The sequence below is a fragment of the Antechinus flavipes genome, chromosome 1 (genome assembly GCF_016432865.1).
Source record: "Antechinus flavipes isolate AdamAnt ecotype Samford, QLD, Australia chromosome 1, AdamAnt_v2, whole genome shotgun sequence".
NCBI lineage: Eukaryota > Metazoa > Chordata > Mammalia > Dasyuromorphia > Dasyuridae > Antechinus > Antechinus flavipes.
The window spans coordinates 652,221-794,152 of record NC_067398.1 but is presented as its reverse complement, the minus strand read 5'-3'; the positions used below and the strand labels follow the sequence as shown (position 1 = coordinate 794,152).

General features: G+C 45.3%; 5 protein-coding genes and 1 long non-coding RNA gene across 7 annotated transcripts; 3 read left to right on the top strand and 3 right to left on the bottom strand.

Moving 5' to 3' along the window:
- Window positions 1-26,750: 26,750 nt before the first annotated feature.
- GNGT1 (G protein subunit gamma transducin 1) lies at window positions 26,751-30,713 on the top strand. The gene is made up of 3 exons (XM_051973623.1): window positions 26,751-26,982; window positions 27,128-28,066; window positions 30,001-30,713. The coding sequence occupies exons 2-3, from the start codon at window positions 27,971-27,973 to the stop codon at window positions 30,127-30,129; spliced, it is 225 nt and encodes a 74-aa protein (XP_051829583.1). The 5' UTR covers window positions 26,751-26,982; window positions 27,128-27,970; the 3' UTR covers window positions 30,130-30,713.
- Window positions 30,302-33,640, bottom strand: LOC127545978 (uncharacterized). Its single transcript, XM_051973450.1, has 6 exons — window positions 33,516-33,640; window positions 33,154-33,282; window positions 32,981-33,065; window positions 32,220-32,597; window positions 31,364-32,131; window positions 30,302-30,352 (listed from the first exon to the last, which is right to left on the bottom strand). Exons 1-6 carry the CDS (start codon window positions 33,638-33,640, stop codon window positions 30,302-30,304), a joined length of 1,536 nt encoding a protein of 511 aa, XP_051829410.1.
- Window positions 33,641-34,941: 1,301 nt separating this feature from the next.
- On the top strand, window positions 34,942-40,061 carry LOC127549287 (guanine nucleotide-binding protein G(I)/G(S)/G(O) subunit gamma-11-like). 2 transcript variants are annotated; one of them, XM_051977169.1, is made up of 3 exons: window positions 34,942-35,148; window positions 35,816-35,927; window positions 39,936-40,061. In XM_051977169.1, exons 2-3 carry the CDS (start codon window positions 35,832-35,834, stop codon window positions 40,059-40,061), a joined length of 222 nt encoding a protein of 73 aa, XP_051833129.1. In that variant the 5' UTR covers window positions 34,942-35,148; window positions 35,816-35,831. The 2 variants fall into 2 exon arrangements, with proteins under 2 accessions (XP_051833129.1, XP_051833136.1); XM_051977176.1 differs by lacking the exon at window positions 34,942-35,148 and adding an exon at window positions 35,169-35,256.
- On the top strand, window positions 40,062-74,861 carry LOC127549275 (probable acyl-CoA dehydrogenase 6). The gene is made up of 9 exons (XM_051977142.1): window positions 40,062-40,769; window positions 50,616-50,736; window positions 55,319-55,448; window positions 56,340-56,446; window positions 62,708-62,875; window positions 64,673-64,846; window positions 65,731-65,892; window positions 66,530-66,680; window positions 74,627-74,861. Exons 1-9 carry the CDS (start codon window positions 40,062-40,064, stop codon window positions 74,727-74,729), a joined length of 1,824 nt encoding a protein of 607 aa, XP_051833102.1. The 3' UTR covers window positions 74,730-74,861.
- LOC127549300 (uncharacterized) lies at window positions 67,588-74,273 on the bottom strand. The gene is made up of 2 exons (XR_007950550.1): window positions 68,460-74,273; window positions 67,588-67,873 (listed from the first exon to the last, which is right to left on the bottom strand). It is a non-coding gene; the product is annotated as an uncharacterized LOC127549300 (long non-coding RNA).
- A 1,190-nt stretch (window positions 74,862-76,051) lies between the features above and the next one.
- On the bottom strand, window positions 76,052-78,774 carry BET1 (Bet1 golgi vesicular membrane trafficking protein). Its single transcript, XM_051977155.1, has 4 exons — window positions 78,659-78,774; window positions 77,571-77,689; window positions 77,196-77,252; window positions 76,052-76,680 (listed from the first exon to the last, which is right to left on the bottom strand). Exons 1-4 carry the CDS (start codon window positions 78,675-78,677, stop codon window positions 76,525-76,527), a joined length of 351 nt encoding a protein of 116 aa, XP_051833115.1. The 5' UTR covers window positions 78,678-78,774; the 3' UTR covers window positions 76,052-76,524.
- Between the last annotated feature and the right edge of the window lie 63,158 nt (window positions 78,775-141,932).

The following is a 141,932-nucleotide window of genomic DNA, read 5'->3' as shown; positions in this document are numbered from 1 at the left end:
TATAATGTTATGGAATATTATTGTTCTGTAAGAAATGACCAGCAGGATGAATACAGAGAGGCTTGGAGAGACTTACATGAACTGATGCTAAGTGAAATGAGCAGAACCAGGAAATCATTATACACTTCGACAACAATATTGTATGAGGATGTATTCTGATGGAAGTGGATTTCTTTGACAAAGAGACCTAACTCAGTTTCAATTGATAAATGATGGACAGAAGCAGCTACATCCAAAGAAAGAACACTGGGAAATGAATGTGAACTATTTGCATTTTTGTTTTTCTTCCCGGGTTATTTTTACCTTCTGAATCCAATTCTCCCTGTGCAACAAGAAAACAGTTTGGTTCTGCAAACATATATTGTATCTAGGATATACTGCAACATATCTAACATATATAGGACTGCTTGCCATCTAGGGGAGGGGGTGGAGGGAGGGAGGGGAAAAATCGGAACAGAAACGAGTGCAAGGGATAATGTAAAAAAATTACCCTGGCATGGATTCTGTCAATATAAAATTATTATAAAATAAAATAAAATATATAATACAATAAAAAAGTCTGCATAAGAACCTACCCTTATTAGTTGGTCACAGGTGAATGGAGGATTAAGTTCACTATGACTATTTTGTTGGGCTTGTATCCTACAGAGCTCAATATATTCAGAAAGCCACAAATTTTGTCCAGGTTCTAAGCATGTCCTTGCTATAGATTTCCAGTCCCTAGGGGTTAAGATTTTATAAGCCAAATTCTGTAATAGCATTTTAATATAAGCTGATGTAGCCCCATAAAGAGGGCAAACCTTTTTCAGGTCTTTGAGGATTTCTATATCAAAAGGAGCGTATCTTCTACTTTCTTGTCTTGAAGAGTTAAACTCTTGAATCACAGGATACATTTCCAGTTGCAAATCACCTAAGTTCTGTCCTTCTTCTGTGGCTTTAAGTACTGCCTTTTGCAATCTACTCATAGGAGAGGATGATTTCTGAGGGGGGAGATGCTGGTAGTATCACTGCCCCTCCTACTCCTACTCCTCCCTCCATCCCAGAAGGTGAAGTTGATGGGGGTGTGTAGAGAACCAGTTCCGGTTTAGGTGGGGTTGAAGCTGCTTTGTGAGAGCGAGAATCACCAGGCCCTTCACCATGCTCTTCATCCTCACTTAACTCCCCATGCTCTTTGGTGATATTGCTTTTGATCCCTCTTTTGTCCTCATTTCCCTCATGTTTCCTCATCTGGCTATTCTGAAAACTTTTCTTTTTTCTATAACTTGCAGGATTCTTTAAGGCCAATTGTATTATATTGTATGTATAGAATGCTTCCTTGGAAATTGAATGAGGACCTTTATCAATGTAGTATTTGCGTAGTTGTTGTCCTGCTAGCTTCCAATTATCTAGCCCTATTTCCTCTTCCTCTAAGAACCAAGGGGACATGAGTTCTAATGTACTCAAAAGTCTAGCAATCTGCAACCAAGTTACAATTAAGCCTTGTCCCTTAATAAACTTAAGTATGCTTTCTATAGCACTCCCTCAGGGCAGAGGTGGGGATGGGGGTGGGGGTGAGGAAAGAATCTTTTTCCTCCTATCTGCCCCATTTCAGCTAGAAAAGGTTACTAGTTTAGCCCTTAACAAAGTAAGTTCCCTCTTTGTCTATTAAAATACTCACCCTATTTCCTGGTCACTGGAGACTTCTTCAGTGAAGTTAGGGTCCTCGGGCCCCACGCTGGGCACCAAATGTGATGTCCAAGTTGCACTCTGGATACCTTAGAATCAGCCAGAGTCAGGATAAGCAAAAGTTCTTGGTCTTTAGGGGTAGGAGTGAAGGAGATGGAAGCAGAATTTCTGTGACCTCCTTCTTCTCTAGTGACTCTGGCTAGTCTTACTCCACCCCCTAGTCCCTCCTACAATTCTCTGTATACACCAAACATTGAGCCAGCACAGGATAGTGGGAAGGGCCATTCCCCAAACATATGCCCATAGAGTATTGTCCAATTGGTAGCTAGTCTCAAGTGCTTGAACTGAACTCAGTGCATCGACTCAAGGATTTCAGCCCTCTACATTAAGTGACTTGCCCAGGGTCACACAGCTAGTGTTTGAGGCCAGATTTGAACTCCGGTCCTCCTGACTCCAGGGCTGGTGCTCTATCCACTGCACCATCTAGCTGCTCCTAAGAATTCACTATTTTGTAAGAACCTCACTATTTGACAAAAATTTCTGGGAAAACTGGAAAACAATATGGCAGAAATTAGACATAGACCAACATACCACACCATATATCCAGATAAGATTAAAATATGTTAATGATTTAGACATAAAGAGTGATACAGTGAGTAAATTAAGAAAGCAAGGGATAGTTTTCCTGGCAGATCTTTGGAGAATGGAGGAATTTATGACCAAATAAGAAATAGAGAACATTATGAAATGCAAAATGGATAATTTTGATGGCATTAAACTAAAGAAGTTTTGCACACCAATACAATTAAAATTAGAAGGGAAGCAGAAAAGTGGGGGAAACATTTATATTCAGTGCTTCTAATAAAGGCCTAATTTCTAAAATATATAGAACTGAATCAAATTTATAAGCATACAAGTCATTCCCTAATTAGTAAAAGGTCAAAGGTTATGAACAGACAATTTTCATATGAAGAAATTAAAGCCATCTAAATCATATGAAAGAATGCTTTAAATCATTATTGATTAGAGAAATGCAAATTAAAACAAGTCTTACATGCCAACTCATACCTTTCAGATTGGCTAATTTGACAGAAAAGGAAAATGACATAAATTTTGGAAGGGATGCAGGAAAAATGGACCACTAATGCATTATTGGTGAGTTATGAACTGATCCAGCCATTCTGGAGAACAATTTGGAACTATTCCCACAATGCTATCAAACCGTTCATACCCTTTGATCCATCAGTGTCTCAATCTGTTTGTATTCCAAAGGGTCTGTATCCCAAAGAGATCATAAAAGAGCAAAAAGGAACCACATGTACAAAAATATTTGTAATAGCTCTTTTTGTGCTGGCAAGGAATTAGAAATTGAATATATGACCATCGATTGGGGAATGGCTGAATAAGTTGTGGTCAGTGGAATATTGTTCTATAAAAAATGAAGAGGCTGATTTCAGAAAAGACTGGAAAGACATAAACTGGTGCTGAGTGAAGTGAGCAGAACTAGGAGAATATTGTACACAGTAACAGCAAGATTATGTGATGATCAACTCTGATGGATGTGGCTCTTCTCAGCAAAATAGTGATTTTGAGATAATTCCAATAGAAAATGCCCTTTGCATCCCGAGAGAGAACTATGTATACTGAATGTGGATTGAAGTATATTATTTTTCACCTTTTCAGGGGGGTTGTTTCCTTTGCTTTTTTTCTCAGGGTTTTTCCTTTTTGTTCTGATTTTTTTCTTCACAACATGACTAATATAGAAATATGTTTTAAATGATTGTACATATATGACCTATAGCAGATTTCTTGCTGTCTTGGGAGAGGGAAAGATAAGGAAGGGAGAGAGAGAGAAAAAATTGGACCTTAAAATCTTAATGTTGAATCTTAAATGTTGAAAACTATCTTTACATGTAATTGGAAAAATAAAGTACTATTTAAATTAAAAAATAACTTCATACATCATCACAGTTATGCCCAGCATCTCTCTTTCTGCTCAGAGAGCTATTCCGTATAACAACATGTACATATATTACAGATAGATTTTTTTAAAAGAAAGAAAAAAATCAGTATGACAGATCAATATATTGGAAGAAATTCTCAAATCCGCTCATAACACATGTGAAGGCTCTACAGCCTCCATAAAGAAGTAAGTTGAGGTTTCCTCTTGCATCTTAACATTAGAGTAATTCTTGAAATTTATCCATGATATTCCTTGGAGATTTAATTTTGGAGTCTCAGGAAGTGATTGGTGGATTCTTTCAATGGCTATTTTACCTTCTGATTCTAAAATATTAAGTTAGTTTTCTTTTATGATTTCCTGTAAGAAAATGTTTAGATTTTTTTTTAATCATGGCTTTCAGGAAGCCCAATAATTCTTAGATTGCCTCCCCTAGATCTATTTTCCAGATCAGTTGTTTTTCCTAGGAGATATTTCATATTTTCTTCTATTTTTTCTTTTTCTTTTTGTTTTTGTTTGACTGATACTTGAAGTCTTATTGAGTCATTCATTTCCATTTATTCAATTCTAATTTTTAGTGTATTATTTTCTTCAGTTACCTTTTTTAGCACCTTTTGCAATTGGCCAATTAAATTGTTTTGTTCATTACATTCTTTTTCCATTTCAGAAATTTTGTTTTTCAGTGAATTGATGTCTTTTTCATCTCTTTTATAGGTTATTATATACTTTTTCCATTCCTTCTTGCAGTGATCTTATTTCATTTCCCCATTTTTCTTCTAACTCTCTTTTAAAATCCTTTATGCAATCTTTGAAGACCACCTTGAGAAATGGGGACCAGCTCATGTCTCTCTTTAGGGCTTCTTCTGGAGTTGCTTTTAGGAACCTCAGGATTTGAGGTCTGTTCTCTCTCTGCATAAAAGCTGTCTATGGTGGAAGTTCTTTTTTGTTTTTTATTCATTTTTCTAAGGCTTGAGGTCTGTTCAATGCAAAGGGACAACAGTTGCCTTAATTTATCCTGGGATAGTTCTGTTGATTGATTCTGGCTAGGTCTCCCTGCCAAACCACCTGCTTGCAATCAGGACAGAGTAGTATAAGAGGCTCACAGAAGGTTTCCAGGTGCGTGGAAGCTACAACGCTCTGACTCTCTCCTCCAGCTCCTTGCCCCAGTCTCCCAGTGCTGTAGTCTGGGTTCAGCAGACTGTTCCCCTGACCTGTTCTGAAGTTCTTCCAAGGTAATTTCTTCTAAAAATGTGTTGTATCCAAATATTTGTGGGTTCTTTGACTCCAGAACCAGTTTAAAGGCTTAATCTGCTATTAGGTTGAGAGAAGGTGAGAGGAGGTTACAGAGAGTCATGTCTGCTCTCCACCACCTTGGCTCCACCCCCATTAGAGTAATTCTTTAGCTTTACAATTTTATTGCATTCACTTTTGACTTTGTAGTGGTGTTTTTTGGTGATTTTTGGTTATTCTTACCATTTACATCATTGTAATTAAGTTGTAATTTTTTTGGGCTCTGTTTACTTCACTCAGCGTGCACACGCGTTCATGCATATGCACACACTCTCTCTCTCTCTCTCTCTTTTTACAGCATAATAATATTCTATTATATCCGTATACCATAATTTCTTCATATAATTCTTCAATAATCTTCATTCTGTGTTAATCTACTTTCTTTTCAATTTTTTGCTATCAGAAAAAGTGCTGCTATAAATATTTTGGTGTATATGGGGACTTTCTTCTTATTAATGATGTTCTTGGAGCATAAACTCCAATAATGCAGTCTTTGGTTCAGAGAGTATGGAAATCTTTGTCACTTTTTTTTCACATAATTCCAAATTGCTTTCCAAAAAAGTCATTTACTCTTCTACCAACACTGTTAGTATTTGTATCATTCCATAACCTTCCCATTATTAACTATTCCTATTTTTTTCATCTTTGCTAATTTGCAGAGTTTTTTCCTTTTTATTATTGGTGATGTAAATTCAAATATTCTTTCATATGGTTATAAATATTTTGCAATTCTTGTGAAAATTGTTCATATCCTGTGACCAGAAATGGTTATTGGTCACACACACATATATGTATATACACGGATATAGTTTGTTTCTTAGATACCAAACTATTATCAGAGAAATTTAATGCAAAGATTTTCCCCAATTTTAACAAATTTCTTATGTTAGTGCATTAATTTTGTCTGTGCAGAAGCTTTTCAGTTTATCTTTTTAAATTTCCACTATCTCTTTTATTAAAAAAAAATCATTCTACAAGTATAGCTATGAGGGGTATACAATCTGCTTCTCTTCTAATTTTTTAATAGGACTTTTTTTTAACATTGAGATTACATGTCTATTTAGAATATATGGTAGAATACAATTTAAGATTTCAGTCTGATCCTAATTTCTATCAGATTACTTTCCAGTTTTCCCAGTAGTTTTTTTATAAAATTAGAATTCTCCCCCTAATCAATGAATACTTTTCACTTTATTAAACACTGGTTTATTGAGTTTCATTGTTTCTGATTCTCCCTTTTATAATCTGTTCTGGTGATGTATCCCTCCATTCTTTAGCTAGTGCCAGATGGTTTTGATAACTAATGCTTTGCAGTGGTCATCAAACCCATTTTATTCTGGCTAAGAAATAGAGTAGTCAGTCAGTGGAACAGATGAGGTCTACAAGACACATTAGTCAATGACTACAGTAATTTAGTGTTTGAGTAAACCCAAAGACCCAAGAATCTTGGATAAGAACTCGTTATTTGATAAAAAATTGCTGGGGAAAGTGGAAATTAGGCAGAAACTAGGCATTGACCCACACATGACACCCTATACCAAGATAAGATGGAAATGGGTTCATGATTTAGACACAGTGAGTGATACTATAAGCATATTAGAAGAACAGAGGATAGACTACTTGTTAGATCTTTAGAAAAAGAAGGAATTTGACCAAAGAAGAACTAGGATACATTATGGAATGCAAAATTGATAATTTTGATTATATCAAGTTAAAAAAAAATTTGTACAAACAAAACCAATTCAGATAAGATCAGAAGGGAAGAAATAGGAAACAAATTATATCTAAGGGTCCTGATAAAGGCTTCATTTCTAAAATATAGAGAGAATTGATTCAGATTTATAAGAATACAAGCCATTCTTCAACTGATAAATGGTCAAAGGATAAGAACAATTTTCAGATAAAAAAATCAAAACCATTTCTAGTAATGAAAAATGTTCTAAATCACTATTAATCATAGAAATGCAAATTAAGACAGCTCTGAGGTACCATTACACTTCCCTCAGATTGGCTAAGATGACAGGAAAAGATAATAACAAATGTTGGAGGGGATGTATTCAGCCATTCTGGAGAGCAATAAAGAACTATGCCTAAAGGGCCATCATACTATTCATACCCTTTGATCCAGCAGTATCTCTCCTAGGTCTGTACCCCAAAGAGATCTTAAAGGAGGAAAAAGGACCCACATGGGCAAAAATGTTTGTGGCAGCCATTTTTGTAGTGGCAAGAAACTGGAAACTGAGTGAATGCCCATAGGTTGGAGAATGGCTGGGTAAATTGGGGTATATGAATGGTATGAAATATTATTATTCTGTAAGAAATGATCAGGAGTAAGATTTTAGAAAGGCCAGGAGAGATTTACATGAACTGATGCCGAGGGAAGTGAGTAGAACCAGGAGAATATTGTACATAGTGGCAACAAGATTATGTGATGATCAATTCTGATGGATGGGGCTTTTTTCAACAGGAAGATGATTCAGGCCAGTTCTAGTGATCTTGTAGTGGGGAGAGCCATCTGCAGCCAGAGACAGGACTGTGGGGATTAAATGATATTTTCACTTTTTTGGTAGTTTGCTTGCATTTTGTTTTTTCTCATTTTTTTTTCCTTTTTGACCAGGTTTTTCTTGTGCAGCATGATAGTTGTGAAAGTATGTAAAGAAGAATTGCATCTATTTAACATATATTAGATTACTTGTTGTCTAGGAAAGCGAGATGGAAGGAAGGGAAAGAAAAAAATTTGGAACACAGAGTTTTGCGAGGGTGATTGTTGAAAATTATCTATTCATGTGTTTTGAAAAAAAAAACTTAAAAAATAAAAACTAACTAATGCTTTATAATATGACTGGAAATCTGAAATGCTGTTCCTTCTTATTTCTTTTAATTGTTGCCCTTGACAGTCTAGGTAGTTTTTTTTTTCCCAAATGAATTCTATTATTATTTATTTCTGTTTTTATTATTATTTATTATTATTTTAAAGTTTTATTAGTAATTTGATATAACATTAAGACTATAAATTAACTTTGGCAGCATTATCATTTTTATTATATTTGCATTACCTAGTAATGAGCACTGAATTTTACTCCAGCTATTTAAATTATTCTTTGTTTTTTTTTAAGAAACACTTTATAATAAGTATTTTGAATGCTTTGGTAGATCATTCCTTATATATTTTGTGCATTTGGAGTTATTTGGAATGAAATTTCCCTTTCTGTTTCTGTTTCTTGTGTAGTGTTGTGTAAAAACGCAGTTGATTTTTAGGGCCGCAACTTTTCTCTTAATTATCTTAGTATCTTTGCTGATTTCCCAGGATTTTTCAAGTATATGATCATACCATCAGCAAATAGAAATAGTTTGAGCTCTTCTTTGCCTTTCTTTATATCTTTAATTTCTATCTTTTGTTTTCCTGCTGTTTCTAGCATTTCCAGAATATGTTAAATAATGGTGGAAAAAGTGAACATTCTTGGTTTAATTGTGTTTATTGGAGAAAGTTTTAATATATCCTCATTTTATATGATACTGTTCATTTTAAATTGCTGATTTTATCAGATTAAAATAAGTTCTATGGGGCAGCTAGTTGGTGTAGTAGATAGAGCACCAGCCCTGAAGTCAGGAAGATCTGAGTTCAAATCTGGCCTCAAACATGTAACACTTCTTGGCTGTGTGACCCTGGGTAAGTCACTTAACCCCAATTGCCTCAGGGGTCTATTCCTATACTTTGTATGTTTGGGTCCCCCCCCATTATTTATTTATTTATGCTTTTTTTTTTAATTATAGCTTTTTATTGACAGAACATATGCATGGGTAATTTTTCAACATTGACCCTTGCAAAAACTTCTGTTTCAACTTTTCCCCTCCTTCCTTCCACCCCCTTCCCTAAATGGCATGTATTCCCATACATGTTAAATATGTTAAAGTATATGTTAAATACAATACATGTATATATATATTTGTACAGTTACCTTGCTGCACAAGAAAGATCAGATTTAGAAAGATAAAAATAACCTGAGAAGAAAAAAACAAAAACGCAAGCTAACAACAACAGAAAGCGTGCAAATGCTATGTTGTGGTCTATACTCATTTCCCATAGTTCTTTAGCTGGAGTAGCTGGTTCTGTTCATTACACATCGATTGGAATTGATTTGGTTCATCACATTGTTGAAGAGGGCCACACCCATCAGAATTGATCATCATATAGTATTGTTATTGAAGTGTATAACGATCTCCTGGTTCTGTTCGTTTCACTTAGCATCAGTTCTTGTAAGTCTCTCCAAGCCTCTTTGTATTCATCTTGCTGGTCATTTCTTATAGAACAATAATAGTCCATAACATTCATATGACACAATTTATTCAGCCATTCTCCAATTGATGGGCATCCATTTAATTTCCAGCTTCTAGCTACGACAAAAAGGGCTGCCACATTTTTGCACATGTGGGTCCCTTTCCCTTCTTTAAGATCTTTTTGGGATATAAGTCTAAGTAATAACACTTTTAGATCAAAGGGTATGCTCAGTTTGATAACTTTTTGAGTATAGTTCCAAATTCCTCTCCAGAATGGTTGGATTCGTTCACAACTGCACCAACAATGCATCAGTGTCCCATTTTTCCCACATCCCCTCCAATATTCTGCATTATCTTTCCCTGTCATTCTAGCCAAACTAACAGGTGTGTAGTGGTATGTGAGAGTTGTCTTAATTTGCATTTCTCTGATCAATAATGATTTAGAACAATTTTTCATATGAGTAGAAATAGTTTCAATTTCATCATCTGAAAATTGTCTGTTCATATCCTTTGACCATTTGTCAATTGGAGAATAGCTTGATTTCTTATAAATTAGAGTCAATTATATATTTTGGAGATGAGGCCTTTATCAGAACCTTTAGCTGAAAAAATGTTTTCCCAGTTTATTGCTTCCCTTCTAACCTTGTCCACATTAGTTTTGTTTGTACAAAAGCTTTTTAACTTAATATAATTGAAATTTTCTATTTTGTGATCAATGATGATCTCTAGCTTTTCTTTGGTCACCAATTCCTTCCTCCTCCACAAGTCTGAGAGGTAAAATATCCTATATTCTTCTAATTTATTTATAATCTTATTTTTTATGCCTAAATCATGGACCCATTTTGATCTTAACTTGGTATATGGTGTTGAGTATGGGTCAATGCCTAGTTTCTGCCATACTAGCTTCCAATTTTCCCAGCAGTTTTTGTCAAATAGTTCATTCTTATCCTGAAAGTTGGGGTCTTTGGGTTTGTCAAACACTAGATTCCTATAGTTATTGAATATTTTGTCTTGTGAACCTAACCTATTCCATTGATCAACTAAGCTATTTCTTAACCAATACCAAATGGTTTTTGTGACTACTGCTTTATAATATAGTTTTAGATTTGGTACAGCTAGGCCATCTTCATTTGATTTTTTTTTTTCATTAGTTCCCTTGAAATTCTTGACCTTTTGTTCTTCCAGATGAATTTTATTGTTATTTTTTCTATATCAGTACAATAGTTTTTTAGGAGTGTGATTGGTATAGCACGACCTATTCTGGAGCACTTAATATTTTTCCAGTTGTTTAGATCTGACTTTATTTATATGGAAAGTGTTTTGCTCATGTAGTTCCAGACTTTCTCTTGGCAGATAGATTCCCAAATATTTTATCCTATCAGCAGTTATTTTAAATGGAATTTTTCTTTGTATTTCTTGCTGTTGGATTTTGTTAGTGATGTATAGAAATGCTAATGATTATGTGGATTTATTTTGTATCCTGCAACTTTGCTGATTATTTCTAATAACTTTTTAGTAGAATCTCTGGGGTTCTCTAAGTATACCATTATATCATCTGCAAAGAGTGATAATTTGGTTTTCTCATTACCTATGCTAATTTCTTTCATCTCTTTTTCATCTTTTATTGCCAAAGCTAGCATTTATAATACAATATTGAATAGTAACGGTGATAGTGGGCAACCTTGTTTCATTCCTGATCTTATTGGGATTTAGTCCAATTACATATTTATAGTTTAGTCCCATTACATATGATGCATACTGATGGTTTTAAATAGATGCTACTGACTATTTTAAGGAAAAGTCCATTTATTCCTGTACTCTCTAGTGTTTTTAATAGGAATGGATGTTGGATTTTATCAAATGCTTTTTCTGCATCTATTGAGATGATTATATGGTTTTTGTTAATTTGGTTATTAATATAGTCAGTTATGTTAATAGTTTTCCTAATATTGAACCAGCCCTGCATTCTTGGTATAAGTCCTACTTAGTCGTGGTGTATTATCCTGGAGATGATTTTCTGTAATCTTTTTGCTAATATTTTATTTAAGATTTTTGCATTGATGTTCATTAGGAAGATTGGTCTGTAATTTTCTTTCTCTGTTATCGTCCTACCTGGTTTAGGTATCAGTACCATGTTTGTGTCATAAAAGGAATTTCATAGGACTCCTTCATTCCTTATTTTTTCAAATAGTTTATATAGCATTGGAGTAATTATTCTTTAAATGTTTGGTAGAATTTACCTGTAAATCCATCTGGTCCTGAGGATTTCTTCTTAGGGAGTTGATAAATAGCTTGTTATTTACTTTTTCTAAAATGGGACTATTTAAGCAATTTATTTCCTCTTCTGTTAACCTGAGAAACCTATATTTTTTAAGGTATTCATCCATTTCATTTAAGTTATCAAATTTATTGGCATAAAGTTGGGCAAAGCAACTCCTAATTATTGCTCTAATTTCCTGTTCATTAGTGGCAAGTTCTCCCTTTTCATTTTTAAGACTAACAATTTTATTTTCCTCTTTCCTTTTTCTAATCAAATTTACCAAGGGTTTACCTATTTTGTTGGTTTTTTCATAAAACCAACTCTTAGTTTTATTTATTAATTCAATAGGTTTTATTACTTTCAATTTTATTAATTTCTTCTTTTAATTTTAGAATTTCAAGTTTAGTGTTTGGGGTTTTTAATTTGCTCTTTTTCTAGCTTTTTTAATTGCAAGTCTAATTCATTGATTTTCTCTTTCTCTATTTTATGCAAGTAAGCCTCTAGAGATATAAAATTTCCCCTTATTACCATTTCAGCTGCATCCCACACATTTTTGTATGTCATCTCATTATTGTCATTCTCTTGGGTGAAATTATTAATTGTATCTGATTTGCTGTTTCACCCAATCATTCTTTAGGAAGAGATTATTTAGTTTCCAATTACTTTTTGTTCTATTTTGCACTTGGCTTTTTATTGAATGTAATTTTTATTGCATCATGATCTGATTGCATTTACTATTTCTGCCTTACTGCATTTGAGTTTGAGGTTTTTATGTCCTAATATATGGCCAATTTTTGTCTAAGTTCCATCAACTGCCAAGAAGAAAGTGTACTCCTTTCTGTCTCCCTTCAGTGTTCTCCAAAGATCTACTATACCTAACTTTTCTAGTGTTCTATTTAACTCTTTAACTTCTTTCTTATGTATTTTCTGGTTTGGTTTATTTAGTGCTGAGAGAGCAAGGTTGACATCTCCCACTATTATAGTTTTGCTGTCTATTTCTTCTTGCAGCTCTCAACTTCTCCTTTAGGAATTTAGATGCTATACAATTTGGTGCATATATGTTTAGTATTGACATTGCTTCATTATCTATGCTGCCCTTTAGCAAGATATAATACCTTTCCTTATCGCTTTTAATCAGATCAATTTTTGCTTTTGCTTGATCTGAGATCAGCATGGCTACCCCTCCTTTTTTGACTTCACCTGAAGCATAATAGATTCGGCTTCAGCCTTTTACCTTTACTCTGTTTGTTTCAGCCTGCTTTAAGTGTTTCCTGTGAACAACATATTGTAGGATTCTGGCTTTTAATCCAGTCTGCTATTGGCCTCCGGTTTATGGGAGAGCTTATCCCATTCACCTTTATGGTTAAGATTACTAATTCTGAATTTCCTGCCATCTTGTTAACCCCAGATTTTGCTTTTCTCTTTCCTTTTCCCTTCCCCCCCTCCCCAGTATTAAACTTATGAGCACCACTTGCCTCATGCAGCCCTCTCTCTACAGAATCCCTCCTCCCACCTTAGAGTCCCTCCCCTTTTCTTAGATCTTTTCCTTACAATTTCTGTATTCCCTTCTATTTAGCTTCCCTTTTCACTTTTCCCCTTTCATTTTTCTATGAGGTGGGAGAAGTTTCTCTGTAAACCAAATATGTCTAAAATTTTCTTTTTAAGCCAATTCTGCTGAGAGTAAGATTCACACTGTGATCATCCCCCCCCCTTCTTTCCTTCAGATATAATAGGTTTCCTTTGACTCTTTGTGAGATATAGTTTCCCTTTTTTACTTCCATTTTTCCTTTTTTCTGGTACAATTTTCTTTCCGCCTCTAGATCCTTTTTTATATTATAACAGTAAACCAAATTATACATGTACTCTTTATGTATACCCATAACAGTAATACAATTCTCAATAGTTTTGTTTTTTTTTTTTTTTTACCTTTTTATGCTTCTCTTGAGTCCTATATTTGGAGGTCAAACTTTTTAGCTCTTGTTTTTTCATCAGAAATGTCTGGAATTCACCTATTTCATTTTATGACCATCTTCTTCCCTGGAAGAAAATGTTCAGTTTAGCAGGATAGTTTATTCTTGGCTGCATACCACATTCCTATGCCTTTGGAATATCATATTCCAGGCCCTTCCATCTTGTAATGTGGAGGCTGCTAGATCCTGAGTGATCCTTACTGTGGCTCCTTGGTATTTGAATTGTTTTTTCTCTAGCTGCTTGTAGAATTTTTGCCTTGGTCTAATAGTTCTGGAATTTAGCTACAATATTTCTTGGAGTTTTGATTTTGGGACTACTTTCTGTAGGTGATTGATGAATTCTTTCAATGTCTATTTTACCTTCTGTTTCTATGATATCTGGGCAGTTCTCTTTGATGATTTCCTGAAAAATAGTGTCTCGGCTCTTTTTTTCATCATGATTTTCAGGAAGTCCAATAATCCTTAGATTATCTCTCCTACATCTATTTTCCAGGTTTTTATCTAAAATCCCTATCTAGTATTCTTAAGTTTTGGATATTTTATATTTTTGAAGGTTTTTCTCTCTTTCTTTTATATTCTCAACTTTGTAAGCTTGTAACTATGTACAATATGTTCTGATCATTCTTTTGATTTTTAAAAATTGTGTTGTGATTTCATTTTGTTTATTTGCTATTTTATTGTGTGTCTGTCTCTCTATTGAACTATCTAGGCACCACTCCATTTTTAACAAACTTACCTGAAAAACAAAAACCAAACCCCCAACATATTGATTCACCTGTAGGCAGGCTGTTGCAAGGTTCTGCCCAGAACTCTTCAGTGTCTGCTTCTAGATTATTACTTTCTGACTTCCCCTAGTCTCTTTGTTTACTTTTAGAAAGAAATCTCATTTACGGTGGCTTTTTTATTGATGAAAATGCTTAGAAATATAAAATCTCCCCTAAGTATTGCGTTAGGTACATTCCAAAAATGGTGGTATATTGTCTCATTTCTGTGATTATTTTTAATGAAAATATTGATTATTTCTAAGATTTATTCTTTGAAATGCCTATTCTTCTGGATTAAGTTATTTAGTTTACAATTATTTTTTAATCTTTGCTTTAAAGACCCTTTATTGAATATAATTCCACAGTATTATGGTTAGTAAAATATCAATTTCATTTTTCTGCATTTGTGGAGTTTTCTGCTCTAATATATGATCAGGTTGTGTATGTGTGTGTGAAAGTGTCATGCACAGCTGAAAAATAGGCATACTATTTTATATTTCTATCAAGTATTCTCCAGAAGTCTATCATATTTAATTTTCATAAAATTTTACTCAAGTCCTTACTTTTTTATTGTTTGGTAGAGGAAGAGGTTTAGATTTATTTAGCTCTCAGAAGAGATAAATCGAGGGTCTCCTCTATTATAGTTTTATTATTTCTCCTTGTAATTCATTTAAAATTTAAGAATTTAGATGCTATGCCATTTGGTGGTTATATATTGTGTATTCCTCTTTCTCACCTCATCTCCTTCAATTCTTCTTTTATCATTATCAGAACATTAGTGAATCACTTCCTGCTGCCTGTCTAATTAGCCTTCTTTTGTGACTCCTGATGATGATAGAGTTTTGAAGGGTTACGTGTAGCATTTTTTAATATAAGAATGTAAACAGTTTAACCTTGTTTAATCCCTTATGTTTGCTTGCTCGTGTTACCTTTTCCTGCATCTCTTAACTAATGTATTTGGATGAGTAGATTTTCTATCCAGATTTAGTCTTTTCATCAGGGACTATTTGGAAGTCTTAGAAGGAAGGAATTAGTTTAATTCCAGGCTCCCCAAAGCCCCAATCATATTATACTGAGTCTTGATGAGTAAAGATTTTCGTGATTGTAAGCCTAGATCTTTTGCCTTCTAAAATATCATATTCCAAGCTCAGTCTGGCAGACCTTGGCTGTGGCTGCTTGGTGCTTAATTCTTTCTGACTGCTTGCAGTAGTTTTCCCTTGTCCTGAGAGCACTGCCTTTTGGCTACTATGATCCTAGGAATTTTCATTTTAATCAATTGTTATGTTTGGGGTGTTGCTTTCTTGGACAAGGTTTTGTTCATCTTATTTCAAGATGTCCTTTTACCATAGCTTTCATTCCTTTTTCCATTTTTCATGCCCCTCTCATCTGGTTTTTATAATCATTTCTTATTTTATTTAAAATCCTATCTCTTCCCAGAATTCTGGTTGGACTTGTGTTGGAGTTTCATTTTTAGTTGAGATTTTGATTTCTAGATATTTTGAATTATTCTCTTTTTCTGAGTTGGGTCTTGAACTTCTTGTGGTCATAAGAGTTCTTTATAGCAGTATTCTGTCCCTGGCTCTCTGTCTGGCCAACTGTCCCTGGCTCTCTGTCTCTGTGTGTCTCTTCATTCTGCCTCTCTTTTTTTCTTTGGACTTTGTTCAGATGAACTTTGTGCCTTTTTGAGTTGAATGGCTGATCAGAACTTGTGTTCTATTGGTTGGGTCCGCAAGCTTTTAAGGCTCCCAGGGTTGGGCTATCCCGATGGGTTGGAAGTTTCAGCTGATTACTGCGTGGCTGCCCTTGGGTGCTGGGGCTCCTGCCCCCGTTATTTGCCTTCAGCTTGGCCTGGGGCTACTTCTGAGCTTCCACTTGGCTCCTGGGTCTGAGGCACGTGCCATCTGTTTGCTCTCTACCATTCTGCTCATTTAGTGCAAGTCTGGGTCCAGGATCTTTCTGCCACCCCCAGGACTCTTCTCAGTCAGACCTGGGCCCTCCCGGAGAAGTGGGTAACAGAGCTCTCCTCGGTGGAATGTGCTCCTGCCCCTGTGGCCAGCGTGGGTCCCCAGGATCTCCCCCAGTCCCCGGGGGGTTTTAAAATTCTGTATGAGGTGCCTTCTGGGCCAACTTCATCTTCGCTGTCCGAGTGGCTAAGACAGCCGGAGCCATCCAGATGCCCACCCCACGGCAGCTGATGGTGGGACATCCTGCTTAGAGTCCAGTGCTCTTTCTAGCTCTGAGTAGAAGAAGAGCAGCAAGGGAGCGAGGCTGTGCTTTGTCTTGTTGCCGTCCCGGGTGACTCTTTTGTTCATACCCCCGTTCCTCCATTATCCTTTCTAGAGTCCTTCAAGTTCCTCACACACTCTGACCTCACCCTGATTCTCTTCCCCAAATTCCTGGCTGTCTCATCCCTGGACGATGTCTCTGGGTCTCTCCCCCACACTTCAACAGCCTTGCCACTGGACTTCCTACAAATGTACATTGTGGCGCCTCATTCCTGCACAAAAACCCTCCAGTTCTCTCCCACTGAGGGCCTATCCCACTCTCCACAGCCAGCCTCAGGTATTAGCAATATCACCCTAGGTAAATCTGCTGTCTGCCTCAGTTTCCACATCTATAAGATGGGGGTGATAATAGCGCCTACTTCTCAGGGTTATTGTGAGTATCCAAGAAAGAGATGTTTGCAGAGTGCTTTGCAAAGCTTAAAAACTGTATCTAAAGACTAGCTATTATGTTGAATTATTACTATTTCATCACTTACTCTCACCTCAAGAGAGAGATTTCACCTTATGCTTTATCAAGAAAAAGAAGGCTGACCAGCATCCCTGTCCTCCTTTCACCTATTCCCTGCTCAGGTTCCTCCACATCCCTCATCTCAATTCTCCCCACTTTGATCTCAGAATCCCTGAGGAAGAGATGAGCCTTTTCCTGGTCAGGGCCCCTGCTGCTCACAGCCTTGCCTCTGTCTGCTCCTGCCTCCACCTCAATCACCTTCCCTCTCTCTAATTTTTATTCCTGCATCTTTGCCTGAAACTGTCAAACATGGTTGGGTCTCCTCATCCTTAAGAAACCTCACCTGGGGGGCAGCTAGGTGGCGCAGTGGATAGAGGACCATCCCTGAAGTCAGGAGGACCTGAGTTCAATTCTGTCTCACATAATTAACACTTCCTAGCTGTGTGACCCTGGGCAAGTCACTTAACCCTGATTGCCTGGGGCAGGGAAGAAAGAAACCTCACCTGAGCTTGCCAGCCACCCCAGACATCCCAGGTCTTCCTTTTCACACCTCAATCCCTAGGGGATTTATCTCTGCCTTTGCAAGATGGCTTCAGACTCAACTACTGGCTGAAATGGCTCCTTCTAAGATGACCTACAGCATCCTTTTAAGACTCTTTTTATTCATTTGTTTATTGAGTGAAATAAATCTGTGTTGATATTATTGTTTTACATCACCAAAAAATTCTCAGTATACCTTCCCATTCCCTTCTCAAGTCATCCTATATAACAAATAATACTTTTAAAGAAAAAAAAAAAGAAAACATGCCAGGGATTCTGTGTGTCCTTTGTTCTTCAACAGTGAATTAGATGGAGATTTGCCAGGGGCTCACCCTCACTCTCTCCTCCAGAGGGAGCCGAGTCCCAAGGCAAAGCTAAAGCCAGGATGACCAGTGATTGCCCAGGATGTAGTGCGTGTTTCTAAATTGAACCCATGCCTCGGTTTGGCTGAGGCAACACCCATTCAGTGACTAAGGACAAATGAGAATTGAGAGAAGAGCCAAATTTACTGTTGTGAAATATCGTTCTGGGAAGGGGAGACTCTGAGTTTCTGAGCAGAACAGACACCGTTACTATTTATACCCATCAAAAGCCATCAAGACAATGGGCAAGAGTCTTGCCATTTGATGAAAGCCAGAGTGGTTTGGCTTTGAAGGGTGGTATATGCAAGGACCTGCCAGGCAGCCCAGGATAGGGATGGATCTCTCAAACCAGACTTGTTCTTTGTCATTTTGCAAATTATGGGTTGGTTTTTTTTTTTCACTTATCCTATTATAGTAAGTGTTCTCTTGCCTCTGCTCACTTCCCTCTGCATCAGTTCACACAGGATTTATACTCTTCTCTGAATTCGTTTATAGCACACACACACAAGCTCCGTGATAGAAATATTTCTGTCAGTAGGTGCTTTCTTTTTATGGATGGCTTTCTTAGAGCATTTTAGTTACTTCATTTCCATATTTACAAATTGTTTTACAAAATGATTATATTGATTCACAGCTCCACCAACAACGTACTAGAGCCTCTGTCTTCCCACAGTGGTTCCAGCATTGGTTATTCCCATCCTTTCTCATCTTTGCCAGTTTGTGGGATATGAAGTAGAACTTCAGAACTGATTTTTGTGCATTGCATTTTTGCATTATTGTTGGGCATTTGGACCATTCTTTTCTATAGTTGTTAATAGTCAGCAATTTTTTTAAATTATAGCCTTTTATAAAATATATGCATGGGTAATTTTTCAACATTGACCCTTGCAAAAACTTCTGTTCCAACTTTTCCCCTCCTTCCTTTCACCCCATTCCCTAGATGGCAGGATTCCCATACATGTTAAATATATTGAGGTATATGTTAAATATAATATATGTCTACATATTTATACAATTGTCTTGCTGCACAAGAAAAAAATGGATATAGAAAGAAGGTAAAAATAACCAAGGAGGACAAACAAAAATGCAAGCAAACAATGACAGAAAGAGTGGAAATGCTATGTTGTGGTCCACACTCATTTCCCAGTTTTCTTTTGCTGGATGTAGATGGTTCTGTTTATTACTTGTCAATTGGAACTGATTTGGATGATCTCAATGTTGACGAGAGCCATGTCCATCAGAGTTGATCCTCATATAGTATTGTTGTTAAATGTATAATGATCTCCTGGTTCTGATCATTTCCCTCAGCTTCAGTTCATGTAAGTCTCCCCAGGCCTCTCTGTATTCATCCTGTTGGTCATTTCGTACAGAACAATAATATTCCATAACATTCATATGCCACAATTTACCCAGCCATTCTCCAATTGATGGGCATCGACTCAGTTTCCAGTTTCTAGCCACCACAAAAAGGGCTGCCACAAACATTTTTGCACATACAGTTCCCTTTTCCTTCTTTAAGATCTCTTTGGAATATAAGCCCAGTCGTTACACTGCTGGATCAAAGGGTATACACAGTTTGACAGCTTTTTGAGGATAGTTCCAAATCGGTTTCCAGAATGGATGGATCCTTTCACAACTCCACTAATAATGTATCAGTGTCCCAGTTTTCCCGCATCCTCTCAACATTCCACATTATTTTTTCCTGTCATCTTAGCCAATCTGACTGATGTATTATCTGAATTGTCTTAATTTGCATTTCTCTGATCAATAATGATTTGGAACACCTTTTCATATGGATAGAAATAGTTTCAATTTCATCATCTGAAAATTGTCTGTTCTTTGACCACTTATCAATTGGATAATGGCTTGAATTCTTATAAATTTAAGTCAATTCATTATATATTTTGGAAATGAAGCCTTTATCAGAACCTTTAACTGTAAAGATGTTTTCCCATTTTATTACTTCCCTTCTAATCTTGTCTGCATAAATTTTGTTTCTACAAAAGCTTTTTAACTTGATATAATCAAAAGTTTCTATTTTGTGATCAATGATGATCTCTAGTTGTTCTTTGGTCACCAATTCCTTCCTCCTCCACAAGTCTGAGAGGTAAAATATCCTATATTCTTCTAATTTACTTATAATCCCACTTTTTTATGCCTAGATCATGAACCCATTTTGATCTTAACTTGGTGTATGGTGTTGAGTATGGGTCAATGCCTAGTTTCTGCCATACTAGCTTCCAATTTTCCCAGCAGTTTTTGTCAAATAGTGCATTCTTATCCTGAAAGTTGAGGTCTTTGGGTTTGTCAAACACTAGATTCCTATAGTTATTGAATATTTTGTCTTGTGAACCTAACCTATTCCATTGACCAACTAAGCTATTTCTTAACCAATACCAAATGGTTTTGGTGACTGCTGCTTTACAATATAGTTTTAGATCTGGTACAGCTAGGCCACCTTCATTTGATTTTTTTTTTCATTAGTTCCCTTGAAATTCTTGACCTTTTGTTCTTCCAGATGAATTTTATTGTTATTTTTTCTATGTCAATAAAATAGTTTATTGAGAGTCTGATTGGTATAGCACTAACTAGATTAGTTTAGGTAGTATATCCTTATTATATTCACTCGGCCTATGCAGGAGCACTTATTATTTTTCCAGTTGTTTAGACCTGACTTTATTTGTGTGGAAAGTGTTTTATAGTTTTGCTCATATAGTTCCTGACTTTCCTTTAGCAGATAGATTCCCAAATATTTTATACTATCAGCAGTTATTTTAAATGGAATTTCTCTTTGTATCTCTTGCTTGTTGAATTTTGTTAGTGATGTATAGAAATATTAATGATTATGTGGATTTATTTTGTATCCTGCAACTTTGCTCATTATTTCTAATAGCTTTTTTGTAGAATCTCTGGGGTTCTCTAAGTACACCATCATATCATCTGCAAAGAGTGATAATTTGGTTTCCTCATTGCCTACGCTAATTCCTTTCATTTCTTTTTCATCTTATTGCCAAAACTAGCATTTCTGATATAATATTGAATAGTAATGGTGATAGTGGGCAACTTTGTTTCACTACTGATTTTATTGGGAATGGTTCCAGTTTGTCACCATTACATATGATGCTTACTGATGATTTTAAATAGATGCTACTGACTATTTTAAGAAAAAGTCCATTTATTCCTGTACTGTCTAGTGTTTTTAATAAGAATGGATGTTGGATTTTATCAAATGTTTTTTCTGCATTTATTGAGATGATTATATGGTTTTTGTTAATTCGGATATTGATATAGTTAATTATGTTTATAGTTTTCCTAATATTGAACCAGCCCTGCATTCTTGGTATAAGTCCTACTTAGTCATGGTGTATTATCCTAGAGATGATTTTCTGTAACCTTTTTGCTAATATTTTATTTAAGATTTTTGCATTGATATTCATTAGGGAGATAGGACAATAACAGAGAAAGAAAATTACAGACCAATCTAGTTAGATATTAGTACCATGTCTGTGTCATAAAAGGAAATTGGCAGGACTGCTTCATTCCCTATTTTTTTCCAAATAGTTTATATAGCATTGGAGTTAATTGTTCTTTAAATATTTGGTAGAATTCACCTGTAAATCCATCTGGTCCTGGGGATTTTTTCTTAGGGAGTTGATTAATAACTTGTTCTATTTCTTTTTCTAACATAGAACTATTTAAACAATTTACTTCCTCCTCTGTTAATCTGGGAAGCCTATATTTTTGAAGGTATTCATCCATTTCATTTAAGTTATCAAATTTATTGGCATAAAGTTGGGCAAAGCAACTCTTAATTATTGTTCTAACTCTTCATTAGTGGCAAGTTCTCCTTTTTCATTTTTAAGAATAACAATTTGATTTTCCTCTTCCCTTTTTCTAACCAAATTTACCAAGGGTTTATCTATTTTTTTTTTTTTGTTTTTTTCATAGAACCAACTCCTATTTTTATTTATTAATTAAATACTTTTTTTTTTACTTTCAATTGTATTAATCTCATTTTATTTTAAGAATTTCAAGTATAGTTTTTGATGGGGGGTTTGAATTTGCTCTTTTCTAGCTTTTTTAATTGCAAGCATAATTCATTATTTTTTTTCTCTATTTTATGCAAGTAGGACTCTAAAGATATAAAGTTTCCCCTTATTACCACTTTGACTGCATCCCACATATTTTGGTATGTCATCTCATTATTGTCATTCTCTTGGGTGAAATTATTAATTCTGTCTGATTTGTTGTTTCACCCATTCATTCTTTAGGATGAGATTATTTAGTTTCCAATTACTTTTTAGTTTATTTTCCCCTGGCTTTTTATTGAATGTAATTTTCATTGCATTGTGATCTGAAAGGATGCATTTACTATTTCTGACTTTCTGCATTTGAATTTGAGGTCTTTATGTCCTGATATATGATCAGTTTTTGTATATATTCCATCAACTATCAAGAAGAAAGTGTACTCTTTTCTATCTCCATTCAATTTTCTCCAAAGAGCTATCATACCTAACTCTACTAGTGTTCTATTTACCCCTTTAACTTTTCTTATTTTGTGGTTTGATTTATCTAGTTCTGAGAGAGCAATGTTGAGATCTCCCACTATTATAGTTTTGTTGTCCATTTCTTCTTGCAGCTCTCTTAACTTCTCCTTTAGAAATTTAGATGCTATACCACTTGGTGCATATATGTTTAGTATTGACATTGCTTCATTATCTATACTACCCTTTAGCAAGATATAGTGCCCTTCCTTATATCTTTTAATCAGATCAATTTTTGCTTTTGCTTGATCTGAGATCAGGATGACTATCCTTCCTTTTTTGACTTCACCTGAAGCATAATAGATTCTCCTCCAGCCTCTTGCCTTTATTCTGAATTATCTTCCTGCTTCAGGTGTGTTTCCGTGAACAACATATTGTAGGATTCTGGCTTTTAATCCAGTCTACTATTGGCTTCTGGTTTATGGGAGTTTATCCCATTCACCTTTATGGTTAAGATTGCTAATTCTGAATTTCCTGCCATCTTGTTAACCCCAGATTATGCTTTTCTCTTTCCTTCCCCCCTTACCGTCCTCCCCAGTATTAAACTTATGAGCACTACTTGCCTCATGCAGTCCTCTCTTTTTAGAATCCCTCCTCCCACCTTAGAGTCCTTCCCCTTTCCTTAAATCTTTTCTTTACAATTTCTGTATTCCCTTCTATTTAGCTTACTCCTTCCCTTTTCACTTTTCCTATTTTCAATGAGATGGGAGAATTTTCTCTGTAAACCAAATATGTCTAATATTTTTTTCTTTAAGCCAATTCTGATGAGAGTAAAATTCATACTGTGATCATCCCCTCCCTTCTTTCCTTCAGATCTAATAGGTTTCCTTTGCCTCTTTGTGAGATATAGTTTCCCTCTTTTTACCTCCACTTTTCCCTTTTTCTGGTACAATTTTCTTTCCACCTCTAGATCCTTTTTTATATTACAACAGTAAACCAAATCACACATGTACTGTTTATGTATACCCATAACAGTAATACAATTCTCAATAGTTCTTTTTACCTTTTTATGCTTCTCTTGAGTCCTATATTTGGAGGTCAAAATTTTTGTTTAGCTCTGTTTTTTTTGTTTTTGTTTTTGTTTTTTGTTTTTGTCAGAAATGTCTAGAATTTACCTATTTCATTGAATGACCATCTTCTTCCCTGGAAGAAAATGCTCAGTTTAGCAGGGTAGTTTATTCTTGGCTACATACCAAGTTCCTTTGAATTTTGGAATATCAAATTCCAGGCCCTTCAATTCTTTAATGTGGAAGCTGCTAGATCCTGAGTGATCCTTACTATGGCTCCTTGCTATTTGAATTGTTTTTCTCTGGTATTTTTGACTTGGTCTGATAGTTCTAGAATTTAGCCACAATGTTTCTTGGAGTTTTGATTTTGGGACCACTTCCTGTAGGTGATTGATGAATTCTTTCAATGTCCATTTTACCTTCTGTTTCTATGATATCTGGGCAGTTCTCTTTGATGATTTCCTGAAAAATAGTGTCTCGGCTCTTTTTTTCATCATGATTTCAGGAGTCCAGTCATCCTTAGCTTACCTCTCCTACATCTATTTTCCAGGTCTGTTGTTTTCCCAAGTAGGTATTTAACATCTTTTTTTTTCTTTTCTTTTCTTTTCTTTTTTTTTTCTTTTTTGGTTTTGCTTTACTGATTCTTGGTGTCTCCTCGAGTCATTCATTTCCATGTGTTCAATTCTGATTTTTAATGAATTATTTTCTTCATTTACTTTTTAAATTTCTTTTTGTATTTGTCCAATTGAGTTTTTAAATAGGTTGTTTTATTCTATGGATTTTTTTCCATTTTGCCAATTTTTTAAAAGAATTATTATTTTTTTGCATTTCACAGATTTTGTTTTTTAAGAAATTATTTTCTTTTTCTGTTTCACAAATTCTATTTTTCTGGGAGTTGTTTTCTTTTTACAGTATATCAAATCTATCTTTTAATGAGTTATATGGTTTTTCCCTTTTACTATGTGTATTTTGTGTTGCCTTTTCCAGACTCTCTTGCAAGGCTTTCATTTCCTTTCCCCATTTTTCCTCTAGTTCTCTTTTAAGATCCTTTCTAGGTTCTTCTAAGAGAGCTTTGTGTGATGGGCTGATTCACTCCTGGTGCTGGCTCTGCCATGTGGAGTTGTCAGCAATACCCCGGGGCTCTGAGCTATCTGCGCTAGCATTTGGACTGGTTGCCCTGGCGCCTCCTCCCACTTCCAATTGAAACAGATCATTATTGGTGATCTTTGAAATTATCTTCTGCTGATAATTTGCTGCACTCCCAATATTTGTGGGTTCTGCCCATCCAGAGCTAATTCAGAGGCTGGATTTAATAGTTATTGTGAGGGTTGTAAAGAAGGTCAGAGAAAAATGTGTGTTGTCTCTGCTGTCTTCGATAGTCGGCATTTTTTTTTTGAAAACTATAGATTTATGTCATTTGAACACTTATGAATTGGGTAATGACTTTGGTTTCTCATGTGTCAACCGCACAGAACCAGCTTCTAAACTTTGAATGATTGAATAGAACAGATTGGACAATTAGAAATCAAACAGAATTTTAATTTGAAAGTGAGTGAAATGACAAGAACACACATACTGGGGTCCTGCCCCGCAGTGGGGGTCCCCTTCTTTAATATGATCCAGTGTCAATATTTACACCGATAGCTGCACAGTGACCTGTAGTCTTGACAATGAAGAGAACAGCAACAGTGTGATGAGCTTGATCCACAGAAGGCCTTCATGACTAGAATGTGGATCCAGCAGGTATTTGAGCTCAGAGAATACCTGTGCTTGCTGGTCAAAGCAATACAATCAGTGTATGAAACAATGTGGGGCTCAAATCAACCACAGGGTGAACGCAAAGGATTGTTGTTACGCCAAGCTCAGGGCACCACATGCTTGTTGGGTCTTAGTTCTGGACAAGTGTCTCCTAATATCTTGACATTTGTTTCTCTATGTGAGTGAGCTAACTTGTTTCATACATATAGCAACTGCTTGGAAAGCATTTTGGTAGAAATAAAGCTTAGATTAATGCCTTGTATTCTGTTCCACAATCCATTTTAAGTGGATATGTGACCTTAATATTAAACACCAGATTATAAAGAGAAAAGAAGCCTGGAATGTTTTTTCTCCTTTGTATTCCCAGCATTCAGGGGAAAGAGAAAGGAATAAGCATTTATTAAGTGCCCACTCTATGCTAATTACCTTACAGATGTTTTCATACTTAATCCTCGCACCAACCCAGGGAAGCTGTTATTATTCCCATTTTACAGTTGAGGAAGCAGATAGAAATGAAACGGCTTGCTCAGCTGATAAGGAAATGAGGCTGGATTTGAATTCAGTGCTTTGTCACCCAAAGAGCACTTAGTGACTGCTTGTTAACTTGACTTTCCCCTCCTCTTGCCATCGTTAGCCACTTGAATTTATTCCTCTCCCACATCATTAATGAGCAAGACTTTAATAAGCATCCACTGCATCCTAGGAACTCTGCTTGGGACCGGACCTATCAAGGGAAAATCGGTCTTGTCCTGCACGGGTGCAGTCTAAAGGGAGAGACGACGGATTCTTAGACGGCAGAACACACTCACATGTTACATGTAAGAGCCATCCAAGCTGGTTCGACATTAGCAGCTAAAGGTTCCCCGAGGGCTGCGTGTGTGCTTGCAGCGCCAGCTTGGATGGGGACCCTGGGGGTGGGGAACAGGCAGCAGCTGCGGGAGATGCTTGGGGGGCCCGACTTGCATTTCTAGTGAGGACCCTCCCAGGCCCTTTGCTGAATTTTTCCCTGAGGAGTCTGTAAGCAGCTGGGGGGGGGTTGTCCCAGGGAATATTGGATCCTGGGGTCTGCAGGATTTGTGAGGGGAAACAACGTGAGGGAGGCAACGTGCACGTCCTACAGCTGAGCACCACAAGGAGCCCCAGGATAGAAAGTAGGAAACAGTGAGACCCTGGTTCATTTGTGCCCAATTCTTCGTGACTTTCCTGGGGCTTTCTTGGGGTGGAAAACGTTCTCGAGCTCATTTTACAAATGAAGAAATGGAGGTTCCACAGCCAGGAAGGATCTGGATTTGAACGCTGCTCTTCTTGATTGGAGGCCCGGTGCTCTATCTACTGCTCACCTGGCGTTCTGGATCTGAGCACCTTCCTTAAATAGGATCATGGGGTTCAAAGGAAGCCAGGGAAGCCCGAGCAGGGAGGGCATTCTGCGGGTGGGGAGGGGCCGCGGGTGGGGAGGGGTCGCGGGTGGGGAAGGGGCGCGGGTGGGGAGGGGTCCCGGGTGGGGAGGGGCCGCGGGTGGGGAGGGGTCCCGGGTGGGGAGGGGCCGCGGGTGGGGAGGGGCCGCGGGTGGGGAGGAGGGCTCGGCAGGAAGGGGGGCCCACGGGGAGAGGGGGGGCCTGGCGGGGAGGAGGACCCATGGGGAGAGGGGCCCCGGTGGGGAGGGGGGGCTGCCAGAGTGGAATCATTCAGTTTTAGATATACTGAGTTTAAGCTGGATGGAGCTCGGCCCGCCGTTCCCTTCATTGTTGGTCTACAGCTCACAGGGGATGTGCGAAAGGCGGTTCGAGCTTTGTGACTGATGCTCAGCAGGAAACCAGAACTGGACGACGCGGGCTCAGCTGCTGGGTCAAGGTGAGATTAAGAAAAGGCCATAGATGCAGCGGGGGAGGGGCACCCCTCGGTTTTTATCCTAGGTGACCACCTTCGGGACAGAAAGAACGTTCAGGGCGGAGATCTCCAGCTGACCTTTGGTTTTCTCTCGGTTCTCCCTCCCCAGCTGCCCCCACCCCAAAGAAGCTAAAGTAAGCCAGAGTGCGCAATGACTGCAGGGAAACGACCCCCCCCTCAGCCAAGTGGAGCAGAGCTGGGTGGAAGGAGGGCCTTCTTCGGGTCCCTCTGGTCAGCCATCCAGGCTGGTGATCCGGGGGGCACTTTGCCCTTCCTCCTCCCCCTTCGGTGACCTCCTCTATCTTCCCCGGTCCTCGGTCAGGGCTGGTAAAACCCATGTAAAAGCCTCGGCCCCGCGTCCCTCCCCGCCGGGCCCCCCTCCCCGCCGGGCCCCCTCCCCATGGGGAGCCCCTTGTTGGAGGAGAGACCACAGGAAGGGGCCTGAGTAAATAAGCGGGGCAGCCCCCGCTTCCCCTCCGCTCCTGATGTGTCTTGGGTGGCTCTGAGCCCTGTCCTGGAATTCCCAGGATGGGGCCGGTCCCTGGCTGCACTGGGGGCCCCTCCTGGGCCTGGCTGGGATCCAGACCTTCGAAGGGCGCTCGGCTCTCCTGGGCCCCCCTAATGCCAGCTTAATCCCATCAGCATTTCAGTGGATTAGTGACCTCACAAACCCAGGCAAGGGTGTGAAGCGTCCCCTGAGGACCCTGGAAAATGCCCTTTCCCCGAGCGGGAAAGCCTGGGCTGTGGGGGCTCGGTGACCGGCCTCTGCCTGGGTTAGCCCTTGGCTTAATCCCATTAGCGGAGCTTATGCCAGTGGCTTTAAAACCCTGGGCTGGGGCGTCCGGCGGGAGAGGGCCGGGAGCCAGCGGGGACCGGCCGTCGGGGAAGGGCAGCCCGGGAGGCAGCGCGAGCCCTCGGCAGACTCCGGGGGGAGGGCCAGGCCCGCGCCAGCATGCCGGTGATCAATATCGAAGACCTGACGGAGAAGGACAAGCTGAAGATGGAGGTGGAGCAGCTGAAGAAGGAGCTGACGCTGGAGAGGCAGGTGGTGAGTGGCCCTCTGGGGAGCTGGGGGTGCTCAGGGGGCGCCCGCCCAGGCCCGGCAGGCTGAGAAGCCGCCCTCCAATCCAGAGGAGAGCCCTGGTCCCCGCAGGGAAGGCGGCTCAGAGGCCCCATCTTTACGCCCTGTACTAGGGGCACGTCCCTGCATTCTTTACAGGCCGCGGGGTCCTGTTACTCCTGCAAAAGGGCGAAGGAAACAATAATGCTCTGGGGGAGCTGCTGCCCCTCTGCCCCCTCCCTACGCCAGGTTTTGGCTCTGATCTGCAAAATGGGCCCCGGCCCCAGGGACGGGGAGCGAGGATCCTGTTCCATCCTGCTTGTGGGGTTCCTCTTGCTGCTCTTTGAGCTAGGGATGGACAGTGTCCGCCACCGGGCTGTCCTGGGTGGGGACCCCTCAGAGATGTATCCAGAGGAGGAGCCTGACCCCCAGGGGGGTCCTCCTGAGCAGGGGAGCTCTCGCCCTCTTCTGCAGGGGTGGGGAGTAGCCAGAGCTTCAGCCGGCCAGGGGTGCAGGGAGGGCCGAACTCCAGGGGGAGGCCGGGAAGGGCCCCATAGCCCGGCAGAGGAGGTTGCCTTTTCTCGGGGTAGTGGGGAGCCACGGAAGGTCACAGGGAAGTGGGGCCAGACTGTGGCCCGAGTCTCCCATCCTCCGTCTGGGAGCCCAGAGCAGACATTTGTCCCCCTCGGCTTGGCGGGACCCTTCCCGCCGCCTACCGCCCTTGAGGTTCATCGACTCGCTCCCCAACTATCAAACAAACGGCTCGTGTAGAAGGATCCGAGCACCAGCCCTGAGCTTGCCGAGAGCCGGAACCTGAAGTTGGGGGGGGGGGGGCTGTACCCTGGCCTTGGGCGGCCTGGGGTCTCTGGGCCCCGCCTCGGGCAGCTAAGTGGGGCCGCTGGGAGCCGCAGAAGCCCTCGCCTGGCCTGGGCTGTTGGGAGAGCCTGGGGGGGCAAGAGGAGCCCACAGAGGGGCTCACGGGGTCCTTGGGGTTGGAGTCCTGAGCGCCCCCAAAACCACACAGCCCCCCCAGTCACACACACTCCCACCACACACAGGTACACACACACACAACATGCAGATGCTCACACTCGCTCACACCTGGGCCCACAACAAGGCTCCTGACGAGGAGAGAGCTGCTCTCCCCCCCTTATGTTCGTCCCAGGCTCGAAGCCACAACAGTCTGGGTTGTTGGGGAGGCCCAGAACTCCGGGCTCCCGGGGCCTCATCCCGGCAATCTCTTCGTCCCCAGCCTCCCAAAGGCCCCAGGGCAGAGCAAAGGGAGAAACCACAGGGTCTTCCCATGCCCCAGGAGGCCCAAGGCCCGGCCCTTGCCCTGGCCCCTGCCCACGGTCACCCAGTCTTTCCAGGCGGCCCGATACCCATAGCTCAAGGTGCAGGCTCTCTCCGTGCAGTCGCCCCTCCAGGGGAAAGGCCCCTTCCTTTCTGTTGGTTCTCCAGTACCTGGTGCCCGCAGCTGTCGGGGGGCCTCTCTGCCTCCCCACTTCCCAGCTCTCCAGCAGTCCCTCCCTCCTGCCTTCTGGTTGTAGCCTCTCACGCCAAGGGACACAGAAGCCCTGCCCCCCCCACCAACAGCCCCTCTGTGGGTGGGCATTTTCCAGCCCCTCCAGCCACTCCCCAGCCCAGCTCTCCCCCCCCCCCGCCCCGTGGCCCTCTCGCACCCCCCCCCGCCCCGTGGCCCTCTCCCCCCCTATGGCTCTCACCCCCCCACATCCTGGGCAGGCTCAGCTGCTGCCTCCACAGGAAGCTTTCCCTGACCAGCCATGGAACTCAAAGAGAAGCTGGGGGGAGGAAGGGAAGCTGGACTGGCCCCTCAGAGCGCCCTTCTGGGGGCATCCTCTGCCTGGGTCCAGGGCATCCGCCCATGGGCAGCACTCCTCCCACCTTTTCTCTTTCCCAAGGTCTCCAAATCCTGTGAAGAAGTGAGGGACTACATCGAGGAGAGGTCTGGGGAGGACCCTCTTGTGAAGGGAATCCCAGAGGACAAGAACCCCTTCAAGGAGATCAAGGGGGGCTGCGTCATCTCCTGAAGGCCCGGAGCAGTGACAAGGGCTGTCGAGTTTAGAACCCTTTGCTGTCCCAGCCCAGAGTGTCCGTGGGAATTGGGGCAGCCCCCCCCAACCCACTCTGGAGAAAAGGAAGACCCCTGGCAGCCGGAGGCTGCTGCTTTCTCCTCCCCCGCACCCCCCACACTCCCAGGGTTCACTTGTAATAAAGATTGGAAAAGCGCTCACTGAAGTGTCTCTTGGGTTTCTGGGGCTCAATAAACACTTGGGGCTGTTCAGTGATGGTCACTCTCATTAAGACTCTCCTTCTGTCTGCACGTATAGTGTATCTAGGACATACTGTAACCTATTTAACATGTATAGGACTGCTTGCCATCTGGGGGAGGGGGTGGAGGGAGGGAGGGAGGGAAAAAATCGGAACAGACGTGAGTGCAAGGGATAATGCTGCAAAAATTACCCTGGCAGGGGTTCTGTCAAAAAGAAGTTATTTAAAAAAAAAAAAAAGACTCCTTCTGGCTCAGATGAGTCCCTCCCCACAGAGGGCTCCCTGGTCTCACCACTCTGGTCTTTGGCACGAGGGTGGGATTCTCCCCAGGGAGCTGGCTGGGCCTGGGCCTGGGGCTGGGCCTGGGGCTGGGCCTGGGGCTGGCTGGGGGCTGGGCCTGGGCCGGGGGCTGGCTGGGGCTGGCTGGGGGCTGGCTGGCCTGGGGCTGGCCTGGGCCTGGGGCTGGGCCTGGGGCTGGGCCTGGGCCTGGGGCTGGGCCTGGGGCTGGGCCTGGGGCTGGCTGGGGGCTGGCTGGGCCTGGGGCTGGGCCTGGGGCTGGCTGGGGCTGGCTGGGGCTGGCTGGGCCTGGGGCTGGGCCTGGGGCTGGCTGGGGGCTGGGCCTGGGGCTGGCTGGGGGCTGGCTGGGGGCTGGGCCTGGGGCTGGCCGGGGGCTGGCTGGGGCTGGCTGGGCCTGGGGCTGGCTGGGGGCTGGCCTGGGGCTGCTGGGGCTGGCTGGGCCTGGGCTGGGCCGGGGGCTGGGCCTGGGCCTGGCTGGGGCTGGCTGGGCCTGGGGCTGGCCTGGGCCTGGCTGGGGCTGGCTGGGCCTGGGGCTGGGCCGGGGGCTGGGCCTGGGGCTGGCTGGGGGCTGGCTGGCCTGGGCCTGGCTGGGGGCTGGCTGGGCCTGGGGCTGGGCCGGGGGCTGGGCCTGGGCCTGGCTGGGGGCTGGCTGGGCCTGGGGCTGGGCCGGGGGCTGGGCCTGGGGCTGGGCTGGGCCTGGGGCTGGCCTGGGGCTGGCTGGGGCTGGCTGGGGCTGGCCTGGGGCTGGCTGGGCCTGGGGCTGGGCCGGGGGCTGGCTGGCCTGGGGCTGGCTGGGGGCTGGCTGGGCCCGGGGCTGGGCCTGGGCTGGGGCTGGGCCTGGGGCTGGGCCTGGGGCTGGGCCTGGCCTGGCTGGGGGCTGGCTGGGCCTGGGGCTGGCTGGGGCTGGCTGGGCCGGGGGCTGGCCTGGGGCTGGCTGGGGGCTGGCCTGGGGCTGGCTGGGGGCTGGCTGGGGGCTGGGCCTGGGGCTGGCCGGGGGCTGGCTGGGGGCTGGCTGGGCCTGGGGCTGGCTGGGGCTGGGCCTGGGGCTGGCTGGGGGCTGGCTGGGCCTGGGGCTGGCCGGGGGCTGGGCCTGGCCTGGGGCTGGCTGGGCCTGGGGCTGGGCCTGGCCTGGCTGGGGGCTGGCTGGGCCTGGGGCTGGGCCGGGGGCTGGGGGCTGGCTGGGGCTGGCTGGGCCTGGGCCTGGCTGGGGCTGGCTGGGCCTGGGGCTGGGCCTGGGCCTGGGCCTGGCTGGGGCTGGCTGGGGCTGGGGCTGGGCCGGGGGCTGGGCCTGGCTGGGGCTGGGCCTGGGGCTGGGCCTGGGGCTGGCCTGGGGCTGGCCGGGGGCTGGCCGGGGGCTGGCTGGGCCTGGGGCTGGCCGGGGGCTGGCTGGCTGGGGCTGGCTGGGGGCTGGCTGGGCCCGGGGCTGGGGCTGGGCCTGGGGCTGGGCCTGGGGCTGGCCTGGGCCTGGCTGGGGGCTGGCTGGGCCTGGGGCTGGCTGGGGCTGGCTGGGCCCGGGGCTGGGCCTGGGGCTGGGCTGGGCCTGGGGCTGGGCCTGGGGCTGGGGCTGGGCCTGGGCCGGGGGCTGGCTGGGGGCTGGCTGGGGGCTGGCTGGGGGCTGGGGCTGGCTGGGGGCTGGGGCTGGCTGGGGGCTGGCTGGGGCTGGGCCTGGGGCTGGCTGGGGGCTGGCTGGGCCTGGGGCTGGCTGGGGGCTGGCTGGGGGCTGGCTGGGGGCTGGCTGGGGGCTGTCTGGGGGCTGTCTGGGGGCTGTCTGGGGGCTGGCTGGGGGCTGGCTGGGGCTGGTTGGGGGCTGGCTGGGGGCTGGCTGGGGCTGGGCCTGGGCCTGGCTGGGGGCTGGCTGGGCCCGGGGCTGGCCTCCAGTTCGTGCCCAGGTTTCAGTTTGCTCACTTCTTATTCCGCTTTCAGACAATGCCTGGAAAACCGCTCATGGGGCCTCCGCCAGTCTCTCCATTAGCCTCGGCTCCTCCAACTGGGCTCCCGAGCACCACGGGCCAGGCTATGCTCAAAAGAGGCTCCCCAGGCTCAAGCTGAGTCGGCCACAGGCTCTCCTTCGCCCCTGGAAGATGGGCAGAGTTGGGGATCCTGTCCCATCCCCCGTGACCCCCCAGAACCCTGCCTCCATTTCCAGTCAGGAGCAGGCCGAGGACCTGGCTGGGTTTTGGCACTCATTGGGTGCTGAGAACTGAGCAGGGGAAAATGCTGCTGAAAACGCCGTTTCCGGCAGGAAGGGAGACACTGACCCCCAGCTAACAGCTGAGGAAACCAGAGGTTCAGGGACCCTCTAAGATCCCTCACCTCAGCCTCTCGCTCCCCCAGGCTCTGCTCTTCCTCCCTGCAGAGTCTCCAAGTCAAGGCCAGGGAGCCCAGAAAAATGGGCCGCCTTCAAGGCAAGAAGGGAGCAGCCGTCGCCAAGGGCCAAGATGGCGACTGCGGGAGCAGTCTGTGGCAAGCTAGCTGCGGTCCCTCACGTAAGCGAATTCTGAGCGGAGGCCGAGGACTCAGACAGCGCCACTTTAGCCAGACCCGTGCAGGAAGCGAGAGGTGGCCACAGCAGAGAGGGAGGGAGGGAGGAGAGCTCTCGGTACTTGGCCGTGAGGCTACCCGTAGAGTGGGAGGAGTGTTTCACACTGGGAGGGGGCCCTGCTTTCACTGGAGGCCGTCCCCAGGCCGGGAGAGGGGGCTGGAAGCACTTGAAAGGCCAGAGCACTCCACGGTTGGGCGGAATCCAGGATGAGGGCGCTGAGACTTGGGACAGGATAGAGGCCAGAGGGAGGAGGCCTGGGAAGGGAAATGAAGTCCCTGCCATTGTCCCTGACCAGCACCCGCTGACCACTCTTTCCTGTTGTCCTCGCAGCTTATTCCTTTGGAAACGCAGTTAATCAGGCAAAAGGTGATGGAGGAAGGCTGGGAACCCAGGGAGAGCAGGAGGCCTGAACTGGGGGCCCTGCGGCCCATGAGCGGCTCTCTAGCTGTCTGTAAATTCAGTCTTTCACGTGCCCTGCACGAGGGCAGAGAGCCTGCCAGGCTGGGGCAGGAAGGAGGGGCTGCCCCTTGCGGGAAGCTTTTCTGGCGGCAGAAGGCTGAGCCCGCAGCCCGTGGGTGGGAAGTGCAGCTTAGAGAGCAGGAGCAGCCGGGACACCCCGCTGCTATCTGCCGTTAAGAGGGAGGGCTGGACAGGAAGGAGGACGGGAGGAAAATGCAGCCTGGGTCCAGAACAAGCTGCCGGCCGCAGAAAAGGAGGGAGGAAGGGCCGACAGGCCGGGCAAGTCAGCCCCCACCGGGGCCTGGAGGAGCAGCTCCAGTCCCGGAGCCCGGCTGGAGATCCCGGGGAGAAGGGCACGGGAGCAGGGGCAGGGAAGCCACCGGGTGTCTGAGGGAAAGGGGGAAAGGCCGCACGGCTCTGCCGGGAGCTTTAAAGCTGGAGGGACCTGGGGGGGTTGGTAGGCCCTGGGGAAGGGGCCTGGAACAGCAGAGCGGTAGCGCGGGGGCTCCCGGAGGAGAGCATTTACCTGGGGAGTTTACCTGGCGCTTTGGCCCCATTGGGAGCGGAGCTGTGAGGGGCAGGACGCTCGGCCCCCTCCTGACGGAGGCCCCGGCTCCCAAGTGAAGGCCTCCCGGTCAGGAGGAAGCCAGAGTGAGCGAGTTCGGGCTTATTTGGTACAAGGGCTTTTTCTTCTTATCTCCCAAAAGGATCAGGGGCGTGCAAGGTGAGATTACAAAAGGAGGCGAGGGTCGGAGAGAGCTTTAAAAAGCCGGAGGAGGACAGAGGAAGGCGGCCGCATGCAGCGGTCAGAGCTGTGGGCCGCCGGCTGGCCAACTGGCCCAGGGAAGGGAGCCGGCCCCGAAGCTCCTCTCTCTCTGCCGTCTCCACCGAAATGTCCGCATCATTTAAGCCAAGAACTTAAAGTTCAGAATTTAAAAAAAAGTTCTGGGCGTCTGGGCAGCTCCGCCGCGGGCAGAGCCTTCCAGAAAGTAGCATCCGCTCCAGGATGAGCGTGAGGAAGCTTGCAGGCAGGTGTAGGGGTGGGAGGGGGGGCGTGCTAAAGAGGGGGACCTGTCCGAGCGGAGGGGTACAGGAAGGGGGGAGGGGAGGAGTGGTCCTAGGCGGGATCGGATGTTGGAGGGGAGGGTCGGTCCAAGGGCGCATGGGATGCCGGAGGGGCGGGACAGGGGAGGGCTGCTCATGGGCAGTGTTGCGGCAGGAGTGGGGGGAGCAGAGTGGAAGCGGGGCGGGAGGGAAAGGGAACCCGCTAGGGGACCAGGGTTCCCAAAGGGACGCATCCTCTTCCTTGATTCACACACAAAGCCCGGATGTGACTGTAAAAAACAAGAAACCCAGCCCCAGCCCTGTGACCAGCTTCCCTTCAGCACCGCTGCTCTCGGCCGGGTGTCCAAGCGCAGCAGGCTGGGCGCAGACGGCGGGGGCCGCGTTTGAATTGTGACCGTGCTACTTATTAGCTGAGGCAAGTCCTCCCCTTCTCTCCCCCTCACCCCGGGTAGCCTCGGAAGGACTGGGCTGGGAGGGGGCAGGCTCCGGAACAGAGAAGACCAGAGTTCCTCCGAGGCCCCGGGTTTGTCTGGGGTTCTGGGCTCCGGCCGGGCTTTAAGTCTGGGGTTCTGGGCTCCGGCCCCGTGGGTCAGCCGGACTCTGCTGGCCCTCCTGGCAAGCCCGTGGCGGCCCCTTCACTCCTCGGCTTACTGCCCCACGTCCCGGCATCTAGCCTGGATGGGATCTGGCGCCCCTCTGAGACAGGGCTCGGAGGGGGGAGACTGGGGGCTTCGGTCACCCAGAGGTCCCGTGGACACTGCAAGGGAGCCGGAAGGGGGCCCTGCGGCCCTCGGGGGCTGTGGCTCTGAGGAGCTGAGGAGTTGGGGAGCTGCGCCCCGCGATCTGGGATTTGACAGATGCCGGAGGGTGCAGTGGGCGGGTGGGTGTGACCGGGGATCGCTTGCCCAGAGCATCCCAGTCGGGGTGGGGTGGGGAGGCAGACGAGGGTCTAGGAGTGGGGAGGGGGGGAGAGCTGTGCAGGGAACAGAGACTGGGACCTCGGTTCCGCTGGAGGCGGGATGGGCCTGGGCGCCCGAGGCAGCTCCCGGCTGGGCTGGAGCTCAGGGGACCCCCCTTTTCAGCTTCAGCAGAGAGAAGATGCCGGCCGTTCACGTGGAAGACCTGTCGGAGAAGGACAAGCTGAAGATGGAGGTGGCCCAGCTCCGCAAGGAGGCAAAGCTGCAGAGGCAGCAGGTGGGCCTCCCCAGCCCGCTAACACGGGGCCTTCCCGCAGGGGGGCCGAGCCTCTCTGGCTCCCCAGGGCTCCGGGCTGAGGTGGGAAGGAGGAGCCTGCGGGTTCCCCCAGACACAGGGGAAATGGGGAGCAAGGGGGTGCGTTGCTTCTGTTCCTGGGGGCTTATGCGAGAAAGCTTGAGGTCACCCCCTTAATGGGATCTGTGGGGTCGAGTCCTTCCAGCCCTCCCCAGGGGACGCAGGCTCCTGGCGCTTCTAGAACCACCCAGACAGCCTCATTTGCGCCCTAAAGACTCCCAAATCTGAGGCACATCCGGAATCCTCTGGTCCACGTGCCTGCCTCTGACAGGTCCCCCCTTTCTCCCACGATGCCCCAGGGGAAAGGTTCAGGGCCCAGCTAGATCCTCCCTGCAAGAGCCTTTCCAGGAAACTTGAGAGAATCCTTCCCTTCTGCTCTGAATGACAAGCCTTTCTTTGCATGAGATCAGTGCCCCAACTGGAGCGGATTAGAACCCAGGGAGGGAGCAGGCTGGGGGCACTGCAGGGGCTGGGCTGACTCCCAGGTCTGTGCACACACAGGTCTGGGCCGGCCTGGGCAGGTTGGCTGGGGCGCCCCTGGCGCAGCGCTTCTCCTTCTGTGCCGAGACGTTTGTGAGCCCTGCCCTCCCTTCTCCTCCCTGGGACAAGTTTCTGGAAGGCAGGTTCTTGTCGTTTTGTCTCTGGTGGCCCAGGGCCCGGCCTCATACTGGGCACGAATTAGGAGCTCCATCGGTTCTTGCTGCACTAAATTACATACAGTGCCATGGGGAAGAGCGAGGACTTGGTCTCCTCTGGGTCAATCCAGCTTTGGGCTGTGTCGAGAGAACAATCCTATTTATAGAGGGTTAAAGGATGAACTTGTGGGGTGCATTTTTTCCAAATAACTACCCTTGGGACAGTCATACATTGAGCTGAGCCAGCTTGCAGCTTCCTGGAATGCCCACAAAGTCAATAATGCTTTTGGTAATGTGGATATTTTGATTTTTCTCTCCATGGAATTGAGGGAGATGTTACACAGCTATCAGGCATCTCTCCCACCTTTTCTGTCTGTCTCTGTCTGTCTCTTTCTCTGTCTGTCTCTTTCTCTTTCTGTCTCTGTCTCTGTCTGTCTCTGTGTCTGTCTCTTTCTCTGTCTGTCTCTGTCTCTGTCTGTCTCTGTCTCTCTGTCTCTGTCTCTCTGTCTCTGTCTCTCTGTCTCTGTCTCTGTCTGTCTCTGTCTGTCTCTGTCTGTCTCTGTCTGTCTCTGTCTCTGTCTCTCTCTGTCTCTGTCTCTGTCTCTCTCTGTCTCTGTCTCTGTCTGTCTCTGTCTCTGTCTCTGTCCGTCTCTGTCTCTGTCCGTCTCTGTCTCTGTCCGTCTCTGTCTCTGTCTGTCTCTGTCTCTCTGTCTCTGTCTGTCTCTGTCTCTGTCTCTGTCTCTGTCTGTCTCTGTCTCTGTCTGTCTCTGTCTCTATCTCTGTCTGTCTCTGTCCGTCTCTGTCCGTCTCTGTCTCTGTCTCTGTCTGTCTCTGTCTGTCTCTGTCTCTGTCTGTCTCTGTCTCTGTTTCTGTCCGTCTCTGTCTCTGTCTCTGTCTGTCTCTGTCTGTCTCTGTCTCTGTCTCTGTCTGTCTCTGTCTGTCTCTGTCTCTGTCTCTGTCTGTCTCTGTCTCTGTCTGTCTGTCTCTGTCTCTGTCTGTCTCTGTCTCTGTCTGTCTCTGTCTCTCTGTCTCTGTCCGTCTCTGTCCGTCTCTGTCTCTGTCTGTCTCTGTCTCTGTCTCTGTCTCTGTCTGTCTCTGTCTGTCTCTGTCTCTGTCTGTCTCTGTCTCTGTTTCTGTCCGTCTCTGTCTGTCTCTGTCTGTCTCTGTCTCTCTGTCTCTGTCTCTGTCTCTGTCTGTCTCTGTCTGTCTCTGTCTCTGTCTGTCTCTGTCTCTGTCTCTGTCTCTGTCTCTGTCTCTGTGCTCCTGCTATCTTGACTTGCCCAAGTTAATCTTGTGCTGGCCCAGCCCTGATGTTGCCCCTTGGTGAAACTTTGCCAGACACTGGCCACTTGCTGTGATGCTTCCTCCTGAATCGGGCCGTTTGCCTTATTGCTCACCCTCCCCAGCCCCGCTGTTGGACTGCAGGCTTGGGGGCACGGAGCGTTTGTCTCGGTGCCTGCGGGTATTAAGCAGCAAATGTTTGTTGAGAGGAGAGTTTGTTGGTGGCTGCTCAGGAACAGGGGTGTCGAGGTCAGAGGGCAAAAGGGGAGACTTGGCTTTCACGCGCAAAATCCCTAGGAGGGCCCGACTAGGGCAGGATTCTCCACAAACTCCTGGTCAGGGCCCGGGGAGCCACGTTAGAGGTGGGTCATGACCAATCCTGGGGCCGGGATCCCCATGAAAGCCTCCCTCCGAAGGGAAGGCCGCAACTCCCCCATCCCTTTCCCTCCCGGATGACTAATGGATTTGGAAACCAGAGGCCCTCAGGGAGGGCCAGGAAGTGGGGTGGGGAGGGGACCCAGGACCACACAAGATAAGGCAAAGCTCACCGACCACTGCGGTGACGGGAGGATGGAGAGGACGGGCCCTGACCGAGTGCAAGCACCATGGCTGGGAGGTGAGAAAGTGAACTCCAGGTAGGGAGAGGTGGAAGGAGCCCTAATTACCCTGCTCGGGACAGACTCCCTTGGCCATATTGTGCTCAGTGAGAGGAAAGAAACGAGCATTTATTGGGCACCAAATAGGTGCTAAAGCCTTTCCACATTTTCTCTCATTGGGAGGCAGGTCTCACCTCAGACATATCTGAACAGCTGATGCTGGGCACACGACTGTCCTAGGCAATTATCTAAGACAGTAGAGTGCAAGGGAGGTGTCATTGGTAGAGATCCTCGGTCTCGGTGGCATCGCACCCCCCTCGGTCCCGGTGGCATCGCGCCCCCCTCGGTCCCGGTGGCATCGCGCCCCCCCCTCGGTCCCGGTGGCATCGCGCTCCCCTTGGGGGCCTTTGGAGGCTGGGATCCGAGCCTTTGGAGGGCTGGGATCCGATGGGAATCCCACTGGCCTCCGGACAGAGACTGGAGCAGTGGATAGGAAGGAAAACTGAAAGCTGTGAAGATGGAGGCAGAGTGAGGGAACTGAGAGCCGGCTGACCCCCATCCACCCGTGAGGTGGACAAGCAAAGGCCGCGTGGCTGAGCCTCTGGCGGGTTTCTTTGGGGCTGCTCGGGGCTGCTTCATTTCTGAAGGGCAGCGGTGTCTGGGGGCCCCCAGTTAATGTTCCCCCCAAGATTTTGCTGTTGGCTGAACTTTGCACACAGTACAGCAGAGTGTTTACCAATTGGGTCAGACCTTTTGCAGGGCTCCGTGGCCCCTGACAAACGGTGGAGTCAGGATGACTCATCTTGGAATTCAAGTATGGCCTCAGACACTTAATAGCCTGTGATCCCGAGCAAATCCCTTAATCCTATTGGTCTCAGTTTCCTCATCTGTCAAATAAACTAGAGAAGTGGCAAACCCTCCAGTATCTTTGCCAAGAAAGTCTCAAATGGGGGGGCTGGACATGACCAAACGACAGAATAAATGCAGCCCCATCAAGGGCGGGCTTAAAAGGGGAACTGTGGAAGAGACAGAATTCCTGAGGGAAATAAGGGGCCTGAGGTCTAACCCCCGTGTTGGGAGCAGGCGCTCCCTCTTACATGGGCTGGAAGGTTTTAGCAGCTTCCTCAGGACAAAGTTCTGGGGTCACCTAATGTCCCCGGAGCCTTGCATCCATGTAAGACCCAGTTGAGCCCAGAAGCATTGAGTAGACACCTACTGTGTACAGAGCGCCGAGCTGTTGAGCACTGAGGCTAAGATTAAAGATCACGTGTCTGCCCCGGGGAGCCCACAGTCGGACTGGCAGCCAATCGGGGCTAGACAGGAGCTGGAAGGAGGCCTCTGGCTGCGGGGCCTCCCCCTCTCCCCCCCTCCCTTGGTGTAATAGTTTGTCCCACTGAAGTCCTGGTCTCTGCTTTCAGGTTTCCAAGTGTTCTGAGGAAATCAAAAAGTACATCGAGGCGCGCTGCGGCGAAGATCCCCTGGTGAAGGGCATCCCGGAGGATAAGAACCCCTACAAGGAGAAGGCGGGCTGCACCGTCTCCTGAATGGGGCCCCTGGCTGCCGGCCGAGCCCGGGTGGTCAAGGCCAAAGGCCGGGAGGCGCTGCCAAGGCCTGGGACCTCCCCCTCCCCCCGCGGCTTTGCAGGGGATCGCCAAGCGCCCCGCGCCCTGGTCCCGGAGGCTCCTCGCCCCCCCCCAGCCCCGGGGCTGCCGGAGAGGCGCGAGCTTGCGCCCCTCCCGCGCCTCCCCCCCTCTTTTCCCTCAATAAAACTCTCCCTCCCCTTTTCACTCCTCCCTCTCTGCCGAAATCGCCCTGGGCGTGAGCGGGCTGGTCTGGGGGCGAGGCACGGGGCCGGCTCTGGGCCCGAGGGGTGGCCACCTGAGGCCGGGGGAGGAGCGCCTTGCCTTGAGAGGAGCCAGCTGAAGCGAGGCGGGGGGCAGGGCTGCCCAGAAGACCGTGCTGGGAGCCGAGCTCCCGTTCCTGCTGGCCCGCGTCCAGCCCACTGGGTTCTCTGGACGCTCGCCCCAGGCTCAGCCTCGTTCGGGATGGCCCGCTGCTGCGCTGCGCTGGCCGGGCGCTGGCTGAGGGGCCGGGCGGTGGCCCAGGCGCTTTGCCTGCGGCTCCCCGGGGGCACCCGCCGCTGCTCCTCTCGTCCCGCCTCCGCTGAGGCCGCCCTGGAAGGCAGCCCCGGCAGCGCTGACCCTCTGAGCTACACCGAGGAGCATCGGGCCCTGCGGGAGGCTCTGCGCAAGGTAGAGGCAGCCATCCCGGCAAGGAGGGGCTCTCCACTCCCCCTTCTCTCTCCAGCCCCCTTCTCTCTCTCCTTTTTCTTCTTCCCTCTCCCTTAGCTGAGACTCTCTGGGATTCCACTCAGAAGGTCTCTCTTCTCAGCTGTGAAGGCAAGCGGCTGGCTGCCCTGGCCCCTCCGACCCTCTGGGAAATTGCCCCAAGAAGGCAGCCCCCTCCCCCCAGGGCTGAAAGACCTCTAACCGTGTTCTACCTTTCTGGGCAGGAGGTCTTAGCCTCCCGTTCCCAGGTTGGCTTTTTGCTGTTCATCCCCATCAGGTAACCTTGAATGGGCGGATGGTGTGTACCATGGAGCCCTCAGGAACCCAGCTCCCCCACTTGAGAGACGTCTAAGGCATCTGTTTGCTTCGTCTCCCTGTCCATCCCTCTCTTTGCCTCTTTCATTCTGTTTCTCTGCCTCCCCATGTCCTGAGTCTCTTGCCGATCTTTCCCCTTCTTCCTTTATTGTCTTTTTCTTCACCCTCTGTCTTGCTTGTCTCTAGCTCGGAGTCTTTGTTCACTGTCTTTCCACTTGCCAATCCCCCCCACCCCAGGTTGTCTGTAACATGGGAATAACGGGATTCCAGCCACCCGCCTCAAAGGTTGTCGGGGAGCACTGAGAAGATGCCCGACCATCACCCTTTGGAATGCTTTATGGTCTCAAGCCTTGAAGAAAGAGCAAAAACTAAGGGTTCTGTGTGTAGGGCGTGCTAAGGGCTGACAAGACCAAATCAAAGAGGAGCAGGTACAAATTGCTGGGGGATTCCAGCAGCTGGGAGCAGAGCCAGGAGGCCAACTGGCCTGGGCCCCTTCACAAAAAGAAGACCCTAAGTGAAACCCTGGATGGGCTGCCGTGTGACAATTACATCAGCTATCACCTTTCCATCAATTTTGAGATATGAATAGTTCTTGCCCAAGCACAATATTTGTGTTGGCAATAAGGAAACAAAATTACTAACAATTCATGGCCAAATTTTCTGCCCTTTCTCCTGTGAGTTGGCTAAGAGCCTTGAAATTTGTTTGTTGAGTTACAGACAGAAATTCCCCACAAACATCTAACAAGTGGAGGCAGAGAGTGAAAGGAAAGTGGAAGGGAAGTTTTCTCCAATTCTTGGTAGAACATCTGGCTGTTTCAGCTCCCTTTGTGTGGACTTCTTCCCTCCCTCAGAAGAGATGGAAGTCCCCCAACTTCATGTGCTTCAACTCGGAGCCAAGAAGTTCTTCTGAAGAGGGAAAGAGGGGCTCCTTTCCCAAAAGGGCCTTGGGACGAGTTAGCAGGCATTGACCTGAAAAGAGAGGTTTCCATGTATGAGGGTTGATGAGATATTGTGTAGAACATGGAGGACGTAAGTCTACTTTAGGCCCTCTGTGCCACTGACGTATGGGACATCAACACATAGTCTACACATAGACTACCTTGGGGAGTCATTGCTGAGTATACACCTTGAAGCCTGCTATGTGGGAACTTATTTTTTAAAATTGAACTAAACTTCTCTCTTCACCAACTTTAGAACTTCTGAGAGTCAGTCTACATGTATATTCATAAAATAAAAAAAAATGTTGACAATGGACATTTTTTTATGTATCACCTTAAAATTCAGAGTTTGCTTCATATCTGCTAACTTGGTCTGTCCTCAAGACAGCCCTGTGAAATAAGTGCCTCAGCCACTATCCTAAACAGACAGAGAAACTACATCTTGGAAACTGAGTCACAGCAACTAGTCGGCACCTGAGGTGGAATTTAACTGTAGCTTTTTGGGGTTCCAAGTCCAGAGATCTCTCCTTTTGGCTATGTCACCACTGGACACATCGTCATCTATATTATATTAGACATCTCAAATACAACCTGTACAAAACAGACCACCCAGTATCACCCCTTACCTATCAATACAACAAATAATTTTCCAGGCAGTTGTGCCAAGTTATGAATGAGACAAAGGTACAGTGCCTGCCTCAGGGGGCTTGCAGTCCAATGGGCAGAAAAGTGGTGGGGAGGGGGCAGGAGGGGCTCAGTACAGAGAGCAGAATGTTCCATGGAGTCAAAGCTAAGCATCATGTTACCTTGAAGGCTGTGAGCTTTCTAACAAGGAAGGCTTTACTTCATTTTCCAATCCTCCAGGAAGAAGGGATAGGTCAGGGAAGGAGAGTTGAGAAGATATGAGAGGATCCAAGCTTGGTTAATCTTTGTAGGGAGGGTATCTTGGGCATCCTCACCCTCCAGGCACTCAGGGTAGCTACCTTGGAATCCCTGGGGTTCTTCCCTCATCCACTTAGTTCCTAGTCATCAATTCTACCTTCATCTCAAGTGCCCTCCCTGCTTGTATTGACCAATTCTTCCAGCCCAGTTTCTCTTAACCTTCTTTGGGGACTATGCTCACCTTTATCACTCCAGATCTGGAGGCCACAGAGCACCCTAAAATCTTGGCTTCCAAAGCAGCTGGCTTGTTGTCCTGCATGCCAGGTGGCAAGGAGCCCAACCTCAGCTTTGTTGGCTGCTTGCCTGAGGGAACAAGGTTTATGATGGGGGAGGTCCGTGAGGATGTGAGAGGGAGGATGGATTTCTGTGGGACTTGAACAGTTCCCAAACCCATCGACAGTGAGAGGACAGGGGAGCAGAGGACCATCTTTTGCTTTGTCCCAGTGGCATAATTGTAGCAACAGCTTTCTCTTCTTTTTTAAATCACAGAGACTTTTAAATTCCACCCCCAGTGCCAAATTCTTTCCTTCCCCCTCTCTCTCCCCTACCCCAAAAGAGGGCAAGAAAAACAAAGCACATTACAAATATATGTAGTGAAGTAAAACAAAATTTTCTTAACTTTCAATTTTATTAGTCTCTCCATTGTTTTTCAGAATTTCCAATTTGATATTTAATTGGAGATTTTTAATTTGTTCTTTGTCTAGCTTTTTTAGTTTCATGCCCAGCTCATCGACCTGTCATTTCTCTATTTTATTGACATAAGCATTTAGAGATATAATATTTCCCCTAAGTATTGCTTTGGCTGCATCCCATACATTTTGGCATGTTGTTTCATTATTGTCATTCCCTTACATGAAATTACTGGTTGTTTCTGATTTGTTCTTTGACCCACTCATTCTTTAGGATATTATCAGTTTGTTTCCAAATAATTTTAAGTATATTTTCCATGCCCCTTTATGAAATTAAATATTTACTGCATCATGACCTGAAAAGAATTCATTTACTATTTATGCTTTTCTGTGTTTGGTGATTAGGTTTTATGTTCTAAAACATGGTCAATTTTTGTGTAGATGCCATATACCACTGAGAAAAATATGTATTCCTTTCTATCCCTGTTCAATTTTCTCCAAAGGTCTATAATTTTAAAAAATTCTATTCATCTCCTTAACTTCTTATTTAGTTTATGATTAGATTTATCCAGTTCTGAGAGGGGAAAGTTAAGATCCTCCACAAGCATAGTTTTACTATTTTTTTCCTTTAATTCACTTAACTTCGTTAGAAATCTGGATGCTATATTGTTTTGGTGCATATATATTTAACATTGATATTACTTCATCGTCTTTGCTCCTTTTTAGCAAAATATAGTTTCCTTCCTTATTTCTTTTAATTAAATCTTTTTTTTTTTTTTTTTTGCTTTTTTGTCTATGATCATGAATGCTACCTTTGCCTTTTTTTTTCGGATGAATCACAATAGATCATGCTCCCTTTTGCCTTTACTCTGTGTCTCTCTGCTTCAATATGTTTCTTGTAAACAACTTATTGTAGGATTCTGGTTTTTAATCCACTCCATTATCCATTTCTGTTTTGTGGGAGCGTTTTTCACATTCACATGTTGCATTCATAATGAGATTGACACATGCGTTGCCAGAGCTAGCTTGGTGTTTGGGAGGCTCCAAAGGAAAGTGTGGGAGACGAGAGATATCGGACTGACTGCCAAACTGAGAGAGCCATTGCGCCGACCTCATTGCCATATGCCTGTGAAACCGGGTCAGTCTATCAGCACCGTGCAAGGAAACTGGGTTGTTTCCATTTGAATTTTCTTGGGAAGATTCTGAAGCTCACCTGGCAGAATAAAATATCAGACACTGAGGTCCTTCTCTAGAACTAAAATGCCAAGCATTTCAACTCTGCTGCAGAGGGCATGACTCTGTCGGCTGGCCATATTGTTTGAATGTGAAATGTATGCTTGCCAAAAAAAAAAAGGAAAACTCACACAGAGAAAGTGCTCACAAGATCATCAGAAAAAGTGATACAAAGACACTCTCCAGATAACCCACAAGCACTTTAGAACTGATTGTATGACGTGGGACACACTGGTTTGGACCATTCAGCATGGCATGCCGCCCCATGAGCGAAGCAGAATTGAATTAGCCGGAAGGCAATACACAGAATTAGAGAGGCCATCTCAAATGTTCACAGGGACTACTTGTGTCCAGGAAGAGCATTCTGAGCTCATACTGGTCTGATCAGCCACAGTTGGACACACTGTAACTCAATTCTAACATAGTGATGTTGTTTTGGTTCTCTTTGAAAATGGACTAAAATAGCAACAATTTATACTTACGTCTGTCTGACATTCTCTCTCCTTTCAGTCCCTCCTCAGCACAACCACTACCTCCTTCAATCTGCCCTCTTCTACCAGTCCCCCACTTTTTGTTCCCTTTCCCCTCTTATTTCCCTAGAGGGTGAGAAACATACGTATCTTCATTCATCTCTGCTCTTGGGGTACAAGGAGCACTGTTCCAAGTTTCTTGTATTGAATCCAGAAGCCTTCTTGTGGTGTTCTTTTTCTTTTTTATAGTATATGATAGCTCTCTCTGGGAGCAGGTTTCTTGAGGAGGTTTTCTGGAGGCAGCCTTAGTTTCAGTTCAGATCAATAATCACCCAAATGCAGCCAGCTGTTAAAAGTTCAGATCTTTTATTGCTTCCTCCAAAATAGCCCCATTAGTTTTCTTGGTGGCCTCTCTCTCTGCTTGGTTCCAAGAGCTCCCTCTGAATGTCTCCAAATCCAGAGGTTTGTCCTTTATCCTCCAGCCAGCACCAAGGTGGAAAATGGAATGAATCTGGTTCCGCCTCTGAGAATGAGCTTCTTCTGAACTGCCCTGACTGCTCACTGAAGCTCTATTTATGCTCTGTAAAAGTTGACTCCTCCTCTGAGGGAGGGATTAAGGGAGGTGTGAATTCAAAAACTTACAAAGTTAACTTTGTGAATCTTCCCAAAGTGTGAACTCCAATGAGTACTTAAATACATTAGTGAGTTAGAGAATTTGCTAAGTACTGTGCTAAATTAGATAATGATTGTCTCTATCAACTCTAGTGAGTTAACACTTTGTAAGGGTTCTAACACCTTCTGCCCTGGGACATCCAGGTCTGGGGGTTCACTTGCTGCACTGGGACTGGAGGCTTCATAGCTGGTCGGTTGTACCACTGGCCTGCTGAGCCAGGGCAACTGGGCCTCAGGTGCTGATCTTTGCTGGGACAATGTCTGTGCTGGGCTTTGCTCCTCTTTTACCCAAGTAAGACAGATCTTTCTTGCAGTCCTTCCAAGTTATCTTGGGCTGGAAAATTGTTCTACTTCTTTTGTGGGTTCTGTCACTCCAGTTTCATGTTGAGGCTTAATTTCAAGGGAAATTGAGGCAACATTCTGCCTTTTCTCCACCATTTTGGTTCTGCCTCCTATTTTATTTTTTTAAAATAATATTTCATGTTTTCCTATTTACACATAAAGACAATTTTAACTCATATTTTAGGATTAGGTTATTTGTTTCCAATGAAATTTTAGTCAAAAATCCTTTATTTAAAATAATTGTATTGTATTATGGTCTAATAATAATTTATTTGAGATGTTTTTATGGCCAATTTTGCAAAAATGCTATACATAGTTAAGAAATAGGTGTTCTCTTCCATTTTTATTCATTCTTCTCCAAATTGTTTTTGTTGTTGTTCAATCATTCAGTCCTGACTATTTTTTTGACCCTGTGAAGCATATCAGGCCAATGGAGTCCATGGAGTTTTTTGGATACTAGCTACTGGAGTAGTTTGTCATTTTCTTCTCCAATTAGAAATTAATTGGTATAATTGTATTTTGAAACCTCAGGTGCTTACTTGAAGAATAATTTATCATGTTATTTTAACATTGAAACTCATATTTGAAAATGTACTAATTTTTTAAATTCAGTATATGCTGACTTGTTTCTTAATAGTGATTATACTTACAACAAAACATTTTTCAAAATGCTGAAGTTACATTTGGTTAATCAGTTACAAAAAATTATAAAATGAAATACTCTTCTACAATTTATTTTCTAGAAGTCTAATATTTATATATTTCTGTTATGAGCCAGAACTTGAAACAAGGTGATAACTTAATGGAATGCTTGTGTGTTTGGGTTTGCATCTTTGAGAGTTTACACATTAGCTCACACTCACTAGTCCACAAGTTTGGAAGATTCACAAGTGTTCACAAGTATGGGAGATACACAAAGTGAGCTTTGTAACTTTGTGAATTCACACTGTTGGAGGAGGAGTCAACCTTTTACACCGAGCATAAAAAGAGCTTCAGTGAGTCAGTTCAGAAGAAGCCACGAGTCGCAGTTGAGCTAGAGCTAGAAGTAACTTCGGAAGATTGCCAGGTCTCTGTTAAAGCTAACCGGGCCCAAGGAAAGAGACAAGACTTGGAAGGCGAAAATAAACGTTTGGATTTTATCAGTTGGCTGTATTTGAAGTGATTATTACTTTGAACTGAAACTAAGGCTGCCTCCAGAGAACCTCCCCAAGAAACCTGCTCCCAAAAAACCATTATATTATATAAAAGATGAAGAACACCACATATTTCCCCCTAAAATTCTACTTATCTCCTTGGTTTCTCGTTCATTTCTTTTTTATTTTATGTTTAGGTTTATTTAGATCTGAGAAGGATCAATTGACGTCCCTTACTAGAATAGTTTATTGCCTATTTCATCCTGTAACTCATCTAACTTTTTCTTTAATGGATGCTGTGTTATTTAGTTTATATGTATTTAGTATTGACATTAATTCATTGTCTATAGTACCTTTTAGCAAAGTAACTTTTATCTGAAGTCGTGATTGCCACCTCTATCTTTTTTTTTCACTTTAGTTAAAACGCAATAGATTTTGCTCAAACCCCTTATTTTAATTCTATATGAATCTTTTTGTTCCAAATGTGTTTCTGATAAACATTAAACTGCTTTTCTATTCCATTCTGCTGTCTTCTGTATTATATGTGAATTCATTTAATTCTAACTTAGCGTTGTGATCGATAATTGCACGTTTCCCTCCTTTTTATTTTCCTATAGTTATCCTTTCTTTGTTTTCACCATCTCCTTCTCAAAAGTCTGTTTTGCTTGTGACTAATCCTTTAGGTGGTTTTCCATCTTATCCCACCTGTCACCTTTTCTCTCCTGCTTCCCTGTTGACTGAGGTGAATTTCTGCACCCAATTGTGCATGTTTTTTTTTTTTTTTTTGCTTTCTCTGATCCAATTCAGATGAAAGTAAAGTCAAAATGTTGCCTGCTTCCCACTTCTGCTCTCTCCATTGTACAAACTCTTGCCCACACCATTTCCTGCCATTTATCCTTCCCTCTTTCTCACCCATTCTTCTCCATTTTTCCATTCTCTTAAGATCATTCCAAAACAATGGGATCACACTTAGACCATCTATCTAATTAGGCTGCTTTTAGTAGCCCTTGTGATAAGATTTTGAGGAGTGTGGCAGCTGAAAGATAAAATGACTGAAGAACAAAAGTTCCAGCTTCTGAGGGTATTAAGCAATTCATGGCAACTACATAAAAAACCAGAGCCAGGACTCCTTGGGTTGGCACTGAACCATACATACTGGCAGAGGCAGATTTTTAATTTGTTAAGAGCAAATAATTAACAAGATGAACAGGATACAAGATTAAATCTAATTGAAGGAAAAATTATGGGCTTGCCAAATTGGAAGGGGGAGAATGAACAGGTCCAGAACATTCAGGTGTCCTGCTCTACATCTACATCTAAATACATTGTCTGTATTCAATCAAAAGAACATGGAAACAGTAACTGTTGTTCACACAGTGCTAGTTTTAAGATAAGACATAGGGATTGCTGTAGATGTGTAATTGTGAGAAAGCTCCTTGCATCAGTCTTAGGATGTGACCAAGTCAACATACTCTACGTCCCTAGTTAAGGATCTCTAAACAACAGGTAGCAATGGTCTAGCTTCCCAGCCATTCAGGGTTAAGTGCAAACAATGTAAAAAAGCTTTCTCAAATTCTCTTAATTGAATAGTTTTCTCATAAAACAGACATCGGATCCATGATTGAATAGAAAGGGAACTCTGCTAAATGCAGAATTGAGTCACAAGACAGAGTCAATGTGGTTCACTTAATTCCCACAATTCCTGAGGGCAGGGACTGGGAGGTAGGTGCGTTCTTGATGATTAGCATGACCTAGTTAATTATAAAACCTTGTTGAATGAATTCAAACTTCTTAGTTGGCTTGTAGGCATGATAGGGCTCTCCGAGTCCTGTCTGGTTAAAGGGACTTGGATCATGTTTAAGGAGAGAAAATAAAATATGATGGACTCAGTGAATTCTGAATCAGGGCTTCAGAGAGCATGGGAATCACACGCCCACTATGCTGTCCAAAACTGCTGTCCAGACTGACCAGAGCCCAGCATACCAGAGATTGTTGGTTAGTCATGTTCATGAGGGGACAGAGTTATCGTTCAGCTTTCCTCAGTGGGGCAGGAAAGACTATAATAGGTGGTATGTAGTCATCTCTCCATATGGTACCCTCTCCCCCCCAAACACAAAGAGAGTGGGGGGGAGGGGGGAGGAGAGAGACAGAGACAGAGACAGATACACAAAGAGGGTTAGACAGACAGAGGGATGGACAGACAGAGGGACGGACGGAGGGAGGGGGAGAGACGGAAAGAGAGGGAAAGGGAGAAGACAGAGGGAGAGAGAAAAGGAGAAGATAGAGAGGGAGACAGAGACAAGAGTCACAGAGAGAGACAGAGCCAGAGAGAGAGAGAGACAGACAGACAGAGACAGAGAGACAGAGAGAGACAGAGACAGAGAAAAGAGAGAGGGAGGAAGGGAGAGAAAGACATACCCACCAGAAGTGCAAAGGGACAGGAGACAGGGCAACTGAATGATTTTATGCAAACATATTGAGACATTGGGTGTTTAATCCAATATATGTATAAATAAACATGCACACATGTCCACAGTTTGGCCTGTGCCATGGATAGCTATCATGGGGAGAAGGGGGAGCTCTTAGTAAGCTCTTTCCACCAGTTCAGGTTTCAGAGAGTGGCTTGAGGCACAGAGAGTTCAATTGATGAAGTTTGTATCCCCTAGATTCCCAGGGGTGATGAGATCAGTGGCACTAAGAGAGTTATTAAAATCCCCTTTCAGTCAGCCACAGGTTTAAAGTGAAAAAATTCACTCATTCCTGAATTATTAATTGCAAAAATCAAAGTCTATTGTTGGATAGAAACCAGTTTGCTAGGAGACTGACTTCTACAATGGCAAAGTCCTATTAGGGAAATGGAGTCTGGCAGTGAGGGGAGGATGCCTTCTCAGTGGGCAGAGGGTCCTAGCAGCTGAGAAAGCTACTTTAGGCCTTCTGCAAGGAATGAATCCAAAAACTGCCCTATAAAAGGAGTCTTGAGACTTGAGGAAATGCTCAGCAACATGGATGGCGGCAGCACTTGGAAAACAGAAGGCAGAGCTGAGGATCAATGCAGATTTTCCAATGGACCCTGGGGGCTCTTGGGGAAAGTCCCATCTTCCTAACAGGATTGCTTTTGTTTTTCTTTTCATTGTAGATTATCGATAAGGAGATTAACCCGTTTGTGGACAAATGGGAAGAAGAACGATTCTTCCCAGCCCATCATGTATTCAAGATTCTAGGGCAAGCTGGCTTCCTGGGTGTCAACAAGGCAACAAGTAAGAGAGCAGACATGGGAGGATTCGAATGGTTCCATTAAAACACGGGGGGTGTGAGCTGCTCCTTCCCGGGATATTTTTGAGAGCTGGTGTGCCCACCTAGTGTGCCTGAAGGGGATTTGCTGTCGATTCACATAGAACTTTATTCAGTCCAGGACCGATCAAAAGCCAGATGGGGACCATTCATTCGAAGGCAGAAAGGCTTTTCTCCTCTTTCTGGAGTATTTGGGGAAGGAGGGATTTCCTCCAAGGGATCAGTGAGCTGCGACACTGGGGGCTCAGATGCCATTCGTCTGGCTCACCACTGTCCCAGGAAATGCTGATTCATCAGAATGCAGAGGACTAATAGGAAAGGACAAGGAGAATTAGTGTCTATGGAGGGGGCAGGCCTAGGAGGGCTCAGCCAGGCTCAAACCTTCAAGCTGATCTCAGATGTGACTCCCTAATGGGACATGACAGGAGCTTAGGCTGAGGGATTTTGAGTGTATTTTAAGATGTTGTCTGCCATCTTTCAGTATCGTGTACATTCTAGTCTCACTCATGAAAAGTCAGATGGACTCTAAGTCCCCCAAGGGCTCTAAGGCTACTCCCTGAAGTACTGAGGGATTCTTGTGGGTCCCATCCCCCCAGGATTATCAGGGTGCCCTTGAGGGACTGGGGTGTCTGATGGGCACCACCCTCGGGCTTTAAGAGCACCCTGGAGCTTTTGAGGATGGCTCTTCGGCTGCTGTTGACTCAAACCATCGTTCAGCCTGTAGTGACTGAGGACCCCAACTCTGTTTCGCCTCTTTTTATAAAGGGTTATGCAAAGATTCCACAGAATCTTCCCCTGCCCAATACCGGGGGTCACACTCCCCCTACAACACCTCGTCTCTGGAGAGAGGGAGCTCGGGCTTAAGGCAGTTTCTATACAGCATCAAGTTCCCCAAATATGGTCTTCTCCGGGATGAACCCTTAAGTCCATCCCAGTGGCTGGGTCCAGAGGCTGAAGGTCACTCCTGGCTCCTCGTGGCCTCAAGGCTGTATATTAACTCAACGCTGGACTTTTGGGAACTCATCAGGCAATGGCCTCCAGTCTCCTTCCCTTAAAGGAAAAACAAACAATTCAACCAACCGAGGCAAAGAACAGAGGTGCCTGTTCATGGGCCACTACAGTGGCCCCCCCAACACCAGGGGCATTCCCGGGCTAACAGGGAGGAAGAAGTTGTCCAAGAGAAGGCGCAAGCTCTGGGGGATTGAATGCCCCTCAATTCTGGCCCCGCAGTCAGTCTGGGGGCTGCTCTTCACCACGGGGGTGCAGTTCGGGAGCAGGAAGAGGTTTGCTGGTCCCCCAAAGCCCAGGCCAGCCCTGGGAGAGGGGGGAGGTTCTGGGAAGGCTCTGCGCTGTCCGCAGCCTGTCTTGCTCCAGGAGAGCATGACAATTTTTTTCCTTTGGCGGGGGATGGGATGGGGAGGGGGTGTTGAGGGGTGCGTGATGGTGGTTGCCTTAGGCAGCCGGAAACACGAAGCAGTTTCCTGCTATTTATCAGCACAGGGCCACGTTTCCTTTCCAAGCAGGGCTTCCTGCGCTCTTGGCCCGGTCCCCAGGATGGACGCTCTGAAGGCAGATGCGTTCTCAGCAGAGCTGGGGGGGGAAGGAGGGGGGCCATGCCCCCTGCCAGGCTCTCTGGCTGCCCGCCCCCCAGACTCTCTGGCTGCTCTCCCAGGCCCTGGCCAGCCTAACACCCATTCAGCCTTGGATGGCCAGCCCCGCCCCCCTCCCCAGTGCTGTCCACTCCTGCCTCCTTTCAGGAGAAAATGAAAAAGCGTCTCAGGTACTTGTGAAACTCTCCCAGTTGCTCCCTGAGGACGGTCTGGACTTGGGAGACCGCTGAGGAGGAGGCGGGTCCCTCTGACTCCGGGGGAGGGGGGAGCACTGGGGGCGGAGTCTCTGGAGACTCTCGCAGTCTTGGGTTGGGGCCATCGCAGGGCTCCGTGCCGAGGGGAGGAAGATCCCATCAGGGACACGATCAGCTAGTGGGTCGGGCAACCAGCCCCTCGTCCTGGGTCACCCTCTCAGTGGCCGCCCGGCTTCTCTTCGGAGCTGAGCCCTTTGGTCTTCACCAGGAGGACATCCCCCGCCCCCCAGAAGTGCCCCGCACACTTCGCTCCCCGACTCCCGTCTCAGCAGGAAAACCAGTGCTGTCTGCCGCGGACGCCAGTTTCCCAGGAGTTAAGGAGAAGGCATTCTCTGAGCCCTCCATTCCAGCCTCCTCTGGAAGTCTGTCCCCAGCCCCGTCTTCAGTCTGGCTGCTTCCCACTGCTCACAGGCCGGCCCCGATCTCTCTGAACCCTAAAAAACCCAACCACCACCAAGCCTCTCCATGGATCTAGCAGTCCCTCGTGGCCCGCTCCTTCTAACGGCCGCAGGTCCGCTCTCTGGGGCTCCCCGCCTTCCTCGAAGGCCTCATGACCTTGTGATCATCCGCAGCCTGACTTGGGAAGCTTCCATCTGTATTCAGATACAATCGGTTCTGTCTCTGGCTTGGGTAGCATTGACCACCCTAAGTCCTTCAGAGAGGTCTTGGATCATTGTGTTGCTGGGGCAGCCGATCATCCCGCAACATTGCTAATGCTTTGTTCCCAGCACATTTCACTTGCCTTGAGCTCCTGGAGGGCGTTCCAGGTTTTCCGAGGGTTTACTGCTCATCACTTCTTATGGTCTGATAGTATTCCATCATAATCACACACCACAGTTTATCCGGCCATTCCACAGTTGATGGGCATCCCCTCAGCTTTCAGTTCTTTGCTCTGAGAAAAGAGCTGCTATAAATAGTCTCGTTCACATAAGTCCTTTTCCTGCTTCTTGTAAAAATCTCATTTGGGGTACGCGCCTTGTGGTGGTATTGTTAGGTCAGAGGGTATATGGGATTTTATAGCCCTTTGGGCACAGTTCCAACAATTCCACTAACAATGCATTGATGCTTCGTTTTTCCCTCATTCCCCAAGTCTTTACAAGCCACTTCCAAATCTACCTTTTGCCTTCAGTTCTCTCCTGAAAAAGGGCTGAAGGGGTCCCATCAAAGGGCATTGCCTCCCACTGCCCACAAGTGAGGCTGCCTGGCAGCAGGAGCCCAGGCTCTGGGGCAGTGCCCTGTGGTTCTGCATTGCCGAGACAAATGGGTGGCTGGTTACCCTTCCAGGTTCAGCGTTCCAGGCGGGTTCCGCATTTGTTCTCAGTCACAACTGCAGCACTTCTACTGGCAGATTTTGGTTATTTCCCCCCAGACTTAGTGATTACACAACCCAGGGCTACAGATTTGGATCTAGTCCAATGCCTTCATTTTATATTGCTCAAAGCCATGGCAGAAGCAAAATGCAGAATACAGAACCCCTGACTCCAAATCCTGTGCTAGACTTGAATGCAGAACCCCTGACTCCAAATCCCATGATAGACTTGAATGCAGAACCCCTGACTCCAAATCCCATGATAGACTTGAATGCAGAACCCCTGACTCCAAATCCCATGATAGACTTGAATGCAGAACCCCTGACTCCAAATCCCGTGCTAGACTTGAATGCAGAACCCCTGACTCCAAATCCCGTGCTATCTACAGCACCACAAGGCCTTCCCAGGCATCTCCGTGTGTCTTTGTAACTCTTTCAGATCTAAAGCTTTAGGGTCTTTATTCCTATAGATTGAGCTGTCTTCTAGCCCACATTGTAACTATGTCTACTGCATCTGTCCAGTCTATGACAACACAACTGTGACTTGGTGGGTCTCCCAACAGACCAGATACGGGACAGGCCTACTATGTGCTGGTCTCCCTGACCCTAACCTAACTGCGTACTTTACTGGTGTTATCTCCTTTGATTCTCCCAGCAACCCTATGAGGCAGGTGCTCTAGAATTATCGCCATTTTACATTTGAAAAAACTGCGAAAAATGGAGGCTAAGTGGCTTGCTCAGGATCACACAGCTGGTCTAGTTCTCTGGATGTTGACTAGATCATCAGCCTCTTTCAGAGAGAAATGCCCACTTTGCTCCTGGAAGTGCAGGGATCAGCCCCAGGTCTATCCGAGTGATCTTCAATCACTCAGCAAGATTGCAAAATCACCCGGATGATCTGTCAGCCAGCTCTTGATTTCCAGGCCAGGATGCAATCCTGGGCAGTTCGGTGACAAGTGCCAGCTCCTTCCTCCGCTTCAGAGGATCAGCAGCACAAACACAGGAGGGGACAGGGATCTCTGGGGAGGACTTTGCCGTCCGGCACCATGCCCATTCTTGGCTCCGTTGAGTGACATTGCATCAGGATGGGCAGGACTCTCCCCCTCCTGAGGGTGTCTGCGAGGCAGGTTCTGTTGAATTCTGAGTGCCAGCCTTCAGGAAACATACTGAGGAGATCCTGAAATGGCTTCCATCTAACAGACATTTGCTCAGCTTCTGTTGGGTGTCCTAGCACACGCATGTCCTCTGCCGCCATGGTACAAAACAGGACCAGGGCAGCGGGACCCCTATCACTGCCAGGGGTGCCAGGGTCCCCAGGGGGAGGGGTGCTGTGCCCAACTGTCATCCCTGACCTTGATTCTCTCCTCCCTGGTAGAGTACGGAGGCCAGGGCTTGGATCTGTCTCATCAAATTGCAGTGGCGGAAGAACTGGGGAACATCACTGGGCTGGGCATCGCCATGGCCATCCTGCTGCAGACGGATATGGCCACTCCTGCTCTAGAAAGGTATCATCATGATTGGACCTCCCAGGGCTATGGCCCAGCTTCCAGTTCGGACAGTGGCGCCCTACAAAGTATCCACCGATCAAGGCCTTTTCACATTTACTTGGAATGTCTTTGATCTGAAAAGTTTCCACCTGATACTGGAACCAGTTTCATCACTTAATTTAGGTTTTTTTTTTTTTTTGCCTAATAGATTTATTGATTTTTAATACATATTCCTTTATGAATCATGTTGGAGACAAAAATCAGAGGAAAAGGAAAAGCCATGGGAAAGATAAAAAAAAACAGAAAAAAGAAGTGAATTGCACATGTTGATTTACATTGAGTTCCTTAGTTGTTTTTTGGGATACAAATGGCACTTTGTATCCAAAATCTATTGAGATGGCTTCGGACAGTTAATGTAGTTGGGGAGATTTCTTTGCCCCCTCAAACCTGGTAGCACAGACAGCTGACTTCAAAATTCCTGGATTATGGGTACATATTACTTACTATACAACATATTCCTGTAATATCCACCTCCTATCTATCTGTCCTTAGAACAATCGAGCAGTCCTTTCCCAGTAAGCCTAACTGTACAAGGAAGGCCACTGAGAGAAGTCTGGTAAATGCTGCTGAGGGCTGTTGCCTTCCCTGAGAGTGAAGCAGTGAATCACGAACCTTCCACTACTGTCACCTTGACTCCTTCTTCAATTATACGAGCACATTGTGGACCAAAAGCTAGAGAGGGCTGTATGGGAAAGATCTGGGGCCGTTGCCTTTGGTCTCGTGCTTTAAAAGTGAAGAGGAAGCACTTGCACACACATCCATGTCTAGAACTGGAGGGGAGTCCTGGTCCCGGAAAAACACTTTCTAATTTTCATTCTGAATCCTTGTGTTCTTTTCTCCCATTTTCAGGTTTGGTACTGAAGAGCTGAAGCAGCAGTTCTTGGTACCCTCCATTGCTGGAGACTATGTGGCCTGCCTCGGAGTCAGTGAACCTGGAGCAGGGTCTGATGTGGCAAGTGAGTGGAGGAGAGCATCCCAAGGAGTCTAACAGACCCACAACACCTCCCAAATTAGACTATTGGGCCTGTTACCCCATGATGGAGGTGGCTGTGAGTGGCTATCCTGGCTGTGTCCCTTTGGGTGCTAAATGGAAGCCATCACTGGGAGCTCACAGTAGCTCCAAGAGTTCCTCTTAGGAAGGATCAGATCTCCAGATGTTCATGAAAAGTGAGGGATTCAGAAAAGGCGGGCGGAGAACAGAAGTGAATCATTCTGTATACCAAGAACTAGACACATAAATTCAAAGGCAAGATTTGGGCAGTTGGACGAAAAAGATGACATATGAGAATGATTATCTGGCATCTTAGATCATTCTCTTTAAAAATGTGTGAATAACAGGTTTCTGGGCAGGGATGGAGAGCACCTAACAGATGAGGGCTTCTTAAGGATATGGGTGCCTTGTGTTTCACAAAGTGAATCAAAATGACTTGAAAATAAGATGCAAAGGAGGAGGGATGAACTTCTCATGTCTATCCAGTGAAGGGCTACTGTAGAGAGCAGCGGCATTGTAGAAAGAATAATGGCAACTGAGACATACAGAATTTCAAAAACGTATTAAAGTCCAAGAAAGAAGCTAGTAATAAAACTCATCTTTCTCCATGTCTATCCATACATCTACAGAAGATGGGTTTAAAAAAGGGGGCTTCAGATTTTAATGTAAGGAGGCAAAGGGGACTATTATAATCATTCACCACAGCTTGTTTAGCCATTCACCTATTGATGGGCATCCCTTCAATTTCCAGTTTTTTGGCACCACAGAAAATAACTATGTAACTTTTTGTGTAGAATTAGATCCCTTCCCCCTTTTTTGGAATATTGTTGGGAGACAGACCTAGCAGTAGTATTGCTGTATTAAAGGGTGTACACAGCTTTATAGCCCTTTGGACATCTCAGATGCTTGAATCAGTTCACAATTCCATCAACAATGCATTAGTCTTCCCACATCCCCTCCAACAATCAACATTTTCCTTTTTTGTCATATTAATCAATTTGATAGGTGTGAGGTGGTACCTCAGAGTTGGTTTTATTTTCATTTTTTGTCTGATCCATAGTGATTTAGAGCATTTTTTTCATATTACTATAGATAGCTTTGAATTCTTCTGAAAACAGCCTATTTATATTCTTTTACCATCTATCAGTTGTAGAAGAATGCTCATTTTTATAAATTTGGCTCAGTTTTCTAGGTTGAGAAACTAGGTTTTTATTAGAGATATTTGTTGCAATTCCCCCCCCCCTTAGTTTTCTGCTTCTCTTCTAATTTTGGCTGCACTGATTTTGTTTGTGCAAAAACTTTTAAATTTAAATAATCAAAATTATCTATTTTATACTTTGTAATGCTCTCTATATTGTGCTTTGTCCTAAATTCTTCCCTTATCCATAAATCTGAAAGATAAACTATTTCACACTCTCTTGATTTGCTTATGGTAACATTCTTTGTGTGTCAATTGACCTTATCTTGATATCCAATGTGATATGTTGGTCTATACTTAGTTTCTGCCATACTATTTTTCATTTTTCTCATAGTTTTTGTCAAATGATAAGTTTTTGTTCCAAAAACTTGGATCTTTGGGTTTATCATATACTAGGTTACTATGATCATTTACTATAATGTAACAATCTATTTCACTGATCTGCTACTCTATTTCTTAGCCATTACCAGATTGCTTTGATAATTACTATTTTATAATATAGTTTGAGATGTGGGATGAAGACTACTTTTCATTTTTTTCATTGATTCCCTTGATATCCTTGAGCTTGTCTTTTTCCAGTTGAATTTTTCTATATATATATTTTAGTTTCTTATGCTTTTATTAGTGTAGTAGACTTCCAAATATCTAAGAATACTGAGTCATTAAATCAATACCCACTAACAAACTTTAGAAAATAATTTTTTGAAAATTTGATTGGTATATTACTGAAAAGATTAACAAGTAGAATTATTGTTTTTATTACGTTGGTTTGATCTACCCATTAGCAATGGATATTTTCCATTTATTTAGATCTGACTTTATTTGTGCAAAAGCATTTTATAACTGTATTCATACAGTTTCTGGGTTTGTCTTGGCAGGTAGACTCCCAAGTATTTAATATTGTCTACAGTTATTTTGAATGGAATTTTTCTACTTTTGCTGCTGGGCTTTATAGAAATAGCAATATACAGAAATGCTGATGATTTATGTGAGTTTGTTTTGTATCCTTCAACTTTGCTAAAATTTTAAATAATTTCAAATATATTTTTAGTAATTGTAGCATCATATCATCTACAGTGATCATTTTGTTTCCTCATTGACTATTTTAATTCCTTTATTTTTCTTCTCTGATTGCTAGCACTAACATTTCTAATACAATATTGAATAACACTCTTGTTTCACCCCTGATTTTATTAGGAATGCTTTTAGCTTCTTCTCATTACATATAATGATTGCTGATGGCTTTAGATAGATGCTACTTTATATTTTAAGGAAAGCTCCATTTATTCCTATTCTCTCTAATGTTGTTTAATAGGAATTGGTGCTATATTTTGTCAAAGGCTTTTCTTGCATATTGAGATAATCATATGATTACTGTTGGTTTTGTTATTGATATGGCCAAATATGATAATATTTTTCCTAATATTGAACTAGTCTTACATTTCTGGTATAAATTCTACCTGAGCAAAGTATTGATCCTTGTAGTATCTTGCTGTAATCTCATCACTAGTATTAAAAAAGATTTTCTTTGGACCATTATAGTTTTGAGATTAATTCTTCTCTAAAATTTGGCATAATTTGCTGGTGAATCCATTTAATCCTGGGGATTGTTTTCCTAGGTAGTCACTGATGAATTGCTCAATTTCTTTTTTCTAAAATTGGGTAATTTATTTCTTTTTCTGTTAATCTGCACTATTTATAGTTTGTAGATATTCATCCATTTCATTTAGATTGCTAAATTTGTTGGCATATAACTGGATAAAATAGTCCTAACAATTGTCTTAATTTCCTTTTCATTGATGGTGAGTTCATCACTTTCATTTTTGATAACTGGTTTCTTTCTTTCCTTCTAAAAATCAAATTAAACAAAGGTTTATTTATTTTATTGAGTTTTCCCCCATAAAACCAGCTTCTGGTTTTATTTGTTAGTTCAATGATTTTCTTGATTTCAATTTTATTAATCTCTCCTTTGATTTTTCAGGATTTCTAATTTGGTGTTTAATTGGGAGTTTAAAATTTGTTCTTTTTCTAGTTTTTTTTTTTTTGTATTTGCATACTCAACTCATTGATCTGCCTTTTTTCTGTTTTATTGATGTAAATAATTAGAGATATAAAATTTTCCCTGAGTATCACTCCGGCTGCATCTAAAGGCATAACTTAGAAAGAAGTAAGGAAAAAGCTTATCTGGTGGAGTTGGGAGGTGGGAGCAGAATATCACTGTTTACGAACAAACTATTCTCACTACAGACTGGGATTGAAAACTGGGTTGAGGGCAAAGATCAATGGAAGAAGAAGCAGAAATGATAGTGTGATCACAGAAAACTAGAGACCCTTTAATCCCATTCTTTCTAGAGCTTTGAAGCCAGTATTCCTTAGTAAGGTTTGATTGATGTTAGTTGATTAAATTAAAGTTGGGTGCAGCTAATAATAAATAATAAAGTTGGGTGTAGGGTGGTGGAAACACCCTGATGGCAACAACTCCTCAGAAGTGTCCTAGAGTCCTGGGGAGAAGATGTGGACAGCCATGAGTGAGCTACACAAGCATTTAAAAGAAAAATAAGCACAATACAACAGACGTGTAGATTTTTGCAAGATGAGCTCCAAAAATGGAAGCAATCTACTAGGCACCCTGGATATAGAAGATTTTTCTCAAGGAGCTTAATCTTCAGCTGAGGGCAGTGTGTGTGTTAGGTCTGGATAGGGAGTGGTGAGTCACCATTGATTAAGCACCCATCATGTGCCAGAACTGGGATAATTGCTAGGGGTACCTAAAAAGGCCAATATTAATCACCACCCTGCAGGAGGGAGCAGACCGTCGACCAGGGGAGAGAGAGGCAAACAACAATGTACGGACAGGAGGCACTAGGATTGAGGGAGACCCAGAAAGGTGGCTTGCAGAAGACAGGATGGGAGTGGGCACTTTCCAGGAGCCGGAGAAGGTGAGAGATGAGGGGTAGATGGGACCAGGTCTGTGACTTCATTCACATGATGGCTCCCAGTGAGGAAACGCCATCACCTCCTGCAGGTTGGCACTCAGCCTGGAGTATTGTCCAGGGACAAGAGGGAGTGTCTGTCAGAGGTGGAATTTGAACTCGGGGCTTTCTCTCCACTCTTGTATGCTGCCTCTGGGGGGAGGCCCTCCCGAGCAGAGTTTCATGGATGAGATGCATGGTACTCAGGCTTTGCTTTGGAAATTCGGGATTCTGCATGGCAGAAATGAGAAGGCTGTAAATCCCAAGCCCAGGAAACCGTCAGGGCAAGAAGCCTGAGCCAGGAAGGGGGTGCTGGAAAGGAGGCGCCGGGAGAAGGCTCCAATTCGTGTGAAAGTGAGTAATGTAGATTGAGGCTGCCAACTCAGGTTGGGACCAGGCTTTAAATGCTGGGGCTCCTTTGGCTCTGACGTCACAGGAGTCGCTGAAGTCTGACTGGGAGAATGTTGGGTCGGGGTTAGTCCGGAATTTTGGAATTTAGAGTTAGGGTTAGGGTCCGGGGCAGGGCACTAGTCTGGGTTGGGGTACGGGAGGCCTAGATGCCTTCAATGAGGATGGTATTAAAACCAGCTACCACACTGATGGCCAATTATCTAACATGAAAAGACCACGCGCCAAGACCAAAGAAGAGGGAGAGTTGGTACGGGACTTCGTAATTGTGTTCCTAGAGTTCTTGGGACTGTCTTGGCAAATAGACCCCCCAGTGTTTTATTTTATCTAAGGTTATTTTAAATGGAATTTCTCCATCTGTTGCTGCTGGGCTTTGTCAGTAATATATAGAAATGCTGATGATTTGTGTTTATTTTATGTCCTGCAACTTTGCTAAAGTTGTGAATTGTTTCCAGTGGTTTTTTGGATGATTCTCTAAGTACATCATCAAATCATCTGCAAAGAGTGATTGTTTCATTTCCTCATTGCTGATTCTCATTTCCTTTTCTCATTGCTAAAGCCTATGTTTCTAGTGCAATGTTGCATAATGGTGGAGATAAGGTGCCTTGGGTACATGACTTTGTTCACAGATGATTGAGCCCTCAGGGCAGCCTCCAGGGCTCTGAGATGCAAGACCATGGATGATTCTCTGCCTCTTGTGCTAATTTGGGTCTAACAAACTAGAAATAACAGTTCTGCACCAAGCAGCGCTGCCCCATCCAACCATCGATCCAATCCAGCCAAAGGAGAAATACCACGTTCTGTGCAGTTCGCTTACTTGCCTGGGCTCTTCACAAGGAAGATAGCTAGCTCAGTGGCTGGTAGGCTCTCAGCTGCGGGAGGGAAATGTGAGACTGCCTCCCTAACTAATGAACAGAGCCACTGTGCTGACCTTGTGTGCTGGTAAAGCCTGGACAGCTTCCGGCTCCACGTGAATTATCTCAGGAAGACTCCAAGGATCAGCTGCAGGACAAGGGATCGGACCCTGAGGTCTTCCTTGAGATGAGCTGACACAAAGCCCAGGCCCCAGGAGCTGGCCACATGCGCACTTGCCTGGTGGACTCTTTGGGGAGAACTCTCAGGAGCAGGGACCAAGGACTCTCGGGTCTCTCGGTGCGGAGGTCGTCCAGCCCGGCATGCCCACGTTGGGGAAGGCGCTGTGCCCAACATGGACCATTTGTGCCTGATCTGGGGGAGAACCTTCTGAGCTGGTGTCCTGATCAGCCACAGCGGGACCTACTGGATCTCGCCCCCCCCCCACAAAGGATGGCCACAAAGAGGAGGGGGGATGTTGGAGGGCCGGCAGGGGTGGGGCACAGTCCCTCCCACTTGGCTCTGGCCAGTCGTGGGATCTTGGCGCTCCCTGCCCTTCTCGGGAGCTCAGTCCGGGAGAGCACTGGTCTAGATGTAATGAAGTTTGTGGAAGAGTGTAACCCACTCTCCATTGTCTTTGTCCTCCCAGAACTTAGCAAGACAAAGGCTAGAGCATCCCTGTAACTGCGCCGATCCCACAGCTTCCCAGGTGCCTCTTGGACCACAACCTCACCCCCACCCTTCCTGGAGTAATTGTTCAAAGCCATCATCTTCCTCCTTCCTCTTTTGCCAACAGATATCAAGACAAAGGCTGTGCCCCAAGGGGGCGACTACATCATCAACGGCAGCAAGATGTGGACCACCTCTGGGAGCCAGGCTGACTGGATGTGTCTGCTGGCCAACACCAGCGCAGGGCCTGCCCACCTCAACAAGTCTCTCTTTTGTTTGCCCATGAACCTGGCTGGTAAGATGCGGCACTTTGGCCTGCTGGAGGGCCCCAGAAGCGCCTGGGGCTGTAGATGGGGCCGTGAGTCAGAACGCCGGCCTTGTGAGGGGCCGCGGGTCAGGACGCGGCCTTGTGAGGGCGCCGCGGGTCAGGACGCCGGCCTTGTGAGGGGGCCGCGGGTCAGGACGCCGGCCTTGTGAGGGGGCCGCGGGTCAGGACGCCGGCCTTGTGAGGGGCCGCGGGTCAGGACGCGGGCCTTGTGAGGGCGCCGCGGGTCAGGACGCCGGCCTTGTGAGGGGGCCGCGGGTCAGGACGCCGGCCTTGTGAGGGCGCCGCGGGTCAGGACGCCGGCCTTGTGAGGGCCGCGGGTCAGGACGCGGCCTTGTGAGGGGCCCCATGGTGAGGGGGCCGTGGTCCAGGAGAGGTACCGTGGCCGGCTGTGACTGGCCCCCTCTAGGCCTCTGCTCTCAGAGTTCAGATAAGCAGCTTGTGGGGAGTGGGGAGTGGGGGGTGGGGGAGAATGGAGCAGCATTATGTGAGTCTAGCCGTGGCTGAGTTGGCCAATGAACACTTAACAAGCAGCTCCGATGTGCCGGAACGGGCAGCTACGTGAATCCTGGAGTTAGGAGTTCCTGCCTTCCAAATCAGCCCCAGACACTTCCTAGCCACGTGAGCCTGGGCAAGGCACTTCATCCTGCTTGCCTCAGTTTCCTCATCTGTAAAAGGCTGGAGGAGGATCTCTGCCAAGAAAATCCCAAATGGGGTCAGGAAGAGTCCTCATGCAACGACTAAAGGACCAATGTGCTAAGTGCTGGGGATACAAAGAGAGGCGTTTTGCCTCTGATGGACAGAGCCCACCGGGTGGGTCCGAGCTCACCAGCGCAGGCAGGAAGGCCTCGGGAAGGGCTGCCTGCAGAAGGCCGGGGTTTCATTGGGGAGCCGGGGGCGGAGGGGAGAGGGGGAGACTTCCAGACATGGAGATGCCCAGGAGAGTGTCTGGGGCTGGGAGACTGTTGTGCTCGAGGCCGGTGTTGGCTCGAGTTCGAGAAAGGACGGGAAGAGGCCCGGTTACAGAACCCTTGGGGAGGACTGCTGGGGCAGGCAGCAGAGGCTGGGCTCAGTGAGGAGAGGTCTGAGAGCAGGGGGCAGGCTTGTCCAGGCCGAGAAGGCCCCCCAGCAGGTGCAGAGTGAACAAGCAGAGACGACAGGGTCAATGAACAGTCCAAGAGCAGCCGTGCACCCTGTTCAGAGAGGGAGCCTGCAGAATGGAGCAGGGTTTCAGGGAGGACTCCCTTGTCCCAAGGAGCTGAAGCCACGCCCACGTTGGCAGACCCTGCCCCCAGCAGGGTTGGCTGCCCTGGGGGGGTCAGAAGTCGGCTGCTCTGGAGATAGCTGCTGCCCTCCGAGGCAGGCTTTGGACCCCCCCACCCCCAAGCCTCTGAGTTGGACTTATGAGCCTGGAAGAGGCTCCAAGGAGAGAGGGCCCCACGCCCCACCCCCATCACTGACCAGCCCCCGCCTCTGCAGGGCCCTCCTTGCCACCCCCAAACACCTGCTCCTGTGCTAAGATGCTGCCATCCCCGCCGACCCTCTCCCTCCGGTCCCACAGCCAGTGAGAGTCAGGGGGCAGAGTCTCCAGCACCGGATTCGGAGGGGCTCGAGCTGCCCTGCCAGGCTGTGCAGGTGCCATCCCGGAAGGGCCCGGGTCCTTGTGCTGGAGCCCTGCCTCTAGTGCCAAGGAGGGAAGAGCAGATACCAGGCCCCGGGCTGGCCCTGGGGCTCGTGCCCCGCTCACAGGGTCTCTGCCCTACGCAGGTATTCACGTTTCCAAGAAGATCGAGAAGCTGGGCATGTGGGCCTCGGACACCGTGCAGGTCTTCTTCGAAGACGTCCGAGTGCCCAGGAAGTTCCTCATTGGCGAGGAAGGCCAGGGCTTCCGCTACCATTTGCTGCAGTTCCAGGAGGAGCGGCTGTCCTCCTCAGCCCTGGGTAAGTGCCCGCGGGCAGCAGGAGGGGCCTCCTGCCCCCTGGGACTCGCCCACGCTGGGCACGCCACAGCACGAGTCTCGGCGCCGGCCATGGGGGCAGGAGCAAGGGGATGCGCCGGCTCCGTGCGGGAGGGCGGGCCCGTGTCCCTGCGGGAGGGCGGGCCCGTGTCCCTGCGGGAGGGCGGGGCCGTGCCCCTGCGGGAGGGCGGGGCCGTGCCCCTGCGGGAGGGCGGGGCCGTGCCCCTGCGCGCCCACCTCTGGTCCACAGAGACTTTTATAAGTCCCCGCGTGTTCCACAGCATGTAAGAGCACGGCTTCTGGATCAGCGCTAGGGGATGGGGGGCCGTCCAAACTGGAGCATACAGAAGGGGGGGGGTGTCGGTAGTTCCTGCCGCGTAGTAAACATGGTAGTTCCTGCCGCGTAGTAAACGCGCGTGGTCCCTCCCCACTGCGCGCCAGGCCCCGGCTAAGTGCTTTTTCCCAACGAGAATTTCGTTTGGTCATTGAAGGAAGGCAGGAGAGTTGGAGGCCATCCGAGCAGTCCGCACCGTTGCCAGTTGCGGGGAGACTCGGGGCTTGCTCGGCTTGAGCCGCCTGCCCTTCTCAGGGCATCTACAGGGCCCTTCCATCCTCGCATTCCCGCTCACTACCAGGCAGCTTGATTTAATGGCCCTGGTCTTTTGGTTCTGGGCCATCTTTCCACAGCGGGGCAGAGAGCTCAGCTGAGACTGCCGTGGTTCTCGGCAGGCTGTGGGGACTCCCGGGCCGGGGCCAGAGCCCGGGTTTGTTCGGGCTCTGTCACTGCCTGTGGCCAGCGGCCCCCGAGGTGGGGAGGGCCAGCAGCCGCCGCCTGGAAGCCCCCACGCCCCTCTCTCTGTCCCTCAGTGCTGAGCCCGCTGACCAACATCATCCAGCAGACCATCGAGTACGCCCGGGGCCGCGTGCTCTTCAACAAGCGGCTCCTGGACAGCCAGGTCGTGCACTTCCGCCTGGCCGAGCTGGCCACCGAGCTGGAGCTGCTGCGCTCCCTGCTCTACCGGACCGTGGGTGAGCGGCTGGGAGGGAAGGGAGGGCTCGGGGTCTGTGGCTCTCCCAGGGCAGCTCCCCCGGGGCGGCTCCTCCAGGCACCCCCGGAGCTGCTCTCCCAGGCACCCCCGGGGCGGCTCCCCCAGGCTCCCTTGGGGCTTCTCTCCCAGGCACTCCCAGAGCTGCTCTCCCAGGCTCCCCCGGGGCGGCTCCCCCAGGCTCCCTTGGGGCTTCTCTCCCAGGCACTCCCAGAGCTGCTCTCCCAGGCTCCCCCGGGGCGGCTCCCCCAGGCTCCCTTGGGGCGTCTCTCCCAGGCTCCCCCGGAGCTGCTCTCCCAGGCACCCCCGGAGCTGCTCTCCCAGGCACCCCCGGGGCGGCTCCCCCAGGCTCCCTTGGGGCGTCTCTCCTAGGCACCCCCCGGGCAGCTCTCCCAGGCTCCCCCGGGGCGGTTTCTCCAGGCTCTCCCCCCCCCACCCCACCCCGGCTCTCCCAGGCACTCCCAGAGCTGCTCTCCCAGGCTCCCCCGGGGCTTCTCTCCCAGGCACTCCCAGAGCTACTCTCCCAGGCTCCCTCGGGGCGGCTTTCCCAGGCTCCCCCGGGGCTCTCCCAGGTTCCCTCGGGGCAGCTCTCAGTGCTCACCCGACGCTCTCGTCTCCAGCCCAGTACATGCGGGGCCGCGACGCCACCAAGCTCGTGTCCATGGCTAAGCTGAAGGCCGGGCGTCTTTCGCGGGAGGTGACGGACAGCTGTCTCCAGTACTGGGGGGGCGTGGGGTACACCCACCAAGCCTTGGTCAGCAGACTCTTCAGGTGAGCCTGGCTCCGCCGGACAGGAGCTTCCCTCCCTTTGTCTGCCGTCCCAGCCTTCCGAGTTAAGCGATGGGAGGGGGAGCCGGGGCCCTCCCGGGGTCTCGATGTCCTTGCAAGGCCAAAAGCAGGGAACCCGTTAAGGCAGAAAGGCACTTCCCAGGAGAACGTGGCAGCGAGAACGCAGCCTAGCGCTGGAGAAAACAGCTGCCGTCCTTGCAAACTTATTTTCCGGAGACCCTCAGTTCCAAGGGAGACAGGGAACTGAGCCCAGATCTCAACAAGGGAAGGCTTCGAGGGGGTCTTAGAAAAGATCGGTAAAGAAGTGAACAGAACTGAAAAGGGGCAGGGAGAGCAAGCTTATTCGTTCATTCATTCATTCATTTAAGGGACTGGAATAAATCCGAAATTCCACTGTCTAGGAAATTCTCCTCAATGCAAGTTAGGACCCACACCATCATTATCTTCCTAGAGCATTGCTGGGGCGTTCAAAGGTAAAATGACACAACCAGGATCACACAGTCAGCATGTCAGGGGCAAGAGCCGAAATTAGGTGTTGCTGGCTGCCTCATTTTTTCAAGACCATAAAACTCAATGGCTAATTAACTAAATTAGTCAAAATGAAGAGAGAAAAACCAAACTGCACAAAAATTGTAATGATATGAAAGAATTCACTGTGAATAGTAACAAAATTATTTTAAAATATTTTTTTGGAATATTTTATTTTTCCCATTTCAGGTAAAAACAATTTTTAATATTCGTTTTTTAAAATGTGGATTTCCTAATTTTCTCCCTCTCCCTACTCCCACCTCCTGAGACAGTGTGTAGTCTGACAAAGGGTATGTATGTACAGGCATGCAAAACATATTAGTCATGTTATAAAAGAAAACGCAGATCCAAAGAAGAAAAATAAGGTGAAAAATAGTCTATTTCGATCTGCATTCCGACTCGATTCCAGATTTTCTCTGGAGGCAGATAACATTTTTCATCATGAATCCTTTGGGGTTGTCTTGGATCACTGGATTGCTGAGAATAGTCAAGTCATTCCCGGTTCTTCACCACAATATGGCTGGTACTGTGTACAATGTTCTCCTGGTTCCGTTCTCTCAGTGAAGAAATTGTGAAGGAACATTACAGGCCACCAAATGTCAAAAATAAATCCTATTTTATAACGGATGCACATCTATAAAAACAAACTAATTGACAAAAACAAAAATATCACTCAAAATAATATTGGAAAAAACCTGAACAGCTCATTATTGAATTGCCACATTACACACAAATAAAAACAACATCATAAGATCTAGAGAGATGCTGAAGTGAACTCTATCAGACATCCAAAGGATGAATGATCCCAGCGTTGTATAAGCTATTTTTGTAATTACATAATGCAATAGTATTTACATCATTAGTGCAGAAAAGTCCTGCTAAAGTAAAATTTCCATTCATATCAGAACCAACCAACACACCCAAAACGTACAGAATTAGATGATTCCCTGTGTTCCCCATGGCCTTAATGACACCTGAGCACTAGCATTCTATCTAATGGGGAAAACGAGCTCTTTTCTCTTCGGAATCAAGCTCACAAAAAGACTACTTGGACCATTCAGTGAAAACAGGAAAATGACAAACTCGGAAATACTGCACTGGTGAGAGACCTCAATGGCCAAATGGCTCAACCCATTCATGAAATGTTTGTTGTCCCCAACAACTGACTTTAAAATCTTGCTTTAAACCCTGTGATGGGGGAAAGTCCTCCTCCTCCTGGGCAAATTATCCTACCTTGGGCAGTTCTTGGCAGAGAATTCTTCGGACAGTCAGAGAGCTCAGGCTCCATCTTCACGACTCTCCCCTTCCCCACTCCCCACTGCTCCTGGTTCTGGGCCTATGTCCTCGAATCTTCCCTTTTCCAGGCCAAAGAGGTTGGTCGTAAAGGGCAAAGAACTTGGGAGCCCTCCCTACCTTGACTCCCCAGGGCAATGTGAACGCCTACCAATAAATCACAATATGCCAGTTTGGACCCAGGAGACACTGGATGGCCTCCAAGATGTTGATGTCCTTCCTCAACGTGACTCACAGAGCAAAGAACAAAGTCTACATATTCTGCCTGGGGCTGAGGACCATTAGCTATCACCTGCTTGTCCCAAGACTCAGAGTCTCCCCGAAGGCAGGATCCAAACGCATCCTCCCTCTGGTGGGACACCATGTTACTCCACAGATTTAGAACCCAGATCTCTGTCAGAAGAAAGGCTATCAAAAATTATCAAAACCCACCTGCCATCCTTGTAACCTGTGTCCCTGCTTCAGTTCACCTTACTCAATCTGGTCCAAAGTTCAAGTCTTCGAGATCTTTCTCAGACGCTGACTTTGCCACACAGAACATTAGCTATCCTGCAGTTCTGTGTCAACTGAAAACTTGATCTGCATCCCAGCTGTACCTTTGTCCAAGCCACTATAAACAATTTCAATAACAGGCCCAACGAGGCATCCTGGGGCGCTCCATGAAACACCTCCCAGGCCTTTAATGATTACTTTTTGTAGCCACAATCTCAAATCCACCCATGAATGCATCTATAACATCGGCTGGATGAATCTAACTGCAGTTGCCAGGGGAGATCCCAATAATCTCTGAAACACAGGCGACACCACTCTGATGGCAGAAAAGCTGACTTGAAGCTTAACAAAAACAAAGATCTTGGCACCTGATAGCACAGAAAGGGAAAAGAAAAGGAAGCAGTGTCAGACTTAGGCTCAAAGATCACTGCGGATGGTGACTGTGACCATCGCCCCTTGCAAGGAAACCACAGCAAATCTGGATGGCAGGCTAAAAAAGCAGAGTTGCCTTGCCCCCCAAGATCCATATAGGCCTTTTCAGTAGCAGCGTATGACTGGGAGAGTTGGACTGTAAGAACAGCTGAGCCACAGAAGGGACCCTCACAGACTGGTGCTGGAGAAGACTTCTGAGAGTCCCCTGGGCAGCAGGAAGATCGAGTCAGTTAATACGTGCAGAAGTTAAATCAGGCTGCTCACTGGAAGGCCAGACACTGAAGTGAAACTGAAATGAAAAGGCCACATATTGGGAAGGCAGAACTCTGATGCTGGCAAAGATTGAAGGCAAAAGGAAGAGACAGCAGAGGAGGAGATGGGCAGAGTGAGTCCCTGCGGGCAGGAGCTCAGACAGATTGTAGAGGGCAGAAGGGCCTGGCCTGCTGTGGGCCAGGAGGTCGTGAAGGGTCAGAAAGGACCGAATGGCCAAACAACAAGAAGTGACCCAACAGTAAAGAAGGTGGCAATACAGGAGCGAGGGGCGGCGGTGGCTGTTCAATCATTTCTGTTGTAACCCACTCTTTTTTCCAGCCCAGGTCGAGTTGGTGGGCTGTTGGGTTGTCTGTCTCACTTGGGTAAAAAGGGAGTCTGGGACTGGTAGTGCCCAGGCAAGTCAGCAGCATGTCTTGCATCAGCAAGCTGGCAGGAGGCCCCAAACCTCAGCTCAGGTGAGTGACCAAGGCCCCACTGCCCCGATGCAGCCCAAGGTGGGCCGCTCCCTCTTCTCACTGACCCTGACCAGTCCTCTCCCCAATCCCTGCACATCACCAGGGTCCTGTGCCAAGGTCCCAGTACAACTCCAGGCCTCCTCAAAATCTTTTCCATAGCACCAATGCAATAGTAGGTCAGCTGACAGGCCCCCTTTCCATAGCACCAGGTGAAGGGTCCCTCTGTGGTACTTGTTCATCTCTGACAGACAGCTGGGAACAGCAATCCAAGGTCCAAGAAGCTTAGGACAGCTCCTCTTCCACATGGGAGCAGAGCTGAACAACAGAGGCTGGAAAAGATGAGGGGGAAAAAGAACCTGACCATAGAAGGATATTATGGTGACAGGGAAGATCAAGCACAAACTCAGAAGAGGACGATATCAAAATACCTATATTCAAAATCTCACAGAAAAATGTGAATTCAATTCAGGTCCAAAAAGAACTTCTCAAATAAGTAAAAAATTATTTAAAAAACCAAGTAAGAGGAGCAAAAGAAAAATCGGGAAAACAAATGAAGCTGATACAAAAGAATCATGAAAACCTTGATAAAAGAAGCACAAGGAATAGGAAAAATGCACAAAAATGTACTAAAACAACCCCAATTCCTTAAAAAGTAGAATTGGCCAAATGGGAAAGGTTAAAAAAAACTAAATGAAGAAAATATTTTTTTTTTTAAATTAGAACTGGACAAGTGGAAGCTAATGACACAAAGTAATAGTAAAATACTGAAAAAAAAAAAAAAAGTAGTAGCAATCATGACCTCAGACAAAGCAAAAGCAAAAATAAATCTAATTAAAAGAGTTAAGGAAACTACATCTTACTAAAAGGAACTATAGACAATGAATTAATATCAATACTAAATAGATATATACCAGGTGGTAAAGCATCCAAATTCTTAAAGGAAAAGTTAAGTTACAGGGATTTACTCTTTCTCTATTTTATTGATGTAAGGGTTTTCTCCTAAGTATTGCTTTGGCTGCATCCCATAAATTTTGAACTCAAGGGGGGCCTCAACTTTCCCTCTAAGAACTAGATAAATATGACCACAAAATAAACAAGATAGAAGTAAAGAAGGTGAAAAGAATTTTAGACAAGTTTTCTATGATGGACCACTGGAGAAGAAATGACTGGGAATGAAAAAGAATACTCCCTTGTCTCAGTGGTAATGGACTTACACTAAAATTGACCAAATATTAGGACTTCACAATTAAATATACAAAGGCAGAAATGTTAAATGCATTCTTTTTAGGTCATAATGCAAAAAAAAAAAATCAATTACTTTGAAAAAAGGGCAGTGGAAACAAAAACGAAAATTTAATTGAAAACAAAATAATCTAATCCTAAAAAATAAGAATCAAAGAACAGATCACAGATCATAATTTCATCAAAGACAATGACAACAGGACAATACACCAAAATTTATGGGATGCAGCCAAAGCAATACTTAGGAGAAAACCCTTACATCAATAAAATAGAGAAAGAGTAAATCAATAAATTGGGCATGCAACGACAACAACCAAAAACCTAGCAAAAGAACAAAACTCCCAATTAAGCACCAAATTGGAAATCTTGAAAACCAAAGGTAAGAATAAAATTGAAAATATGAAAATTACTGTGCTAATAAATAAAACTAGAAGCTAGTTTTAGGAAGAAAACCCCCCAGTAAAATAGAAAATATTTCCACATTTTTAAAAAGCTTTTTATATTCAAAACATATGCATGGAAAATTTTTCAACATTAACCCTTGAACATTTCCATATTAATAATTTTGTACAAGAAGATTTGAACAAAGGAAAAAGTGAACAAGTAAAAGAAATAGTATGCTTCAATCTTCAAATATCAGTTTTTTCTCTGGTGGTGGATAATAAGCTGCAGTCACTGTGTACAAAGTTCTCCTGGTTCTGCTTACTTCATTCTGAGTCAGCTCATGTAAATCTTTGCAGGTTTTTCTGAAATTATTCAGCTTATTTCCTTTAGTGTAATATTCCATTGCAATCATGTATCACAGCTTACTCAGCCATTCCCCAGTTAATGGGCACCCCTCTGATTTACGATTCTTAGGCACCACAAAAAGAGCTACTATAAATTTCTTGTACTTTTCCTTTGAATCAGAATTGTTTTGAACAGGCAGTTTTCAAAGGAAGAAATCAGTTATCTATGGTCATACCCAAAAAAATATATTCTAACTAATGCATCTGAAAACAACTCTGAGGCACCATCTCACCTCTATCAGATTGATTCATATGACAGAAAAGGGAAATGATAAATGCTGGAGAAGATACGGAAAATTGGGACACTAACTGTGGTGGAGCTGGGAACTGACCCAACCATTTTGAAGAGCAATTTGGATTCCGCCCAAAGGGTCATCAAATTATGGATGTCCTTTGAGCCAGCAATACCACGGCTACATCTGTATCCCAAAGAGATTTTTAAAAGGGAGGAAATGACTTGTTTGTAAAAATCAATAGATATTTACATATTTATTTACAGCAGTTCTTTCTATAGTGGCAAAAAAATTGGAAATTGATGGGATTCCCATCAGTGCCAGGAGGACACTGTACAAGTCATGGCAACATTGTGTAATGATCGCCAGGGAATGACGTCGCTCTTCTCAGCAACATGATGACTTAGAATAATTCTGAAGAACTCGTGATGGAAAATGTCGTTCACTTCAGAGAAAGAACCGGCGGGGTCTGAAGGCAGAACCCACGATTTCCACTTTCTTCTCTGATTTACAGTCTGTTTCTTCTTTCATAACATCTCTAATGGAAACGATTCACATGACTGCACATGTACAACATACATCATATTGCTTATCATCTTAGGGAGGAAGAAAGGGAGACAGAGGGGAAAATTTGGAACTCAAAATAAGCAGTGCAGTGGATAGAGCACCAGCCCTGAAGCCAGGAGGACTCGAGTTCAAATCTGGCTTCAGACACTTACCACTAACTAGTTGTATGACCCCTGGGCAAGTCACTTAACCCCAATTGCCACAGCAAAAAAAAAAAAAAAAAAAATTTCTAAGACCATTGACTTTGCACATAATTGAAAAGAAAAACTATTTTAAAAATAAATCACGAATACCCTGCCTTTAGAGGGCACTTTGTGCTCACAGGATACTTTTCTCATATGGTGCTAACAAGGCCTCCCCCAGTCTACATATGGGGAAACTGAGGTTTGCTCAGCATTGTCCTACTAGAAGCCCAAGAATCCTGACTCCAAACCCATCACACTCGGCCCATACCCCACCCCGGGATGCAGGGTTTGAATCACCCTCACAGAAGCTGGGAAACCAGCGTTTCAGGGAATTATGTTGCCACGGATTCTATTCTGCTCAAGCCCCAAGAGGTGTCTACGACAGCCCCCCCAGGTCCTCTTGGATCCTCCCCAAATATGCACATTTATGTATATGTGTGTGTCTCCTACCCCTTGCATCCTCCCCAACCCAGAATCTAACAGTGACAAAAATAACGGCCAGAATTTACGGAGCACTTTAAGGTTTACAATAACTGTACAGTTACTCATGTGATTCTCATGATAGCCCTGGCAGACAGGGATTGATATTCCCATTTTACAGACGAGGAAACTGAGGCAGTGTCAGTGAAATGGCCATTGTCTCTGGGCCTTCCCCTGGCCCCATCGACTACCAGACACTAGCAGGGGCAGCTCCTTCCCTCCTCTGGGCCAGGTGAATTCAGGTCCTCTCAGGCTGGACAGCAGGACCACCCATGCTCCCAGGCAGGGGCTTCACTCACGGCTGGAGGTGGCTTCCCAATACCAAACACAGCTTTGGGGGCAGACTTTGTGCCCTCCCCCAGGGGAGCCCCAGACCCAAAGCCCTTCGGACCCTCCATATTCCACCAGCCCCCTCAACTCCAGCTGAGGCAGCCAACACCTGAGAGCTGGCCACGTGACACTCGCCCCCGGCCGCAGAGACCGCCTCCTGAAGCCGGGTCCAACGGAACCGTGGCTCTGTTCGGGGCTGAAACAGCGGAGGGCGCGTCAGTGGGGCCCAAAAGGAGATTAAAGAGACCCTGGGATGCTGCGAGCAGGGGACGGTCAGGTCAGAGGCCCCGGGACCCTCATGGGAGATCCGTGTCTCCCTGCAGGAGCTGCGAAACGCGCTTTGGGCCTGGCTCTTCTGAGCCACAGAGATCCAGAGTTCAGAAGGATCACGACGCAAAGCATGTGGGAGGATGGACTGGGTGCAGGGCGCTCGTGGGTGAAATGGCTGGCGTGGGGCGCTCTGCGCAGCTTCACAGGGCAAGGAAGGGGCCAGAGAGAATTGGGAATTCCAAAATTAAAAAGCGTGTTAAGAGTAGGTTTCTGTTTAAAAATGGCCCGTCTGGGTTGGCGTGGCCCCGGCTGGCCCAGAGAAGCCCCTCCTGACCTGACGCCCCTGTCCCCTCCTTTCAGAGACCTGAGACTCATCTCCATCGGAGCGGGCGCCGACGAAGTCATGCTCTCCATCATATGCAAGTACATGGACACACTTCCCAGGACTAAATTGGAGAAATGACGCTTTCCCGGGAACTGGTCAAGCCGCTCTGGGCCCGCCCGACCCTTCAGAGGATACCGAGAAAGGTGCCAGGAGAAGCCCCCCCAACGCCGGTCTCTATATGCTGAAGAAATAAAAGGCCCCTGGAAGCTCCCTGTTGTGGAATATTTATTGGAACTCTCCCACAAATCATCTTGGGGAGACTCGGGGGAAACGCGTCCTTGAGGCTGGAGGCAGGGACTCCCTTCAGAGGTCCTGGTAGAGGGACGGACCCACCCAGGCCAGTGCGGGCTCAGGTCTCCTAGCTGCGCCCCCTCCTCAGGGGGTCTGCCGGGGAAAGCCCTCGGGGGACAGGGCCCCGTCCCTCCTTGGAGGCTTTGGGTGAGATGGTGCTCAGGGGCAGTCCGGTCTGGGGTCACCTCTCAGGAAGGACACCGGCAAGTGGGCAGCCTCCCACTGAGGCTGACCGGGAGCAGAAGGACAAACTGAGGCACAGCAAAGGCACAAAATGCCTGGCCCTGGTGAGGGGAGGGAAGGTCGGGAAAGGGGCTTTGTCTTAAAATCAAATGCGCAGGTACCAAGTCTGGAAGGGGCAGGGGCTGGTGGTGGCTGTGAGCCGGCAGGGACACCGCTGAAGGCAGCAGGGCCGGGAGGCTGGCCGGTCAGCGCAGCCTGTCTGCGAGGGGCTCTGAGACGTCTCCCCTGGGAAGTCACTCACGACTCCCCCAAACAGGCAAATTCAACCAAATCCATGAGTCCCGCTGCCTGCTGTCCACGGCCCGTCCTGAGAGGTCCAGCACCACATCTGCCATTCAGGCCTCACCCCAAGGGAAAAAGTGAGGGGCCCTTAGCGGTCAGAAGGGGGGACAGGGTCACAAAGAAAACCTAAGGGGGAAGATTTCCACCGAGTAACCCAGTGCCCACTTAGGCCACCATGACTGGGAAGGGGCAGGGGCGCCATCCTGCCAGGGGCCGGGAATAACCCCTTATTAAGCAACCACGAGGTGCCTGGCCCCATCATTATCCCACTGCGAGGTCGGAGCCATGATGCCCATTTTACAGAAGAGGAAGCTGGAGTCAGCAGAGGCGCCCTGATGGCTGCCAGCCTCCTGGGAGCAGCCGGCCGAGTTACAGCTGGCAGCAGGAGGATGCTCTCGGGGGAGGGAGGGGGCAGTCTGCATGCCTGGGGGGCATTCCCTTCCCCAGGACAGGAGGAGCGAGCTGTGACTCAGTGGCCCCATATGTTCTGATCACAGAAGGGGGCGGACAGACCCCGACTGCTCCCCCAATTCCAGGGGTTTCACCCTAAAACAATCTGACAAGCATTTGGCCACCGGCTCACGTTGCTTTTAAAGCACATTTATTTGTAGACTCCCTCTGAGGAAGTTGGGTCGGTCACATCCGGGAGCTCTGCTGCCGTCGTCCAGGAAGACCGCAGTACGAGCCGAGCCGGATCCCTGGACTCCTCTGTCGCCCCACGACGCGGCCACCAAGGGCGGAAGGGAGGGCCGGCCGCCAGAGAAATCAGCGTTCCTCACCGGCCCGCCTGGCTCGGGTCCTACCCACAATGCCCCCCATCGAGGTATCTTCTGGAAGGAAGGAATGTTGGAGACAAGAGGAAGGCGGGACCAACTTCACGGGAACAGACGGGGCGGGCGGCGAGGGGCAGGGGGTCCCTTAGGCAAAGTGTCCGCCCGGACCCCCGAGGCTCCCCCGAGCCCAGATGTGGGGACTCTCGGCCCCGGGCCGCGGGGATCCCCACGGGAGGGGGAGGTGGCTGCCCCCCGCACCAGCTGGAGCCTCGCAGCCGCCGGCATCACCTCAGGCGGAGGATCCAATAAATGACAAAGAAAACAAAGAAGGAGAACAGGACCATGTAGGCCAGGAGCTTGGCCTGGCTCCCCCGGGACAGCACCTTCAGCCTCCCCATCGTCTGGCTCAGAAAGCCGGTCGTCGAGTCGAACTCGGAGTCCTGCAAGAGGGAGGCGAGCGGGTCAGGGGGCTGCGGGGCCCGGGCGAGGAGGCCCTTCTGCAGAACGCGGACCCCCGGCCAGGGCCCCCTCGGGGGGACTCACCCGGAGCCACGCGCCCTTCCCCTCCGGGAGCACCGAGAGCCGTGGGGGCCTCAGGCCCGCCTTCTCAGGGAATCCCCAGGGGCCCAGTTACCGCCTTCTGCTGGAGGATAGGCAGGGAGGAAGGCCAGCCCGGGGCTAGGGCAGAAACCTGAGCGGGGGGTCTGGATCAGGGACTCCCCCAGCAAGCCCCGAGGTCTCCCATCCCCCCACTCCCGGAACCCCCAGAGTATCCGACGCCTGAGCGTGGAGACCACCCCTCAGGAAGGGCAGCTGCGGCCCCCGGAGGACCCGGGCTGCGCGGTGACCTCCGTGTTCACCCCTGCCCCGCCCATGGGGACCCCGAGAAGAGAGAATCGACCCGAGCCCCGCCCATTTAAAGCCGCGTCGGGGCCGGCCCCCACCCAGGACTCACCATCTCGGCCAACATCTTGTTCTGGTGCTTCACTTCGTGTCCTATTTCGATGGAGAGCTTCGAGGGGAGACGAGAGACACACCCGCCATCAGGAGGCGCCCGAGGGGCCAGGGCCCCCCTTCTCGTCCTGATGGCGGCAGCGCCAACCCACCGGCTGCCCTCCGCGCTATTCCCGCGTCTGCTCTGGCACTTGGAAGTCAGAGGTCAGGGCACAAAAAGGGGGACACCGTGGCCAAGGGGCCAAGCGCCCCCGATGGGGGGCGAGGGGAGGAGGAAGGGGAGCAGGGAGGGCTCTGCCCCACCCCGGGCCTTGAGGCGGCGGACAAAGCGCCCCCGACCGAGCCTGGGCACCCCTGGCCAGGGACCAGGACTCACCGACTTGATGGCGGTCACCTTGGTGCGCAGGCTCTCCGTCAGCCGGTCATTCTCCTCCTCAAAGGAGCTGTAGCCGCTGTTGGCGTAGCCATAGTGCCCGGGGGGCGGCGCGCCTTCACCTGGCCGGGCACGGGGAGGTGTCAGCCCCGCCCAGGGCAAGGATCCCCCCTTCTGGCAGGGACCCTGCCCGGCCCTCAGCAGGGGGTCATGCATGCAGTAGGCGCTTAATCAGCGCTGGGAGCTGCCTTCTCTGGGCAGGATCGTATCATCCCAGGCCTCGGCCATCTGAGAAATGGGCACATCTGGGGCCGCCGGCGCCCCAGCTATGGAACCAGATTGCCCCGCTCCAGGAGATGGAGGCTCAGAGTCTGGGAGCACACAGTAGGTGCCTTTTCATCCCTTAATTCTGTGGGAGGGCAGAAGGTCCCACAGTTTTACTGAACCTCGGGGAGTTTTTCCTTTGTGCTGAGGCCAAAGTGGTGACAACAGAGGGTGAGGGAGGGGACCCCCCAAAGGGGGCTGCTCAGCCTATTAAGCACCTACTGTGTGCTGGGCACAAAGAGAAGCGCCAGCTGTCCCTTCCTGGGGGGAAGAAAGGGGGAGAAAGGCAGGGGGGAGGAGGGAGCTCTAGACAACAGCTCCCCGGAGGTCCTCAACCCCCAATTTACAATCTAAGGGGGAGGAGCTGCTGCCGGCCACTGGTCACTTCAGGCCAGAGGTCCAGGCCGACACCGGGTGGGGAGGGGACACCGGGGGACGGACAGAGGGAGGCCAGGATGACCCGCCAGTTTGGGAGGACCCCCACTTTACAGCTGGGGAAACTGAAGCAGCGAGGGGGCGGGGCCCACCCAGGCCTAGGGTTCGCCCTTTACCCAGCTCTCTCAGGGTCACAGGAGCCCCGCCCCCTGCCGTGCCGCCCCCTCGTTTCAAGACCAGCATTCCCCTGCCTCCTCCCTCCCCCCACCTCCGCCTGCCTCGGTTTCCCTTCCGGTCAAGAAGCCCCGCCCCCCCAGGTTTCCCTCTTAGTCGCAGGAACCCCTCGTCCTTCCCACCCTTGCTTCAATTTCCCTGACCTCTACCCCACTCACCGAGGCCCGCGCGCCGCATCGTAACCCCCAAACCGAGGAGCCCCAAGCTTGTTCTTCGCTCCCGCCACGTCAGCGCCCCAGTCTGCGCGGAATGATGACGCCAGGGTACGCGCAGCGGAGAAACCAGCTCGAAAAGCGAGCCCGCGGGGGCGGGGCTCCCCGGGGCTTCTGGGAAACGTAGTCCAACAAAGGAGCCGTGAGGCTTCTGGGAAACGTAGTCCAGGAAAAACTTGGGCAACCGTGGTTACTCCTGAGAAGTTGGAAGGTGGACGCGGAGAATGTCCCACCCGGGGCTGGAACGTGCGTGGGGAGATCTCCCGGGGAATCTCCCAGGCCAGCCCCGTGGTCACTCCCGTCCCCACAGGTGGCTCCGCGGTTCACTAGACCCAAATTGAGACCCCTAATCCCAACCCTCCTCCCCCATGGAAAGGTGAAGGAGAGGCTCGCTTGCCGAGGTCCCGTTTCCTTACTCACCCCACCCTTATCCCCTTGGCTTTATATCTCTGGGCGCTTGTCCTCCCCCCTTGTCCCCATGCCCTGTTCCTGGTCCCCACCCCTCCCACACCCAGGTGCTCCTGCCCCTCCCCAGGTGCCCACGGCCCCATCCCCCATCCCTCCCACGTGCTTCTGCCCCTCCCCAGGTGCCCACGGCCCCCATCCCCCATCCCTCCCACGTGCTTCTGCCCCTCCCCAGGTGCCCACGCCCCATCCCCCATCCCTCCCGCGTGCTTCTGCCCCTCCCCAGGTGCCACGGCCCCATCCCCCATCCCTCCCACGTGCTTCTGCCCCTCCCCAGGTGCCCACGGCCCCCATCCCCCATCCCTCCCACGTGCTTCTGCCCCTCCCCAGGTGCCCACGGCCCCATCCCCCATCCCTCCCACGTGCTTCTGCCCCTCCCCAGGTGCCCACGGCCCCATCCCCCATCCCTCCCGCGTGCTTCTGCCCCTCCCCAGGTGCCCACGGCCCCATCCCCCATCCCTCCCACGTGCTTCTGCCCCTCCCCAGGTGCCCACGGCCCCCATCCCCCATCCCTCCCACGTGCTCCTGCCCCTCCCCAGGTGCCCACGGCCCCCATCCCCCATCCCTCCCACGTGCTTCTGCCCCTCCCCAGGTGCCCACGGCCCCCATCCCCCATCCCTCCCACGTGCTTCTGCCCCTCCCCAGGTGCCCACGGCCCCCATCCCCCATCCCTCCCGCGTGCTTCTGCCCCTCCCCAGGTGCCCACGGCCCCATCCCCCATCCCCCCGCCCGCGTGCTTCTGCCCCTCCCCAGGTACCCACGGCCCCATCCCCCATCCCTCCCATGTGCTCCTGCCCCTCCCCAGGTGCCCACGGCCCCATCCCCCATCCCTCCCACGTGCTTCTGCCCCTCCCCAGGTGCCCACGGCCCCATCCCCCATCCCTCCCACGTGCTTCTGCCCCTCCCCAGGTGCCCACGGCCCCATCCCCCATCCCTCCCACGTGCTTCTGCCCCTCCCCAGGTGCCCACGGCCCCATCCCCCATCCCTCCCACGTGCTTCTGCCCCTCCCCAGGTGCCCACGGCCCCCATCCCCCATCCCTCCAGCATGCTTCTGCCCCTCCCCAGGTGCCCACGGCCCCATCTCTCCCAGGCACTTGCGCTCCCGCCTCCTTATTGCTGGGGGGGAGGGGCTCATTTGCCTTGTCCCTTTGTATGTCTGTGGTCAGTGCCCGCTGACTGACTGAATTTGCGGTGGGGTCTGGAGGAGAGGAAGGGGAAGCGAGGCTGGGCCGGCGGGAGCCGGGTGGGGCAGGGCCTTCAATGACCAGATGGGGAGTAGTTGTAGTGAGAGGCTTGTTTGGGGGCCCAGGGAGAAGACGTCTTGTTGCTGCTGTTGCTCCCTTTCTCAGTCACAGCCGGTTCTCTGTGACCCCAGGTGGGGGGCTCTTTGCAGAGACATGAGAGGGTTTGCCACCTCCTCCTCCAGCTCATTGTACAGACAGGGAAACTGAGGCACACAGGGCCGAGGGGCTTCCCCGGGGGGTGGGATCGGCTCCCAGAAAGCGAAGCCCTGTGCACTCCAGGATGGCCCCTGCCCCGCCGGCTGCCCCGAAGGAGGATGACTTGGGGAAGGGCCTGGACCAGGAGCCAGCAAGAAGCTGCTGTAGCAGCCCAGAAGAAAAGCCCCGGAGTTCGGGTTCTTACGCGGGGCTAAGTCAGTGGCAGTGACAGAGACAGTGGTTCTCCCATTCAGCAGGTTCCGTAGGATTGATCTGACCCTACGCGGAGAAGTTCTGGGCCAGGACGGAAACGAGGCACTGATGGAACCGAGGAGACAACGGTTAAATCTAGTTCAGCTGATTTAATCCCACAGCAAATAATGGTCTCCCACGGATAGAATGATTGCTGGGGCTCCGTGGGGGCGCATAAGGGAGGAGACCCTTAGCGATGGGCCGGACCCCGGCGTTCTGCTGGAGCTGCGGGAGGGGGAGTGAGTGAAGAAGGCGCCATGGGCGCTCTGCCCCCCCCCCAGCGGGATGAATCAGTGGGAGGGCCGAGACCCCTCGGAATAGCGCGGAGGGCGGCGCACAAGCTCCGCTGCCAGCATCTTGCCCCTTCCACTGTATCGGAAATGTTCCTTTTATTCCACAGATTTAAATGACATTTACAGAGAGGGAGCCCGGGGCACGTGGAAGCCGCCTCCAGTGTGACATGGACTGATTGGGCCCTGTCTCCTCCCGCGCCCTTGGGGACCCTGGCTGACGGCCCCCTTGGGGCAGCGCCACAACAGCCCAGGGATCGGCCATATCAGCCCAGCCTGGGGCCCGGGAGGGAGCTGGGGAGTTGGGAAGCCCGACTCTTGTGTCTTACTGAGAACAAAGCTGAAACCCAGAGGAGGTGACACAGCCAGCACTTGATTCCAGGTCCCCGGCCCAGCATTCGGAGTGGTGTCCAGGGTACGATGCCCATGGCTGGCACTCAGGGTACAGCAAGGTCCCCGGCCCTAAGGAAGAGCTCCAGCGTCTTCTCACTGGACTTTCCTGCCTCCTCTCAGCCATGCTCATTCCCCTCCCTCCCTTCTCCCCTGTGAGGTTTCCAGGCAGCAGCAGGAAGTCCGTGGTGGGATGTGGTAAAGAGAGGCTCTGGGCCTCCACAGGCCCCGGGGACGGACAGAGCTGGAGCCCAACGCCATCGGACTGAACATTGTCATGGGGTCTTGTGGCCGCCACAACCAGGGAGACCGCGAGAGCCCCTTAGCCCCTCTCCAGAGCCCACCCCCACCACCTCCCTGAGGGAGCTTGCAGCCCCGGCCTCCCTGTCGCTGACAGACACCAGTGGGGAGCCATGGGAGCGTCCGGGACGTGGGGAGCACAGAACGTGAGTGTCCACCCCGGGAGGCCTCGGACCCCTTGAAGAAGCAGAGTGGCCATTTTCGGGCTGGCCACCCCCCATTGTCAGCAGTGGTGAAAGGGACGGCCTCCGTCAGTGTGGGAGCTGAGGGAATTCCCTTGGGCCGGATCCATTCCAGGCAGGGGCAGTCCATGTGATAGAATCGTCTGGGGGTTCGCTGTGGAAGGCCCCGGGGCTGGGAGCAAGAGACTCGCTTCCCTGGAGGCCCTCCACCCTTGCTTTTCCTTGTCATGGGTCAAGCCCAGAGTCACAGAGGTCACAGCTGCTTGGAAAGACCCCCAATATGTCTGTACCTCCGCACCAATCACTTCCCCAGCGGGGGCAGGTAACCGTCTCACGGGCACTTAGGGCTCTGCCTGTGGCAGCTTGTGCCATTTCCTCGTGCCCAACCTAAGGGGAAGCTGCCATCTTACGTGGAGATGTTCCTTGCCTCACAGAGACCCAAGAGACAGATGGACAGAGACAGAAAGAGAAAGAAGAGACAGAGAGAAACAGAAATAGAAGAAAGACAGAGACAAAGAAACAGATAAGAAAGACAGGGAGAGACACAGACAGAGAAACAGAAGAGAGAGAGATGTCCAAACTGGCATTGCCCCCCATGTCCTCTGACCTGCTTCTCTACCCCAAGAGGACCTCAGATCCCACTTACGGGCGTCTCAAACAAGGAAGCTGCAGCTTTACCGGAACATTTCCAGAGGACCATGGCCAGGTCCTCCCTTGACCCCTGAGTCAGGTCCTCCCTTGACCCCTGACCGGGTCCTCCCTTGACCCCTGAGTCGGGTCCTCCCCTTGACCCCTGAGCCGAGTCTCCAGGCCTGCTTTCTTACTTGACTGCCCTCCTCCATGACTGGAAGAGCTTTCTTCAGCCATCAATACGTGGGCCTTGAATAGGAAAGAGGGCAGTGCCCTTGAGTGGGTCCCGGTGCCACTTGGGGGATCAGGCTCCCCTTTGGATCCACCCGTTTCTGAAGCAATCTTGGGTCTGATCACTCTCCTGGAGGGAGAAGCTGGGAAATAGGGCTTTTAGACGAGAGAAAACAGTATGTCTTCGTATTTTCATTTAACCTAACACTGGACTTTTGACCGTGCAGCCTTGTCTTTCAGTTCTCCTTACAGAACCGTGTCAGGGAGCTGGGGGTCTCGGTGGGTGAGACCGGGGCCTGGACTCACAGCCGGTCTCCAGTATTTCCTAGCTGAGTGACTCCGGCAAGTCGGTGACCTCTGCTTCAGTTTCACCAACTGTAAAATGACTACCAGACTGTCAAGTATACATAAGTAAATAACACACGTAAATGTATGCAAAAATAAATGTTTAAAAAGCTGTCAAAACCCGCCTCCCAGAGTGTTGTGTGGATTAAATAAGATATTAATTTTTAACAAGTGCTCAGCGCTGTGCCGGGCGCATAGTAGGCCCCTGATAAATGCTCTTTTCCCCGATTTTGACACTTAGTCTTTGAAGAGCCAGGAGTCTGGGGGCAAGAACTCTCTTTTCTGGGACTCTGGCTGTGGGGGCGGCTGCCCCCTGCAGGGAGAAGGCTGCCAGGTCAGGGCAGCTCTTGGACTGTGGGAGAGGGGTGGCCGGGCCCAGAGCTCCTGACCTGAGCTGTCCTTGGTAGCAGGGAAGGTGGCTCCTTCCCCAGGCTCTGAGCCATGGCCAGGGGGAGCTGAGAGCCGGTGCTCACAGATTACCATCTGCTCTAGTGCTTGGGGACCGTACCCAAAGATGGGCTTGAGGAGAATGGACACTGCTCCTGCAGACTGACCCTGCTAACTGGCGACTCTGGAAAGAGCTTCCGGGTCAGTTTCTTCATAGAAAAACGAAGAGGGAGAGAACAAGCATTGATCAAGCACCTGCCGTGTGCCGGATACAGTGCAAAGCAACTTAAAAAACGTTATCTCGTTTGGTTCTCCTCACAACCTTCGGGACGCAGGCGCTTGGGTTTTTATAGTTAACAAAACCTGAGGCAGACAGCGGTTCCGGGACTTGCCCGGGATCACAGAGAGGAGTGTCTGAGGCCGGACTCGAGCTCGGGCCTTCCGGATACCAAGCCTGTTGCATGCTGGCGCGATTCTGGAGGGCCCGCGTCGCTTGGGGTGCGCTCTTTCTTCCCCCCTCTCTGGGAGGAGCCTGATTCTCAGCTGGAAATGTCCCGGGGTCCTCCTCCTCCCCTTGGTCACCGCTACGCGCTCCAGCATCGTTCCCCTGGCCCCAGCAGCCTCTTTCCTGCTGTTCTCCCTTTGAGAAGATCTGACAAAAGCAAATCCGGATAAGGGAAACCCTAATCCCGGGGCGAGCACTCGTTTCCCCAGGGTTGCTCTTCCTGGAGAAAGATTCGCCAGGATCCTTCCACGGCTAGTCAGCCTCCAAAGCGCTCAGTCCGGTGCCTGCAGTTTCCCAGGAAATCGTGCCAGTGAGTCACGGCCACGCGGGGCCTGGACGATTGAGGACGCCCCCTGCGCCGCCGGGCTCTGTCCCGGACCGTGATGGCTTCAGTTTGTCATCCTGGGAGAAACCATTCGCGTTTCATGTTACCATCATGTTACCGCCGACTGCGCGTCTGCCCTGTCCTCCGCCCCCCGCGATGCAGGGGATCCTCGTCCCCCCGAGGTGGGGGGCAAGGTGGGAGTGGGGAGGGGGTCCTGTCGCAGCAGCCAATGATGGCTTTCCTTGTTGGGGTTTGGGTCAGAAGGCCCTGGCCAGGACAGGATAATGAGGGGTCCAAAGAAGGAGAAGGGAGTTTGGTGACGGAGCTAGAAGAGAAAACCTGGCCCAGGGACAAGACATCGTCCCCAGTGATGGCCCTGAGAGCGCTCTTGGCGGGTAACTGACCCCCCAGACTGCTGGTCTCCGGGTCTGCGACTCAGGCCTGATTCCTCATCCCCCCCTCCCAGCCCCCCCACTTTTCTCTTCAAAGGCCGCCGAAGCGATGGAAGAATTGCTTCGTCTTCACCTGGCGCATCTGTTTCCTTCCATTCCTTGTAATCGCGGGGGGCGCTGAGAGGCCATTCTCTCATCTGAGCCTCCCAACTTATCTCCATTCTACAGAAACTGGGAAGGATGGAGGTGAAAGGGACCTGACGAGGTTGGTCATGTAGCTGCTAGTTGTCTGAGGATGGATTTAAACTTGGGTTTTTCTGGCTCCGGATCCATTCTCTCTCCTATACAGCATTACGGGGCAGCTATAGTCTCTGTGAAGAGTGCTAGGCAGGAAGTCTTGAAGTCAGAAAGACTTGAGTTCAAATCCAGCCACAGACATTTATTATGGCCTTAAGCTAATTGTTTAACAGCTATTTTCCTCTATTTTCTTATCTGTAAAATAGGGATAACAATAGCACCTACCTCCTTGAGGATCACATGAGATCATATCTGTAAAGTGCTTTAGCAGAGTACTTAGCACATAGCAGTTGCTCTGTAAATGTTACTAATTATTGTTTTATTAATTATTAATATAATAAAACAATATTAAATGTTACATAATTATTATTACTGTTATCTCTTGTAACCCTCAGACTTTTCCGCTCCGTACGGACGGAACACCCAGATGACTTAAGTTCCAACACGGGAGTGGATCGCCTTGCGGGATGATGACTCACCCACCCTAGAGGATGTCAGGCAGAAGTCGTTGGGATTTTGTGGATGGCATCCCTGTTTGGAGCGGGTAGAGGCCAGGTAACCGCGCGTCCGGGGCCTTCTGGTTTAGAACACACTGGACTGAAGGCCCTTCAAGGCTCATTCTTAAGTTTCCCTCTTCTCCACTCGTCTCTCCTTCTTTCCCCCAGCCTCATAAATGTTCTTGGGAACTGGAACCCATTCACCATCCATTTAAGTTCTTACTGTACCAGGCACATGTGCAGAGGGTCTATTTAGTGGAGAGACCACTGAGTCCATTGCCTTGCAGTTCACTCAAGGGAGTGAGTGGGGAATTGCTTAGTTCCTATGAGGGAAAGGAGGGAAGGGGAAAAGAAAGGAGGAGAAGAAGGGAAGAGAAGAGAAAAGAAGAGAAAGTAAGGGAGAGGGGAAGGGAAAGGAGAAGGGATGGAGGAGAAAGGAAGGGAAGGGTAAAAAGGGAATGGAAGGGAGGGCAAGGGGGAGGAGGAGAAAGAAGGGAGGAAAGGAAAGAAAGTAGGAGAGGTGAACGGTACATAAAGGAGGGGGATTAAAGTCATAGGCCTAAATGAGATTCAGAGCCCATCAAGATGAGGGGTCTGTGGTTTCTGCCCTGCCAGGGGCTCTGGTGAGTCTTCTTGGAGCTCCTTGTCTTCTTACTAATTATGGGGGGATTTCTCAGGCAAGACATTCTGATGTAGAGGAAATGAGTTCATTTTTACACAGCCATCATTTTCTGTGGGATGGGCAGATGGCAAGGTTACTGTCATGGGAAATGAGTCACATTTGTTTGGGAAGAAAAAAGCCTTCTCTTCTTCATGACACTCTGATTGATTGACACACACACATTCATATTCTCTCTCTCTCTTTCGCCCTCTCATCCCCTTTCATCATAATGCCCTTTCATCAATGCATCATTTAGTCAGGAATCTAGGAAATGGCCTCAGACTGAGGATATTCTCCAGAAACATTCACATCATGATTGCTTAACAAATAATTTCTGGTTCTTTCTTCTAAACATTTTCCATATTCATCATGCTGCACAAGAAATATCAGATCAAAAGTGAAAAAACCACTAGAAAGGAAAAAACCAAGCACGCTAACAAACAGCAAGAAAAACAAGGTGGAAATACTATGCTTTGATCCCCATTCAGTCTCCATGTTTCTCTCTCTGGATGTGGGCCCTTTACATCCCAAGTCTATTGGGATTAGCAAATCATTTCTAACAGACACGAGAGAACTTGGCCTTCCAGTGCTGGGGCTGCTGATTCTCCGCACTCCACTCTCTTGGACTCATTCCAAGAGCCAAATCTCCCTGTCACATGGAAAGTCTCTGGTAGAGTATGTGCTCTGGGGTCATTCTCCTGATTCCTGTTCAAACTGACCAGTAAGGTCCCTCCTTAGATTGTATGTCTCCTCAGAGCTCTAGAGATGGCAGCTCAGAGCTGGGAACTTGCTGTAGTCCATTAGTTCTCTAGTGTCCACCTACCTCTGTGTGGATACTTTTTGGAGCTCTAGAGATGGTACCTTGGAGCTGTGGACTCTCTGTAAAGCATTAGCTTGCTAATGTCCATCTGCCTCTGTGCATCCCACCATTACTGTCAGTTGATATCATTTATTCATCCCCTTTCAGTTAATTTTTTAGAAAAGGGTATTCACTAAATCATAAAAAAATTACAAAAAAAGCCCCCTGTATGCCCTCTTTGAAAAATCAAAAGTACATCTGACCCAGTCTACATTAGCACATGTGAGAAATTGGGCTCAAACTTCAAGAGCTCATGAGGGCAAAGGGATGATCAAAGGCCTGGATGCTGGAAGGTCCTTGGAAAGTTCTCCTTAGGATTGATTACAGGGTAGCATTACAATATTACTTGTATAGCATTATGATGTACAACTTTGTGTGAATGAAGGGAAGAGTCTGGTCAAATGCCTTAAGTTCTGTCTGCTTTATTTTCCTCATCTGTAAAATTGGAAGAATAATAATTTCCTCCCAGGAGTGCTGTGAGGATCTAATGAGTTGCTATTTGTAACTTGTATTTGTAAAATTTGTATTTTTGTAATTTGTACTTGTAAAATTAATGTGTTATATGAATACTAGCAATTAATATTTGTATTGTTATTGTCGTCTTTGAGATTTTTGCCTTTCAATCACATCAATAAGAGGATATCTTTTAGGCCTCTTTCCCAGGCTCAGAAATGGGAAATGATCAATGTTAGGGGAGAGAATCGGGCCGGGGAGCCTCTGAAATAACATGAACTTTAGTGATTCTGTCAACACCATTGGGTTGTCTCCTACCATTTTTACTCAGTAGCTTTTCTACAGAGAAGGAGGATGCTGGGGGTTCTGGATTGTACGGAAGGTTGAAGGAGAGTCAAGGCTGTCAGTATTTTCAGAGCTGCTAACCCCCTGTGCTCTGGCTATCTTGACTGGTTGTTCTTTGCTCAAAGGGTCAAAGTACAGTGTGATTGATCAGACCAGTATGAGTTCACAGGTCAGGCACAAATAGTCTGTAGGAATATTAGGACTAGTTATGTCTCTAAATCTGAACATCTCATCTTTCTTTTGAGCTGCTGCAATTCTGCTTTGCTTGCACACTGACATTTTTGGTATGAGCACAGCATTCTAAGCAGTCCTGTGCTTGCATCTCCCATGTTGTGCAATAGATTTCAGAATTCTTTGGAGAGACCTTGAGAATGTCCTTGTATCACTTCTTCTGACCACCTTGTGAGTGTTTGCCCTGTGAGTTCCCCATAAAGCAGGCTTTTAGGCAGATGTAATCGGACTTCAGACAGTGTGGCCAGCCCAATGGAGCAGTATCCGGCCCCTTGTCCTGCCAGGTGAGCTTCAGAATCTTCCCAACACAATTTAAATGGGAGCAATTCAGCTTCCGCAGTGATGCTGGTGGATTGTCCAGATTTCACAGGTGTTTTTATGTTTATTAAGTCAGCAATGAGAGAAAGGGCACAGAGGAAAAGACAGACATGAGAACTGGCATCCTCATCTGTTGGAAGACTCATTGCATCCTGGAGGGAGGCACTGGTTCCGTTTCTCCACAGAGCGGACTACCAAGAGCAGCAGGCGGCAGCTGACCGAGGCACACGAGGCTCCATGTCGAGAGGCTCTAGAGGCCCCCCGAAGGGCTTCAAGTCAAGCTGGATAAATGCTTGGCAGGGACCACAGGGAGATTAGACTAAAAGGTTTTTGCCTCTTTGAGATGTACTGATTTTATTCAATGGCAGACAACTTGCTACTCCTACACACCACAAGGAGTAGCCAGTGTGCGAGTAACAACTTACTCAAGGCATCGAACAGTGGTCAGAGTCAGAATTGATGTTACTGGCTCCCCAGATCCCATAATCTCTGAATTGGAAGAAACCTGGAAGTTTCTAATTTAACCCACACCCCAAAAGAATCTCCATCACAGATCAGCCAAGCAGCTATCCGGTGTCTGCTTGGAGAGCTCCAAGGAAGGGGAGCCCATGGCTTCTTAGACTTGTTTCCCTATGGGACAGTTAATGTTCCCACCAGTTTAAGTGTTCAACAACCAGTTCTCTTAAAACACATTTATATTTAATTTCCTTATTGACATTTTTTTCATCAGCCAGCATTTACTAGAAGCTGCTATTAAGTGCTAGCCCAGCTAAGTCTGAACAATCCACAAAAGGATAGACTATGGCCCAGTTTTCAAGTTGTAAATGATGCCTCCAGCACCCTGGATAGCTCCTATTGTTGGATAGAGTTTTTCCCAATCTCAGCCTGCTACTCCCACTCACCCTTTGACTCCACATTGAATAAGCCTAGTCCTTCTTCCACACAACCTCCCAATTACCTGAAGACAGCTCTTAAGCAGCCTCCCCTCCCCATCCTCTCTTCTCCAGCTCTTTCATTCCATAGCTGCTCTTGAAAAGATACTGATTTATTCCTCAAACCCTAGGTGCTTAATGACTTACATATTGCTCTCACAGCTTTGATTATTTTGCCTATAATAAAAAAAAAAGATGTGTTAATTCCCCCCCCCCAAAAAAAGTAAAGGATACTTTTTGGAAAAGAAAGAAAGGAAGGAAGGAAGGAAGGAAGGAAGGAAGGAAAGAAGGAAGGAAGGAAGGAAGGAAGGATATTGATCTCTCGCCTCTCACAAGCCACATTGGGCTACCCTGGGCAGACAGAGATTTCCTACATGGGCACACGCATTGTACCCTTGGAAGTTGTGTCCCTACTAACAGCCCCAGATCACATCCTATTTTTGAGCTGCCTCATAAATGGCTGCCTCATCTTGAGCTTGCAGTTTCCTCAGACACCCAGATCTTCCTCAGAACAACTGTTAATCAATACTGTGTTGCATTTAAGAAGCTGATTTTTTATGCCCACTTCCTTCCAAGGCTCTATACCTGGCATCCCTTCTCAGTCCAGCACCCACCCTTAGTACAATGCAACACCGTATATGTCTGGCATTCTAATCCTCTTGGCGCATCCCATCCCCAAGTGGGACATGAGCCCCATGAGGGCAGAGGCTGTGTCCCTTCTTGGTTATTCAGGCTGTTCTTTCTAACAGCTATGCACCAGCCCATGCACCCCCAAAGTTCAACTCAGAAAGTCATAGAAGTTAAAAGTGGGGAGAACATCAGTGACCGCCCAGTCCAATCTGTTCCTCTCCAAGAGTCTCCCTCACAACTAGCTGGACTGAGCTGCAAAGGTGATCCAGGTGCCTAAACTGACTTCTCCCCAGAAAGCTACGATTGGAGTAATGTGGGTTTGGAATTGGAATTGGGATCTTCATCCTGGAGTGTGTTCTGGTTTGGAAGATGGATGTGAAATGGACTTAGGGCTTGGCCGCAGCCTAAAAGAGCAGGAAACCATTAGATGTTCAGAGTGCTCGGATACAAATCTGGGGACCCTGCTGTCTGTGGGAGCTTGCGGCTTTGGTGGGCAGTCAGGATGGTTTCTATTAGGAGGTGACAAAGCTGTCCATCCTTACTCTTCCTGGAAAGCCCTGAACAAGCAGGTGTGGCAGCTTGGCTTGCACATTGCAGTGACTCTTGGGAACACTTTGTTTACTGTACTCAAGGGGTAGATTTCATCTTTGTTGCTTAATGTAGTGTAGGGTTTGAGAACTGTCTGGTAATCTGAAGTTTCAGTTCGGAGAGACAAGCATTCTCTCCTTATCTCAGCGAGTGATTCAAGACCCTTCTGCTCTTAGATTTGAGCCAAGTCTTGCCTTTGAGCTCTTAAAGAGGGTACCCATAGAGTAAGGGAGACAGACCAGGAAAAAGGAATAGGAACCTTATGAACTGAGCAGAGCAGCAGAAGCAGAAGACACGAGCTGAAACAGAAATATAGGAGGCTAGAGGAAATATGTGAAAACAGGAAGCTTGAAATGAGACCTATTGGCCACTCTCTAAAGGAACCCTCAGAGCAGAAGACGTGGGCTGATGCTACTGGCTGTACCCATTTCTTTAAGGACCAAGGAGAGTCTGCTTTTTTCCCTCCCACATCCTCTGCAGGCTTCCTCTATCTAAATGCTTCTTGTACCCTGATTACCACCACCTTTTCTTTCTTCTTCTTTCTCCTTCGAGTCAGCCTTTTCATCCTCCTCCTTTTCTTTCTTCTTTTCTTCCTCCTCCTCCTCATAGTTTTCATTTGTATAGTACATTAAGGCTTGTAAAACTCTGCTTTTATAATATATGATCCCCAACAACCTCAAGAGGTAGATGCTATTATTATCCCCATTTTACAGATGAGTAACTTGAGGTAAAAGATTAATAGGCTTGCTCAGGATCTCATACAGAGTTAATAAGAAGCTCAAATTAATAATGGACTTAATTTAACCTTGAAAACATTATTATTATTAATAATTAATAACAATAACTATCCCTGATCCAGCTGGTGATAGTTTCATTGTCTGAGACATCTGTTACACCCCTGATGTAATTTTCTAGTGCTAAGCTTTCCAGAAAGACAAAGGTCTGCACAGACTTTTCAGTTTCTTCCTCATTTCGAGGTGCCTTTGTGATTGGGATGGGATTGCGATCTTCATCCTGGAAGGCCGCACCAGTCTTGCAACTTTACCTTATCACTATCCTCCGTGCCTCTGTTTTTTTTTTTTTTTTGGGGGGGGGGCACAAATGCTCAGCCTCCACTGTAGGAGAGATCTCCGCTCAGAACTTGCTTCATTGCAATCCCATTTGCCCTCCTCTGGGACAGCTCTGATTCATCACGATCCTGCATCCAATACCTCCTTATCCCCAACTTTTCAATCCCCCGTTAGAATATAAGCTTGTTATTTACTCTTTCTTACGTCTAGAAACCAATAAAACACAGTCAATTCCTTACTTGTAGCAGAAGCCATTTCAGTGAAAGTGGCCCAAGTTAGTTTGAGGGGTTCTAGTGCACCTCTGGTCCCAGCTTGGAAGCTTCTGGGGCAGAAAGAATTCAAGGCTTCCAGAGTCCAACATGCCACCATCTGCCCTATCAGCTTCCTCATTGATGGCTCAGACGGGAAGGACCCACAGGTCCGCTGGAGAGAAATGTAACTTTTATTTAGGACAAAGAGCCAAACCTCTGCCCAAACAGGAGAAATTCCCTAACTGGGGACTCTGGGTTATTGTGACATTGCAACTAACTTTGCATCTGATGTAAACTCCATAAAGAAGTAAAACTGAGGGGGAGCAGCATGTGGACCACAGGGTCCATGATGTTCCCTAAGAGAAAAGGAGTTATTTAACAGGGTATGATACTGAAATCTCCAGAGATAAGAAGACAGGGCAAGTCTAGGTTGGCCAATTGAACATAGAACCACCCCAAACCCCTGCTGTAAGGCAGAGAATGTGTGACCACATATAAAATGAGCTTCTGCCCCTCCAAACAAGGAGCTTGATTTGCACATTGCAGTGACTCTTGGGAACACTGAATCCTCTTTGTTTATTGTACCCAAGGGGTAGATTTCATCTTCGTTGCTTAACGTAGGGTGGCTTGGCCATCCTGTCCACTTTCACTTTTTACTGGAAAAACACCTAGTCTTTGCCTATTGAGATTCATTTGGTCGAAGTGACTTATAAAAGAGGAAATCTTTTCGAATGAATCAATAAGCACTTTAATAATAAAGCCATTCTTTCGACTTAGCAGAGCCTTCATTCGACACTGCCAACTTAGCTGTCTGTTATTGGCAAAGACTCTTGAGTTCCAAGTACCAATTTCACGGCATTTTGGAGATCAGAAGAGTGTTAAGAGACAAAATGAAATAAAAGGACAGGGCCCCAGGAAGTCCTCAGAGAAGCTACAAATCCAGCGGTTCCAAAAAGGGGCTTGGTGCTCACACATGACTTTTATGAGGTTACATCTCTTTTGCTCCAGGGTACTAAGGATTCACTTCGAATCCCTAACCCTCCAGATTGGGGACCTCAGGACCAGAAGGATTCAGTAATGTGCCTGAGGTTATAATTTAGGGATCTTGAGTCAGGATTACTGCTTCATCCTCTCAGCATCCCACCTGCCGGTGCTTGTCCTTTGGAGGATGGGGCATTAGGGAGATGGTTCCAAGACAGGGAAAATGAATTAGATTGAAGTTAGGCAGGACTGTGCAAAGTCACCAGCCTCACTTTCTCCAGAGCTACCTGGGTCCAAAGGCCAGATGAAGTTCAGGACGCTGGAGATGGCCCCAAATGCAATGGGAGACCTTGGCCTTTTCAAGCTCAGGTCTTTCATAGGTCTCTAAATCCTTTTTTTTTCCCTTCCCTTCTCTCTGTCCACATAGGATGTCCAGCTACCAGAAGACAAAAAGAGAGGGAACAGGATAGCTTCCTTCTCGTTCTAGAATTCAGTGTTAGCGTACACACAACCCCAAACTATAACAAACTTTCAAATCTGAGTGTCTCTTTTCCCTTCTCCATCATTCACCTCATGGGTAACTTGCTCACTGGGCCAGGTTCCTCACCATCAGAGGGAGGGAGATAGGCTGAGCGCTAAGGGCCTTCCAGCTTTCTATTCTACAATGGAACCCTAATAAGTCAATCAATTAGTTCATAAATATTTAATTAATCACTTGCTATGTTTCAGAATCCTAGCTAAGTGCTGGGGATACAAAAAGAAATAAAAGAGTCACTGGTCAAGGAAGTTGCAATCTATGGGAAAGACAGCATGCAAACTAGTCTATACAAAGCAAGTTATAGGAAGGATCAATGGGAAACAGGAAGGCACTGAAATAAAAAGGGGTTGGGAAGGGATGGAGGAATGTTAAAGAACAGGTCAGTTCTCCTAGAGCCTCCCCAGCTGTGGATCACAGCATCTGAAGGAGTTGCGGGGCAGCTTTTGCTGACACAGGTGTTGAGGACTGGGAATGAGATAAATTGGAGGCAGGGGGAAGAGGGGAGAGGTCAGATAATGCAACGGCCTCTCAGTAAGAGAGGTCAGAGAACAGCAACTGTCTCAGTCTCCTTGTATCATCCTCTCCTAAAAGGAGATTCATTCTGCAGGTCTGGGTTGTATCTCCAGCAGCCACTGTCAAGTGGCTTCCGTGTATTCCAACAGAGGAAGATCAGTAGAAGCCTTGGTTCTGTTGTGGGGCCATTGCATCCCCACCCCCACCTCCACCCCCGGGCAGGAGGGGAGGAGAACATGTCGTTTTCCTCTGTTCTGCCTCTCCTGGTTTGGGTAATTTGTGTCATAGAAGGAATGTAGTCAGATCACTTCTTTCCTTCCCCCCTCCCCCCCCCAATGAGTTTTTATGCCATTTAAATGAAACATTCCTTGAATACTCCATGGAATTATCTTGTAAATCTCTTTGGTCTTGTTGTTCCCCTCCCTCAATGGGCCAGGATTAGAGTTGATTACACTAATACCTCTTTTTTTTTTTTTTTTTTTTAATGAGCCAAGAAAACAGAAAGAATTCCTTTATAGAAACATACTATAGGGATGGGGAAGACCAGGGTTCATCTTCAGAGGAGAATACTGAAATAAAAAAGCTTCCACCTCAAAGAATACTGTGTAATGGCTCCCTGCCCAAAGAGAATTTATCAAAGAATTTGAAAAAGAATTTAGAAGTAAAATGAAAGGAAAACTAACAAACAAACAGATAGATAAAAACTATCCAAGAAAAACAAGAAGATTATGAAAAAAAATTAAACAACTAGAAAAGGAGATAGAGTCTCAAAGACGAAAATAAGTTTTTAAAAATTAGAATTGGGCAAGGGAAAGCCAGTGAAGCTATGAGAGACCAAGAAATAACAAAACAGATTATAAAGAATGAAAAAATAGAAGAAAATGTGAAACATCTTATAAGAAAAATAACAGATCTAGAGAACAGATCAAGACAAGAAAATATAAAGATAATTGGACTGCCTGAAAGTTGTGACCAAAAAAAGGACCTTGAAAAAATCATGCAAAAAAATAATTCAAGAAAATTGTCCTGGAGTGATAGAATATGAGGGGAAAGTAGAAATAGAAAAAGTCTACTAATCACCACTTCAATGAAATCCTTTGTGGAAAACACATAGAAATATTATTGCCAAATTTCAAAATTCCCATATCAAAGAGAACATTTTGCAAAAAAAAAAAAAAAAAAACCAAGGAAAAAATATATACTGGAGCTATAATTAGAATCGTATAGGACTTATCAGCACCCATAATAAAAGACTGCATGCAGGTCCTGGAATGATATCTACTGACAATCAAAAAAATTAGGCCTGCGGCCAAAAATATCTCATCCAGCAAAATTGGAGAGTTTGCACAAAGGAGTTAAGAACATTATCACTCCACAGAAAGACCCAAAGAATTGGGTCTTGTCATATTCCCAGCAAGACCAGTCACAGTCTGAGTCTATCTGAGAACCTCCTCCTTCTTATTCTTAATACACAGGGATGCTCAAGCACACACACACACACACACACACACACACACACACACAATTAGTCTGCTCTGAAATTCAAATTAAAAGCCAGAGAAGACAATCAAATGTGGATTAACCAGACAACCCAAGCATCTTGGCAGAGTTTCTTTTATTCAAGGAAAAAACAGAAATCAACTTAATTTCCATAAATTTGCCACTCCTGGACATGGATTGAATGACCCTTTTGGTTTTCTTTCTTTTTTTTTTTTTTTCATAGCTTTTTATTTACAAGTTATATGTATGGGTAATTTCACAGCATTGACAACTGCCAAACCTTTTGTTTCAATTTTTCCCCTCCTTCCCCCACCCCCTCCCCTAGATGGCAGGATGACCAGTAGATGTTAAATATATTAAAGTATAAATTAGATACACAGTAAGTATACATGACCAAACTGTTATTTTGCTGTACAAAAAGAATCAGACTCCAAAATATTGTACAATTAGCCTGTGAAGGAAATCAAAAATGCAGGCGGACAAAAATAGAGGGATTGGGAATTCTATGTAATGGTTCTTAGTCATCTCTCAGAGTTCTTTCGCTGGGTGTAGCTGGTTCAGTTCATGACTGCTCCATTGGAACTTATTTGGTTCATCTCATTGCTGAAGATGTCCAGGTCCATCAGAATTGATCATCATATAGTATGTTGTTGAAGTACATAAGGATCTCCTGGCCCTGCTCATTTCACTCAGCATCAGTTCGTGTAAGTCTCTCCAGGCCTTTCTGAAATCATCCTGTTGGTCATTTCTTACCGAACAACAATATTCCATAACATTCATATACCATAATTTATTCATCCATTCTCCACCTGATGGGCAGCCACTCAGTTTCCAGTTTCTAGCCATTACAAACAGGGCTGCCACAAACATTCGTGCACATACAGATCCCTTTTCCCTTCTTTAGTATCTCTTTGGGGTATAAGCCCAGTAGAAACACTGCTGGATCAAAGGGTATGCACAGTTTGATAACTTTTTGACCATAGCTCCAAATTGCTCTCCAGAATCTCTTCGATAAAGAGAGCTAATTCAGTTTCAATTGATCAAGGATGGACAGAAGCAGCTACACCCAAAGAAAGAACACTAGGAAATGAATGTAAACTGCTTGCATTTTTGTTTTTCTTCCCGGGTTATTTATACCTTCTGAATCTAATTCTCCCTGTGCAACAAGAGAACTGTTCGGTTCTGCACACATATATTGTATCTAGGATATACCGTAACCTATTTAATATGTATAGGACTGCTTGCCATCTGGGGGAGGGGGTGGAGGGAGGAAGGGGAAAAATTGGAACAGAAGTGAGTGCAAGAGATAATGCTGTAAAAAATTACCCTGGCATGGGTTCTGTCAATAAAAAGTTATTTTAAAAAATTGCTCTCCAGAATGGTTGGATGTATTCACAATTCCTCCAACAATGTCCCTGTTTTCCCACATCCCCTCCAACATTACGCATCATCTTTCCCTGTCATTCTAGCCAGTCTGACAGGTGTGGTAGTGGTATCTCAGAGTTGTCTTAATTTGCATTTCTCTGATTAATAATGACTCGGAGCATCTTTTCATATGTCTAGAAATAGTTTCAATTTCTTTGTCTGAGAATTGTTCATATCCTTTGTTGGTTTTCTTTTTCATATAATATAGAATGTTTTAATATAGAATGTTTTTCTTGTTCTTCTCTGCTGAAAACTCACTTCTTGTTTCTAGCCTTTATTTATAAATAATTCAGTTTGCAATCCCCCAGAAGAATGCTAGTATTTTAAAGTAAACCATTGCCCATGTTTACCTTCTGAGTCCACATATTCATTCTGTCTTGTCTCTTACCGGTGGTCATCAAAAGTTATGCCATGAGGGTGGGGGCTCTGGGAGATGGCTCCAAGCTCCAAGCCTTTTCTCCAAGAGGCAGCATTTTCTCTAATTCTGGAAATCAGTTAAATGGCTTCTAAAAAGGAAACAAGGTGAGTCTGGCCCAACTCATTATAGCTAAAGCCATATTGGCTCTTTTGTGACCAACTGTTCCCTCTCTCTGCTTATCTTTCCCTTTAGGACAAGGTCTAGTGCTATAGAGATCTCAACCTCCTTGTCCCTTTTGAACAAGCATCTCCTGCAGGGCCCCATCCTCTCCTAGTTTCGATAATGCAGTAGGATCCTTATTGTTGGTCAGAATCAGATCTGGAGCAAGCGCTGGCTCCCCTTCCTTGGTTCCTCATTTTTTGAAGGAGAGAATTTTTATTGCAGCAAATCAGAAATCATCATCTTCTCTTCTTTGGACAGAGAAATGTCTTAGTGAGGCATTAAATGTTAAATTAAATTAAATGTCTTAGTGGGCACTAAATGTCTTAGTACATGCCTTCCTCAGGGTCTATGACCCTAGGGACTTGTACAAAGGGTCCCACTCCTGGGTGCTGATGTGGGATGAAAGGCAGCCCTCAATAGGACCTAGGGAACCTAAGAGTGATAAAGTCCTGGCTAAGGACTGGAAACTTCCTGAATGAGGATGGAAACTTTCTGTACTTCTGCTGATGAAGAGGGAGAATAAACAAAGACAGTTTAGAGAAACACACCAGCTGTGAAAAAGATTGGGTCAGACTCTCACAGCCCTTCACCGCTAATCTCCTCTTCAGTGTTCACTTTGTTCTTCCTGGAGAAAACAGCAGAGGGACTTGGAAAGGATTCTATACCTCCCTTATCCTTCACCTTCTTCTCCCTCCCCTCCCCTCTCCTGTTTCCTCTCTATCTTTACTCCCATTCACTTTCCCTCTCCCTCTCTTTGTCCCTCTCCCATTCCATTCCCTTCCCCTCCCTTCTTCTCCTGCCTCTTTCCTCTACTTTTCTTCTCTCTCCCCCTCTCCTTCATCCCCTATCTTTCCTCCCCCTCTCCTTGGCAGTTAATAGGGACTTGGTGAGGTGTCCTCAGAAAGGAGGTCTGGACACCTTTAGTCTGATAGCAGGCTTTCCCAGCCCAAAGATAGCAATCTTAGGTTCCAGCAGGATGTTTGTAGGGAAGGCACTGCTTCTTCTCTGCCTCCTTGTCTGGATCCCCCTCCAGACTACACCCTCTGACCATGGGTATCCCTCAAGGCTCTGTCTTGGGCCCACTTCTCTTCTCCCTCTTTCCTACTTCACTGGGAGATTTCAGCAGCCATAGATTTAAAGACCCCTATGGGGAGGATTCGCTAATTAGCCTATCTTGTATCAAACTCTCTAATAGCCTGCCATCTCCCATCTCTAGCTGGATTTCCAGCAGACATCTTCTGCTCACATGTCCAATATCAAGCTCTTGATCTTTCCCCCCAAACCCTCCCCAATTCCTACCTTTCTTACTACTGTCAAAAAGGCCACAGGCTCCAAAACCTGGAGTCATCCTTGACTCTATCATCTCTCACATCCTCCCACATCCTTGCTGCCAAGGTCAGCCATTCCTACCAATATAACATCTCTCTAGATCTTCCCTTCGCTCTTTTGATTTTGCCCACCTTGGTGCAGAGTCTCACTACCTCCCACCTGGACAATGGCAACTGCTGCTGGAGGTTCCCTACCCTCCATTCAGCCACTAATGTGATTTTCCTAAAGCATAGGCCCAACCATGTTAACCCCTGCTCAGGAAATCCTAAAGGCTCCCCATGGCCTCCTAGATCAAATAGACAATGTTCTGCTCAGGATTCAAAACCCTTCATCATGGGCTCCCTCCTATCATTCCAGTCTGTATACATCTTTTTCTACTATATGTTCTCTTTGATCCAGTGACCCTCACCTCCTGCTTGTCTTTAAATAAGACCATCCATCTTTTGGCTCCAGACATTTTCTCTGGTTGTCCCATAATTTCTGAAATGCTCTCCTTAGTCATCTTTTCTCCTGCCTTCTTTGGTTCCCTTTAGTCCCAATTAAAATCCCAACTTCTTTTCCATCAAAATTTCCCTAAAATGTTTTTGTTTAAGATTTTGAGTTCCAAATTCTATCCCTCCCTCCCTCTTGTCTCCATTCCCTCCCCAAGATGGTAAACAATGAGATATATATTATACATGTTCAATCACAAACATTTCCATATTGGTCATTTTGTACAAGAAGACTTGAATAAAAGGGGAAAAAATGAAATAAAAAGTGAAAAATAGCATTGTATTGCTGAGAAGTGCTAAATTAGTCACAGTTTTTCATTGAACAATATTGTAAAGGAGAACCATTCTCCTGGTTCTGTTCACTTCACTGTTCATATCTATTCATGTAAATCTTTCCAGGTTTTTCTGCTTATTTAGCCATTCCCTTATTATGGACATCTCCTCAGTTTCCAATTTTTATTCACCACAAAAAGAACTGCTATAAATATATATATATATATATATATATATATATATATATATATATATATATATATATACATATATATATATATATATATATTTTACAAATAAGTTCTTTTCCATTTTTTAGATGTCATTGAAATATAGATCTAGCAGTGGTATGACTCGATCAAATATTATACACAGTTTCATGGCCCTTTGGGCATAGTTCCAAATTGCTCTCCAAAATGGTTGAATCAGTTCACAAATCTACCAACAATTTATTAGTGTCCCAGTTTTCCATATCCTCTCCAACGTTTCCCATTTGTATTATATTACTCACTCTGAAAGGTGTGAAGTAGTACCTTAGAGTTGTTTTTAAGTTTCATTTTTCCAATCAATGTGATTTAGAGCATTTTTTTCATATGACTATAAAAAGCTTTGATTTCTTTGTCTGAAAACTGCCAGTTTATATCCTTTGACTATCAATTGAGGAATGATTTGTGTTATTATAAATTTGATGCAATTCTCTGTATATTTGAGAAATGAGGACTTCAGAAAAACTTGTTGCAATTTCTCACATCACCCCCCTTCAGTTTTCTGCTTTCCTTATAATTTTGGTTGCAATGATTTTGTTTGTGTGAAACTTTTTTATTTTATATAATCAAAATTATCTGTTTTACATTTTGTAATACTCTCTATATTATCTTTGGTCCTAAATTCTTCCCTTCTCCATAAATTTGACAGATAAACTATTACTTGCTTTTTAAATTTGCAAATGGTATCACACTTTAGGTGTGAAAACTCATTTTCATCTTATCTTGGTAAATAGTGTGAGACACTGAGTTTGTGCCACTGTGTTTTCTAGTTTTTCTAATAGTTTGGTCAAATAATGAGTTTTTGTTCTAAAAGCTTGACCTTTGGGGTTAATTATATACTAGATTACTGTGATCATTTACTATAATGTAATTTGTACATATTCTATTCCATGAATCTACCACTCTATTTCTTAGCCAGTAGCAGATTGCTTTGATAATTACTGTTTTATACTACAGTTTGAGATCTAGTATGCCTAGAAAAACTCTCTCTTTCTTTGTCTCTCTCTGTGTGTCTCTGTCTGTCTCTCAATTCCTTTGATATCCTTGAGCTTTAGTTCTTCCGGATGAATTTCTGGTATTTTTTTTCCTAGTTTTATAAAATATTTTTGATAGTTTGATATGACATTGAATAAATGGATTAATTTAGGTAGAACTTTTTTTCAATTATTTTATTATACTGACTGAGTCTAAATATGAGCAATTAATATTTTTCCAGTTGTTTGGTTCCGATTTATTTTGTGAAAAATGTTTTATAGTTATGTTCATGTAGTTCTTTAACAGGTAGATTTCTAAATATTTTATGTTGTCTATAATCATTTTAAATGGAATTTCTCTTTTCCTATGTTGCTGCTGGACTTTGTTGGTAATATAGAAATGCTCATGATTTCTATGGGTTTATTTTGTATGCTGTAACTTTGCTAAAATTATTAATATTTCAGATTTTTTTTGGTTGATTTGCTAGGATTTTCTAAATATAGAGTCATATCATCTGTGAAAAATGATAGTTTTGTTTCCTCATTGCTATTTTAATTCGTTTAATTTCTTTTTCTTCTCTTATTGCTATGTCTAACATTTCTCATACAATATTAAATAATAGAGGTGATAATGGGTATTCTTGTTTCAGCCCTGATTGTATTGGGAATGTTTTTAGCTTATCCCCATTACTGATAATATTTGCTGGTAGTTTTAGATGAATATTACTTTTCTTTTTCATGTAAACTTCATTTATTCCTATGCTCTCTAGTGTTTTAATAGGAGTGGATGCTACATTTTGTCAAAAACTTTTTCTGCATGTATTGAAATAATCATATGATTTCTGTTGGTTTTGTTATTGATATAATCAATTATACTCAGTTTTCCTTATCTTGGACCAGATTTGCATTCCTGTTATAAATCATACCTTGTCATAATGTAGAATTCTTGTGGTATATTGCTGTAATCTTCTTGCCAGTATTTGATTTTAAAATTTTGCATCAATATATTCATCTATATATAGAGAGAAAATTCATCTATAGTTTTCTTTCTGTATTTTAGTTTTTCCTGGTTTAGATATTAGAACCATATATGTACTATAAGAGGAATTTGTATGGACTTATTCTTCACTTATCCTTTCAAATAGTTTATAGAATATTGGAATTAGCTGATGTTTAAATGTTTGGTAGAATTCATGTGTGAACTCATCTGAGCCGGGAGAATTTTTTCTCTTAGGGAGTTCATTGGTGGCTTGTTCAATTACTTTATCTAAAATGGTATTATAAAAATACCATCTTTTACAGGAGCCTTTCCCTGCCTCTCTTACTTTCAGTCTTTCCCTCTGTTATTTCCTATGTAGTCAGTCTATAATTTGCTTTGCATGTGTTTGCGTATTGTCTCCTCCATTAGAAGATGAAGTCCTTGAGAATGGGGTCTGTCTTTTGTCTTTTATATCCATGGGGATTGGCACAGTGCTTGGCACATAGTAGGTACTTAATAAGTACTATGAAATGGAAACAGTATCAGATTTCATATCCTTGGGCTCAGAGTTCACTAGAAAAGGTAACTGCAGCCACAAGATTAAAAGATACTTGCTTCTTGGAAGAAAAGTTATGGCAAATCTGGACAGCTTATTAAAAAGCAGAAGCATCACTTCGGCAATTCATTCATTCATTCATCAACACCCTTTTTTTGCATCCCCTCATCCTCTGGTGGAGGGGAGAGAGAGAGAGAGAGAGAGAGAGAAGAGAAGAGAAGAGAAGAGAAGAGAAGAGAAGAGAAGAGAAGAGAAGAGAAGAGAAGAGAAGAGAAGAGAAGAGAAGAGAAGAGATGAGATGAGATGAGATGAGATGAGATGAGAGAGAGAGAGAGAGAGAGAGAGAGAGAGAGAGAGATGGAGGGATGGAAGGAGGGAGGGAGAGAGAGAAAATGATAATATATCCAACCTATCTTTTAAGAACAGGACAGATAGGAGCAAATGGATGATTTCTAGACTTTTGTTTTGGGGTTGTTTTTTGGTCATGTTGTTGAGATAATGATTCTTAGTTTAATTTTTTTTCTTCTTGCACTTTCTAGGTCAATTGTTTTTATGAGATACCTTACATTTCTTCTGTTTTACCAGTCTCTTGACTTTGTTTTAATATTTCTTTTTGTATCATGAAGTCATTGACTTTAATTTAGTCCATTCTAACTTTCAGGGAATGTTGCTTTGGCAAGCTTTTATGACTCTTAAGTCAAGTTGTTAATTCCTTTTTTCAGTTGTTTTTTCCCCCTGAGGCAATTGGGGTTAAGTGACTTGCCCAGGATCACACAGCTAGGAAGTGTGAAGTGTCTGAGGTCGGATTTGAACTCGGGTCCTCCTGACTTCAGGGCTGATGCTCTACTCATTGTGCCACCACGCTGCCCCTTTTTTCAGTTTTTTTTTAATCCAAAGTTTTCATTTCTTTTTCATTATTTTCATTTATAATTTCATTGAAAAAAATTAATTCTTAAAAAAGAATCCAGACATTTTGCTTCATCATTTCTGGGAACTCTAATTGAATTTGTGTTTAAGCTGGGTTTTTCTTTGAGGATTTCTTTGTATTTGGTTTTGAGTCTTTCTCTTCTTCTGGGTTTATGTCGGGAGGATCTCTGCTACTGCAAAGACTCATTAGAGTGGGATTCTTTTTATGTCTGCCCATTCTTCCAGATTATTTCCTGAATCAGACTCAGTGCCAGGGCTGGGCTGTGTCATACCTCTGGAGGGAAGTTTGGGGCTGGTCCTGTTGTTACTTTCTCAGGGAACTGAATATTCTATTAAGTCTAAGGACTTACAAACTTTCATCATTCACAGAGTAGTCTGATGCAGAGAAATGTCTGATTGTTGAGGACTCTAGTCTGAATCCCACAGCTTCCTGATTGGGATTTGGGTAGGCTACCACTGGGCAACTAGCTATCTGGGAAGTTTTGGCCATTGCATGTTCAAATGGATGAGGGCAGAATCTTGGGAGCCAGCAGACTTGAGCAGCCCAGCTCATCTCAACACTGCCAGGCTCTCTTGAATGGGTAGCCCTTCCTCATTTAAATCTAATTCATTGGCATGTCATGGCTTAACTTCCCTGATGATGTGGTCCTCTTCCAGAAGGAAGGATTAACAACAAATCCTCAGGAAGGGCTTATCAGGAGTGATTCTTAATCACTTTTGGTCTTTCTTAGTTCTCTAAAGCCTTTGGTTCTGAAGACCCTTTCAACATGGCCTGATTCCTGTCACTGGTGATTAAAATAGCCGACTGCCTTTTAAAAAAAATCAATAATATTTTATTTTTCCAATTATATATAACAATAGCTTACATCATTTTTATAAGATTTTGCGTTCCAAATTTTCTTCTCCCTCCCTTTCTTACTTCCTCCTTCCCCAAGACAACAAGCAATCTGATATAGGTTATACATGTACAATTATTTTAAACATATTTCCATATTAGTCATTTTATGAAAGAAAAATCCAAACAAAAGGGGAAAACCATGAAAAGGAAAATGCAAACAAAGGTGAAAATAGTATGCTTTAATCCACATTCAGTTCCCATAGTTCTCTCTCTGGTTGCAGATGATAGCCTACTGACTTTCAAATAAAACATCCTTATGAAAGGGAGAATAATGAGTGCTCACACCAAGTGGCATAGGTAGAAATCTTCCAGATATTAGAGAAGACACAAAATCTGTACCCAGTGGTGGGGAAGCTGTATTACTATAATGACAGGTCCCGAGGCCTGAAATCTCAGAATCATGACAGTCCTAGAAGAAATGACTTACTTACAAAAAGTTAATGTGAAGATCAGAACAGCTAGGACAAGGTTGTAATGACTGTGACAGAAAACTCCAAGAGGTGAGCAGATACACTTTTTCCAGGGGATATTGAAATTCAAATTGCATCTTTTTCTTTCCAATTTCTGCTTTTTAAGATGCCCTGCCTGCTCTGTTCCCATCACCCAGACACATTTCAGTTCCTTCTGCCTGCTTGTCATTCTCCTTCCCTTTTCACTGTCAAGCTGGCTTTGCCTCCCACTCTGTTGTTCATTATCTTTCTCCACAAGATTGAATAAATGAGTTCTTAACCTTGCCTGCTGGGCTTCTCCACCTGGGGGAAAAGTCCAATGTGTACTGGTCCAGGAGATTTTTAAAGCTTTTCTGTTTCCCTTATTATGGCAATTGATTTACCTTACTTGGACTTTTGAATTGAAATTATTTTGTTTATTTTGTTATTTCTTCAGTCCATCTCAGTTCACCTTAACGAACATTTGTAAAGAGCTTGCTAGATGTCCAATGCCATGGACTGGAGATATAGAGACAAAAATGAACAATTGCCCATCCGCCATTTTTTAAAATCACCAACAAGCTGTTTAACTAGGTCAGCATGAAGAGGTTCTAGGTATGAGGTACCATATCTCTCATTGTCATTGTTTTCTCATTTTCTTCTTTGTCTTAATTTTTATCTTTACTCTCACAAGTGGGACTTTGACTGTACATAGATATCAGGTTTTTTTGTCTATTAAAATATAATAATTTCCATTTTGGGGAGGGCTGGTGTAATTCAGTTCTTGCTATGTATGTCTAATGGTTTTCTCCAGGAAAAAGTCCTAATCTTAGATGTAAGGCTACTGTGAGTTCTGCCAGTCCTTGTCTCATTCATTCTTTGATTCCCCCAAATTCAGGCAGCTACAATGGAATTATTTAGCAGAAGATAAAGCCACGGGCCAGGAACCAGGATGACCCGAGTCCAAATGGGGCCTCAGACATTTACTTGACCCTCGTCTGCCTCTTTTGTCTCATCCACAAAATAGAGATAATCATAGCGTCGGATTCCCAAGGGAATGGGATACCTAATGGGATAAAGTGCCTAGTACAATGCTTGCAGACATTTGATAAATGTTTGTTTGCTTCCTTTTCACTCTCCTCACCTCCATTCCCTTTTCCATGGCAGTCATGTGGATGGTTTAATGCTTGTCTGAAGGGTCTGATAGAATGTCTGAGCTTTGTACTTGAAATAGAATTGGGGGGGGGGGGATTTGCAAGTATTCAGAATATGAAATGGCCTCATGTCCTGATAAATGGCATTTCGTGTTGGCTTTGGACACACGGGAAAACAAACAAGGATCATACTTTCCCCAGAGGCAACTTCTGAACGGATCCTCTCCCAATTTCTCATTCTTGGGGCTGGTTCCCCAGGGGCTGGCTGCTTGGTCATAAAAAAGTGAGGGATCCTGGGAGTCTGATACATGAAAGGGAGCTCAAATGGAAGCAAGACTTGAGACAGCCCTGAATGCCAACCCCAGGGAGACTCAATGGCCTTCCCTCCATGGCCACCTGCACTGACTCTAATCCTTCAACTCTTGTTGACATGCCTCTGGCAAGCCCAGCTCATCCCTGGGGCAGGAGGGCTAATCTCCATTCGGCATAATGATTGAGTATACAATTTCAATTTTCTCCGGGCGTGCTGCAACATGGATGTTCTATGAACAGAGGCAATGGGAGGGCAGGAAGTGTTCTTAATATCTTTTCATAATATTTTTGAATTTCCTTAATCCAAGTGCAAATGAGGCAGCCCATCGGGATGGCTCCCCAGAGCAAAGATGGTCCCACTGGTGGGAGCCCGCACTGGCTGGCAGCCTCAGGGCTGGAATTTGGAGGGGCTGTGAGCACCCGTGGGCACAGAAGCAGGCAGGTCACTAGTCCTAAGCAAAAAGATTAAAAACCAGAAGCCAATAATACATTCTTTATAAGAAACGCATTTGAAACAGAAAGATACATAAAGTGAATCTAAGGAGCTAGAACAGAATTTATTCTGCTTCTGCTGAAGTAAAAAATGCAGAGACAGCAATCATGATTTCAGATAAAGCAACAACAAAATTAGACCCAGTTAAGAGAGAGAGAAAGAGGCTATATTTTGTGGAAAGGTACCATAGACAATGAATTATTACTAATGCTAAACACATGTGTACCAAATGCGCTAGCATATAAATTCTTAAAGGGAAAGGGGAAAGAAAGCTATAATGGTGGGGGACCTCAATTTTTTCCACTTAGGCCTAGATAAATCTAATACAAAGAAACCAAAAAAAAAATGAAGAACCTGAGCAGAATTTTAGAGAAGTTAGCTATTGTAGCCCTCTGGAGAATACTGAATAGGAATAAAAAGGAACAAACCTAATTCTCATTTGTGCACCTTCATAAAGAAAAAATGGCCATATATTTGGGCATAGAACCCTTGCAAACCAATGCAGAAAATCAGAAATATTAAAAGCATTCGTTACCAACCATAAGAAAAATTATATTCAGTGAAGAGTCTTTGAGGCAAAGATTAAAAATTAATTAGAAACTAAATAGCAATCTCCAAGAATGGGCCAGTCAAAGAAGAAATCATCTAAGCAGTCAATAATTTCATTAAAGGGAATGACAACAATAAGATTACCTTCTCAAAAGTTTGGTATGAAGCCAAAGCAGCGCTTAGGGGGAAATTTATATTTCTAAACACTTTCATCAATAAAAGAAAAAAAGCAGATCAACAAACTGAGCATACAAGTAAAAAAAAACCAACTTCAACAAATTAAAAACTCCTCAGTTTGAAATAAAATAATAGCAAGGAGATTATAATGTGTCACAAAGATCAAATGCTATGAACAGGATGAATTTATACCTAATTAAATATATCCAATATGTTTGACATATATTGGATTGCTTGTCATCTAGGGAGAGGGGGGAAGGAGGGGAAAATTGGAACACAAGGATATGCAAGGGTCAATGTTGAAAAATTATCCATCCATATGTTTTAAAAACAAAAAGCTTTAATAAAATAAAAAGAAGCCTCAAAGCTCTGGCTGCTTTGGAGAGTGTCTAGGCAGGACACCAGGATGAGGAAGGATCTCAAGTTTATACCTAGTCATTCATTCCTCAGTCAGGAAGAGGAATCACTTCTTGATGTTGGGCTCAGCTTTGTCTCACTTGACCTCAAAAGGCAACCCCCAGCCCCCAGAGCAAAGGAAGGGTTAAGCAAAGGCAGCATTCTTAACAATGAGCTGCCTTAAAGTTCGTTGGGCTGTCTGGGAAGGCAGAGACATCTGGGATTCTTCTTCCTCAGACCCCTGGAGAGGGAACCTTATCTTGTTTTTTAGCATATGCTTTTTCTGGCATTTGGCTGCCAGCCTCTGAGGGGGGCAAGGATGGGCAGGCCCAGACCACCTGCTTGATTTGCCCCCTCCCCCCTCAATTGTCATCTTGGAGACAGAGGCCCTTCTCCAGAAACCGTACCGTGGTTCATGGACTGCTTCCCAGGGGGACTTGGCCTCCCACTTGGACCAGAGGCTCCTGAAGTCCACAGAAGGCTCTTAATCCCTAAGTCCGGCATGCAGCACTAGGTATGTGTTCACTGGAACTATCTGTGGCGTGCTGTGTCCTCAGCCCACGGGGGCAGAGCCGGATTGACCTTGCCTGACGGGTGTTCCGATGCTGTCTCGCCTTGTTCACTATCATTGGTACCACACACAGAATGACTGTGTCTAGTCTGTGGTCAGGGAGCCGACCGGGCCCGCCTTGGGAGTGAGGCACAGGGGAGGCCGAGGAGCCTGTTCCCAGCTCAGTCTGATTAGTGGGTGCCTCTTATCCTGCTCTGGGAGCTGCACCTGTGGGATCTGGCTACAGAGTGGGGAGGACCCTGGTCCCTGTAGCTGAAGACCCTCTCTGAAAGGCTGAAGGAAGAAGGGAAGTCAGTGTCCTTGAGCAAACGGGCCCTGCAATGTTCCACAATCATGATCAACCTCCGGAGGCCAGAGAGTGGGAGATAAATTAATGCACAAAGTCATACAAAGAGGAGGAAGGGCCCCAGGAGTATCCTGACAATGAATAATTCCATCAGAACTAGATGTGCAAATGGACTCAATCAGCCTGGAGGATGCTCAGGCACACACTTGCATAAAGGGGTAACTAGTGGAGGAATAAGAAACAGACTCACCTGAAAATGGGGTGATCTGGGGGACACTAGAGGAGGGAAGGAGATAAAGATATAAATAACTTTTCGCTGAAAGGTCTTTTGAAATCAAGCATTTGTTTTCTCGTTACAGCGTGAAGAAGTGGGAAGTCTTGTCAACAAGCGAGGGGACCAGAGGCCTCTGACTCATCACAGTGGACGCTCTGGCTAGCCAGCTTCCCTCCCAAGGGTGTTGGCCAAGAGTCTTCTTGCCCCTCACTCATAGGGTGATCCCAGTGAGAGCAAAGCAACCTGTCTCCTTCATTGCTAAGCCCCCGACAATCACATAAAGAAAATGAGATCATTAGCAGAGTGTAGCCGGCAGCTGCAGCTTAACAAGAGGGCACTTAGATGGCGCAGTGGTCAGAGCACCGGCCCTGGAGTCAGGAGGACCTGAGTTCAAATCTGGCCTCAGACACTTAACACTCGCTAGTTGTGTGACTCTGGGCAAGTCACTTAACCCAAATCTCCTTGAAAAACAACTCCTATAAAAGTGTCGGCTCAACACTCAAGGATCGGGAGGAAGAAGAGGAAGACGTTTATGGTAGGTATCAAAGCTGAGTTTGTCTGAATTTCTGAAAATTGGTTGGCAAAGGGAGGTGGCAGTGGAACGGCCAGCACGAGCTGGCATGGATATCCGGGGCACAGAATTTCTCAGGACACTATTTCTCTGCCATGTTACCATGATGGGAGTGGATTCAGACCGGCCATAAAGCCAGGGGTTCGTGTTTTCTTTCATTTGGTGTTGGCTCCCACTGGTCATCACTGGCTAGGAAGTGGTTCATTGACGTGCCCAGAAGGGGAGCTCTTGGCTGGCAGCATCCATCCAACCTCCGGAAGCCTCCAGCTCTGACTCCGAAGAGAGAATGGAGAGTGGTCAGTTCCTGCACAGGTGCCTTGCACTCCAGGATTTAAATGTGAACCAGAACAAAGGGGTTCTCTGAGCCAGCTCAGTGATCCTGTCCTAGTGCCTGCCAGCCCACAAGAGGAGGGATAGCCAGTCTAAGGCTGCTCCTTGTACCCGCGTGCCACAGGGTACGAGGACTTGCAGTCCAGTCCTCCGAGCAGAACCCAGATGAGCTCCTAAGGAACTGGGGTGACCACACCCAGTGAGAAAGCTAGTTTTCCTTCTCAGGTAGAGAAACACAGATTAGGTGTGGATGCAGAATCATCCCTTCCTCCAGCCCATCTCTTCCTGCTGGTTCTAGTAAAATGTCCTTTCTTTTTCCCCTCAGGAGGCTGCTGTCCTGATCCTGTACCTCAGCATCCATGGCCAAGCTCAGGCAGAACTCTATTCACTTAGATGGACTTTGGGTCAGCCCGTGCTCAAAGGACACAGGAGGAACAAGTCCATTCCCAGGCCATGTGGAGCTCAGAGGTCACTGGGGTCCAGTTTGCCCTGACTCTTCCAAGAGTAAAGGAAGACAATCCACTTCCAAGGGCATCATTGCAGCCAGAAGACAGTGGCTTCCCTCAGGAGGAGCGGATGGTCACAAGGGACTGGCCAATGAGGCTTCAATCCTGGAAACAGGTACAGATGTGGGAGTTTGGGGAGCCTGCTTCTGGGAAAATGTGATGACGTGGGGGAGCGTTCCACCTTAAAGCCCACCTAGGAGGGATGCTCTGACTTCTTTGCGGTGGAATAGGGTCTTCTGGCACACTGCTGAGCCAGACCCAGAAGGGCCCATAAAAGCCCAAGGGGAGAAACAAAATGTCTCCTCCTTGCTGGCCTTGAAGAGCCCTGGAGGGAAAGTGTGTGGAGGGAACCTCTCCTACCCCCTCCCGGGTAACCTGCCGGTTGGACAGTCTTCTGGGCATGTCTGCGCCTGGCATGGGGAGTCTCCCCCTGCCACTATCTCCTTTCCTTTGGGGTGGGGCATTGGGAGCCTGAAAGGCTCCTCCAAGCAGGGCTGCAGTGACGGGAGGCAAGGGCAGGGAATGCTGGGGCCATCAGAGCCGCACTGAGCAAGTGGCTGTTGCAGTCTTGAGGAAGGACCTGACCATGACTTTTTCCCCGGCTCTGCTGTGTTTGGTCGAGTTCAGTGAGGGTACCGACCACTTCAGGTGTGGAACCCCTCCCACCGACCACCTCAGGTGTGGAACCCCTCCCACCGACCACTTCAGGTGTGGAACCCCCTCCCACCGACCACCTCAGGTGTGGAACCCCCTCCCACCGACCACTTCAGGTGTGGAACCCCCTCCCACCGACCACTTCAGGTGTGAAACCCCCTCCCACCGACCACTTCAGGTGTGGAACCCCCTCCCACCGACCACTTCAGTGTGGAACCCCCTCCCACCGACCACTTCAGGTGTGAAACCCCCTCCCACCGACCACCTCAGGTGTGGAACCCCCTCCCACCGATCACTTCAGGTGTGGAACCCCCTCCCACCGACCACTTCAGGTGTGGAACCCCCTCCCACCGACCACTTCAGGTGTGGAACCCCCTCCCACCGACCACTTCAGGTGTGAAACCCCCTCCCACCGACCACCTCAGGTGTGGAACCCCTCCCACCGACCACTTCAGGTGTGGAACCCCCTCCCACCGACCCCCTCAGGTGTGGAACCCCTCCCACCGACCACTTCAGGTGTGGAACCCCCTCCCACCGACCACTTCAGGTGTGGACCCCCCCCCCCCATGAGGTAGTCAAGGAGGGGCAGGCTTTGGGAAATGCGTATTTCTGTTCTTGTGCTGCATTCTCAGGGAAGGAAGCCGTGTAAAATCTAACGGACGTTGGCTGGTTAATTTGATAGAGGGGTGCTAGCCACTGGTAAGGGGGGGGTAGATAACTGATAACAAGTAGAAATTGATAACGAAGCTTCTGTACAGAGAAGTCCCTCCCTCTTCCTCACAATGAACGGGTCCCAAGCAGCCTCGGCCACCAGAGGCGGGGAGGGCCAGGGAGGCGGGGCTGGTGGCGGAGGATGCGCGTCCCCATCAGTCGGCTTTGTCCTGTTGAACGGTATCAGGTTAGCAGCTAATAGCACCACCTGGTGGCTAACTGTGCAATTCCAGGCGAGTTCTTTGAGACAATTTCTATGAGCTTCTCATTCGTTTACTTATTATTTAACCAAAATGTGTTCTGAACTTAAGGCGAAACAAGACCCGCCAGCGCCGCCACTGTCTGCCCCTCCTGTCTATGTTCCTGGAGAGGCAGCGGGGCGACCCTGGGGCTTGGATTTCAATTCAGCCTCATTTTGGGGCACATTTTAGTCACGTAATCCTTGCCGTTCCAAAACCCCTTAGCTGCCTCCTCTTCATCTGTAAAATGGGGACACTGACAGCGGGAGCGATCTACATTCAAACTCTTTGCCAGTCTTCATGTGCTCAGAGAAATGTTTATCAGCAGGAATTCTCTGCCGTTGCTCTCTCTGAATTCTTCTCCTCCCTGTCCGAACACTAATTCTCAGTCTCCTTTGTTCCATCTGTGTCCTTCTCCTCCTCCTCCTCCTCCTCCTCCTCCTCCTTCTCCTCCTCCTCCTCCTCCTCCTCCTTCTTTTCCTCTTCCTCTTCTTTTCTTCCTCCTTTTCCATCTATTCTGAGACTTCTGCTTCTCTCCCCTCCCCAGTCTTCCCTTCCTTCTCAGTTGCTTCATCATCTATGGGTTCAAAGATTAGCTTGGCCCAGATGAGGGAACTTGGTCCTCTAGGATGAAAGCTACTCAGGAGTACAAGGGCTTGGACCGAGTCTCGCTTCTAGTGGCTCTCTGTATAACTAGGGATGACATATGGCTTTAATATATCAGGTTTCTCATCTGTAAAATGGAGGGGGTTTGCCTCAGACGTCTTCTGTGGCATCGTACCTCCGTGACTCCTAAACCCCCTCACTCCTGCACCTGACTTCTGCCTGCAGAGGCCCAGATGAACCATCCCTCAGACCTCTCCTTCCCTCCCTCCTTCCCTCCCTCCTTCACTCTTACATTCACCCAATCTTGCCTGTTCTCACTGTCGCCATCCTTCCAGTCCCGAGCGTTTTCCATCTTGGGGGCTTCTATACCTCTTCTCTGCCTCCCCGTCCCTGCCTCTCCTGCCCACAGTTTCTCAGCTGTCCTCTCACCTTCACAGCATCTCTTGAATTCAGGCTCCTTTTGCTCTCTCTCCAGCCCTTGCCCTAGTTCAGCCCTCCTCTCCAACCCAGAATTGATCTTCCTGCAGTCTGTCAGGGACGGCTGTCTAGACCGGGCTGGTTTAGAATTTGTGACATCGTAGACAGAAGAGTGACAGAACTAAGGTTTTGAGCAGTGCTGCCTCCTGTAGCAGAGAGGAGGAATTTGGGCTAGGGACAAACTGGCAAAAAGAGTGAGAAACCGAGTCACTCCCGGGAATCCCAGGATGAGCATGGAGACCGAAAACAAAGACAAGAGAAAGGCTTCCCTTTCGGACATCTCCCAGGACATGTGGGGTTTTTCCTTTTTCCATTCCCAGCATTAAACAGCCAGTGCCCAGAGAGCTGCACTGGCTGCTAGCCCCAAGAAGATGGCTCGGTAATGGACCTGCTACTCCCTCTCCTGGCCGACTGGAGCTCCTGCAGGGACCCGGGAATGCTTTTCTCCCCATGCAGAACCCCTTCAGGATCAGGAGGCAAGGGAAGGAACTGTTTAAGCTGTACTTTTGGCTTGATCTTGATAAAATCAGCCCCGTGACAATTCAGGGGCTTCTTTTCTAAAAACTGGCTTGAACTGACTGCGAGACTGATCAGAGAAGGTCCCAGCAGACAGGAGGAGGCTTCAGAAGCCACTGCTCCTGATGGAAATGTCTTCTCTCAAGATGCCAGCATTTGATTGAAAGCCACTGCTTTGAAAGTTCACTGGTTCTCTCCAGCCTCGACCTCTGCACTTGGACCCTCATTCCCCCCAACCACATACCCCAGGGCTTGGGGACTCTCTTCCAGACGGCCTGGAGGGCCTGGACATGATGAGTGACTGATGATGTATCAGACAGGGACACCCGGATGTGTCCACAATCCTCACAGTAGAGGACTGCCTGCTCTGAGAAGGTCATCGGCCCCTGAACATGCTTAATCTTACTGTCCCCCAAGAATGAACTTCTTGGGAGACAAAACTCAATGGAAGTGCATTAACTGCTGATTTGGGGCAGGATCCCCATCCTTAGGCCCTTGGGAAGGGACCCTCTTGGTACAGAGTCTGTTCTTTTGAGGAGAGGGGGCTGATTCTGGAGCCCTAAAGTGCAAAAAAGACCTAATTCTGATCTCCTTTTCCTCACACTTTTTTCTAGAAAAGCCTACATTTTTGGTCTTTTTTTCTGAAAAACATTTCAATTTTCCTTCCTATTCATTTTAAATATTGCTTTCTCTCTGCACTGCCTCCAAATGCCCCTTTCTTTATTCCCACTGATATTAAAGCAGCCTCATTTCCCTAGTCCTGCAGTAGCTTGCACCAGTGCTGCATAATGAAGCTCTTGCAGACTTTGAAGTCTTTAGAAAGGGCTCCTGTTGATGATTGGTGTTATTAGTTACCAACCAGATTGTGTGGAGAGGAGGGATGATGCATGAGGAAGCAGAAAGCTGCGTAAAACTTCCCAGTCTTGGCAAAGCCCCTGGAGCTCTCCATGGTCCTGAGACTGTTCACGTGAAAGCAAGCTCCAACAAGCATTTCCTGGATCCCAGGCATTCTGGCAGGAGTTGGGTTAAAAAAATAAATAAATAAATCTGTCCCCAATGAGCTTCAATCTTATGGGAGAAAATCTCAAAGAGTCAGGTCAATGGAGGAAAAGTCAGGAAGAACACAGGAGAAGAGCACTAGGGTTCAGGGAGGAAAGTCAAGGATTCCAAGGAGAGGAGAAGTCAGCAGAGTCTGGGGCACCTTCAGGTGGATGGGAGAGATCCAAGAAAGGCAGGTGGGAGGCAGAATCTGAACTGAGATAGAAGCCAGAGCCATTTCTAATTTATCTTAGAGGCTACAGGGAGCTAGTGAGTGTCTTAGCAGGGTAGTGACCCACTCATTTTCAGAAGGTCCATCTGGCAGCTGGGTGGGGGTAGTTTTGAATGAAGGTGACTGGATACAGGGCTTTTATCAACACTTAGCATAGGGCCCAGCAAACGGTGAGCACCTAATAAGATGCTTATTCATTCATTCATGAAAAAGGAGAGCCAGTACTCTGCAAATCACCAAAAACCTATGCTTTCCCTGTATAGTAAAACTGTCTCTCAAGCCTGAATGGGCTTCTCAGGCCTAAGAGCATCTGATCTCATCTTCGACTTCACCGGCTAATGTCCCTCTCAATATTTTAGACTTGCCCATCTCTATGGAGCAGGCTAGATCAGTCATAGTTTCCTATGTTCTGCAGAGTAGAATACATTAGGTCATCACTTCCAGAACCCAGGAACCTTCCGAAGACACATGCCCAGGCTGACCAACAGTGTCACTCCCCAAAGTGCTACCTGGACATATGCCTAAGGGCTCTCTCTCTGCAGAGAGAAGGGATGCCGGGCTGAGATGAGCCTGGCTGCTCTCACTGCTTCTTTTATGATAAATTTATGAAACTCTGGATGAGTTTACATGGCCAACAGTCTTTAGATTTGGCAGATAAAGTGCCTGACTCTGAAAAGAAGCCTTCTTTTGCTTCAAAAGTAACCCTATGGAAGCAGCTCAGTCCATGCTTATGGACTTATTGTTTGTGCCTGGAATCCCTTGAGATAAGTGGGATTATGGTCAGGACAGGATGTCCCTGAGTCAGGATGCCTTGGTACATATTGTTCGTGTAATTTGTCTCCTGCCAGGAAGGAATCATTGAAATCAGAGCATTTAGTTGTCTTTTTTCTCTGGAGGCTTCTGAGCTCACAGCATCCGTGCTTGCTGGCCAGATCTAAGATCTCCCCAAGCTCCCTCCTTGTTTTGTTCATTTTATTCAGATTTATACCGTGGGCTGCATTTAGCCCTTCCTCATCTAGGGCAAGTCAACCTCTCCTAACTTGTCACACATCAACTCCCTTCATCCCTGATGTCACACAGTTTTGCTTCAGTTTTGCACAGCCTTGCCCCATTCCTGCATTGCTTCACCCACCCCCCAATTGCCACCTCTGATTAGAATGTCAAAGACCCTGACCCAGACTGCCTGAGCCTTCCTCTGGTTGTTGGTCCTCAAAATGTCTTCATCTCCTTTTCTGTGTACACATTGTTATTTGTTCATTTGCCAGATTTCCCACATGCAATCTCTTTCACCCTTTTTGTCCTTTAATGTCCTCCTATTAATTTGTCTGCATGCATCACACCAAACATCAGATGTTCTCTCCTTAATGTCAGGGTTTTAGAGAATGGGGAAGAAAAATGTAGACAGATCAGTCACTGTTGTGATTTTGACATTTACATGATTTTATAAGATTGCCAGTAATCTCTTCTCACTATTATTTTCTCATGATGTTTTCCATTCATCCTAAATTCACCTATCTGTCATCCAAAGAGACTCTGCTCCTGCTTCCTCCCCACACACAAACAAGGTCACTCTTCAGAAAAGTATTTTGAAAAAAGGTCATCCATCAAAGTAAGGGAGACTGGAGAATTCTAGAAGGCCAGAGAGGGAAATTTGGAGGGATGGAGTACACTTTGGATAAAGCAAGAAAAGGACAAGGGGTGGGGACATAATAAAAGAGCACCATGAAGGAAGCATGTTTGAGATTTCACAGAAATGCATGATGCGACCAGACTGGTGCCTTAGAAGTTCTGGGCAATAACAAATGTGCTTCTGGTGACCCTCTGCGATCCAACCAAAGACTTGACTGTGAGGAGCCAGCCTCCATGATTTGAACCTCTTCCCTGTCTCATACCACCTCTTCCCCATCTGATCATACCACTCCACAGAGTTTGCCTCCTTCCTCTGTCCTTGCCTTGGAGACATTTCACTCACCACTTCTCTTCATGTGTATTCCAGACAAAGCAGCCTGTTAACTGGTCCTTGACCTGCACATTCCATTTCTCCTCTTAGAGCATTCATGGAGTCAGGTGCCACTTCCTCCAGAGAGCCACCCCTTCTCCCCATAGTTAAAGCTCTAACCCTTCTTAATGACCTCTTATTGACTCTGCATACATGTTCTATGCCCCCAGTGGAATGCCAGTTTCCTAAAGTCAAAATCTCCAGCTTTGGATTCTCAGTGCCTTGTCCACAGGAAGGGCTTAAAAAGGATTTTTTAAATTAAATTGAATTACCTGGTAACTTATAACTGGGATTCATAGATCTCTCTTTAACTGTATGGTCTATAATCCTGCCGTAGGAAATATCAGGAAAACTGCCTTCCCACCTGAATCAGTGATGTACTTTATAGCAGTAGACACAGAGACACCTAGCTTCTTGAACACTTACAATGACCCCACTTCTTCAGAAGGTAGGACTTCCTGCTTCTATATCCATTTAATTATTAGGAAGCTTCTCTTCATACTGAGCTGAAATCTGCCTCCTTGTATCTTCTAGCCCTTGACCTAATTCTTCATTTTAAGAGGTATAAAGAGTAAGTCCATTTTTCCCATATGAAAATCCTACAGATACTTGGAAATAGCAGTTGAACTGGGGAAGATGTCCGTGGACTGATTAGTTTCTCTTTTTCTGGACATTACCCCTTAGTGGTTCCTGTCTTTCTCGGCTCCTGCAGGTGTAACTTTTGATTGACTGATTCAATAACTCTACTTATCTAGGAATTACAATCTATATATTTGATTAAGTGAATAGTATAGCTGAATCAAAGAGACATTCTCCCTGATAAAGGTGATAGGATATAAAGCATCTTGGTATTGACATTCATTGGGAATGGGGAGAATGAAATAGCCCTCTATCATTAGGAAGGTTGTGACAATCTGGAAGGTATCTATAAAAAAGGAATTAGTTGGTGATTTTCCTCAATCCCAAGAAATATAAGGATAGTTAGAAGAAACAGGGAGATTTAGTCATGAAAAGAAGAAAAAAACTTTGTGGAAACATGCTAACTGTTTCCAAGAATTTAAAGAACTGCCACAAAACCAAGGGAATTAATTAAACTTGTTCTTTTGGGCCAAAGAAAATTGAATTAGGAGATTTGGAGTAGCAATGGTAGAGAAGTAGATTTAACTTTGAAAACAGTTCTAATAATTGGAATTGTGCCAAAGTGGATGGGCTAAATAACTTTAATAATCTAATGTTTGACAAACCCAAAGACCCTAGTTTCTGGGATAAGAATGCATTATTTGACAAAAATTGCTGGGAAAATTGGAAATTAGTATGGCAGAAGCTAGGCATTGACCCACACTTAACACCATACACCAAGATAAGGTCAAAATGGGTTCATGACTTAGGCATAAAGAATGAGATTATAAATAAATTGGAAGAGCATAGGATAGTTTACCTCTCAGACCTGTGGAAGAGGGAGGAATTTATGACCAAAGAAGAACTAGAGATCACTATTGACCATAAAATAGAAAATTTTGATTATATCAAATTGAAAAGTTTTTGTACAAACAAAACAAATACAGGCAAGATTAGAAGGGAAACAATAAACTGGGAAAATATTTTTACAATCAAAGGTTCTGATAAAGGCCTCATTTCCAAAATATATAGAGAATTGACTCTAATTTATAAGAAATCAAACCATTCTCCAATTGATAAACGGTCAAAGGATATGAACAGACAATTCTCAGATGAAGAAATTGAAACTATTTATAGACATATGAAAATATGCTCCAAATCATTATTAATCAGAGAAATGCAAATTAAGACAACTCTGAGATACCACTACACACCTGTCAGATTGGCTAGAGTGACAGGGAAAGATAATGTGGAATGTTGGAGGGGATGTGGGAAAACGGGGACACTGATACATTGTTGGTAGAATTGTGAACACATCCAGCCATTCTGGAGAGCAATTTGGAACTATGCTCAAAAAGTTATCAAACTGTGCATACCCTTTGATCCAGCAGTGTTTCCACTGGGCTTATACCCCAAAGAGATACTAAAGAAGGGAAAGGGACCTGTATGTGCCAAAATGTTTGTGGCAGCCCTGTTTGTAGTGGCCAGAAGCTGGAAAATGAAAGGATGTCCATCAATTGGAGAATGGTTGAGTAAATTGTGGTATATGAACATTATGGAATATTATTGTTCTGTAAAGAATGACATGAACTGATGCTGAGTGAAATGAGCAGAACCAGGAGATTATATACCTCAACAACGATACTGTTTGAGGATGTATTCTGATGGAAGTGGATCTCTTCGATAAAGAGAACTAATTCAGTTTCAGTTGATCAAAGATGGACAGAAGCAGCTACACCCAAAGAAAGAACATTGGGAAATGAATATAAACTGCTTGCATTTTTGTTTTTCTTCCCGGGTTATTTATACCTTCTGAATCCAAATCTTCCTGTGCAACAAGAGAACTGTTCGGTTCTGCACACATATATTGTATCTAGGATATACTGTAACCTATTCAACATGTAAAGGACTGCTTGCCATCTGGGGGAGGGAGTGAAGGGAGGGAGGGGAAAAATCGGAACAGAAGTGAGTGCAAGGGATAATGCTGTAAAAAATTACCCTGGCATGGGTTCTATCAAAAATTATTTTTAAAAAAAAGTGGATGGGCTACCTGATGAGCCATTAGTTCCCTGAATCTCTTAGAGAAAACTGGCTGACCACTTACCAGTAGTGTAGGGGAGGAATTCCTAGTCTTTGAGGTTCCCAGCTACTCTGAGATTCTGTGATTGGGTTTTACTTAGGAACTCTGTTTAACCTATCTTCTATGTCAGTAAACTCTTTAAGTATTTCATTAGAAATATAACTTTGAATATCAGTCCAAATAACCCAAATTTCTTTGTAATTGTTTACTTTCAAATGAATCGGTTTCAACACCCAAAGTATCCCAGAGCCTCTAGAGAAGGTTCCTCTGATGTTTCCCCCATCAGAATCCTCTGTCCCTTCATCCTCATTCATTTTTATGGTATATATTCCGTTCTTTCAGAAGTTTTTTTTTCTTTTTTTTTTTGAATGATAAAATTGACAAACCATTAGTAGTTTAGTATAAAGAGAGATTTAGAAGTCACAAACTAGAAAATTTTCAAATGGGAAAGGGAGATCCCAACACACAAGGGAAGCAAGAGCCTCCTTAGGAAAGCCTGTACTTTTCTACTGTTCCAGGAAAGTTTGCAGTACCTAGAGACCCCTTCCACATTCTTCTTCACGATCCTGGGGTTCTCTCACGGCCAGATGATCAGCCAGACTCCTTTCCGAGTCTGCTTCTCTGGCAGGACCATGGAACATATTCAGGATGGATGTAAGCTACGGCTCTAGTAGTATTGTGCTCTGGCAGATGCTGCATGTGCCATCTTTAATGCATGAGGTGGAGGGCAGCCCTGACATTTCCATTCTCTCCAAATCTTCTGTTCATAATCAGAGAATGTGAAGCATAATAACAGTCCTACTGACACTGTCCTGCAGAAGGTCACCATGGACCTGCTAATTGCTGAATCTAGGGCTTTTTTCTTTTTCTTTTCTTGTTTTCTTGAAGCTTTGGACACAATTAGATGATGACGATGATCTTCTAACAGGTTGCTGAGCTTTCAGGCCTTTTGTCCTTGAGTGTATTCTAACTAGCAGCTTAGTTGGGCTCATTGTAAGGGCAGCAAGTTCCTCTTGCTTCTCTGTTGCCCTTGACTTCCATTTGTATGTTGTTTCCATGTAGGCTTCTGGAGGTCAGGAATTGCTTCACTTTTGCACTTGTAGTTTAGTACTTGGTACTGGCATTTTAGAAATCCTTCTTTTATATTTCTAGCAGCTCTTTTTGTGGTGATTAAAAATTGGAAGTCAAAAGGAATCAAGGAATGGCTAAACAAGCTGTGTTTGACTGTAATGGAATGATAAGAAATGACAAGCAGTGGAGTGGCTAGATAATGCAATAGATAGAGCACCAACCCTGAAGTCAGGAAGACCTGAGTTCAAATCTGGCCTCAGACACTTAACACTTCCTAGCTGTGTGACCCTGGGCAAGTCACTTAATCCCAATTGTCTCAACAACAACAACAACAAAAAAAAAAAAAGCAGGATCATTTCACAAAATCTGGATTTTCCCTCTTTTGGGAAGCATTATTTTCTTAATAGCCTCAAACTGTATTGCCTTCAGCAATTGCCTTTGTGTATTCGTAGAATAATTGAAATGTTCTCCACACCCTTGTCTTTTCTAATGATATTTCTGCTATACATAGCTATTATAGATATTTCTGCCATATATATATATATATAAAACCATCTATAAAATAGAGGTAATAACACTGTTACCTATCCAATAAATTTATTATGATGATTAGATGGCATATTGCATGCCAAGAGTTTGTAGACAACACTGCATTGATATAAAAAAAGAAAAAAAATCTGAAAAGACTTACATGAACTGATGCTCAGTGGAGTGAACAGAACCAGGAGAACATTGCACAGAGTAACGGCAATATTGTTCAGTGAACTCCTGTGAATGATTTAGCTCTTTTCAGTAATACAATGATTCAAGACAAACCCAAAGGACCCATGATGAAACATGCTATCTACCAGAAAGAACTATTAATTGAATAGATGATGGAATCTTTACAAACTGCTAACTCATTAGAGTTGATAGATTATTGATCTGATCTTACAAGATGTTTTGGGCCAGAACCTGAAACAAGGTACTAAGTAAAACTAATTGATACAATGCTTGTGTTCGCACCTTTACTCATTAGAGTTCACATATTTGGGAAATTTCATGGTTTAGTATGAGATATCCGTATTCATACCTCCTTTGAAGCTCTTAGGGCCAGAGAACACTGTGGGAGAAAACCCATAATCCCTCTCTCTGGTATATAAGAAGAAAGCAGAGTCCCAGTGAAGGGAATTCAGCTGAATTACATGGAGAGTGGAGCTGAATTGGAGGCTGAAGAAAGCAGAGGCAGAAGCAAAGGACAAAGCTGCAAGAGCTTTTGGGAAGCAAGACAGATTCAACTTGGTGCTGGCTCTAGAGACTGAAGAAAGCAGAGGCAGAAGCAAAGGACAAAGCTGCAAGAGCTCTTAAAACCAAGGAGAGAGAGAGGCTTCTAAGAAAAGCTAACGGGGTTATATTGGAGATTGAGAGCCAGAAGCCCGCTCTCCAAGGCAAGAGAGATCCATTCCATTTTCCACTTGGCTGGCTGGAGGACTGAAGGACAAACCTTTGGATTTGGAGACATTCGGAGGGAGCTCTTGGAACCAAGCAGAGAGATAGGCCTCTAAGCTAACTGGGCTATATTGGAGTCAATAAAAGATCACCTGGCTGCGTTTTGAGGTGATTATTACTTTCAACTGAAACTAAGGCTGCCTCCAGAAATAGAGACTGAAGCATGCTATTTTTCACTTTCTTTTCTTTCAATTATTTGAGTCTTCTTGTACAAATGACTAATATGGAAATGTTTTACATAATTGCACATGTATCATGTCTGATTGTTTACCATCTCAGTGAAAAGAGAAGGGAAGAAGGGAGAGATAGAATTTGAAATTCAAAACTTTAAATAAAAATGTTTTTTAAAATGGCAGAAAATAAAATATATTACCAAAAACAAGAGAAATTATTTTTATTCCTTTATTCAATAGAGACTGGAAAGAGGGTTAGATTTTAAGGAAAACATCATTTTGAACATATTGACTTTGAGAAGCTAATTTATAAAGCATTCAAGCCAATGATATGTGACTGGAACTCATAAGACAGACTAGAAACCTGGGGACACAGTGTTGAGGGAAGAGAGACAGTGCCTGGTGCGATATGGTGATAAAGCATCAAGAGATTGTAGAAAAGGCAGAACAGAAGGAGAACACAGAGAGAGCAGTGTCCCAAATCCAGCCAAGAAAGAGTGGAGGAATTGAATCGTCAGCAGTCTAAAGTCCAGTATCCAAGCCAAGAAGACTGAAAGACAAGAGATTATTTAAACTCCTTTGAGATACAATAGTACATCTATCAGATGTGGGGAGGTTAACACTGGAAGATTGTTGGAAGACATGCTAATTAGGCATGCTAATTCATTGCTGTTGGAATTGTGAGTCGAACCATTTGGGAAAAAAAAATTTAGGAAATCTGCAAGAAATATTAATTCTCCAAATCCTTTGATCTAACCACCAAATTATGGGTTCATATACCAAGGAAATTAATGTCCAAAAGTGAAATATCTTTCCAGGATCATGGCCCATTGTTCTCTAAATTATAATTAGGAACTGTTAATGGCATCCAAATATTCAGTACAAAGGAATTCTAGTTCCTCCCCTTAGGAAATACATAAAAATTAAATGGATCTACATGGACCTGAGTGAGGAGCAACTTTTATGGCAGAACTGAGGGGAGTAAAGAAATTTGGTCTAGTAAGTTTTGCTGAGGACCATTGTAGCTCGCTCTCTCTAGCTGAATCTTCCCCAAGTCATGCCTGGTTACTGTAGATGCCCCATGGGGCTCAGTCTTGTATCCTCTTATCATTCAGCTATTTCATTGGTAATCTCATCAATTTCTAGGGTTTCAATCCTCATTTCTATGCTGATGATTTTCAAGTTTACTTGTTTAGCCCTGATCTCTCTGCTGATGTCTAGTTGCTTATTGGACATCTCAAACTGGTTATTTCATGGATATCTTAATGTGCCTCAAACTAAATTATCATTTGTCCTAAACTCTTTCCTTTTAATTCCTTATTGCTATTGAGGGTACCATCATCCTCTAGTCACTCAAGTTTTCAACCTAGATGTCATCCTTGATTTCCCATTACTTTTTCACCTCATCATACCCAAACTTTTGCCAAGTCCTATTGATTTCACCCTTTGGAGCCCCCTCCTCTCCTCTTGACACTGCTCCTGCCTTGGTGCAGCTAAAGTGATCTTCCTGGAGCCCATTCCCTCCCTTTCTTAATAACTCCCTGTTATATCCAGGATCACAAATACATGATCTGGTTGGTTTTTAATGCCTCTTGAAACACAGTCTTTTCATATCCTTTTCCTCCTCCACATATTCTAAAATTCAATGACACTGATTTCTTTGCTATTCCTCAAAAAAGAGGCTCTATCTCCCAGCTCTGGGCATTTTTTTTTTTTTACCAATTGTTCCCCATGCCTAGAAATCACAATTCCCTCCTTCTCTCTTCTTCCAAGTTTCTCTGGATTTCTTCAAGTTTCACCTTCAAGAAGTCTTCCCTAGTCCTCCTTAATGTCTTCTGATATTATCTCTGTGTCTCTCTCTATATGTATGAACATCCATACGCATGCATCGCCTTCTTTGTATTTAATCTCCTGCATTGGACTATGAGGTCCTTGAGAAGAGGGACTGGATTTTGCCCTTCTAAGAATCCCTGCTACCTGGCATAGAGTAGGCACTTAGCAAATGCTTGTGGACTTGGAAACTTTTGATTCCCAGAAGCTAGGTATAGGACAGATGTACAACAGCAGCATGGGAAGACAGGGATTCTGAAGCATTTGGTCATTTTAAAGCTGTCCACCACACAATACATTAACTGTCTAGGCAAAACTTGCAGATGAGGTTTGTAGAAAATTGTAATCTAGCCAGAAAAGGACAAAAGAAAAAAGAAAAAAGAAGTCTCTAAAAAGCTTGATATTGAATGATTCTGTAATCCCAGCATACAGACATCTCTGTGCCACATGCCCCTAGACCAAGAAAATGCTCTAAAGAAGGTCAGGCCTGTGAATTGGGCCAGATTGAGAACATGCTGGTGATACAATTTTGAAAGAATTGACTTTGGGCAGCTGCTTAAAGTCTAAGTATTTGGCTTGGAGACCTATAGAAGGATTCTCAGCACCACGGACAGCCACAGAGAGTAGAACTACATGGCTGGGGAGCCGCTCAGCTTTCTGGGCACATGAGTTAGTGGGCTTGTGACTGCTGAAGCAGCTGCTCCTGTTGGTAGTGACATGCCTTTATTTATAGCTGGATCACAAGTCTCTCACATAGTAATGTGGCCCTCTTGTGGGAGCTGGAGGGTTACAAATACAGCAGATTGAGTTACGATGCATTTCATTAGGTTAAGCAAAGTCTTTGATATTCCTAGGAAAATGCTCATGCTTCCAGCAGAATCTTGACCCCATCTGCCCATTCCGTGTCTTTCTGGATAACAGAGATGCTCCAGAGCAGATTTTTTTAGCTGGAGCCTATATAACCACATAGTTGGTGGAAACCAGGAAACCAGGAAAAGGAGGCTTTGATGGTGGTTAACCAACAATGCATTAGTAAGCAAATGGGAATAGGGAATAGGAAAGCAACAGAGTCACCTGACACTGTGCGGAAAAGTATTGTGAAGGGTAAAACTCAGAAGGGACCCATCTTGGTGAGCGAAGCTCAGGACGACACAAAGGATTCTTTTACTATCAAGAGAAAACAGGTCATGCCAATCTTTCAGATTCTTCTTTGGCAGCTTCACCAACAGGCCTGTGTGTAATGTTCTCTATAAATTGTAATGTTCTCTGTTTGGTTTTCTTGGGGTCTCTGGGAGCAGCCTTTGTTTCAGTTCAGTAACTGCACAAGTGCAGCCAAGGGTTAAAGTCCAAATCCTTTATTGTCTCCTTCAAAGTCCTATCTCCTTCACTTGGGGCTGGGCAGCTTTCTGGAGGCCTTCTGGATCTCAGTTTCAGTGGAGAAGCAAAGGAGGAGAGCCTGCTATCACTTATCTGTTTTCCCTAATTCTGATTCTGGCTAAGTTTGTCAGAGCTTATATCCTCTCTCATCAAAGGCGTGAATCTTGTGGAACTATAGTAAGTACTAAGTACATGTACTGAGTTAGAGAACTGTTAAGCATCATGCTAAATAACCATTGTCTCAATTCCACTGACTCAGCACCTTGTTTCAAGTTCTGGCCCGTAACACCAGTGGAAATGATTTGGACAGAATTTGCCCAGATTCTTATGTCTCAATGTCATCCTTGTAGAGAAGATATAGATCTGACTGTGATACCATCAGATTTATTCCAAAATGGTGGATGGCTGGACCAATGGAGTCATTGTTTGTGGTTCAAGGGCCACATGGCAATTAGTCTCTAATACGATGCCTGCTTTGCCCTGGGCTGGGTAATCTTGTGATCAGTTGGAAAAAGGTATATATGTAGGCTCATCATTTACAGATGACAGAAAGCTGAGAGGTAAAGCTAGCCTGTTGAATAAAACAATTAGTATTTAAAAGGATATTGACAGGATAGAGGTTTGCACTGAAATTAGTAGAATGAAATTCAATAAAGATAAATGTAAAATTGTTCACTTGGTTTCCCCAAAATCAGCCATAGAAAGCATGATCTGGTTTTGAAGTTTAGAAAAAAAATGTAGGAATGGGTCTAGAAATTTGGGAACCATCTTTGCAGAGATTGTCAGAGATAAACTGGGATACAGAGACAGTATAGAGAAGAGACATACAGAAGAAAGGAGGAGAGACAGAGGCAAAATGATATAAAGACACAGAGAGACCTAAAGGATAAAGAGAAAACAGCAAAAAATCAGAAAATGAAGGAGGGCATGTGGTAGGGAGAGAATGAAGATTATTCAGTAAACTGTGTGACTCTGATATCCAGTTTCTGCTCCTCTCCTTTCTTCCATCTTCACTATACTTTCAATTCAACATTCCCTCTAATTGATACAGATCATAACCTTAATTCCTGCAGGATTCCTGAACATGATTTCTCATAAGGTCATCACCGTGGCTCCACCCAACACATTTCAGACATCCACCTGCTACGTGATCTGTGAAGACCGCGTTAGCACCCTGGATGCCTTAGAATCAGCTGGAGTCAGGATAAGCAAAAGTCCTTGTCCTTTAGTCTTGGTCTTTGGGGGTAGAAGTGAAGGGGATAGATGCAGGATCTCCACAACCAACTTCCCTTCTCTTCATCTACCGCCAAAGTGACTCTGGCTTGTCTTATTCCACCCTCTAATCCCTCCTACAATTCTCTATATACACCAAAAGATCAAACCAGCACAGAATAGTGGGAAGGGCCATTTTCCAAGCATATGCTAATAGAGTATTGTCCAATAAGTAATTACCCTTAAGTGCTTGGTTGTCTGATTCCAGTGCATCTGCTCAAAGTTTCAGCCCTTTACAGTGATCTGTTCTTCATCACTGTGCCATAGAATTCCTTGATGACATCCCTTGTCCTTGGGGTATTCCTGGCTGGTCCTATAGAGAAGGTGTGTTCTGGACTTGTTACTTCCCAGCAATGTTTGTGTAGAGATGTTGGACTTTTTTTATAAATGCAAGCAGCTTTTAAGTGGTATGAAAACTTTAAAAAGCATAAAGAAATTCATACTGGAGAGAAATCCTTTGAATGTCTGATGTTGAAGCAGCCTACAGTTGAAGTCCAAATTTCACATAATAAAAAATGAGAAATCTTTTGAATGCAATAAATGTGAGCAAGCCTCCTTGTACAGCTCAAACCCTTAAACACTGGATAATTCATACTGGAGAGAAATCATCTAAATATAAAGAATGTGAGAAAGCTTTCAACCAGCAGGACACCTTAGTAAATCTGGATGTGAATTTTTTTCAGTGCTCTTTATTTTACATGAAAAGAGCTTTATGGACTCAAGCAGATACAACACAGAAAGATTCCCACTGACTGAGCAAATGAATTTGGGGGAACACAATTTTTTAATATTGGCAAAGGAGATGGAGAGGGAGGCAAGATCTAGGAAAGGAGTGGGTTGTGTTTTTGAGCAAAAATCTGTTTTGGAGCATCTCTGTTATCCAGAAAGACAAGTTTTGTCTGGGTAAAGGCTGTTTAAAGAGCCTAACTAGACAATCTCACAAGCTGGAGACAGGTTGGATTAGAAAACTAGGCGAGCTCCAGCTTCACATTATCCTATGCAAACGAGGCATGATGGCTTGTTTCATTACTTGATAATGGAGATGGAATTGACTAGGTTAAAATCCACAACATAAATATTAACAATTATTACTGTCTTTGTCTCTCTCAATATTTTTCTCTTCCCCCTTCTTTCCTCCCCCCCCAGTCTCCAAAATATTTCTTATTCCCTGATTTGTTTGTGCTCCTCTCCCCAAAGCACTTTCTCTTTCTCTTGGGTTTATCGTGTACTTACTTCTCTTGAATGTTTCATATCCTTCTAGTAGAATGTGAACTCACTGGGGCCAGGACCTGTCTCAGGATCATACTTGTACTGTCAGCACCAAGCCTAGTTCCTGATACATAGGACTTAAAAATGCAAACTCTTTTTTTTTTTTTTGGAGGGGGGGGGCGGCGGGGAGAAGATTTGCTGTTGTAAGAAGATTGGTATCCGTGACAATCTTTGTTCAATCTGTAAATAATCCATCCCACTCTTCTCTTCCTGTCACTCTGTGGAACTGGCTTGAAGTCCTGGGTCATGATCACAGGCAGGAAGGAGACCTAGCACTAGTTTGCAGGAGAGCAGGAACTATGGTTAAAGTTCCAGGACCTGAAAGAGTAAGTGTGGTCACTCACAGAGCAGCACAGGTTAGGAGAATAGTAAACACACTTCTGCTTAGACCCTACCACCAGGGAAGAACTGAAAACTTACAGACACCCAGAACTAGCTCTGAAAAGAGTTTTAAAAAAGGCACCCTGAAGCCTGAAACAATGATCCCGCCATTCCAGGAGCAGAGTCCAACTTTTAACATGAAATTAAAAGTCAAGAAATAGTCTGGGAAAAATGAGCCAACAACAACAAAAAATTTAACTATAGAAAGTTACTTTGATGAAAGGGAAGATCAAAAACACAAACTCAAGACAATGAAGTCAAAACTGCTACAGAAGAGTTAGAAGAAGAATTAGGAGGACAAATGAAAGTGATGCAAGAAAATCATGAAAAAAGAGTTAACAGCTTTGTAAAGGAGATACAAAAATATTGGAGGAAAAACACTCTAAAAATAGAATAAGGCAAATGATAAAAAGAGACACAAAAATTGATGGAAGAGAAAAATGCCTTTAAAACAAAATTGACCAAATGGAAACGGAAGTACAAAAGCTCCCTGAAGAAAATAATTCCTTCAGAATTAGAATTGGACAAGTTGAAGCTAATTACTACATGAGCCATCAAAATCAAATCATATCAAAAGAACGAACAAATAGAAGGAAATGTGAAATATCTAATTGGAAAAACAACTGACTTGAAAAATATATTCAAGAGCAATAATTTAACAATTATGGGACTACCTGAAAGTCATGATGTCATCTTTCACAAAATTATCATGGAAATCTGCTCTGCAATCTTAGAACCAAGTTAAAAGAAAACACTTATCACCTTATTAAAGAAAAGCCCAAATAAAGACTCCCAGGAATATTATAGCCCAATTCCAAAGCTCCCAGGTCAAGGAGAAAATACCGCAAGCATTCAGAAATGATTCCAGTATCATGGAGCCACAGTCAAGACTACCTAGGATTTAGAAGTTTCCACATCAATGGCTCAAAGAGCCTAGAATATGATATTCTGGAAGGACCTGGGATTTCAACTAAAAATCACCCAGAAAAACTAATATGATCCTTCAGGGAAAAATTTGGATATTCATTGAAATAAAAGAATTTCAAGTATTTCTGATAAAAAAAAAGACCAGAGCTGAATAGAAAATTTGACTCTCAAATATAAGACTCAAGAGAAGAATAAAAAGGTAAACAGGAAAGAGAAACCATAAGGGATTTAATAAGGTTAAACTATTTATATTCCTAAGATACCTGTAACTTATAAGAACTTATTAGATCAGCTAGAAGGGGGAATATATATATTTATAGGGTAGGGCATATGGGAAGTGTTGAGGAGGAATAAATGAACCTTACATCAGAGTTGGTTCATTTGGGAAGAGGAATCTATCTTACCCCACAGAAAAATAGGAGAGGAGGGGGATAAGAGAAGGGGATGATAGAAGGGAGGGAAGACTGGGATAGGGGGTAGGTAATCAGAAGCAAAACACTTTTGAAGAGGCGCCAGATGAAAGAAGAAAGAGAATAGAGAATAACCAGGATAGGGCTAAAGATGGAGGAAAATATAATTAGCAAAAGTAATTGTGAGATCTTCTGGCCAAGATGGCGGAGAGGAGACACACTGCTGTGTAACCTCCGTGTTTTTCTCTCACTATCCATTTCATTTCATGCCTCTGAATTAATGCTCGACTGAAAAAAAAACATACAATTACTTACCAAGAGAAACCATCCTTAAGACTCGTCAAGAAAGGTCTGTTTTTTGCGAGGGCAGGGATGGTTATTAGATCGGAAGCAGTCTGCGGGCAGCAGCTGCAGCAAGAGCACAGAAAGCAGCTCAGAGCCGAGCAGAGCGGAGAGGGGGTGGGGCGTGATCGCAGCCGTCTCTGCGGGGAGAGCTTTGCTATAGGATTAGATACTTTGCTCTGGCAGCAAGTCAGCAGCTCAGCAGAAAAGCTAAAAACACCGAGGGTGAAGAATACAACCCCAAACAGCTGGAGTCTCTCGGGACCTGGCCACCCCTCCCCCACAGTGTCTCAGCGCGCTCGGATCTCAAGAGCGCAGGCGCAGACAGTAGGACCCGTGCCTCACGGCTACCCTGCCCCTCCCCCAAAGAAAGCAGCCTCCATTCAAGGGTTTTTTTCTTCTGTTTCTTTGATAGTTTGTCTTTGATTATTAGACAGAATGAGCAAGAAACTGAAAAAGACTTTAACCCTTGACAGCTTCTATACAGATAAAGAGCAGACTCCAAATCCTGAGAAGACTAAAAACAAACAGTCCCCAGGTGAATCCCCAAAGGAGGAGATCATCTGTTCCTCAGCACAGATGAATCTCATGGAGGAAATTAAAAAGGCTCTCACAAGGGAGCTAGAAGAAAAATGGGAAAAGGAGAGGGAGGCTTTACAAAAGGAGAGGGAAACTTGGCAAAAGCAGAGTGAGGCTTTGCAAAAGGAGAGGGAGAGCTGGCAAAAGCAGAGTGAGGCTCTGCAAAAGGAGAGAGAGACTTGGCAAAAGCAGAAGGAGGCTTGGCAAAAGCAGAGGGAGACTTGGCAAAAGAGCCTGGAGAAGTCAGTTAAAGAGAGAGTGGATAAAGAAACCAAATCCTTGAAAAATAGGATTGGTGAACTGGAAAACAAAATTGGCGAAATGGAAAAAAATTCCACAGAACAAAAGAACTCAATTGGACAATTAGAAAAAGATCTTTAAAAAGTGAGTGAAGAAAATACTTCACTGAAAATCAGGGTCGAACAAATGGAATTGAATGACTCGAGGAGACAAGAAGAATCAGTCAAGCAAATCCAAAAAAATCAAACAATGGAAAAGAATGTGAAATACCTTCTGGGGAAGACAACAGACCTGGAAAACAGATCCAGGAGAGATAACCTGAGAATCATCGGACTCCCAGAAAAGTATGATGAAAAAAAGAGCCTGGACACTATTTTCCAGGAAATTATCAAAGAGAACTGCCCAGAAGTCATAGAAACAGAGGGTAAAATAGACATTGAAAGAATTCATCGATCTCCTACTGAAAGGGATCCTAAAATCAAAACACCAAGGAATATAGTGGCCAAATGCCAGAACCCTCAGGCGAAGGAAAAAATACTGCAAGCAGCTAGAAAAACCCAATTCAAGTATCAAGGAGCAACAATAAGGATCACCCAGGATCTGGCAGCATCCACATTAAAGGAGCGAAGGGCCTGGAATATGATATTCCGAAAGGCTAAGGAACTTGGTATGCAACCAAAAATAACTTACCCAGCGAGAATGAGCATCTTTTTCCAGGGAAGAAGATGGACATTCAACGAAGTAAGCGAATTTCACCTATCTTTGATGAAAAAGCCAAACTTAACAAAAAATTTGATCTACAAGCACAGAACTCAAGAGAAATCTAAAAAGGTAAAGATTAATCTTGGGAACTATATTTCGGCTATAAAGATGTATAAAGAATACATGTATACCTTGTTCTAGAAACTAGATGTGGAAAGGACATTGTACCAGAAAAAGGGGAAAGTGGGGATACTACATTTCATGAAGAGGCAAAGAAAACCTATTATATCTGAGAGAAAGAATGGAGAGGGATGAATATAGTGAATATTTTACTGCTTTCAGAATTGGCATTAAGAGAAAAATTTTAGACATATTCAATCTATGGTGAAACTTCTCCCACCTCATTGAAAAGTGAGAAGGGAAAAGTGAAAAGGGAAGGAATAAGCTAAGTGGAAGGGAATACGGTAACTGGGAGGGAAAGGGATAAGTTAGGGGGAGGAACTCTAAGGGGGGGAGGGATACTAAAAAAAGGGAGGGCTGTGAGAAGTAAGTGGTGCTCACAAGCTTAATACTGGGAAGGGGGGTAAGGGAGTAAGAAGGGAGAAAAGCATAAACCGGGGTTAACAAGATGGCAAGTAATACAGAATTGGTCATTTTAACCATAAATGTGAACGGGGTAAACTCCTCTATAAAGAGGAAGAGGTTAGCAGAATGGATTAAAAGCCAGAATCCTACAATATGTTGTTTACAGGAAACACACCTGTAGCGGGGTGACATATGCAGGTTAAAGGTAAAAGGTTGGAGCAAAATCTACTATGCTTCAGGTGAAGTCAAAAAAGCAGGGGTAGCCATCCTGATCTCAGATCAAGCTAAAGCAAAAATTGATCTAATCAAAAGAGATAAGAAAGGGCACTATATCTTGCTAAAGGGTAGAATGAATAATGAAGCAGTATCTATATTAAACATATATGCACCAAGTAGTGTAGCATCTAAATTCTTAAAAGAGAAATTAAGAGAGCTGCAAGAAGAAATAGACAGTAAAACTATAATAGTGGGAGATCTCAACCTTGCACTCTCAGAATTAGATAAATCAAACCACAAAATAAATAAGAAAGAAGTCAAAGAGATAAATAGAAAACTAGAAAAATTAGATATGATAGATCTCTGGAGAAAATGTAATGGGGACAGAAAGGAGTACACCTTCTTTTCAGCAGTTCATGGAACTTATACAAAAATTGACCATATATTAGGACATAAAAACCTCAAACTCAAATGCAGTAAGGCAGAAATAGTGAATCCATCCTTTTCAGACCATGATGCATTGAAAATTACATTCAATAAAAAGCCACAGGAAAGTAGACCAAAAAATAATTGGAAACTAAATAATCTCATACTAGAGAATGATTGGGTGAAACAGCAAATTATAGACATAATTAATAACTTCATCCAAGAAAATGATAATAATGAGACATCATATCAAAATGTATGGGATGCAGCCAAAGCGGTAATAAGGGGAAATCTCTTATCTCTAGAGGCCTATTTGTATAAAATAGAGAAAGAGAAGGTCAATGAATTGGGCTTGCAACTAAAAATGCTAGAAAAGGAACAAATTAAAAACCCCCAATCAAACACTAAACTTGAAATTCAAAAAATAAAAGGAGAGATCAATAAAATTGAAAGTAAAAAAAACTATTGAATTAATTAATAAAACTAAGAGTTGGTTCTATGAAAAAACCAACAAAATAGACAAACCCTTAGTAAATCTGATTAAAAAAAGGAAAGAGGAAAATCAAATTGTTAAGTCTTAAAAATGAAAAGGGAGAACTCACCACTAACGAAGAGGAAATTAGAGCAATAATTAGGAGTTACTTTGCCCAACTTTACGCCAATAAATTCGACAACTTAAATGAAATAGATGAATACTTCCAAAAATATAGCTTGCCTAAACTAACAGAGGAAGAAGTAAATATCCTAAACACTCCTATCTCAGAAAAAGAAATAGAACAAACTATCAATCAACTCCCTAAGAAAAAATCCCCAGGACCAGATGGATTTACATCTGAATTCTATCAAACATTTAAAGATCAATTAACTCCAATGCTAAATAAACTATTTGAAGAAGTAGGAATTGAAGGAGTCCTACCAAACTCCTTTTATGACACAGATATGGTACTGATACCTAAACCAGGTAGGCTGAAAACAGAGAAAGAAAATTATAGACCAATCTCCCTAATGAATATTGATGCTAAAATCTTAAATAAAAGATTAGCAAAAAGATTACAGAAAATCATCCCCAGGATAATACACTATGACCAAGTAGGATTTATACTAGGAATGCAGGGCTGGTTCAATATTAGGAAAACTATTAACATAATTGACTATATCAACAACCAACCAAACAAAAATCATATGATCATCTCAATAGATGCAGAAAAAGCATTTGATAAAATCCAACAGCCATTCCTAATAAAAACACTTGAGAGCATAGGAATAAGAGGACTTTTCCTTAAAATAGTCAGGAGCATATATTTAAAACCTTCAGTAAGCATCATATGCAATGGGGAAAAACTGGAACCTTTCCCAGTAAGATCTGGAGTGAAGCAAGGTTGCCCACTATCACCATTATTATTCAATATTGTATTAGAAACACTAGCCTCTGCAATAAGAGTCGAGAAAGAGATTAAAGGAATTAGAGTAGGCAATGAGGAAACCAAACTATCACTCTTTGCAGATGATATGATGGTATACCTAGAAAACCCCAGAGATTCTACTAAAAAGCTATTAGAAATAATTCATAATTTTAGCAAAGTAGCAGGATACAAAACAAATCCCCATAAATCCTCAGCATTCTTATATACCACCAACAAAATCCAAGAGCAAGAGATACAAAGAGAAATTCCATTCAAAATAACTGTTGATAGCATAAAATATTTGGGAATCTACCTACCAAAGGAAAGTCAGGAATTATTTGAGCAAAATTACAAAAAAGTTTTCACACAAATAAAGTCAGACTTAAATAATTGGAAAAATATTAAGTGCTCTTGGATAGGCCGAGCGAATATAATAAAGATGACAATACTCCCTAAACTAATCTATTTATTTAGTGCTATACCACTCAGACTTCCAAGAAAATATTTTAATGATTTAGAAAAAATAACAACAAAATTCATATGGAACAATAAAAAGTCGAGAATCTCAAGGGAATTAATGAAAAAAAAAATCAAATGAAGGTGGTCTAGCTGTACCTGATCTAAAATTATATTATAAAACAGCAGTCACCAAAACCATTTGGTATTGGCTAAGAAATAGATTAGTGGATCAGTGGAAAAGGTTAGGTTCACAAGACAGAATAGTCAACTATAGCAATCTAGTGTTTGACAAACCCAAAGATTCTAAATTTTGGGATAAGATTTCATTATTTGATAAAAACTGCTGGGATAACTGGAAATTAGTATGGCAGAAATTAGGCAAGGACCCACACTTAACACCACATACCAAGATAAGATCAAAATGGGTCCATGACCTAGGCATAAAGAACGAGATTATAAATAAATTAGAGGAACATAGGATAGTTTATCTCTCAGACTTGTGGAGGAGAAAGAAATTTGTGACCAAAGATGAACTAGAGACCATTACTAATCACAAAATAGAAAATTTTGATTATATCAAATTAAAAAGCCTTTGTACAAACAGAACGAATGCAAACAAGATTAGTAGGGAAGCAACAAACTGGGAAAACATCTTTACAATTAAAGGTTCTGATAAAGGCCTCATTTCCAAAATATATAGAGAACTGACTCAAATTTATAAAAAATCAAGCCATTCTCCAATTGATAAATGGTCAAAGGATATGAACAGACAATTTTCAGATGAAGAAATTGAAACTATTACCACTCACATGAAAGAGTGTTCCAAATCACTATTGATCAGAGAAATGCAAATTAAGACAACTCTGAGATATCACTACACACCTGTCAGATTGGCTAAGATGACAGGAAAAAATAATGATGAATGTTGGAGGGGATGCGGGAAAACGGGGACACGGATGCATTGTTGGTGGAGTTGTGAACGAATCCAGCCATTCTGGAGAGCAATCTGGAATTATGCCCAAAAAGTTATCAAACTGTGCATACTCTTTGATCCAGCAGTGTTTCTATTGGGCTTATATCCCAAAAAGATACTAAAAAAGGGAAAGGGACCTGTATGTGCCAAAATGTTTGTAGCAGCCCTGTTTGTAGTGGCTAGAAACTGGAAAATGAATGGATGCCCATCAATTGGAGAATGGCTGGGTAAATTGTGGTATATGAATGTTATGGAATATTATTGCTCTGTAAGGAATGACCAGCAGGATGAATACAGAGAGGCTTGGAGAGACCTACATGGACTGATGCTAAGTGAGATGAACAGAACCAGGAGATCATTATACACTTCAACAACGATATTGTATGAGGATGTATTCCGATGGAAGTGGATTTCTATGACAAAGAGACCTAACTGAGTTTCAATGGATAAATGATGGACAGAGACAGCTACACCCAGAGAAGGAATACTGGGAAATGAATGTGAACTATTTGCATTTTTGATTTTCTTCCCGAGTTATTTTTACCTTCTGAATCCAATTCTCCCTGTGCAGCGGGAGAACTGTTCGGTTCTGCAAATATGTATTGTATCTAGGATATACTGAAACATATTTAACATATATAGGACTGCTTGTCATCTTGGGGGTGGGTGGAGGGAGGGAGGGGAAAAAACGAAACATAAGCGATTGCAAGGGATAATGTTGTATAAAAATTATCCTGGCATGGATTCTGTCAATACAAAGTTATTATTAAATAAAATTAAATTAAAAAAAAAGTAATTGTGAAAAAAATTTGAAGCAAATTTCTCTGATAAAAGGCTTCATTTCTCAAACATATAGAGAAAAGAGTCAAATTTACAAAAATAAGAGTTATTCCCCAATTGATATATGATTAAAAAATCTTATAAAGTTTTCAGATGACGTAATCAAACCTAACTATAGCCATATTAAAAATGCTCTACTTTACTATTGATTGGAAATATGTAAATAAAAACAATTCTGATGCAATATGATACTTCATATCAGATTGGCTAATAGGAGAGAAAAGGAAAATGACAAATGGTGGGGGGTGGGGAAAATGAGACATTAATACACTATTGGTGGAGTTGTGAACTGATTCAACCATTCTGTGAAACAATTTGGAATTCTGCCCAAAGGACTATAAAACCATGCATACCTTTCGATCTAGCAATACTAGATCTATATTCCAAAAGAGATATAAAAAAAGAAAAAGGACCTAGATGTACAAAAAAATATTTATAGCAGCTCTTTTCTGGGGGCAAAGAATTAGAAATTGAGGGATGTCCATCAATTGAAGAAAGACTGACCAAATTGTGGTATAGGATTATGATGAAATACTATTGTTCTATAAGAAATGATGAGCAGGATGCTTTCAGAAAAGATGGGACATAAGCTGATGGAAAATGAAATGTACTCTGTGCAAAGTAACAGCAATATTGAAAAATGATCGGTTGTGAATGACAGCTCTTCTCAGCAATACAATGAGGCAAGGTAACTTTGAAGGATTTATGATGAAAAATGCTGTTCAATCCCAGAGAAAGAGCTATCAGATGCTTTCCATTTGATAGAAACCTCTCATGAAATCCTTGTGAAAGGATGGGGAGTCATTGGGTAGATTAAAATATAATTTGGTGGATTCAGAACTGAACAGATGACTAAAAGAGTATTCAAAACCATGTCTAGACTCGGTTTAAAAAAAGATCAAGATTGATGATGGTAGTATTAGTAGACCACAAGCTCAAATGCTTCCACAACCTATATAATAGTTTTCATACTTCTCCCATTAAATTTTATCTTAGTGGGTGGTTTCCCAGTGTCTAGCCTGGCAAGATGCTCTTCACTCTGACTCTGGCAACCAGTTTATTCATCGTTCCTCTCAGATGTCATCCTGACAAAAGTCACAGTCAATGAAAATGCTTTAAGTTACGAGATAAGAGTTCTGTTGGGAAGAGAATCATTAGTTACTGGACCCACAGGAGATATACTGGAGTAAAGGATGTTAAGAAATCTGGAAAGGTTGGAGGGGACAGATAGATTTTATATTTGATCTTGGAAGTAATAGAGAACCTCTAGAGTTTATTGAATTGGAGGATGATATGTTTTAGGAAGATCAGTTGGATATCTGAAGGAGAGACTCACGTAAGAAGAGACGAATCAGCATCTATTTCAATTCTCCAAGCCTGAAGTGAGAAGGGTAAGGAGAGGAGAGAAAAGGGGATATATTCAACAGATGTTATAAAGGTTAAAAAAAAACAGTAACATCTGACAACTGATTGTATGGAATGGAGAAAAAATAAGAATTACCCCTAAAATGGGAGTCTAGATGAGTGGGGCTATGGTAGTATCCTTGATAGTAATAAGGAATTAAGAATTCCCTGAAAATTAGAAAGAGGGATGTTTGGGGAGATAGTAATGAGTTCCAAAATTTGAAATGTTGGAAATGAAATGATGGATGACTGAATAAGTAGATTTGAGAATTATCATCATAAGGATGAGAATTATGAGAACTGATAAAATCACAAGTAAAATAAAGGGAGAAGAAAAGCAAGGATAATCTTGGAGGAGACCATAGCTATCACATGTAACTTTGATAAGAATAAGCAAAGAAAGTTGAGAAGGGGAAATTACAAAATGACCAAATATGAGAGACAGCTTTCAGTTGAGAAGGATTTGGAGTCAATTATTATTATCCTTTTCATCTAGACTTATTTCATCTGTATATGGAAATTCTCTTTCCCCTCAGTTTCTTTTTTTAAAAAAAGTGTCCCACTCACTTAATAGCATTTCTCCCCCACAATTACATATATAGTTTTCAACATAAACTTTTATAAGATTTTGAGTTCCAAATTCTTTCACCCTCACCTCTCCAAGGTAGCAAACAATCTAATATATTGTACAATCATGTTAAATATATTTCACATTAGTCATGCTGTGAAAGAATAATCAAAAGGGAAAACAACTGAGAAAGAAAAAAAACCAGAAACCATGTGAAATAGTATGCTTCGATCCATATTCGGACTGTTCTTTCTTGGGATGTGGATAGCATTTTCCATCACTAGTCTCTTATGAAATTATCTTAAATCATTGTATTGCTGAGAAGTTAAGTCAAAGTTGATCATTAACAATATTTTTATCACTGTGTACAGTGTTCTTCTGGTTCTGCTCACTTCACTCCGCATCAATTCATCAAAACCAAATCAAAAATCTTTCCAGACATTTCAAGAAATCTTCCTGCTCAGCATTTCTTATAGAACAATAGTATTCCATTACATTCATCTACCACAACTTATCCAGCCATTTTCTGATTGATGAGCATCCCTTCAGTTTCTAATTCTTTGCCACAAGAAGAGATGCTTCTTGTGAATCCTTTTCCATTTTTTTATGATTTCTTTGGGATAAACATCTAGTAGTGATATTTCTGAATCAAAGGGTATGCACAGTTTTATGACCTTTTGATCATCAGTCCAAATTATTCTCCAGGACGGTTGATAACTCTATCAACAATGCCGTAGTGTCTCAGTTTTCCCACATCCCCTCCATCATTTATCATTTTTCTTTTCTATCATATTAGCCAATCTGATAGGTGTGAGATGATACCTCAGAGCTGTTTTAATTTGCATTTCTTTAATCAATAGTGATTTAGAGAATTTTTTCATATGACCATAAATGGCTTACATTTCTTCATCTGAAAGGTATCTGTTATCCTTTGACCATTATTGAGGAAAAATGTATTCTTCTAAATTTGACTCAATTCTCTATATAGTTTAGAAATGAAGCCATTATCAAAGACACTGACCATAAAAAACCTGTTTTCCAGCATTCTACTTTCCTTCTAATCTTGATTGCATAAGCTTTGTGCAAAAATCATTTTAATTTAATGCAATCAAAATTATCTCATATTTCATAATGTTCTCTCGTTTGTCATAAAGTCTTCCCTTCTCCATAGATCTGACAAGTAAATGATCCCTTATTTCTTAATTTGCTTATGATATCGTTCTTTATGTCTAAAGCATGTGCCTGCTTTGACCTTATCTTGGTGTACAGTGTGAGATGTTGGTCTATGCCTAGGGAATTCTTGGTGAGGGATCTTTTACCCAAGGCAGATGAGAGCCTTCATTGTCCCCCAGTATCAGAGACTTATCTGGATCACTGAGGGATGAAGCGACTCCCCTGGATCACAGAGCCAGGAGGGGTTGAGCACCCAACTTGAACCCAGGCTAAATGACTCACAGTTGGCCACCCTCACTCTGGTCATCTTCGTTTGCCCTGCTGCTTTCTCCTGATGGCTGGACCTGTAAGGCTCATGCCCTCGCCAATCCAATTCACTTAACTTTGCAACTCTTAGCCCCTTGGGCAGAAGGGCAACCATAGTACATAGAGGGCTAGGCTGGGAGTCAGGAAGACATCTTTCTGAGCCCACCTTGGACCTCACTCACATACAAGCTGTGTGACCCTGGCAAGTCGGTTTATCCTGTTGGATTCACTTTTCTGATCTGGAGAAGAAAATGGCAGACCATTCAGTACCTTTGCCAAGAAAACCCCAAATGAGCTCTCGGAGACTCAGATGGGACTGGAACGACAGCACCAATAAGCCTTGCTTCCCCCCTTATCTTGCTTTCTAAGTCAGCTGTGCCCTTTGCTCTCTGCCCTGCTCTACTATCCCAGTTCATGTCCAACCTTTCCCAGATCTCCCAGACCCCGCCTCTGCCCTGGGAGCAATGATCACATCAACAGGAGGCCTCCACTTCCCAAAGTGAAACAATTTTTTCTTTTCTGCAAGGTTTCCCCTCGTGGAAATGAGAACTTCCTGAGGGCAGCACCTAGTTGTGAATTTTCCTCTCATTCTGGAAAACTGCAAATGTTTACAAGTAGCCTGGGTAGGGAGACACAGATGAGAATAGACTACGATAGAAAAGATATCTAGCATAAAATTTATAAATAATAAACTTTTTATTGTGAATTCCATATCGCCAATAGATCTTCCCAGAATTCTGTTGATTTTTGATAAACTTGCATCCATAGATAACCTAACCTGTAACTGCAATTCAACCCCCATTTGATCAATTCAATTGTACATCAATCTGCTAACTCTTTTTCCAAAAAAATGTGTTACCTTTAAATCTGGTGTGTGATCTACTGTTAAACTACTTCTTACCATCATACAAATGCTATTCCTTGAAACTGAACCTCTTGCAGCATCAGCTGTGCTGAGTAAAATCGCAAGCTCCTCCTCCCCCTTTTAAAATATATACATTTATTTCTTGGAAATCCATAGCTTAAAATTCAGAAAGGGAAGGTTTGCATGTGAGACTCACGTGACTTCTCTGAATACAGCTGGCACTTGGATGTGTACCTTCAGGCTCAGGGAGGTCCATCGCATTCTAGTCTTCCTTTGGAAGAAGCTGAAAAGTCCAAGGGGAGGGCAGTCCAAAGGTCTATGTACCTTCAGACAGGCTTTATTAATATTTGAATTTTTAAGCATTTTTAATATTTTAAAGGTTTGTTATTCAACAATACAACAAAATTCTCAGATACCACATGACAAAACATTCAGAAAATACGAATGGGCCACAATGGACAAAACAGTGTTGTTTCTTCCTTCAGGGGAAGGAGGAACACCAGCAAAGCCTCCCATATGGCATAGACAAGTGAAACCATTATCCCCCGTGGTCTGCTTGCCAAGTCTGAAAGTTTAAGGCCTCTGTTGTCTAATTCCTTGTTCTCCCCACAGAACTTTATAGTCACACTCCCCAAGGCCCACCAGGTGGGTATTTGGGCTCTTAAAGTCTGGCTGACTACTTTTCTTCTTCTGTGGCCAGATCTTCTTGGATTCATTTGCATTTGTTTTATTTTTTTGTTTATTGTTTTGTCATTTTATTTTATTGTTCACCCCAAAGTGGCCAGAAGATACGTCACTTTGTAGTTAATTTGCTAATAACTTTTTTCTAACTCTTTGTAGAATCAAAGAAATTAATTAGAATACAGTTTGATCTTGTGTTATCTACAGTATTCCCAAATTGTTCAATCACATGCTTTACATTTACAATTCACTTAAATGATATTTTTCACTAGTAAAATTAGTCTTCTACAAAACTATATAGTTCTCATAAAAAGAATGAAAATGCTTTCATTGTTTCTGCCCGATAAAAGATATAAATCAATGTGTTGAATGATATTTTCTAATAATATATTCATAAGAAGAACATGGCATTTGTTATATTACATGCACTATGTTCAGCCCTATCTTTTTCAATCAAATGATTGATTTGATATGATACTTTCTAGTACCAATCTTCACAACTTCCAGACTTCATATGGGGCAGTTCATTAATTTTCGCACTTTCTAA

What these genes read in the sequence shown, in the direction of transcription:
- LOC127549275 (XM_051977142.1), top strand. Translation starts at nt 40,062, where the DNA reads ATGGGGCCCCTGGCTGCCGGCCGAGCCCGGGTGGTCAAGGCCAAAGGC. An exon ending in TGCGGGAGGCTCTGCGCAAG is followed by an intron (nt 40,770 to 50,615) that starts GTAGAGGCAGCC and finishes TTTTCATTGTAG; the next exon opens with ATTATCGATAAGGAGATTAA. An exon ending in TTGGTCAGCAGACTCTTCAG is followed by an intron (nt 66,681 to 74,626) that starts GTGAGCCTGGCT and finishes CCCTCCTTTCAG; the next exon opens with AGACCTGAGACTCATCTCCA.
- BET1 (XM_051977155.1), bottom strand. An exon ending in AGGTGACCGCCATCAAGTCG is followed by an intron (nt 77,253 to 77,570) that starts GTGAGTCCTGGT and finishes CTCCCCTCGAAG; the next exon opens with CTCTCCATCGAAATAGGACA. An exon ending in ACAAGATGTTGGCCGAGATG is followed by an intron (nt 76,681 to 77,195) that starts GTGAGTCCTGGG and finishes TCCCTCTTGCAG; the next exon opens with GACTCCGAGTTCGACTCGAC.
- LOC127549287 (XM_051977169.1), top strand. Translation starts at nt 35,832, where the DNA reads ATGCCGGCCGTTCACGTGGAAGACCTGTCGGAGAAGGACAAGCTGAAG. An exon ending in CAAAGCTGCAGAGGCAGCAG is followed by an intron (nt 35,928 to 39,935) that starts GTGGGCCTCCCC and finishes CTCTGCTTTCAG; the next exon opens with GTTTCCAAGTGTTCTGAGGA.
- LOC127545978 (XM_051973450.1), bottom strand. Translation starts at nt 33,640, where the DNA reads ATGGGCCGCAGGGCCCCCAGTTCAGGCCTCCTGCTCTCCCTGGGTTCC. An exon ending in TCCGCTCAGAATTCGCTTAC is followed by an intron (nt 33,066 to 33,153) that starts GTGAGGGACCGC and finishes CTTGCCTTGAAG; the next exon opens with GCGGCCCATTTTTCTGGGCT. An exon ending in CAGCCCCAGGCCAGCCCCAG is followed by an intron (nt 30,353 to 31,363) that starts GCCCAGCCCAGC and finishes ATTGAGCCCCAG; the next exon opens with AAACCCAAGAGACACTTCAG.
- GNGT1 (XM_051973623.1), top strand. Translation starts at nt 27,971, where the DNA reads ATGCCGGTGATCAATATCGAAGACCTGACGGAGAAGGACAAGCTGAAG. An exon ending in TGACGCTGGAGAGGCAGGTG is followed by an intron (nt 28,067 to 30,000) that starts GTGAGTGGCCCT and finishes CTCTTTCCCAAG; the next exon opens with GTCTCCAAATCCTGTGAAGA.